Here is a 144,179-nt window from a genome sequence, read left to right on the forward strand (position 1 = left end):
TTGTTTTTAGCTTTAGAAAGTTCTAGTGATAGTGATAGTGAAGATGATTCGACATATTTGACAGAAAATCATGGTGTAGATGATAACATTGTGAAGAAGAAAAGTGCTAGATATGATGATACTGTGGTTGACTCAGATTCTGACAATGACAGTGGTACTAACAATGATGGGACTGGTATTATTGTTACAATTACAGAACGAGATGATTTTAGACCTAGAACTAGTGGTAATAATGATAGGTTGCAATGGGAGAGGGTTGCTGACAATTGTCCTGTCAGTACTGCCAATACATTTAGAATGTCCCAGCCTTCTAAAAGTGGAGTCAATTCTGAGTTAGATTTGACAACAGATTCTACACCATTTGATGTTTTTACCAGGCTAGTAGATGGTTGTATCATGACCTTTTTAGTTGATAGCATAAATGATTATGCTAAAATTGTGATTCAAAAACACAATCCTCCTACTGTCAGGTCCACTTTTAATAATTGGACAGACACAAATGTTGCAGAAATGTACAAGTTTCTCGCAGTTTTTATTTCGATAGGTCTACAAAACAAAATCTTTTAGAGATGCAAAGGATATGGTTGACCAGCTTTAAAAAGAGCTGTCCATGAGGCAAAATCAGCCAACAAAAACCACTGTGTTCCACCTCTCACAGTTATTTGTTACTTCATTTTACCAGGGACTTTTTACTTCTAAATATTCCAACATCATATTGATAAAAGTAGAATTGTAAGATCAAATAGTGTTGTTACGAAAAATCATTATAGCTTATGTAAGCAAGATTTAGTATTGGAAGTAGAAAACATATGAGTGAGCTAATAAAATCTTCATTTAAGAGCTTGACAAAATGTTGGCCAAGCATGACTGAGTCAATCTCGCCAAAATGTAGTTTAGATTCAATAACACTAAAGTTCCGTGACTCGTCCCCCCCCCAAAACACTTACTTTATCACGTTTGTGATAGAGTCATGGACTACAGACGAGGACGCCAACACGTTCCATGCAAAACAAATCCTTGGGAATAACAAAAATAATTAAAAATATTGTTTTCTGCAGAAAACGTAGCAAAACAAACAAATACAAACACGTACAATCAAATTTGGGCTCATAGATGTATTTATATTAAATCTATGTATGACATTCATCTTGGCTACGTCACTAGGAACACTTCAGTGAATGTCGTCAATTTGTTTGCCCGAGCGGTTTCACAAAATGTCAAGAGTGCGCATCTAGGTAAAAACCAAATATCAGTGCAGCCGGAGGTGATCAATTGGTCAGACACAGCATCAATTTTTTAAGTGATGACATCTGCCATGATCATCATGCGGTAAAAACATTCACCATGAAGGTATTAGAGTTGGTTAAAGAAAAATTTGGGCTCCAGATGTATTTATATTAAATCTATGTATGGCATTCATCTTGGCTACATCGACTAGGAACACTTAAGTGAATGTCGCCAATTTGTTTGCTCGAGTGGTTTCACAAAATGTTTTAATAGTTTTTGTGTTCCAGATAAATATGTAAACGATGGGGCTGAGGACTGTCCTTATGGTGAGAACCGAAAAGCAGCCTATGCCTCTGAAATCATCGGTGCGCATTCAGGTAAAAACCAAATATCAGTGCAGCCGGAGGTGATCAATTGGTCAGACACAGCATCATTTTTTTAAGTGATGACATCTGCCATGATCATCATGCGGTAAAAACATTCACCATGAAGGCATTAGAGTTGGTTAACTCTTTCAGCCTGTTTTGCCAGTATACTTGCAACAGCTATACCTCATAGCCTGGTTTGCCAGTATACTGGCTTTTGGGGGGTGGCTTCTAAAATTAGTCCGCTTCTTGTAGTTAGAGTTTTTAAAATTATTTCTAAAAACAAAAATAGTAAAAAGAAACAAAACCTTCCTTTTTTAAGCGTCTTTATGCAATAACCTGGATTGTTTTTTTTGTTTTAATATTATTTTAATTAGTGTGTTGCTTAGCAAACATAAACAAACATGGATGCTATGCCTGGATGCAGTGGTGTTAGTGGTAGGCCTAAAAGATTGACGGTAGCACAAGCTACTCAATTGTTTTTAGCTTTAGAAAGTTCTAGTGATAGTGAAGATGATTCGACATATTTGACAGAAAATCATGGTGTAGATGATAACATTGTGAAGATGAAAAGTGCTAGATATGATGATACTGTGGTTGACTCAGATTCTGACAATGACAGTGGTACTAACAATGATGGGACTGGTATTATTGTTACAATTACAGAACCAGATGATTTTAGACCTAGAACTAGTGGTAATAATGATGGGTTGCAATGGGAGAGGGTTGCTGACAATTGTCCTGTCAGTACTGCCAATACATTTAGAATGTCCCAGCCTTCTAAAAGTGGAGTCAATTCTGAGTTAGATTTGACAAGAGATTCTACATCATTTGATGTTTTTACCATGCTAGTAGATGGTTGTATCATGACCTTTTAAGTTGATAGCATAAATGATTATGCTAAAATTGTGATTCAAAAACACAATCCTCCTACTGTCAGGTCCGCTTTTAATAATTGGACAGACACAAATGTTGCAGAAATGAACAAGTTTCTCGCAGTTTTTATTTCGATAGGTCTACAAAACAAAATCTTTTAGAGATGCAAAGGATATGGTTGACCAGCTTTAAAAAGAGCTTTCCATGAGGCAAAATCAGCCAACAAAAACCTCTCAGTTATTTGTTAATTCATTTTACCAGGGACTTTTACTTCTAAATATTCCAACATCATATTGATAAAAGTAGAATTGTAAGATCAAATAGTGTTGTTACGAAAAATCATTATAGCTTATGTAAGCAAGATTTAGTATTGGAAGTAAAAAACATATGAGTGAGCTAATAAAATCTTCATTTAAGAGCTTGACAAAATGTTGGCCAAGCATGACTGAGTCAATCTCGCCAAAATGTAGTTTAGATTCAATAACACTAAAGTTCCGTGGCTCGTCCCCCCCCCCCAAAACACTTACTTTATCACGTTTGTGATAGAGTCATGGACTACAGAGGTGACGAGGACGCCAACACTTCCATGCAAAACAAATCCTTGGGAATAACAAAAATAATTGAAAATATTGTTTTCTGCAGAAAACGTAGCAAAACAAACAAATACAAACACGTACAATCAAATTTGGGCTCATAGATGTATTTATATTAAATCTATGTATGACATTCATCTTGGCTACGTCGACTAGGAACACTTAAGTGAATGTCGCCAATTTGTTTGCCCGAGCGGTTTCACAAAATGTCAAGAGTGCGCATTTAGGTAAAAACCAAATATCAGTGCAGCCGGAGGTGATCAATTGGTCAGACACAGCATCATTTTTTTAAGTGATGACATCTGCCATGATCATCATGCGGTAAAAACATTCACCATGAAGGTATTAGAGTTGGTTAAAGAAAAATTTGGGCTCCAGATGTATTTATATTAAATCTATGTATGGCATTCATCTTGGCTACATCGACTAGGAACACTTAAGTGAATGTCGCCAATTTGTTTGCTCGAGTGGTTTCACAAAATGTTTTAATAGTTTTTGTGTTCCAGATAAATATGTAAACGATGGGGCTGAGGACTGTCCTTATGGTGAGAACCGAAAAGCAGCCTATGCCTCTGAAATCAAGAGTGCGCATTTAGGTAAAAAACAAATATCAGTGCAGCCGGAGGTGATCAATTGGTCAGACACAGCATCATTTTTTTAAGTGATGACATCTGCCATGATCATCATGCGGTAAAAACATTCAATATGAAGACATTAGAGTTGGTTAAAGAAAAAGCTCCTTCTCCAAAGTCATCATATGGAGTGATGGGTCAGCCAGTCAGTACAAGGTAAATTATAATAGCTTTCACTTTAGTCTTAAGCATTGTAAACTTTAAACTAGACCTTTAAAAACTAAAACTGAACAACAGCCATCATGAAATTGCTCTGGCTATTTATTCTGATAATTACTAAATACACACTAATTGAACACAGATCTAGATCAGTCAACACTAAACTTAAAAAGGAAACAGTCATTACCAATCATCACACTATAGATCAATGCAAGTTCAAAAATAATCTAACATACACATCCATAAAATTAAAGAAGATTACCCATCACAAATGGAAGCTCTCAATTAAAAACAGACAAAATATACCTATCACACTTAATATTAATAGCAGGAGATGTAGAATCAAACCCAGGATTTAGATCTAAAGATAGATGCTACATCTGTAAAAAAGTATGCACGAATAAACAGAAAGCCAATCATTGTGACACCTGTGATGAAATATACCACGCATTATAAATACACCTTTGTATTATGCATTTGGGAACAAAGACGCATCGTGGCAATGTGTACCTTGTGGTGATTTAAGAATATATCTTGACAATTCTTCTTTCCATCAGGGAAAAGGCACATCCTGTGACTTTAGCAATATGCTAGGGTGAGTCGGATGGCGAGACAGGGGTCTTATCAGGCTTTTAAAAGAGCTGAACATGAAGGAAAATCTTTTAGGGATGCAAATGATATGGTTGACCAGCTTTAAAAAGAGCTGTCTGTGAGGGAAAATCAGCCAACAAAAACCACTGTGTTCCACCTCTCACAGTTATTTGTTAATTCATTTTACCAGGGACTTTTACTTCAAAATATTCCAACATCATATTGATAAAAGTAAAATTGTAAGATCAAATAGTGTTGTTACGAAAAATCATTATAGCTTATGTAAGCAAGATTTAGTATTGGAAGTAGCAAACATATGAGTGAGCTAATAAAATCTTCATCTAAGAGCTTGACAAAATGTTGACCAAGCATAACTGAGTCAATCTCGCCAAAATGTAGTTTAGATTCAAAAACATTAAAGTTACATTGCTCCCCCCTCACAAAAAAAGTTATTTTATCACGTTTGTGATAGAATCATGGACTACAGCAGTGACAAGTACGAGTACGCCAGCACATTTGATGCAAAAAATACATTCAAGACAAACAGTTTGTCTGCTCAAGTCCACAACTTACGGACTCCAAATGTCTGAGCCATACAGGAGTTTATAACAATATTCAAGACTGCTCGGACAACAGGGATGAGGCCCACTGCAATCCATGCACCAAGCACAGCTGTTCACCCAATGTTTGCATACCACGTCATTGGGTGTTCAGCTTTGACTTGGTGAAATCTAAGGATTTTTTGTCTTATAGAAAACATTCACCATGAAGGCATTAGAGTTGGTCAAAGAAAAACTGGGGCTACTAGATGTATTTATATTAAATCTATGTATGGCATTCATCTTGGCTACGTCGACTAGGAACACTTAAGTCAATGTCGCCAATTTGTTTGCCTGAGTGGTTTCACAAAATGTTTTAATAGTTTTTGTGTTCCAGATAAATATGTAAACGATGGGGCTGAGGACTGTCCTTATGGTGAGAACCGAAAAGCAGCCTATGCCTCTAGAATCAAGAGTGCGCATTTAGGTAAAAAACAAATATCAGTGCACCCGGAGGTGATCATTTGGTCAGACACAGCATCATTTTTTTAAGTGATGACATCTGCCATGATCATCATGCAGTAAAAACATTCACCATGAAGGCATTAGAGTTGGTCAAAGAAAAATTGGGGCTACTAGATGTATTTATATTAAATCTATGTATGGCATTCATCTTGGCTACGTCGACTAAGAACACTTAAGTGAATGTCGCCAATTTGTTTGCCCGAATGGTTTTTACAAAATGTTTTAATAGTTTTTGTGTTCCAGATAATTTTATGTTAACGATGGGGTTGAGGACTACCTTATGGTGAGAACCGAAAAGCAGCCTATGCCCGAGTGGTTTCACAAAATGTTTTAAGGTGGGAACGGTACTCAAAATGTAAAAAATATTTTTTTTTAAATCGATTTTTAAAACAATGCACTTTTGACTAGAACAACCTCTTATAAACATTCTATTATATAAATTTTAGATTATTACAATCTTCTTATTGCATAAAATGGACTTTAGCAACATGTCAAATAAAAATATTAAAAAATTTTCTATGTGCTTCCAAAAACGACTATTTCTAGCCCTTAACAACTCCCATTCATAAGGCATCTATGACGCCATCTTTGATCAATTTTTTTTACAGTATCCAAATGGCTTTCTCGTTGACCTATTTTCCTATTTATTTTTGTACTTCACTAAACTAGAAAATAAATTTGAAACACGTCACTGTTGAGTAAAATCTGTAATTTCATTGGTCACAATGAAATAAGTTAGCTATATTTAGAACATGACAACAAGGTCCTCTGGACCAAAATGCACCACTTCATGTTTACTTTTATCCGCCATCTTGAGTCTTCTCATGCTTTGGGGATAACACACATTTCAAGCTTTTCAACTATTTTTTAAATCTTGCTTATTTTCTAGTGCAGCATTTTTATTCAGCAATCAGAAAAAGAATTTTAATGTAAATATAATTTATACTTTTATGGTTTTTGTTGATAAAATATTAGATCTAGATCTATTATCTATACATAGACTATTGACTTGTATCATAAATCAAATAAATGATTGATAATAAAAAAAGAGTAGATTGATACTATTGATAGATCCAACTTAGATGATTTCTAGTTGATTAGTAGTAGTAGATCTACTTACTAAACTTTTATTCTAAGTCTACTTACTATATCTAGATTCTGATTAGACTTGATCTAGGTCTAGACTAGCTAGAGTTAGAGTCAACTTCTCTAGTCTCTAGCTCAGTAGCTGCTAATTTAATTAATAGATCTAGATCACATCTATATTTTTTTTTAAACACTAGAGCTAGTCTTTAATATAGATAATATTGTTTTTTTACAGAAAATGGGACCCACAAAACAAGCAACACTAAAAGAAATGTTCGCTCCAAGAAAGCTTCTAACAGAGAAGTAATGGCTAAAGCAAGAGCTGCCAAACTAGCTAAGAGAGATACACCACAACAATTTGCTACACCAGAAGCTGAATTTAGTGGCAGTACAGAAACTGAAATCCCATTAAAAGAGTCTGCATCTCAAAGAAAATTAGACTTTTTTTGGGCTGACACACAAGGGCAAGCAAAGCCAAATGGTCAAACATTACTAGCATTTGCATTTATAGACACTGACACTTTGCATACCTTTATTGGCCAAATAGGTTGTGAATTTTGTTCAAACAAACTGCCACTCAGAATGGAAAAGAGAACTGGATCAGTTTTTATGTTGAAAGCTAAATGTTTGCACTGTGAAACCCTTCATGCCACAGCTGCAACTTCTGAATCTATATTCAATTCCAAACATTATGAAATTAACAGACATCTTGTAGTGTCATTTCTAAACATTGGCTTGGGCTATGCTGGCATGGAATCATTTTGTGAGGCACTAGGCATTGACTCGATGACCAGCAAGACGTATGGTGCCCATTTAAAATTTATTGAAAATAAAAATAAAACTTTTATTGAGGACATAAGAGCAAAGGATGTTGAAAAAGTTAAGATACTATACTATACTATACTGTTAGTTTCGATGGTTCTTGGCAGAAAAGGGGCCACACATCAAAGCATAGCCTTGGAGTTGTTATAGAAACTACCACTGGATTGGCTGTTGATTTTCATTTTATGTCAACATACTGTCAGGTGAGAATTATTGTTCAGACCACTGGCTGTCATGTGACAAATCAGTCTGGTCAGACTGGACATCAAAAACGTTAGAAAAAAGGTTTGATATATATATTAGAACTGTTACAGCGTTGAAAGAATGCGGCAAACATTTGGTAAACATTTTTTTCGATTTCCTAAGGAAGACAATTCACGAAAAAAATGGATTGTTAAGACAAAAAGAGAAAATTTCACACCAAGTAGTTCAGCCATGCTTTGTAGCAAACATTTTGAGGAAAATGACTTTGAAAAATGTACTCTACCTTCTTTCCTCAAATCACTTGCTCTGCCAGAAGAAGCAATAAAGTTTGTGAAACTTAGATTACTTCCAGATGCTGTGCCTAGCAAATTTAATTTTAATTCATACACTGGCTCTGGTTCTAGTTTAAAAAAAGTCGTCTAAAAAAAATAGCTCTTGATATAGGTTTAGTTTAATCGGGAATTTGACGAGACTATAAATAGACAATTTTAGGGAATTATGGGATATTAACCAGATAAGGAATAATGGGATAATTTGACAGTAAATAACGACTCACTCTTTAATGGAGCAAGCAAGACATCAATTTAGTAGTCCTGTTGACTTATGGACTGTGCCCCTTCATTTTATGTATTAAATACTATTTATCAAGTTACTCATACAATTGTCTGGTTTAAATCGAACTCCATGAGTTAGTAAGAAAGACTTCATTATAGACCTAGATCTACCTTATTACTAAAACAACCACAACACTCTAGACCTAGAGGAGCAATTGAAAAAAGAGAACGCCTAAAGGTAAGTTTTTTGTTTTCTTTTGTATTTTTTTAAATTAAAGTAAAATATTAATAAGGGCTTAATTTTAATGTATCCTACTGTACTGTTAATAGAACTGATAGGCTACTAATTATTAGATTAAATCAATACAGTCTATAGTCTACTTATAGAGTAGACTTGAGTAGACTATATATAAAATAAAAAGTGAGAAGTTATTTTTAATTAGATTATTAAATGTTTACTTGCTTAATTGAACATATGGATTTTACATATTTAATTTATATAATTTAATCATTGGTTTTAGCAGATGTTGACTTAGCATCAACTGCAAGTAATTCTAAGCCTAGACATAATCTCAGACAAAAAAATCTTGCTGAAAAAAAAGAAAAGGTAAAAACAAAAAGGTTTTCTACCGTCTCTTTTACATTCATAATATCAACTTTCCAACTATATAATTACAATATATTCAGCCAATTAAAATTGTTTCTTTCTTCACTCATTTAAAGGTTGATCAAACACAATCGAGCGATGACAAAAGCATAAAAGGTAAGAAGTTAGTACTTATTAAATTCAATATAATTTTTTTTTCCAAAGGAAGCAGCTTTAGAGCTTGTAGCATAAGCCAAACTATGAATGTAGACATTGAGCCTCAAAAAGTGGTAATGAACTCTGTTGAAATACAAACTGACAGCTTCTCTCCACACCTAAAAAGCGTAAGCTTGAAGATAGTTATGACCATAGTGACTCTAGTTTGATTATTTTTAGCTCATTAAATAAGCTTTACTATCTATAAAACACTTAAAAACATAAAATAGCTAAGTTAAAAAAAAATGCATTTTGACTACCATTCCCCCCTTAATAGTTTTTGTGTTCCAAATAAATATATAAATGATGGGGCTGAGGACTGTCCTTATGGTCACATGGTGAGAACCGAAAAGCAGCCTATGCCTCTGAAATCAAGAGTGCGCATTTAGGTAAAAACCAAAAAATCAGTGCACCCGGTGGTGATCAAGTGGTCAGACACAGCATCATTTTTTTAAAGTGATAACATCTGCCATGATCATCATGCGGTAAAAACATTCACCATGAAGTTATTAGAGTTGGTTAAAGAAAAATTTGGGCTACTAGATGTATTTATATTAAATCTATGTATGTCATTCATTTTGGCTACGTCGACTAGGAACACTTAAGTGAATGTCGCCAATTTGTATGCTCGAGTGGTTTCACAAAATGTTTTAATAGTTTTTGTGTTCCAGATAAATATGTAAACGATGGGGCTGAGGACTGTCCTTATAGTGAGAACCGAAAAGCAGCCTATGCCTCTGAAATCAAGAGTGCGCATTTAGGTAAAAAGCAAATATCAGTGCACCCGGTGGTGATCAAGTGGTCAGACACAGCATCATTTTTTTGAGTGATGACATCTGCCATGATCATCATGCGGTAAAAACATTCACCATGAAGGTATTAGAGTTGGTTAAAGAAAAATTTGGGCTACTAGATGTATTTATATTAAATCTATGTATGTCATTCATTTTGGCTACATAGACTAGGAACACTTAAGTGAATGTCGCCAATTTGTATGCTCGAGTGGTTTCACAAAATGTTTTAATAGTTTTTGTGTTCCAGATAAATATGTAAACGATGGGGCTGAGGACTGTCCTTATAGTGAGAACCGAAAAGCAGCCTATGCCTCTGAAATTAAGAGTGCGCATTTAGGTAAAAAGCAAATATCAGTGCACCCGGTGGTGATCAAGTGGTCAGACACAGCATCATTTTTTTGAGTGATGACATCTGCCATGATCATCATGCGGTAAAAACATTCACCATGAAGGTATTAGAGTTGGTTAAAGAAAAATTTGGGCTACTAGATGTATTTATATTAAATCTATGTATGTCATTCATTTTGGCTACATAGACTAGGAACACTTAAGTGAATGTCGCCAATTTGTATGCTCGAGTGGTTTCACAAAATGTTTTAATAGTTTTTGTGTTCCAGATAAATATGTAAACGATGGGGCTGAGGACTGTCCTTATAGTGAGAACCGAAAAGCAGCCTATGCCTCTGAAATTAAGAGTGCGCATTTAGGTAAAAAGCAAATATCAGTGCACCCGGTGGTGATCAAGTGGTCAGACACAGCATCATTTTTTTAAGTGATGACATCTGCCATGATAATCATGCGGTAAAAACATTCACCATGAAGGTATTAGAGTTGGTTAAAGAAAAATTTGGGCTACTAGATGTATTTATATTAAATCTATGTATGTAATTCATTTTGGCTACATCGACTAGGAACACTTAAGTGAATGTCGCCAATTTGTATGCTCGAGTGGTTTCACAAAATGTTTTAATAGTTTTTGTGTTCCAGATAAATATGTAAACGATGGGGCTGAGGACTGTCCTTATGGTGAGAACTGAAAAGCAGCCTATGCCTTTGAAATCAAGAGTGCGCATTTAGGTAAAAACCAAATATCAGTGCACCCGGTGGTATTTTCATTTCATCTAGTGAAATTTGTGTCTTTTTAATTTTTAAAGGAAACAATTATCCAGGTTATGCACCCTGGTGCAAAATACTTGTAACTAGTTAAAATTTCTCATGAATTGTGTTTCAACAATCCAATTTAATTAACCTCGGACATTTGTCTTTTATGACAAACAAAACCTTTGTCATATAAATTTTTTTTTAATCATGAAAAAGTGAAAAAAAAAAAAAGGGAAAAAGACAAAGATAGAATTAATATAGATAGAAAGTTTAGAGAAATAAACAAAGATAGAATTAATATAGATAGAAAGTTTAGAGAGAGATAATGTAGTGCACGAATACAAGCAACAGAGCCCAAATTTTGCCTGAAAAGGAAGGGAGTGGGTTGAAAAAACTATATATAAAAAAAAAGCCCTCACTCATGATGATAAAACATTTAACTCTATTAAACTTTTCATTTTCAAAATCTTTGAGCATTTAATAATTTTTTAAAGTTTCAAATTCAAATGAGATAATAATGGTTCAAGATATTGGGGAAGACCAAAAAGCAGCCTGTGCCCTCTGAAATCAAAGAGTGAGCATTTCGGTAAAAATCAAATATCAGTGCATCCGGTGGTAGGTCTTTACAGTTGTGATCAAGTGGTCAGACACAGCATCGTTTTTTTAAGTGATGACATCTGCCATGATCATCATGCGGTAAAAACATTCACTATGAAGGTATTAGAGTTGCTAAAAGAAAAAGCTTCTTCTGCAAAGTCACCATATGGAGTGATGGGGCAGCCAGCCTGTACAACGTAAATTATAATAGAAAGGAGTCTAAATCAAATAGTTCTTTTAGAAGTTATCATCACAACTACTATTTAAGAATATATCTTGACACTTTTTCTTTCCATCAGGGTAAAGGCACATTCTGTGACTTTGGCAATATGCTAGGTCTAGATCTGCAGAGGTGCTATTATGGCTCTGAGCATGGCTAGGGTGAGTCGGATGGCGAGACAGGGTCTTATCAGGCTTGAAGTCAGATGGCAAAGGATATGGTTGATCAGCTTTAAAAAGAGCTGTCCATGAGGGAAAATCTTTTCGGAATGCAAAGGACATGGTTGACCAGCTTTAAAAAGAGCTGTCCATAAGGGAAAATCTTTTAGAGATGCAAAGGACATGGTTGACCAGCTTTTAAAAGAGCTGTCCATGAGGGAAAATCAGCCAACAAAAACCACTGTGTTCCACCTCTCACAGTTATTTGTTAATTCATTTTACCAGGGACTTTTACTTCAAAATATTCCAACATCATATTGATAAAAGTAGAATTGTAAGATCAAATAGTGTTGTTACGAAAAGTCAATATAGCTTATGTAAGCAAGATTTAGTATTGGAAGTAGCAAACATATGAGTGAGCTAACAAAATCTTCATTTAAGAGCTTGAAAATGTTGGCCTTTTACATAAATATAGCTTATGTAAGCAAGATTTAGTATTGGAAGTAGCAAACATATGAGTGAGCTAATAAAATCTTCATTTAAGAGCTTGAAAATGTTGGCCAAGCATGACTGATTGTTAATTCATTTTACCAGGGACTTTTACTTCAAAATATTCCAACATCATATTGATAAAAGTAGAATTGTAAGATCAAATAGTGTGTTGTTACGAAAAGTCAATATAGCTTATGTAAGCAAGATTTAGTATTGGAAGTAGCAAACATATGAGTGAGCTAATAAAATCTTCATCTAAAAGTTTGACAAAGTGTTACCCAAACATGACTGAGTCCCTCTTGCCAAAATGTAGTTTAGATTCAAAAAGTTCTATTGCTCGCCCCCACCCCCAAAAACACTGTCATTTTATCACGTTTGTGATAGAATCATGGACTACAGCGGTGACAAGGACGAGTACGCCTGCACATTTGATGCAAACTCTTTGAAAAAATACATTCAAGACAAGCAGTTTGTCTGCTCAAGTCCACAAGCTAACGGACTCCCAATGTCTGGGCCATACCGGAGTTTATAACAATATTCAAGACTGCTCGGACAACAGGGATGAGGCCCAATGCAATCCATGCACCAAGCACAACTGTTCACCCAATGTTTGCATACCAAGTCATTGGGTGTACAGCTTTGATTTGGTGAAATCTAAGGATTTTTTGTCTTATAGAAAACAAATTACAATTTTAGAAGTTTACAAGTTTAGATATTAAAAACAAATCCTTAGAAATAAAAAAAATAATTGAGAACACTGTTTTCTGCAGAAAACGCAGCAAAACAAACAAATACATACAATCAAATTTGAGCTCCTAGATGTATTTATATTAAATCTTTGTATGGCATTCATCTTAGCTAAGTCGACTTGGAACACTAAAGTGAATGTCACCAATTTGTTTGCCCGAGTGGTTTCACAAAATGTTTTAATAGTTTAAATGATGGGGTTTAGGACTGTCCTCATGGTAAAGATGAGGGATACACATCTATGTTTTTGAAAAGAAATAATATTTTAAAATGCTTTAGTAGCCCCATACAACTGTACCCCATTTATATTTGGGGTGGGACAAAAGATTCTGATTATCAGCCTAAAACTGCTGTAGATTCAAGTATGGGAACTCATTGACTGTTCAAATGGTGAGAATATATCTCCAAATAGTACTTTGAATGCAACAAATGTATAAAAGGGTTCCTGTTATCCAGTTTGACCAGATTAGGACACGAGACTCTGCTAAACATTTTTTCAGAGCTACTGACTTTTTCAAACTTTATTTCACAATGGATATTGTTGTACAAATATGTCAAAATACCCACACTTATGCAAATGAGCATGGACTGCAGAAACCCAGTGTATTCCAGAGTTGGTATGACAAATGCTACAGATTCTGTGGACTTATAATGTATGCTGGAATTGTTTAGGTTTCCAAAATTGACCAATTCTGGTCAACCAAATCTCTGTAAAATGGACTTTGGGCAAGAGGCTTTATGTCACGTGACAGATTCAAGGCAATAATGTGTTTTATAAAAGTGTCAAATGCACTTAGAGAGGACCCCAATGATAAGCTCTGTAAAGTGAGCATGCCTAGGACATACATCAGAAAGAAATGTTTAAAGTTTTACATCACATTGTCAGGTTATCACCGACCACCATTGCCCCACCCCCTATCTGGCCAAACCTTTCAGTCCAAGATCATTCTTCCTTGAGACCTGTTGGGGGAGCGTATTGTTCTCTCATCTATGACATCTACATATAATTATTCCCTTTTATTTTACCTTGGATTGGTGCTTTTATCCATAGGTAGTCAGCACTTATCATCTCACTGAGGATACCTCAGCCCTGCTCATACATCACCAACGTCCAAACAACAATGCTCACCAAAGACCCGACACTGGCTTCGCTGACAGTAGCCGCAGCTGATCCATGCCCCTACAAACAGACTGCACACAGCATGGACCCACTCTAATCTAACGAAGATATATATACATATACACACATATATACTAGATCCCATTCCAGCCCACTGTAAAGCATTACACCTTCATCTTTTTCTTTGTATAATAAACCTGTATATAATTCTAAATATATATAATCTGTTGTCGGCATTTCTAACGTGGTGCCTGTATCTAATTTTGTGCAAGTGTTGGTTATCAAACTCTAAAACCCCCTAAAACGGACACCTTTTAAACCCTCATGTCACAATTTAGTATCTGGTACCACGGCCACGCTCAGGAATAAGGTAGGAGATAGGGATTCAAAAGCCTATGAACACATCAAAGGAGGTGTGTCTCAATCAAGTCTCCAAAGGCCTGGGTACTGCACTTCAAAATCTAATCCAGGATCTATATAAAAAAAGTGAGGGCATAAATATTCTATATTGATTTTTTTTCATGAAATTCTTATTCTTTTTAGAAGAAAAATAAATTTAATTAGTTTCTAATAAATTTTTCTTTTTTTTTTTTACAAATTATTTCTTTTTTAGGAATTACTATTTGGAGGCAGAATACCGGCCAGTCTCAAAGCATAAAAAATAAAAATATTAACGGTAGAACTGTACGCAGCTGAAGGCTATTCTTGTACCTCTGTTCAACTATTTCACAGACTGTTCTCAACATTAGTACTCTGCACCCAGCCCTGGTGCTTTTATAAAATGGATGTTTCTGATCATAAATATCCAGGTGTTCATGACAAAAGAGTTTTCATGTATCTTGACTTCAAAAGATTGCACAAACATATATTTCCTGTGTATGTCAACAGACTGACCTCAAACCCCTGAGGCTATGTGAACTAAATGCAACTCAGAATGCAAATGAAAATCACCATGTTACATGGGCTTGTTGCCGCAAGACTAGTTTTCATAGCAAATCTAATATGCAATATATGCTGATCTAACAACCATTGCGAAATACTATTTTGGACCATCCTATGCTAGAGCTTTTTACAGAACTGTCAGTGGACAGCATACAAACAGATTGTGCGTGCATAGCAAAAACAAATATTTTTAAACATGCAAAAAGCTATGAGAAAAAAGAGAATTACAAGAGACAAGGGAAAAAAAAGGAAGCCCAACAGGAATGCAAAAAATAGCACGGAACCCTCGGACACAGTGCTAGACAATTTTAAAGGACTTATTGTCCCACATAGCCTTAAGCTGAATGTCGATGGCAGACAAGGTTTAAAACATCATTTGAAATGCTTTGTAAAATTTACAAACAAGAATGCAGCTGCGACTGATCCAACTAAACCAAGCACAGGAATTGGAAGGACATAGATGGGACTTGTTCAGGTTCCTAGCTTTAAGGGTAAACAACAAATAACATTTTTTTTCCTCCTCAATAGAGAACCTAGGACTGACAAGTTAACTCAAGCCTATTTTGTGTTCATTGTTTGAACTTTTTGCTTGTTCTGTAGCTGGTACCAATTTTTTTTTCAATGGGCGTACATCAAGAAGGTATTTTAAAATTCCAGGACATCCTGGAATATCAGGAGGCTGCGGAAACCCTGACTGAGGGGCTAATGAAAGACTGTTCTAGAAGGAATTGCTAGAATCCTGCCCGACAGTGAAAGTGCTGATTGAGGAGGTGCTCTTAGACGTTGTACGTAAAAGAAAAAAAAACAGTCAAGTCATCTGAAAGTAGTTCCTGTGATTGTTTTTAAGTCAACGGACTGTGCAAAAATGCTATGCCTACAAACATCTTGATCAATATGTAGACGAAACAAATTCATTTACTTTTATGTAAATCCATTTACACCCACTATAACTTCTATTTTTCCTTATTTAAAGAAATGATATATTTATTTTCCAAAAAAAAAAATAATTATAGTCTGTTATTATTTTTAGCACAAAATTTCTTATGTGAGTGGGGGACAGCATAAAAAATATTACCCTATAGTTAAGCAAACTAAATTTAAAACCCCCTCATTACTTGCAAAATAAATGATTTGGCATAGCCATGAGATTAGATCCTAACATTATTGTTCTAATTGTGGTGGCCTGGACATAAGGTTGTAAAACAATATATATATATATTTTCAGAAAAATATTCACCAAAAGAATTATGGAAAACTGAGATAAAAAAAAGTAAGTACATGTATTAGGATTAAATGATCATCCACCTTAATTTGTTCCCTTTGATTGCAAACAAAAGGCAAAAACATGTTAGGTAATAAAAAGTAAAAATAAAAAGAATATAAAAAAAAAAAATGGTACAATATATTTTTGTTGTTGTTTATGTAATATTTGATGTAAAAATGTGGATATTAAAAAGAGAGAATGAGCCCTTAAGTGGCATTAAGATTGAAAATAGTATCATCTAAGAATACATCCTTAACTGTTGAAAGTGTGTATTCGGCTCTTGCAGTATCAGTGCAATGAAGCTATAATTATCTTGTAGCACGCGGGGAATGGCCAGCAATCCTGGTTGTCTAATGGAGCTGCGTGTCAGCAACAAAAATTGCTTTTTAAGATGTCCCTTTGGTAATTAACTTGAGGAGCCTAAATAACTGGCACCTGAAGAAGAAAGATCCGTAAAATTTTTGCAAATTAAATATAATTCATCTGCCTCTATTGCAAAAATTTCACTGAGTTAGGGAAGGCAGTGAGCACAGACAGTAAAGTTTACTTTGAGAAGAGATTATTTGTCAAATATGTGAGGTGAGCAACATCAGAGCCAAGAATGGACCTCATTCGCTAAAAAGTCATGTGATAATACTTGATAAACACAAAAATAAAAATACTGTCACATGATATCAATTGATTTGAATTAGGTCTATAGCTGTATAGAAGAGATTAGGAAGCTCCAGGCTAGTGTTTGTTTACGATTGGGGAATGAAATAAAAAAATTTTTATCAAAAGCCTCTAAAATCTGTAATCTGTACCTTTTTTTTTTCTTTCTGACACTTCTCTTGGTCACATGCACCAGATTTATTTGATGCTTGAAACCCAAAACAACAGCACATTCTTGAAAGTCTAGCCTCTAGTTAAGCCTGATATATAAAAAAAATTAAACATTCAAAATAAACAATCACACTTAAGTTATTTCAAAAATATCAGTCTTTATATAACAAAATATGTGACAATAGTTGAGAGCTAAGCCATAACATAATGCATTATTAAAATAGGAATAATAACTTAAAAAACATGGTCATCTTTGTCTTTTGTTTAATACATCAAATTAATATTGAAATGTAATATAGATCACCCCTTAACTGTACATTAAAAATAAGGTGTTTTTTTTTATAAATAATTTTTAGGGTTAGGGAATTGAACAAGAACTGGATCTATATAGATTTTTTACCTGGACCTCCAAATAAAATGTATAAAATCTCATCTAACGACCTTTCTGAATGGTCACCTCTCAGTGTGGTCCTGAATCTGCTGTGTTGTTACAGATTTTGTCTTGGATGTAATATTTTTTTCCAAAGAAATTTCTGAAATTTTTAAGAAAAAAAAAGGTTTATCAATTTATAGCACATGTGCAATACTAATAAAATATACAACAGCTATTCAAATTCTCTCACCACTCAAAGGATGAACAGGCAACATGCTATCAAATATTCTCGGTGCCATTTCCATATATATATATTTAGCGCTTAGAAGCTATGTGGCTTAGATGGCTATTCTGTTGCACTCTGAAACTTGTCACCTACTGATTGGTGTGATCTGAAAATAAAGAGTTCTCACTATTACATAAGTAATAAAAAGTTTTTTGTAGAATGTCATTTTTACAATTTCATGATCTTAAACAAGTGACACTATTGTACTATTTTAGGTATCTTTCTATGATTAGTAGTGACAGACATATCAAATGAAGCATTCTTTTATTTTAGTTGTGGATGGACATTCATTCAGAAATATGGAGGATGGCCTAACCCAAACCTCCTGTTAGTAATGCTGAAGTAATTATAATTAGAATCTAGAGTTTTGGATTTTCAAGTAAAAAAAAAAAGTTCCTCATAAAGCATCATAAAATAATTACATTTAATCTTAGCCATTGTTTGAAGTAGTTGATAACACTTTTAAAAAACTTCTTTTATTCATTCATAAAGTATAATAAAGTATATAATCTATTTCCAAGTAGATCTACAGCCCGTGTGAACAAGCACAAAAAAAAAATTGCGATCTCTGGACTCAAACACATAGTGACATAGTCTAGCAGCTAGGTGAAAAAATAAAGGGACGTGCAGAAGTTAATAACGGATGATAATTCATATAGAAAAGTTAAAAAAATACAGTTAGCATTGTTGGCTATGGGATTTACAGTGATAAAGAAATTTTTTAAAAGGCATAAAACCACTTCAGGCCATATATTTTTATATATTCAAATAGTTTTTGTGTACTAAACATATGCGCACGAATCTTAAAGCGCATTTGAAAAAAAAATTGTTTAAGACGATTTTGACCCCACTTTTTAAAATTAAATTTTGTGTTTTTTTTTCTGCCATCACAGCGCAAACATTTTGTCCACACCTCTCTGACATTTCTTGAAGCTCACGACCCTATAATTTGTTTATTTCCTTTAATATTTACATTCCAAACAAGTAAATAACTAAATTTTATAAAATAATATTTAGATCTAAAATCTAAATGAAATCAGCTTTGTAAGCTAGAAATTACTACTAACAGACCTGCCTACCAAAAAAAAAGTCCAAATGCGTAACGCTGATGGTCAAAATGCATATTTTGGCACATGCGTAACACTTATGTGATCCACTATTTTGTCATATATATATATAATATTAGATCTAGATGTCATGAATTAGATATTGTGACATAATGGGGAAATAACTATTTTTGATTACTTGTATAGTTAGGAGTGATTCCCCTTATGTAGTTTATAAAAGGCCTTGCAAACTGTGTTTATTTGCCACTTGCTCCTGAGTTACCAGCTTGACCACTTGACCTGTGTTGTGTATAGTATTTTTTCTGTTAGTGGTCGTGTGTCATGGGGTACTCGGAGAAGTGTGCCCTGCTCTGGAGATCTTTGGGCTAAGTATGTCTTTAGTATTATTGTATTTTATATAATGTATTTATTAATAGATATAGCCCCAAATGATTTCCAGGCAGTATATTTTTTTTTACCCTGATGTTCTGCATCCTGGGGTACTCCCAAACGTGACATATTTTTATAACCTTTTTCTGAGGGATTCAACCTGTATTGAATCATCAGATGGACTTTACATATTTTTTTAGCCTTGTCTCTGAGGGATTCAACCTGTATTGAATCATCCCAAACGGATGGCTATAGGTGGGATTCTATGAAGCTTGTAGGCTCATAGGTTTCCCTGAAGCCTATAGTTCATCATGACCATTTTGTGTTTTTTTTTTGGCTAAAAGTGGCTAGTGTAAGCCTGAAGCCTGTAACCATAGTGTAGCCAAAAGTGGTCGTGTTTCGACCTGAGGCCTGTGACCTTCAGTTGGCTGTGTAAGCCGGAAGTTTGTAACCCAGTGGTCAAAAGTGGTTATGTGTTGACCTGAGGCCTGTGACCTGTATTTTTGATAACCAGAATGTGACGATAATGTAACATATGACTAGGGCTGTGTGCCATATTATTTTTGAGTATCTTTTGTTTACTTTTTGTTGTGTCGGCCTGTGAGTTGATGGCCATTTATTTTTCTCATGTAAATAAACTTTGTAAATATGTTTACCTGCGACTTTGTAAAGTCTTTTGTTGCATACATTAGTTGAATTGTATACCTGGAGGTTATACCTAATAACCTAGGCAGTACAAGAAGGGACCAGCACACCTCTGGACGAACGTGCCAGCACACTTAACACTGACCTTTTGATCTAAATACCTAAATCTAGCTATAATTCTAATTGAATATTTTTAGCTATACCCGCTACTAGGTAATGTGAATTCATATTGGTTCATGAATCCTCTTTAGGTCACAGATATCTACAATCTAAATCAATACAACAATAGAGATTATATCTAGACTAGATCTGGATCTATGTCTAAATAATGAATATAATCTAGTAAATCTACTCTAGATCTGGGCTCAAGAGTGTTACCGATGCCGTGGATCCGCTACAAAAGTAAGTCTACTCCAAACTTTCGTAGGCCTACCTTCATCCTTGATCTATTCTATACTAAGACTAAGAATCTAGTCTAGATGGTAGTAGATGTTATCAATCTAGATCTAGTCAATCTAAATCATACTACAACTAAATTGGATCTAATCTAGATTGTAGAGATTACTAGAGAATGTAGAGAATCATGACATAACGTAATGTCTAGCTAGTTATCTAGATTCTAGATCTAGAATCCAGATCTAGACTAGATATCTACAATGTCACTCAATGTGTTTTGAGTTGATAATTAATTTCTACTAATGAACTTACAACAAAAAAAAGTCACGGTGTATCAGCTAACTGACGGTACCAACCCGCCACTCCCTCACTCTCGCGTTCTTCATTTCTAGACTAAATTAAATCTAATTGCTTTTAAGAACCAATCAACATATAAGACATATAGATCTGGACACAATGTCACAATGTGTTCCCCCACCCCCCAACAGGACGGCTTAGCGTTACCTCCGTGACCGCTTGTAAGCTAGTCAAGAGAGGGAAAAAAAAGGATACGAAATGTGTAACGTGACGGGTTAAATGCGTATTTGCGTACTGACTGTCATTTTTGGGAGATTTTGTGTAACGAATGCGCATTTTGCGTAACGGTAGGCAGGTCTGCTACTAATACTACCAGATCTAGATTTTAATAAGTTAAATAAGTAGATCTATCATCTACTCAATTCTAACTTTTTAACTTTTGTATTACTTTTGACCTGGAGCTGTGTCTCACCTGGCTGAGCCAGCAACAAGAGTCAAGAGTTAAAAGTTCTCTTTAAAATTAACTGACTTAAAGGGTAACTCCGATGGTTTTGACAATTTTTGATATAATATGTGTTTTGATTTATAGATAATGAATATATTATTCTTTTTTTTTTATTTGCAAAAATAACTTAGTAATTGATGTTTTTGTGACATAATTTTTCTGCGCATCCAAAACAGTCAGATTTTCACTGAATTTCTGTGTGACGTCACAAGTGTGCACTCAAATCCTATTGATAGGGAGGCGAAAAAGAAATTATCTTTGATAAAAAAAAATGTTCGTTAGTACATCATTAAAATACTTTAAAAGAAATTTCTAATGGTGTATAAATTATGACTGTATGACCGTAAGAAAATTGATTTTTTTTTGTGCTGTTTTGACCTAACATTGGTTGACATGGAAAAAGTGATGAGAGAGCTTGACGCTGGCTCAGCCGGCGAGACACACCCCCAAGGTCAAAAGTTAAAAAGTTGGAATTGAGTTTCGTAGACGATAGATCTACTTATTAAATAAGAAATTTAATAGTAGATCTAGTATTCATAGTAAATTTCTAGCTCACAAATCTGATTCATTTATATTTATGAACTTCAGTTGTTTAAAATGTCTTAGTAGTATCATTAATTGAATTCTTTGGCCTGGAAATCCAATGTATTGTTGGTACTGCACCTGGTATTAACTTCAATTTTTTTTTTAAATCCCATTTCCACAGCAATGAAGTTGCTGAAACAGCTTCTCTCAAAATGGTTTGAGCATAAACAGGAATTAGCTAATGCCTTTGTAAAATATTTGCTCTTCAGGCGAATAAATTTTTCCCATTTTCCCTTTAAAACTTCATTCAAGTTCATCTCTTGGAAACAAATGAAAAGAGACACTAATTTCTGTATCAGCATACTTGCTGATTTTATCTTTATGATTGGAACTACTGCAACAAGCTGAAAAACAATATTTAATTTTCTTCAAGTAGAAATAGAGGTTTAGATCTAGAATATTATTTATAAACAATGACCGATTATAAATCAACGTGGAGACTAGATCTAGCTGTGAAGCGTAACAATAAATGCGATCCGATAGGTCTAGATCTAGACTAGAGAGTTTATCGGTTATATAGGTCTAGATCTATATTTAGCCAGCACCCTTGTGACGTCACGTTTTTAAAAACTAAAAACATCTCGCAGAACCCCGTTTTTTGGGGGGCGTGGAGAATTTTCTGTCTAATTTATTAAATATAAAATTTTCCGAGCATTTAAATAAAAAATGATATAATGTTTACTATTACAACTTTTTAGGCAGAATTTAAATATGTCAATAACTAAAATTTGAAAAACTATCGCGCGACTATCGGAGTTTCCCTTTAGCCTTTAAAGTTAACACCTTCCATGTCAACAATGTTAGGTCAAAACGCCACAAAAAAATCATAACTTTAACTCAATACCTGTTTAACATACATTTGTGATACATCATACACTGATACTAGTCTACAGTACATCAGTAGTGATTATTATGATAATTTATATCACAACTCACAATAGACAATACTCAGTCACTGGCCTGTGACTCAGGGAGTCAGGCATTTAAATTTATTTCCAGGCTTTTCGCTAACGCTAAGCCGCTAAGGCTAAGCTTACTTAGAAAATAGATAGTTTCTATATACCAAATCTTCATCTCATCTATTCTTACCAGTTTCAGCTTGGCAGACTGCATTGTCAATAATCACTAGATCTCTCGATTCTAGAATCTAAATCACCACACACAGACGCTGAAAGAACAAAGCGCTAAAAGGAAGAGCTTTAAAAACGGAAGTGACATCAAAAGTATGCTGGGGCTGCTAACGCAAGGTCACAAACCTATATATCTAGGTCTGTGAGGTAATCTTGCTTGAGCTTATCTTTAAAAATACAACGATACTGAGCTGATCTACATCAGTGCTTCTGTGAATAAAGACCATTCTTATCTTATCTATTAAATGCGGACATTGCTTCATTAAAGAAGATGCTTACGTCCTACGCATGTTCTTAGGCATGGCCGGTCTTAAACCACTGCAACCTATGCGGCCGCAGTGGGCCCCGCGCTAAGTAGGCCCTATATCTGTAATTGCTTAATGATGCAAAATATACGAAAAAATCGTGGAAATTATTTTTAAAATCTCCTGAAAGTTAGACAAAATTGTTATATGGAAAACAATATTCTTACGTGAATAAAAAAAAAGCATTGTCAGCTTTCATATTAAATAAAAAATATAATAATAGTGCGAATTTTAACCGAAAACTAGAATACGTTTTTAAAACGATCAAATCCCGAAAATGAGAAATATAACCACTTCTAGTGAGACAGCTGAAAAAGATTATATGAAGAATGCAAAAACTGCAGTGGTGAATGTCGTAAGAGAAGAAGAAAATGATGTAACACTAACAACTGATCAACATGTCGTAAGAAATGAAGGCAATAATGTAATAACTGATCAACATGTAGTAATAGATAATGAGCTAAATGTGGTCGATTCATTGAGAAATATGGATGGAATGGAAAGATATTGTATTGACTATAAATTACAAAAAGGTCCATCTGAGATTACTTTGGAGAATTTTCCGAAAAATAAGGATGGTAGACATTTCTCTTAAGTGCATTGCAAACCAAACCTGAGTAATGGTGAAAGTGTTTTGTGTCCTTGGCTGATATAATCTGTGTCAGCAGTCAAGATCTATTGTTTCTACTGTCGTCTACTGGAAAAACAAAAAAGTTCCCTTTTATTGAAAGATTTGACGTGGCAAAGCTGTACCACAAGGCTAGCAGAGCATGAAAAATCGCAAAGGCATTTAGACGCTATGACCAGTTGTTGTGAAGCTGGAGCAAGACTAAGTAAAAAAAAAACATGCATTGACAAAGTTCACCAGGAGATGCTTTATTCTGAAACTAAACGTTGGACTAGTTGCAATAGTACGATTTTTAGCGAAGCGCAATTTAGCTTTCAGAGGGACCATTGAAAGACTTAAAGAGCCAAGTAATGGGAATTTCCTGGTCTAGTAGAATTACTCGCAAAGTTTGATCAGGTAATGGGGGAACATCTTCGACGTGTTACCAATGCAGAAATTCATGATCATTACCTGGAAAAGAAGATTCAAAACGAACTTATTACTGTAGTAGCTGATGCTGTTGTGAATTCTATCCTTCGAGACATCAAGAATGCAATGTTATTGGATTGTACTCCAGACTTAAGTCACAACTAGCAGATGTTATCGGTATCTCTCAGATAAGGGTTAATGTGAAAGAGCTTGTGGTTGTGTATACACCTTTTAAGTTTCTTCCTGTTGTTTCTTCTTGTGACAGCAAAAAGAAGTTGGCTGGAAATATGTATGTTGTTGCAATCTTTCCAGCCAAAAGTCAAAGGAAAAGGCAGTATGATAAATCGGTGGAAAACTTCACACATCGAAAAGCTGAAGATGGTTACAGGATAAAATGCTTCAACAGAATTGTGACCACTGCATTTTACTATTTGCAGCTGAGAATAGAACTGTAACTGTGGCATCTTGTGAAAGAAGTTTCTCGCGTCTTAAACTAATCAAGAATTACTTCAGGTCAACATTTCACGAAGAGAGATTGAACAATGTGGCAATTCTTGCTATTGAGCGTGATCTATGTAGGAAACAGAATTTTGATGATCTACTGTATGACTTCGCTACACACAAGCTCGTAAAGTAAAGTTAATTTGATCGTGATTTTGTACTTAGTTAAGAATGTATAAAATGCAAAGATGAATTTATTTTTTAATACAAAATCTTAATTTTCACTTATTATCCTTATCCCTACCCAGAATAGGCCCCGCGCAATCCGTTTCGCATAGGGCCCCGCAATTGCTAGGACCGGCCCTGTTTTTAGGTCAATCTAGTCATGAATGTTAATCATTGACAGAACAACTAAACGTAGATAGAGACGGCCACAAACTCTGGCGTATAGCCAAACGTCTCAACCAGGAAGAAAACAGAACAACTCCTAATAGAAAAGGACAACAAACCCCTGAAAGGCCAAGAAGCAGCAAATGAATTCATTAAGTATTTCCAAAGCGTAGGACAAATTCAAATCAATGAAAATAGAAATAAAGATGTAAACTCAGAAATCCAAGAAAAAAAAAGAAAGAAATCAATCCAGCTTACTCATTGGGAAGTACCACTAATCTTAAAATGAAGGAACTAGATGAAGCCCTAAAAGTCCTCAAACCAAAACAAGCCCCGGACCCAAACAAAATATATAATGACATGCTTCTTCACTTGGGTTTTCAAGCCAAGAGAAAACTGCTACAAATATTTAATGCTAGCTGGAATCAGGCAGAATTCCAAACATCTGGAGAAAAGGCAATATGATCCCTAAACTAAAGCACGGCAAACCAAGAAATAAACTGGATAGCTACCGTCCCATCAGCCTCACTAGCTGTACTTGCAAACTTATGGAAGGAGTGGTAAATAGCAGAATGGGTAAATTGTAAGGTCTGAATGGATAGATTGCAAGGTCTGAATGGGTAGATTGCAAGGTCTGAATGGGTAGATTGCAGGGTCTGAATGGGTAGATTGTAAGGTCTGAATGGGTAGATTGCAAGGTCTGAATGGGTAGATTGCAAGGTCTGAATGGGTAGATTGCAAGGTCTGAATGGGTAGATTGAAGGGTCTGAATGGGTAGATTGTAAGGTCTGAATGGGTAGATTGCAGGGTCTGAATGGGTAGATTGTAAGGTCTGAATGGGTAGATTGCAAGGTCTGAATAGGTAGATTGCAGGGTCTGAATGGGTAGATTGCAAGGTCTGAATGGGTAGATTACAAGGTCTGAATGGGTAGATTGCAAGGTCTGAATGGGTAGATTGCAAGGTCTGAATGGGTAGATTGCAGGGTCTGAATGGGTAGATTGTAAGGTCTGAATGGATAGATTGCAAGGTCTGAATGGGTAGATTGCAAGGTCTGAATGGGTAGATTGCAGGGTCTAAATGGGTAGATTGTAAGGTCTGAATGGATAGATTGCAAGGTCTGAATGGGTATATTGCAGGGTCTTAATGGATAGATTGCAGGGTCTAGCTGTTTGTCTAGCTGTACTTGCAAACTTATGGAAAGAGTGGTAAATAGCAGAATGGGTAAATTGTAAGGTCTGAATGGATAGATTGCAAGGTCTGAATGGGTAGATTGTAAGGTATGAATGGGTAGATTGCAAGGTCTGAGTGGGTAGATTACAAGGTCTGAATGGGTAGATTGCAAGGTCTGAATGGGTAGATTGTAAGGTCTGAATGGGTAGATTGTAAGGTCTGAATGGGTAGATTGAAGGGTCTGAATGGGTAGATTGTAAGGTCTGAATGGGTAGATTGCAGGGTCTGAATGGGTAGATTGTAAGGTCTGAATGGGTAGATTGCAAGGTCTGAATAGGTAGATTGCAGGGTCTTAATAGGTAGATTGCAAGGTCTGAATGGATAGATTGCAAGGTCTGAATGGGTAGATTGCAGGGTCTAAATGGGTAGATTGTAAGGTCTGAATGGATAGATTGCAAGGTCTGAATGGGTATATTGCAGGGTCTTAATGGATAGATTGCAGGGTCTAGCTGTTTGTCTAGCTGTACTTGCAAACTTATGGAAAGAGTGGTAAATAGCAGAATGGGTAAATTGTAAGGTCTGAATGGATAGATTGCAAGGTCTGAATGGGTAGATTGTAAGGTATGAATGGGTAGATTGCAAGGTCTGAATGGGTAGATTACAAGGTCTGAATGGGTAGATTGCAAGGTCTGAATGGGTAGATTGCAGGGTCTGAATGGGTAGATTGTAAGGTCTGAATGGGTAGATTGCAAGGTCTGAATGGGTAGGTTGCAAGGTCTGAATGGGTAGATTGCAAGGTCTGAATGGGTAGATTGAAGGGTCTGAATGGGTAGATTGTAAGGTCTGAATGGGTAGATTGCAAGGTCTGAATGGGTAGATTGCAGGGTCTGAATGGGTAGATTGTAAGGTCTGAATGGGTAGATTGCAAGGTCTAGGTAGATTGCAAGGTCTGGGTAAATTGCAAGGTCTGGGTAAATTGCAAGGTCTAGGTAAATTGCAAGGTCTGGGTAAATTGTAAGGTCTGAATGGGTAGATTGTAAGGTCTAAATGGGTAGATTGCAAGGTCTGGGTAGATTGCAAGGTCTGGGTAAATTGAAAGGTCTGAATGGGTAGATTGCAAGGTCTGGGTAAATTGTAAGGTTTAAATGGGTAGATTGCAAGGTCTGGGTAAATTGTAAGGTCTAAATGGGTAGATTGCAATGTCTGAATGGGTAGATTGCAAGGTCTGAATGTGTAGATTGCAAGGTCTGAATGGGTAGATTGCAAGGTCTGAATGGGTAGATTGCAAGGTCTGAATGTGTAGATTGCAAGGTCTGAATGGGTAGAGTGCAAGGTCTGAATGGGTAGATTGCAAGGTCTGAATGGGTAGATTGCAAGGTCTGAATGTGTAGATTGCAAGGTCTGAATGGGTAGATTGCAAGGTCTGAATGGGTAGATTGCACGGTCCGAATGTGTAGATTGCAAGGTCTGAATGGGTAGATTGCAAGGTATTAATGTGTAGATTGCAAGGTCTGAATGGGTAGATTGAAAGGTCTGAATGGGTAGATTGCAAGGTCTGAATGGGTAGATTGCAAGGTCTGAATGTGTAGATTGCAAGGTCTGAATGGGTAGATTGCAAGGTCTGAATGGGTAGATTGCAAGGTCTGAATGGATAGATTGCAAGGTCTGAATGGGTAGATTGCAAGGTCTGAATGGGTAGATTGCAAGGTCTGAATGTGTAGATTGCAAGGTCTGAATGTGTAGATTGCAAGGTCTGAATGGGTAGATTGCAAGGTCTGAATGGGTAGATTGCAAGGTCTGAATGTGTAGATTGCAAGGTCTGAATGGGTAGATTGCAAGTTCTGAATGTGTAGATTGCAAGGTCTGAATGGGTAGATTGCAAGGTCTGAATGGGTAGATTGCAAAGTCTGAATGTGTATATTGCAAGGTCTGAATGTGTAGATTGCAAGGTCTGAATGGGTAGATTGCAAGGTCTGAATGTGTAGATTGCAAGGTCTGAATGGGTAGATTGCAAGGTCTTGGTAAATTGTAAGGTCTGAATTTGTAGATTGCAAGGTCTTGGTAAATTGTAAGGTCTGAATGGGTAGATTGCAAGGTCTTGGTAAATTGTAAGGTCTGAATGGGTAGATTAATTTTATTCTTTATTAGTCTATGTGAAAGGTGAAGCGTGTTTGACTTATAAAACTGCTGGTGGATTAACATTTACAAGTTACATCTGCGAGTCTTGGGTGCAGGCTACGGAGTAGGATTCAACCTACACTGTATGTCACGGACGGCTCTGTACTAAAGTCAGAGATTATACAATGAATGTTCATCGAAAGGTTAACAAAGAGAAACGAATTAAAGGGATTCAAACAAATGTCACGAACAATGTTGCTGGTCTTAAGATGTGAGAATATAAAGTCGTGAGGAAGTCTAGTTCTTACTACCTATCTAAATCTGGTTATCAACTGCAAAGTTTAAATCATTTTGTTCCCACACTGTTCTTGTGCTTTAAAGCAAAAAAATAATTGGTAAGTTCTCTTTTATTTGTCTGTCTTTCTGGGAATTATTTTTGTGGACTTTTTGTGTCTTGTAGCCTTTGAGTTAAACTGTCCGAAATATCTTGATTGTGACTCGAACTCTTTTTAAAAACAAAAATACTTCTGATGATTTTTCCTTTGCAATTGTCTTTCTTAAGGTCTAAATTGATTATAAATCTCTCTCTCTCTCTCTCTCTCTCTCTCTCTCTCTCTCAATATATATATATTATATCTTAAGAGAAAATATTTCTAAATAAGTCTGCCTTGTGTATTGTCTCTCTTACGTATTGGCGTATGTTTATCTGTCTTTTTATTGTATGACTTATGTATTGTCTATCTTATGTATTGTCTGAATTATGTATTGTCTATCTTTTGTATTGACTGACTTATGTTTTGTTTTTGTGAGTGTGTGTGTCTTTTTAATGTACTCTTACAAAGAGTGATTCAATGTATGATCCAATTGGGGTTCTGCCACACTCAAATTACCAGGTGAGGCCGAGCGTCGTATTCCTCTATCCGGCCCAAGTGTAGGCCTACATTGCTACCGTCACTGGGTTGAACTCCGCAAGGGAGGTAAGAATTCAGTGATAGTCATGAGACTTGTCCTTAATTTGGAAGATTAAAGCTGACTGCAGTGTTTTACGTCACCACGTAATCTCAGTAGAGATCTGCATAATTTGACACATCACCGGAAGTCAACTTTTCGTCGTCTGCGATTGTCTTCGGCAATGGCTTTTTCTTTGGATATCAAATGTGTTTCCCGCAAAATAGTGTATGTTTAGTGTTTCTTTTAGGAGGCGATAACGATGCTATAATAATTGTATAATAATAAAATTATGTTTTTGTATTACAAATATTACTGTTTCAGTTATCAGCCATGAAATACTTGACTCTGATCCTCTGTGTCGCCGTGATTATATACAGCATCAATGCCACAGATGAACTTGCAGCCGAACCAGTTAGTGGGCCTAGTGATGTGCAATTAGAAGAATGGAATAAATTATCTTTTGAGGAAAAAGTGAGAGCATAACCAACTTGGCTTCTATACGTTTGTAGCATTATTTTATACATTTAGGGGTCCTTCATATAATGCTCTGGACATCTGATTAGTGCGGGGGTTTTTGACAGCCCTAGATTTAGTGAAAATGTACATATTGCACTTGCAACAATCGCACACAAAAAATATATATAAATTAAAGGTTTTTTTTTTTTGGTTATCAGTCGAGACTTTGAACGCAGAGAAAGCATCAGCAAACCATCGTGATAGTATATGCACTTGCACCTAACCTATATATAGCGAGAGTGAGAGAGAGAGTATATCTTCTTATCTTATATAATACAGACGTTACTTCAAAAAAGAAGATGATTACGTCCTACGCGTCATGCATTTAGTCATGCATATTAACCAATGACTTAAATTCTACCAAGTCACTGGTTTTCCTGGCTAGCTCAGACAACCCATTCCATGCTCTAATAGCACTAGGGAAGAACGAGTATTTGTACAAATTTGTCCTAGCATATGGGACGAGGAATGTGCCTTTATCTTTGTGTCTTTCAGAGTATTTTATTAAATTTTGTTTTTGTATTTGAAGATTATGGTTCAGTGTTTTATGTATTATTGCTACTTTACTTTTGAGCCTTCTGTCCTGAAGGCTTTCTAAATTTAGTGATTTTACTAAAGGTGTTACTCTAGTCAAATGTGAATATTCGTTTGTTATGAATCTCACTGCTCTATTTTGTGTCTGTTCTAGTTTCTTAATGTTTTCTTGAGTTGAGGGGTCCCAAACAGAGGATGCATATTCTATTATTGGCCTAACCAAGGTTAAATAACATTTTAGTTTTATGTTCTTATTTGATTTATAGAAATTTCTTTTAATAAATCCTAATGCTTTGTTTGATTTTTTTGTAGTTTCATCAATATGTGGATTCCATGACAGTTTTTCATTTATTATAACACCTAGGTATTTTGCGTTTTTAGTCTGTGTTACTGGTTTGCCATGAATAAGATAAGTGGAATTAATTTGTTTTAGTTTTTTTGTTACTCTTAACAACTGACATTTTTCTGGGTGGAAAGACATGCTCCAATTTGATTCCCATTTCTGTAATTCATCTAATTCTCTTTGTAAAATATCTGTGTCTTGTGTTGTGTTTATTGTTCTATATATTATGCAATCGTCTGCAAATAATCTGACTTTTGTTCCTGAAGTAATGCAATTTGGTAAATCATTTATGTAAATTAAAAATAGTAGTGGACCCAAGACTGTTCCTTGAGGTACACCTGAGTTTACTGTTATCGGTGTTGATTTAGAGCCATTTATTATTACAGTTTGTTCTCTCCCTATCAGAAAGTCTTTAATCCACTGATGCAGTGGACCATTAATGCCGAAACATTTTAATTTTTTAAGCAAACTATGGTGGTGAACTTTGTCAAAAGCCTTAGAAAAATCTAGTAAGATAGCATCTATTTGTTCACTATTATCTAAACCTTTTGAAAAATCATCAATTAGTCCTATTAGTTGTGTTTCACATGATCTATATTTCCTAAAGCCATGTTGGTATGGTGTGAGGACATTATGTTTGTCTAAGTGGTTTATGATGTTGCTACATATTATGTGTTCTAGGATTTTACATGTGATGCTGGTAAGGGATACTGGTCTGTAGTTTCCTGGGTCAGATTTTTCTCCTTTTTTAAATAGGGGGGTGACATTAGCTTCTTTCCAGTCCTTTGGTACTCTGCCCTGGTTAAGTGAAGCCTGAAAGAGTATTTTGAACACTGGGGCTAGCTCATTACTTAGTTCTTTGAGTAATCTAGCTGGAATACCATCAGGTCCAGAAGCTTTATTTGGTTTGGTGTTGGCTAATAGTTTTTGAATTCCATTTTCTTGTACTACTATATCTTCTATGTTGTCTACTTGGTTCAAATTCAGTAATATGTCTTTGTCTCCTGGGGCTGAGAATGCTGATGCAAAGTATTTGTTTAGAATGTTTGCTTTAGTTTCATTATCATTATGTATTATGTTATGTTCATCTTTTAATGGCGCTACGCCTGTTGTTTCCATTTTCTTAGACTTAATGTATGACCATAGGTTTTTGTTGTTGTCTTTAGATATTACATTGTTTATGTATTCACTCTGCAGCTGTCTGCTTACTTTTTGGGTTAAGTGTTTAATTTTCATATACTTTTTGTAAACTCTTTCTGCATTAGTTTCTTTAAATTTTCTATATAGGTTTTCCTTCTGTTTACAAAGCTTCTTTAGTCTATTATTAAACCAGCATTTATTTATTTTGTTTGATGTGTATTTAGTTGGTATTTGATTTTCTATAATGCTTTTAAGATGGTTTTTAATGAAATTCCAGAGGTCATCGACTGGTTGGTTAATGTCTTTTTCTAATAAGAATGTTTGTTGAAAGTTTAATGCAGCTTGGTGTAGTTGTGTTAGGTTACATTTATTCCAGAGTAAGATTTTTCTTTTGGGTTTTATATTGGCTACTGCTTTTATCTGACTGTGTATTTTTATGATCTCATGGTCTGATAGACCAGGGATAATATCATAATCAACTACTAATCCAGGTCTGTTGGTTAAGAAGAGATCTAATGTGTTGTTTAATCTAGTTGGCTTTTTAATGATTTGATCTAAACTTAGGTTGTGTAAAGTTTCTATGAAAAGCTCATTTATGTCCTTAAGGTTTTGGTGTTTATCTATGGTTAGTGTTTTCCAATTTATATCAGGTAGGTTGAAATCACCCATAATCCAAAAAACTGCATTTTTATTTGTCTCTTTAAGTGTCGTAATCTGATTACATAGTTCCTGCATGTATTCTAAACTAGAATTTGGTGGTCTGTAAATGCTGCCTATTATTAGGGATGTTGAGGTGGTATTAATTTTACAAAATGTTGATTCTATATTTTTTGAGTTAGGTAAGGTAATTTCTTCTGCTATAAGAGTGTTTTTTATTGCTAAAAGAACTCCTCCATGATTATCAGCCCTATCTTTTCTAAAAATTTCATAATTACTATTGAAAATTTCTGCATTATAAATTTCAGGATGTAGCCAAGTTTCTGTGCCTGCAATTATGTCTGGTTTCTCACATTCTAATAAAATTTCTAAGTCTGCTGTTTTGTTCCTAATGCTTTGAAAATTTATTACTATATATATATAAACAACGAAAGATAGATAGATAGATAGATAGATAGATAGATAGATAGATAGATATCGATAAATATAAATAAATGAGTAACACCTAGTAGCACAGAGTATAATATTCTTCTAATAGATAGTCTTTTTTCAAGATAATTCATCGTTTATATTTATTCATTGCTTAATGAAAGTTTGATCGGAAAGGATGGAAAATAATTAAAAATACAAAACCAATCCTAAAACTGACAGTTCGCGTAACCCTCCACTTGCCTCGGTTCCCGGCCTTCAGTCAGGGACCAGAATGTTTTCTCTGGAGGACCTTTTTCTTGTGCTTCCTCCACTGTACTGAAGAATGACTTTTGATAGAGAGTCATGTCTTACAATCTGTCCGAACCAGCTCAGCATTCGCCTCTAAACTAGCTATTGAAACAAAGAAAATAAGAAACTCCCCTGCTCTCTTTGAAGAGTTCCAATCCAAGAAGAAGATCAAAAGTGAACATTAAAGGACATGAAAAGTGCAATGTAATGGAAGGAGACTCTACTGAACAAAGGGACGATATACATTGATTCTTTCTAAGTAATAAACTGATTAATACTAATGTTTAAATAACAACTGTGGCTGGTTCAATAAACTAGTTAAATAAATCTTATTGTATTTACAGATGAAAGCAATTATTTTCCTCAAGCTTCTAGTAAGTAAACAACTTTGCATTTACTTTGTATCCTAATCATAGGCTTGCAGTACCTCGATATATCACTTCTGACTATTTCGATATAACAATGCAGTGCATCTTATTGGTTTGCAAGCGCTTTATAAGTGGGACGTGTCTAACACCTGCATGGGGGGGGGGGGTAGAAAACTCAAAACGGCTCTAATGATTTTCCAGTTTATGTAGGCTATATCTTTGGGGAAAAAAAAACTAGCTAATTAGTCAAACGGAGGCGCGGTGGTTAAGTGGTAAATCGCTTGGCTTCCCGGATTCGAATTCTAGTGTAGACTGGGGATTTTTAATTTCTGTATCTTTGGGCGCCTCTGAGTCTACCCAGCTCTAATGGGTACCTGACATTAGTTGGAGAAAAGTAAAGGCGGTTGGTCGTTGTGCTGGCCACATGACACCTTTTTCAACTTTGGGCCACGGAAACAAATCACCATTACATCATCTGTCCTATAGATCACTAGGTCTAAAAGGGGGCTTATTAGTCGCACAGAGAAAGATCTGGTTTGACCGTTACATTTTTTTCAAAATATAATCATCTTAAATTTTTATCTGATCTGCAGACCTAGATAGATCTTGAACACATGTCAGGCGAAATTCCCGCATTATATTCAGTAAAGAGTTCAAAATATATACAGACGTCCAGGAATATTTCGCGCATCGTGTTATGCAGACAGCTAGCCCAAGCTACAAATTTCTATACCAAATCACTTACTAGCTCAAGTATTCTAATGTAGGCTACTATCTTTTAATGTATAATAGTCTGGATGTATATCATCATTTAAGATTTTTGTTAGTCTTGAGTAGATTTATACGTGAAAGTAACAAAGATTTGTTTTTCGGGGGTGGGGGGGGGGGCATAGGGGCTAGGTAAATTTTTTTTCCATTAGTTATTAAGAGCAGGATAATCAGACTTACAAAAATTATCAGCCGCATAAAGGAGGAATAGTCTTTAAATATACTTTTTCAATGTTAATAGTTATTTTTTGAATAAGTATTATAATGTATCATTCTGTATATAGCTTTTGAATCTCATAATTTTATTTACAGTCAGATGCCTGTAACTTGGCTAAAGACAAGGTAAGTCGACTACAAGATCTAATAATCATATAACTTTATAAAACTAAAGAATTATTTTAATTGAAATTACAGTAATTTTTAAAATTCATTTTCGGTCATATGGGAATTCAGATCTTAATTGCAAATGTCAGCTCTTGACAGAACAAAATAATTAGTACCTAAATAATAATAACGATTTAAAAATATTCGGCTAAAGGTTCATAAATATTCTATTTTAATCTCAATGATATTTTTAAATGTGTAGCCCTAAGCACCCGCCACCAACCCATCAATTTACGGATACATGAAGTATATTTTACCTAACGTTTTGTGTTTAAATACATCAGTATAGGCTACCTTAAAAGTGCGCTCTGATGTATGCAAATGCGACATGAAGCTTTTCAAAATCAACACTAACAGTTGGGAAGAAGTTAAACTGGATAGATCCACTTGGAGAAGCGAGCATAAAAAAAATGGTCCTGGATTGCAGATGCTATACACAACAGAAGTAGAAAGAAGGGTGAAAGTGCAACAGCGCCTGTTTATTACAGATGTCCAACCTGTGACTGCAGCTGTGTATTAAAGATTGGCCTCTTTAGTCACACAAGAAGTTGCAAAGGGAAATGATTATCTCTAGAGACGTGAAATGCCACAGAAGTGTTTGAAATAGTTCAGCCCTTGGGGTAAAAGAAAATATTATAATATAATACATTTTGCAATGAATATTCTTTAATTACCTTTTACAGCTCAACGAAGCTGGTGCCAATTTGCCAACCAAATAAGTAAGTATTTTGATAAAAAACATATTCGTTTCTTACATGTAAACATTTACGATTCATTGCAATTCTTGGATGCTTAATTCCCTCTGTTGAAGGACATGTCCAGCAAACTTTATGCGACGCTCGGTCACAACCTCATTTAGTGGTCGAATCCCAGTTCAGCATAGAATTTATTTGTTTGAAACCCAATCTCTGTAACTGACTTCAAAAATCCGTCTTATCCATTTTTGCTGAGCCACAATTTCAATTTTGGCAGATGACTTCCATGTCTCGTTGCTGTTGAAAAGACGATTGTGTTAAGTAGGTGGATTTTGTCTAAGTCCAATAGGTTGGCTTATCCAAATAGGCAGCTTTCTGCCGGTGCTAAGCCCAGGTTTGAGCGAAAGAGGATTTGGCGTGGGACTAGCGACATCACTCTGTTAAACATCAATCGCTACAGAAACGGCAAACTAATGCTCAATTTGAATAAAAATGTATGGTTTTATGTATGTTTGTTTGTTCCGTGAACACCTCAAAAGCTTTCTTTTTCTACAGTAGGACCTAAAGAATAATTTCCTTCAATCGAGATTCAATCATTGAAGTGAACAAGCTCTAGATGTCAACAAGGATTCGTTTCAATGTATGATGTGATGTTTCCCTCATTTCTATTCATGAAATTAAAAAAAGATTGAAACGAGATTAATTACAGTTTGTGAAATTATTTTAATAGAAAACATTACAGATGTGCTATTTGTTTTACTTGTGCTTAATTATTGACTTTGTTCCTAGAAATTTATTTAAATCTTTTCCCCCATTTTTAGTGACTATATATCAAATTATAAAGGCGACTTTCCTTAGATCAGCGGTTCTCAACTTTTTTTTTGCTCGGCGACCCCTTATTATAATCCCCCACTCTGCCGCGACCCCCACCCACACTGCAATAAAAGAATAGACAATAACAATCCATATTTTCGATGGTCTTAGGCGACCCCTGGCAAATCGTCAATCGACCCCACAAAGGGGTCGCGAGCCACAGGTTGAGAACCCCTGGCTTAGATACTATCACATAGTTATTTGGTACAAAAAAACAAAAAAAAACAAAAAACTTTTGGCTGGACGTGTGTCAAAGTTTTGGAAATAGAATTTCTTTCAATCTTCAGAATGGCTAACATGAACGATTCTTAGAAACATTACGAAAAATTTAATACTGACAATAAAACGTGCAAGAAATAATATAGGCGTAGGAAATAATTACAATAAAATAATTAAATAATTTTTAAAAATGATTTCAACATTAAGACATTTAAAATCATGATGGAAAGCCAAAGTGTATCAAGCTAGTGACAGTTATTCTTAGTGCCTTTCTCTATCTCTCTCTCAAGTTCTCTCTAAGCCTCTCTCTCTCCCTCCTCTAACTTATTCTTTCTCTCACTCTTTCTTTTTTACTCTTTCTCTCCTCTCTTACTTTCTTTCTCTTTCTCTCTCTCTCTCTCTCTCTCTTTCTCTCTCTCTCACTCTTTCGTTAACATTCCCTTCCATTTTTTTAATGAACGTGGCAACGGACCTATTTACTATTTATAATACAGTGATTGAGATTAACAAAAATGTTAAGTAAAAAAAAACAAGAACAGAAAGTTTTTAAAAAAGAATGTAATAAAATGTTGATATGTACATATGTTATTAGTAATCATGAACTGCCATCAAAATGTCTATTGACGTCATAAGTGGCGATTCACGTAACAAGAAATAGCAGCGTTGAAAACAGAAGAATACTGAAGGGCGCTAATTGTGGAAAGTTTGCACTGTTGGGTCTACTTGGGTCCAAAGAATAACACAGCGGCCCTTGGCAATCCCACGTAGCTGAAACAATTAACATATTATTTCCACTATTGTAACATATTCTATAAAAGATGTAAATTTCAATACTAAAAGAGTACATACAATATAAACTCGATTAAATTTTAAGTCTCAACAGTATTGTTCAAAGATGTTACTTCAATGTTTTCTGTTTCTGAGAAGAAAATTTCATTCTAGATCTTAGGATGCAGGGTGCCTCCACTTTTCTGCGCGGTTCATTTTGCGTGAACTCGCTGTTTCTCGGGTTTGAAAAAAAAAAGTTAAATGTAAAGATATTTTTTTCTTGCTGTTTCGCTTTTAAGGGCGCGACTAGATCAACAGTTGCATGGCTGACTGGTCGGGCTGTATAAAGACAAATTGTTACAGATGTCCTGAGCCTGCAACGTTGCAACCTGTGGGCAATTTAGACCAATAGACTGTTGCCATGTCACATATCTGTACGACGTAACGACGAGCTATTGGTGAGAGCGAAATGGCGTAGGAGCTGATCTTTATAGCGCTTAGGGTTAGGCTCTATCTCTAACAGTGTCCTCCTTTAAAAGCACGCCACAATAGATCGCTTTTGGCGAGCTGTCGTCCCCCATGAGGGATAAGTGTTCGAACCAGTGCAGCTGTGGAAATGTAATTTATCCTTCTAGACCAGGGGTTCTCGACCTGTGGGTCGCAACCCCATGAGGAGTCGATGGACGATTTGTCATGGGTCGCCTAAGACCATTGAAAATATAGATTGTATTTAGTGTATTCTTCTATTGCTGTGTATGTTATGGGGGGGGGGGTCGCGGCAGAGTGGGGGATAATTAAAAGGGGTCGCCAAGCTTAAAAGGTTGAGAGCCGCTGTTCTAGACAGTCCTAACAGCCTCCAGCAGATCAAGGTTATTTGTAAGGCTGTAATATTTAAATAGTAAAAAATAGTAAAAAGCGTGCCAACTTCGCGGAAATGTAATTATCATTGGTGGAATCTAAATGAAACATTAGCGCTAAGTGAAGAACCACTGTATTTATCTAAAAGAAACTGTTACTTTCTTTTATTTGAATAAAAAAAATTAAATATATCTCAATTTTCTATAAATGAAAATATTAACAGCTAAGAATTATGTTGAATTGAATTAAATCATATATAGGTTAGGTTCTACAGACATTAAAAACATGTATGGTTGACAGACTGATTTACAGAATACATTGACAGTGACATGACTGACAGAATACATTGATAGTAACATGACAGACTTACAGAATAGATTGACAGTAACATGACAAACAGAATACCTTGACAGTCACATGACAGACTTACAGAATTCATTGACAGTGACATATCTGACAGAATACATTAACAGTGACATATCTGACAGAATACATTGACAGTGACATGACAGACTTACAAAATACATTGACAGTGACATGACAGACTCACAGAATACATTGACAGTGCTACGACAGACTTACAGAATGCATTGACAGTGATATGGCTGACTACATATATATTTACAGTGTCATGACTGACACAATACATTGACAGTGACATGACTGACAGAATACATTGACAGTGACAGAGATGACAGAATATATAGACAATGACATGACTGACAGAATACATTGACAGTGACATGACAGACTCACAGAATACATTGACAGTGCTACGACAGACTTACAGAATACATTGACAGTGATATGACAGACTCACAGAATACATTGACAGTGCTACGAAAGACTTACAGAATACATTGACAGTGCTATGACAGACTTAAAGAATACATTGACAGTGCTACGACAGACTTACAGAATACATTGACAGTGAAATGACAGACTCACAGAATGCATTGACAGTGATATGGCTGACTACATATATATTTACAGTGTCATGACTGACACAATACATTGACAGTGACATGACTGACAGAATACATTGACAGTGACAGAGATGACAGAATATATAGACAATGACAAGACAGACAGATTACATTGACAGTGACATGACAGACTCACAGAATACATTGACAGTGACATGACAGACTTACAGAATACATTGACAGTGACATGACAGACTTACAGAATGCATTGACAGTGACATGACAGACTTACAGAATACATTGACAGTGACATGACAGACTCACAGAATACATTGACAGTGCTACGAAAGACTTACAGAATACATTGACAGTGCTAAGACAGACTTACAGAATACATTGACAGTGCTACGACAGACTTACAGAATACATTGACAGTGATATGACAGACTCACAGAATGCATTGACAGTGATATGGCTGACTACATATATATTTACAGTGTCATGACTGACACAATACATTGACAGTGACATGACTGACAGAATACATTGACAGTGACAGAGATGACAGAATATATAGACAATGACATGACTGACAGAATACATTGACAGTGACATGACAGACTCACAGAATACATTGACAGTGACATGACAGACTTACAGAATACATTGACAGTGACATGACAGACTTACAGAATGCATTGACAGTGACATGACAGACTTACAGAATACATTGACAGTGACATGACAGACTCACAGAATACATTGACAGTGCTACGACAGACTTACAGAATACATTGACAATGGTATGACAGACTCATAGAATACATTGACAGTGCTACGAAAGACTTACAGAATACATTGACAGTGCTACGACAGACTTACATAATACATTGACAGTGATATGACAGACTCACAGAATGCATTGACAGTGATATGGCTGACAACATATATATTTACAGTGTCATGACTGACACAATACATTGACAGTTACATGACTGACACAATACATTGACAGTTACATGACTGACAGAATACATTGACAGTGACAGAGATGACATAATATATAGACAGTGACATTACTGACAGAATACATTGACAGTGACATGACAGACTCACAGAATACACTGACGGTGACTTGGCAGACTTACAGAATACATTGACAGTGGCATTTCCTTCACCTATGCTGTTGACACCCACACAGTAGTAATCCCTGTAGTCCAGAGCTTGGATGTAGCGAATTTTCAGAGTATACCACTGCTCACCGTTAAGCAAGTTTTGAGTATCTGTAGCCTGTTACAAGGTCGAATGTAAGAGTTAGTATATTTTAAGTATTCTGCACGCCTCTGACACAATCACATGTAAGTGTTAAAATAGTAAAGTAAATGGTAAAGTTTTCCTTTCAGACCTTGCGACTTATAGGGCAGATGATCTAAAGGTCACCTGTTTCTGTGGTCCACTGTTAGAGAGGGTGCCATGTGGACAACACAACGACCAACCGCCTTTACTTTTCCACTACTAATACCAGGTACATATTATAGCTGGGTGAAATCAGAGCGCCCTTGTCTTCAACAGGATTCGAATCATGGACCCCTTCGGTTCGGAAGTCAAGCGTTTTACCACTCAGCTACAGCGCATCCTATCGTTAAACGTTAAAATATGTGTATCTGTAGTCTATTATACGATTCCACCTTAAAGTTGGATTCAGTTTGGCTAGCCTAAGTTTTGATAATATTCAAATGGAAGAAAATAAAAAGAAGGGTGAGTTTTAATAGTTTCTGTCAGCTGTCTTCACCAAAAAAAGATATAATTATTATTGGATCGCAGCCTGGTCGATGGTATGCACTCTGGACTGTCGTTTGGTCGTGTCGATGGTCCCTCTGCAGCTTCGTTCTGTGGAAGATTTAGACTAGGATTTTATTTCTTTTAACTCTGAAGGAACATCCGAAACATGCGAAAATTCTCTTGGCAGGGACGGCCTTAGATAATTAGATGCCCTAAGTGAATTTGGAGGCCCCAAATGAAATAGAAAAATAAAACAAGGAAAATATTAAAAAATCTTACACAACAACATCAACAACCACCAACAACAACCAACAATAACAACAACAACCAACAATAACAACAACAACCAACAATAACAACAACAATAACAACAACAACAACAACAACCAACAACAGCAACAACAACAACAACAAAGCTTACCTAAAAGAGAAGAACTTGGCCCTTAAAACTATATCTACCAATAATGTACAAGTTATTCCACTTATTCTAGATTTAACAAAATAATTACCAATGACCGATTGAGTAATTTTGTTTACTTATTCATGTTTTGTTAAGTACAATAAATAAAGCACCAACTTGATCAGAGAATAGGTGAGGGAGAAATAGAGTTAACGCTTATTTAAAATGATATAGGTCTTGTAAAAATAAAAAGCGAAAAAAAAAAAAAATTATACAATTTATTTAAAACCTAGTCAGACTAGTGTAAACTGTACACCAGTTACATTGGGCACAAGTTTAGTTATTTATACATAAGGCTCTACTCTTCCATTGACATACAAAGCTCCACCATCCTAGACGGCTGCCTAGTTTGCCTATGCCTAAGGCCGGCCCTGATCTTGGTTTCGACATGTTTTTTTAGCGGTGATGTGGTTAGTCCTAAGTCTGAAATTAAAAACGGACTCACTTGTTTCGTTGTCTCGTACTTGTCACTGTCTGTGAGTATCACTTTTTGATCTCCATTCTTCACCATCCAGTACACTGTGGGCGTGGGATAACCTGGATTCATGAAGATTTGGATTAAACACGTTTCTTGTTTATACTATATATAGCAATGCATTCTTTAAAATAGGTTAATTAAAATAATTGATTGTTTGTAAGCAGATATCAGAGATTAATATAGATGCATAACGTCGGGACGAAAGAAGCCTGCCCTTGTAGAGCATCATCAGAGAAAGCTGACCATGGCCTTCAAAGCTGCATACTATAGAAAACATTAAGAAACTGGAACAGACACAAAATAGAGCAGTGAGATTCATAACAAACGAATATTCACATTTGACTAGAGTAACACCTTTAGTTAAATCACTAAATTTAGAAAGCCTTCAGGACAGAAGACACAAAAAGTAAAGTAGCAATTATACATTAAAACACTGAATCATAATCTTCAAATACAAAAACAAAATTTAAATAACATACTCTGAAAGACACAAAGATAAAGACACATTCCTCATCCCATATGCTAGGACAAATTTGTACAAATACTCCTTCTTCCCTATTGCTATTAGAGCATGGAATGGGTTGCCTGAGCTAGCCAGGAAAACAGAGACTTTGCAGAATTTAAGTCATTGGTTAATATGCATGACTGAATACATGACGCGTAGGACGTAATCATCTTCTTTTTTGAAGTAACGTCTGTATTACATAAGATAAGATAAGATAAGATATATATCAAGAGGACCGAACAAGACTCTGGCCCCAGAACTATAGTACAAAAACTATACGGAGAACTGCCTGATCTAAAAACCACTGCGCAGTTCATCTCAGGATATAAGATTACTGATCTGAACTGCCTGATCTGGAAACCACTGCGCAGTTCATCTCATGATATAAGATTACTGATCTGAACTGCCTGATCTGGAAACCACTGCGCAGTTCATCTCATGATATAAGATTACTGATCTGAACTGCCTGATCTGGAAACCACTGCGTAGTTCATCTCAGGATATAAGATTACTGATCTGAACTCTACGACATGTTAAATGAGAACGAGGAAGTAGAAGAAATATAAATGCCAATGTTAAGTAAAGAAACACTTGACATTAGTGCTAGAGATGTTCACGGTAGACTAGACAATATCAGAGACACGAAATTGAACTTTGAAATTGCCAACTAGATAAAGGTTTCAAACAAAAGAGCTACAAGAATTGATTCTGCAGAGCTAAAGTATTTGTACACGTCGTCACGTGACTTTTAAAAAAAAACTATGCTTATCAACATTTCCTTTACACCGAATACACCAAAAAACTTTCCGCCATGTTTTTTTTATGCCAATCTCTAATACATGAACAGTGGATAATAAGGCTTGTCTTAGAGTCCGAAGATTAGTGAGGAATACAGTATTTCCCGTGGCTGCGCAGCCCCAGCTGTGACCTGCATATTTTGCTACATCCAGGGTTATGTCTTAAAATTCCCCAACTAAGGCATAACATACAAAACACATATGAATTTTGTTTTGATTTACACTTTTCAGATGTTCCTTCATATTTGAAGATAATCACTTCCAAGCCCAAACCTCCAGCAGGACGTCGGAGGATAGCTCGGGAATGGTCACAACCAAGGACCATCATGATCCTCGAACGACAGTCCAGAGCGCATACCACACGACCAGGGAAACTAACTGAACGTCGTAAAAACAACAGATACTAGGAATCCAAATCTTTACTGGGATTCGAACTCGTAACAGTTGCTCTAACACTCGACCACAACCCCCCCCTTTACTGGGAAAGCTTATCATTAGTTAATTTATTTCCAATTAATGAATTATTCTTTTTCCAATGAAACGAACTCAAAAATAAAAAAGTAAAAAAGGCAAACACTGGTCATGTTTGAACGTATTGCATTGATAAATGACTAACTTACCCCTGACGATACAGTCCAGCTTAGCATCAAGTCGTCCATTGGCGTACTGACCAACAGAGTTTTGTAAGACTCGGACAGTGGGCTCTTGAAACACGTACACCTGGACATCGTATTTAATACTGACTTTGACAAATTGATCTATGTATGTATAACAAATACATATACAAGTACATCTGAGACAATATAAAGCAGGGGCAACGTATCCATGACTAAAACAGCAGCTAGTGTGTAGGATGAGTTTCAAATATGATACTAAGCGATTGAAATAAATTGTGTTACAGACATGAATAAACAAAGCACACATATACATTCACCCATAGCACATAACACACACAAACATACATACATAAATAGATAGATAGATAGATAGATAGATAGATAGATAGATTAGATAGATTATCTTAGATAGATAGATTATCTGAGATAGTAAGATAGAAAGAAAGAAAGAAAGATAGATAGATAGATAGATAGATAGACAGACAGACAGACAGACAGACAGACAGACAGATAGATAGATAGATAGATAGATAGATAGATAGATAGATAGACAGATAGATAGATAGATAGATAGATAGATAGATAGATAGGTAGATAGACAGACAGATAGATAGATTATCTTAGATAGATAGATAGATAGATAGATAGATAGATAGATAGATAGATAGATAGATAGATAGATAGATAGAGAGATAGATAGATAGATTTTTTTAGATAGACAGATAGAAAGATAGATATATAGATATAGATAGATAGATAGATAGAAAGATAGATAGATAGATAGATAGATAGATAGATAGATAGATAGATAGATAGATAGATAGATAGATAGATAGATAGATAGATAGATAGACAGATAGATAGATGATATAATAATATTAATAAGGCTTATCTTCGAGCCCGAAGATTAATGAGGAGTGCAGAATTTCATGTGACTACGCAGCCCTAGCTGCAACCTACATATTTTGTCACAAGATACGCAAACATAACCAATGTCCGCAGATGTTCGATTAGATAGATAGATAGATAGATAGATAGATAGATAGATAGATAGATAGATAGATAGATAGATAGATAGCAAAGTTCAAAGTAGCATTGATAACACTAATAAGACATGGTCAGGTCCGAATATTAAGAAGTAATGAAATATTTCACTTGACCACGCAAACCAAGTAGCGATTTGCATAACTTGCCTTGATAACAGATACACATTTACATAGATTTTTATCATAGCCATGTAAAATTATGCAATCTATTCTAGTTTTTGAAAAGTTGCTTATTAAAGTAGCCTAGTTTATGTTATTTATACAGAGACGGGAGTGTGAAGAGTATGGGGAAGAAATGTTGACATTGATTACATTATCCCTTTAATGACCCCATTGGGTTTGCCAACACAGTCTAATTTGAAATTTATTCTTTTTTTGATATTGACTAACAAGATTTACGTATTCGTAAAAAAAAAATTTCCATTCACCTGGGTTAGGGCTTCAGCTGGAGGTTTGATAAAGTTGTCAGCGACACACTTGTACACGCCCGAGTACTTCACGTCTGCCGATAGAATTGGAAGAGTTCTTCCCTGTTTACAGTAGACAATTTGAGATTTTCAAACATGGTCAAAAAAAAAACATATAAATAGCTAGCGTTATGGTGTATCCGGTCTAAAGAATTAAAAAAAATAGTGGATAAGCTATGCTTTTTTTTTAAAAGATATGTCATAATTTGTGTGCATGCACCAGGCCATATAAAGAATCTGATTGAATAAATGTTGCCTTCAGCTTTGAAGACTTAGAAAGAGTACGGTATTTTATTTAGTTATTAAGACCCAGCTGTGACCTACATATTTTGTCACATCCAACGCAGACTAAACTGTTGCCAGTGTTGAATTTAGGTTTTCCTTTCCCTGTCCTCTGTGGTAGCTTCTCAAGTGTGTTCCGCGTCTTTTGTAAAAATGTCCCGGCTGTCTATTTCGAAAGCCATTAGCAGCCAGACGTTCTCTTGGCCAAGCTGGCACCTGAGAAGTTCTTAAAAGAGTTTCTCAGGGCACCTCTGTTATGTGATAATACAACCATTTCAAGGGGAAATTAAAGGGGAAATTAATGCAGTTCTTTTGTGCATCTTGAATAGTAATTTAGAAAAAAAAAAAGCTTCCATTTTTAGTTGAAAAAGAATACAGAATTACGTTTTAAAAAAAGAAAGGGGTCACGCGACGTAGTAAATATATCCAAACATCAGCTGTAGGATTGGTACAGAGGCTTGATGTTTTTATTTTATTTTTACCTGGACTATACACTGACTATTATAGTAAAGTCAGCAGGATAACTGTGTTTTTATGGGGGTTTTTTGCCATAGTTTCTCAATTTGTGTGTTCCACATATGCTATATACTATATGTCAAGCACATTCACCTTCACCTACCCCTTTGTCTATTAAACCTTTGGGGCACCACACTCAATCGTCTTTCTCCATTCTTCTCTGTCTTTTGCATTGGATAGAATTTCATTTCATTCAATGGCAGGCCCGTCCATTCTTTGACGTTGTCTCCCAGTCGCTTTCACTGTCTGCCTCTTCTTCTTTTTCCTGGAATATTTCCCTGAAGGAAGGTCTTTGCTAGCCCAGAGGCCCTAGTAATTGGTGATATCGCCATAGAATATTAGTTTACGTTGACTTTTATAGTGGTTAGCAGGTCATCGTGGGGTCCAATCACTGGATTAATCCTGTTTCTAATTTCTTCATCTGTGATGCTGTCTTTGTCAAATTATAACTGTAAATAAGTAGCTCCATATACTAAAAAGACTTTTTTTTTCATCACACGTAAATTAAAAGTAAGAGGAGATAATGCTGATAAAACTCCAGTAGTAAATGTTTGAGTAAATAGAAGGTACTCTCCCTTTACTAAATAAACGTTTATGATGATGTTGTCTTATAAAAGCCATAGATTTCGTACCCTGAACATGGCCTTTCCATTAGGCAACAGCTTCCCATCTGATCGGACCCAGGTGATATTAGGGTACGGAACTCCGTAAGCGTCACAGGTGATGCTAGTGTTACCTCCCTTGTCGACCATCTTAACAGAGTCTGTGGAGCCTGGTCGTATCATTGGGGGTTCTGGGGAGAATATCAGGAACAATTAAAAAAAAAAAAAAACACTTTTAGAAAAATGTACACGTGCAAAGACAGACATAGAATCGCTGCCTGGCCTTGTAGGTGACGCTTTGAATTGACGTGAAAAAGTTTACAAGCTCAAAATCGATCCTATATTCCCGTGCCGTTTTGAAGATAGATGAACTATGATACATTGTCTGCTGACGTATAACTAATAGCTTCATTGTCTACTGACGTAAATCTGATATCTATATTTCCTACTTTCGTAAAACTGTTAGCTACATTGTCTACTCTCGTAAAATTGAAAACTATGTTGTCTACGGACGTAACTCTGATAGCTACATTGTCTACTGACGTAAAGATAATAGTCACATCAACTAATGACGCAGAACTACTAGCTAATTTGTCTACTTACGTAAGACAGTCAGGTAGCCAGTTTTGGTTGTCCAGTGATCCACCGCCTGGTTGTGGACCATCACTGAGCAGATGTACTTTCCTGAAAACTCCGGCCGGATTCGGCTGATCACAAGGACGAAGGTAACCCTGTCCCCTTGAGGCAGTCTGAGCACCCTGTAATTTGGAACCCCACCTTTCCATGGATTCATAACCATGATTTCTTCGTTGCTGCTGATGACTTGACGGATGTTTCCGTCGAAGACCCACCTCACCTGCAGACAACATATAAAGTACCAGTGACAGATTTTAAGAAAGCGGAGAATTTGAACAGGATTTTGTGGAACCCACTAACTATTAATAACTCTAAAAGCATGTCACATTTGTGGAGAAAAGAAAGTTCTTGAAAATTTTATCTCATTTCCATCTTTTCCTCTTATTTTATTAAAATAATTTTTTTCCATGAGGGAAGCCATTTGCTGTCTCTTTAAACTGCATTATAATATAAAAATATGCATCGCCATATTAAGTACACGTATTATATATCTGAAAAAGTAAAGTAAAGTTGCCCTTTCAGTCTATGCAGTCTATAGGGTAGATGATATAAAGGTTATCTTTTTCTGTGGCAATTGGTCAACGAGGGTGTCATGTGGCTAGGGATGGCACCATGCATTTCAGCTGTCCATTGAAGGTCACCACGCCAGTGTCTACATGTTAATCTCTCACTTCCTCAGAGAACAGGAGAACACTGAGAACAAGATCCTGAGGTGCAATGCTGGAGAACGAAGTAAAAGTGCAAGCAAGACAAAGTACTTCCAACTTAACAGACGTCTTGCAGCTCTATTGCCAAAGCACGAAAACAAGCCACTGATGAAGTTTCTATCTGACAATTCTTACACCTTAACTAAGTTGTGTGTAAGTGTGTAAATCTGACAAGTATGGAAGGATCTTTGTATGTTTTTGAAGTGCACTTTTGGAATATAAATAAATGCTATATTTCAAATTTATTTATTTTAGCCTATTATAAATTTTGCTTACTGTTTGGATATTTATGTTTTAAGATATCTAAAGTGTTTCCTGCAAAATGACTGAAAAATAATGATAACATTGAAATAAAACAAATATTGGCCCTATTCATATTTTACGATATCTAAATTAATTTTTGCAGAATGACTGAAAGATATTTTTCCGAGCTATTTTGTCGGCGCTATTTTGTTCGCGCTATTTTGTCGGCGCTATTTTGTCGGGGAACCGCTTAAGAGAGATCAGAATGGAAGGATGTGCTGAAGCAGGCCAGAGACCTACATGGACTGGAATGGATGGATGTCCTTGATAGCCTAGAATATTTGTGAATACAATTTTGAGTTCATTCAGTTCATTCTGCATTCGATTACATTATTTATATAAATAGCGAGAGAGAGAGAGAGAGAGAGAGAGAGAGCAAGGCAGACTTACAGAATTGTCACCCAATCTGGCAACTGTACAGTTCATCATCGCTGTCTGACCGACTCGTTTCACTTCCGGTAATATGTCATTGACGATTTCAGGGTCCTGGCATCTTACTGAAATAGGAATAACAATATTGTTACAATATTTTCGCTGTCAAAAGATAAAAAAGAAACCTTTGCATCTACATCAAGCAAAATAAGGGGAAGACCAAACGTGGTGAACTGACTATAATCACAAAATTACAAAAAATACAAAAAAAAAAAAAAACTAATCTTATATTAATTGCAATGGTATCAATTAGTTTGGATCAGTCATGTAATTACATTTGTAAAAGACCAAGACTAACTATAATAAATCTGTGCGATTAAAAATATTTTATCGGCCCCCAAAAGGGGAATAGACGCAATTATTTTTGTGTGGAATTTATGTCCGTCCGTCCGTCCCGTTTAGAGCTCGTAAACTAGAAAAGATAGTAAAAACCCGACATCACAATATTTTAGACCATTAAAAGTTCTGATGCAACGGCTACTTTTTTTTTCTCTGAAAGCGAAAAATCTAATTGTTAAAATCACTTATGCTAGCAGGTTTTTTTTTTCATAAAAATAAACTACTTTTTACAATTATTTACTATTAATAGTAACAAACACGGGAGGCTCTTTAGCTGGTGAGATGACTATTTACCATATTTCTAACACATTTATTCAAACGGTTTTAGATTTATGTAAAAAAAAATAATTTTACATTTGTTTTATTAAGTTAAATTAGTTCTGTCATACTAACTACTACAAATACACACATTTTTAAAATACTTTTTTTTTTAAAGAGAAAAATCTATTTTGTATGCATATAAGTTGGACATAATATAAAAGTGATGTATTTTTTTTTAAAAATCAGCTTGCAAAGATAATTTTAATTTGTGGTACTTTAGCTTTGGAAAAGAAAAAAAAGTAGCCGTTGCATCAGAGCTTCGATCTAAAATATCATGATGTTCGATTTTCATTTTTTCTTCTAGTTTCTGAGATCTAAACGGGACGAACGGACGGACAGATAGGTAAGACAAAACTAATAGCGTCTTTTTCCCTTTCGAGGGCCGCTAAAAAATCATTACTTGAATATTACTGGTTTATTGGTGAATTCGATTGGGGCCGCCTGTCTTTGTAATCTAGTTTTGTTATGAATTTGTACTCTTCGTGCCTACATTGAAAAGGACCGAATACCACTAAGTCGAGTCAAGATATTGCCCGCGTGCTGTAATTTGTAACTTTTTAAAGTAACGTATTTAGCTATAATAAAAGATTATGGAGGTGTCTTGGTTTCGCGTGAAATTATTGTACAGTTTTATTAATCTATCCCTAGCGTTTTGTTGTAAAAACTACCTTAAATATGAGTTTATTGGTGTCGCCTGGAAGTATTGTACAGTTTAAAGTGTCTAGCCCTAGTGTTTTGTTATGAAATAGTATCTTGAATATGAGTTTGTTGGTGTCTTGGGGTCGAGTGGAAGTTTCTGTACAGTTTAAAGTGTTAGCCCTAGTGTTTTGTTATGAAATATATATCTTGAATATGAGTTTGCTGGTGTCATGACTTCGCGTGAAAGAATTTTGAAGTTTATAGTCTTATTTATATTAAGTATTAAGTGAACTAATGCCTTGTGACTAATTGTCGGTGGATCCCTAGGGTCGTGGATGTGTTCTGATGCTCCGAATGTGGTTGCGTGAAACTGGTATTGAATTTTGTACTCAGTATGTGTCTGTAATGTAAGGTGGGGTTTATATGTAGGTGCGTGCTATATTGCCCTCCCTCCTGGTCTCTTTAACTTTTACGACACCTTAAATAGACAACAGAGAACATCCGAGAAAACATAACATCTATCTATATATATATATATATATATAGAGAGAGAGAGAGAGAGAGCGAGAGAGAGAGAGAGAGAGAGTCTATACAGCAACAGCAAGTACAAGACACATTGAATTTTCTAATATATTATTGGGGATTCCCTTTTAACTACGAGAGTATGACCATGACAAACTCGATTGTGATATATGTACAGTATTTAAAATAAAATGACATCTATATTATTATTATTATATTTTTAGGAAACCTTAGAAATTGGTCTATTCAATTTTAGCTTTATCATCATAGGAATCCTTTGGCCTTAGGCCTCTTTTCTTTGCCTTTTTTGGCTTGATATGCCTCTCATATGGGTCCTCTTTCCTCTTTTGTGGTATTCATAATTCACAAGTATTAAATCATAAACAATTGAAAAATGATTAACCTATACTTAATTACTTTACAAAAATATAACAAAAGTAATACAGATATTATTAAATAGCAAAGACATACTACCTAGCTCTTGAAACCACCAGAGACAGAAAAAATGATACAAGATCCTCTACCCCAGAACAATCAAGACAATATCAAATATCCCTGACCCCCAACACTTCATTTCAGGAATACTGCCTGAGTATTGTACAAGCATATGAAAAATTAAACTAGATAATTCTCTACCCTAAAATCAATAATGTTCCTAAATGTCAATTCTAAGTGATTAGGATCAAACACTTAATGATTATATAGAGCTTTCAGCCAGCTAGCGCAAACAAGATTCCTGTATTCGGAAACAATAATCAAGTTGAAGTCATGTTCCATTTTATTTTTTAGTTTTGGCAGCTTGTTTAAAACAATAGACAAGTTAACATTCACATAGTTGCCACAGCTTCTAGTAGGTCCCTTACAGTACTTATAACTTTAAGGAATAATGGACATTCCAAATACATATGTTTCTCGTTATCAGCATTTTCAAGATGACATCATTTACATTCACGGACATTTGCTGCTATAAAAGTAGTTCGTTATTTTTGAAACTAATAACTAAAAAGCAGTTCGTATCAAAATTCTTTTTTAAAAACAACATTTAAAACAGCATTCTATTCCATGAGTTAGTTAATAAATGGAAAATCTATTTTATAATGCGCAAATCTATGAATGTAGCTTCGTTTGTTTATGGAGAAGTCTGTGACATAAAAAAAAAATGACCTCCTCTGAAGTTTTTCATTGAAAAAGTGGTGTGTGTTTTTAACAAAATCAGCTTGCACAGATAATTTAAAAAATGAGATGTTTCATTTTCGGAAAAGAATAAAAAGTAGCCGTTGCATCAAAACTTTGATCTAAAATATCATGATGTTGGATTTTCTTTTTCTCTTCTAGTTTCTGAGATCTAAACGGGATGAACGCACGGACAGATAGGCCACACAAAACTAATAGCGTCTTTTCCCCTTTCGGGGGCCGCTAAAAAAACATTACTTGTATATTCCTGGTTTATTGGTGAATACGATTGGTGCCGCCTGTCTTTGTAATCTAGTTTTTTTTATGAATTTGTATTCTTCGTGCCGACATTAAAAAGGACCGAATACCACTAAGTCGCGACAAGATATTGCCCGCGTGCTGTAATTTGTAACTTTTTAAAGTAACGTATTTAGCTATAATAAAAGATTATGGAGGTGTCTTGGTTTCGCGTGAAATTATTGTACAGTTTTATTAATCTATCCCTAGCGTTTTGTTGTAAAAAGTACCTTAAATATGAGTTTATTGGTGTCGCCTGGAAGTATTGTACAGTGTAAAGTGTTAGCCCTAGTGTTTTGTTTTAAAATTGTATCTTGAATATGAGTTTGCTGGTGTCTTGGGGTCGAGTGGAAGTTTTGTACAGTTTAAAGTGTTAGCCCTAGTGTTTTGTTATGAAATAGTATCTTGAATATGAGTTTGCTGGTGTCTTGGGGTCGAGTGGAAGTATTGTACAGTTTAAAGTGTTAGCCCTAGTGTTTTGTTATGAAATAGTATCTTGAATATGAGTTTGCTGGTGTCTTGGGGTCGAGTGGAAGTATTGTACAGTTTAAAGTGTTAGCCCTAGTGTTTTGTTATGAAATAGTATCTTGAATATGAGTTTGCTGGTGTCTTGGGGTCGAGTGGAAGTATTGTACAGTTTAAAGTGTTAGCCCTAGTGTTTTGTTATGAAATAGTATCTTGAATATGAGTTTGTTGGTGTCTTGGGGTTGCGTTGAAGTATTGTACAGTTTAAAGTGTTAGCCCTAGTGTTTTGTTATGAAATAGTATCTTGAATATGAGTTTGCTGGTGTCTTGGGGTCGTGTGGAAGTATTGTACAGTTTAAAGTGTTAGCCCTAGTGTTTTGTTATGAAATAGTATCTTGAATATGAGTTTGCTGGTGTCTTGGGGTTGTGTGGAAGTATTGTACAGTGTAAAGTGTTAGCCCTAGTGTTTTGTTATGAAATAGTATCTTGAATATGAGTTTGCTGGTGTCTTGGGGTCGAGTGGAAGTTTCTGTACAGTTTAAAGTGTTAGCCCTAGTGTTTTGTTATGAAATATATATCTTGAATATGAGTTTGCTGGTGTCATGACTTCGCGTGAAAGAATTTTGAAGTTTATAGTCTTATTTATATTAAGTATTAAGTGAACTAATGCCTTGTGACTAATTGTCGGTGGATCCCTAGGGTCGTGGATGTGTTCTGATGCTCCGAATGTGGTTGCGTGAAACTGGTATTGAATTTTGTACTCAGTATGTGTCTGTAATGTAAGGTGGGGTTTATATGTAGGTGCGTGCTATATTGCCCTCCCCCCTGGTCTCTTTAACTTTTACGACACCTTAAATAGACAACAGAGAACCTCTGAGAAAACATAACATCTATCTATATATATATATAGAGAGAGAGAGAGGGAGGGAGAGAGAGAGAGCGAGAGAGAGAGAGAGAGAGAGTCTATACAGCAACAGCAAGTACAAGACACATTGAATTTTCTAATATATTATTGGGGATTCCCTTTTAACTACGAGAGTATGACCATGACAAAGTCGATTGTGATATTTGTACAGTATTTAAAATAAAATGACATCTTTATACCTGAATGTGTTTCGTAAGGGAAAGTTTCAAGTAATTAGTTAACGGTTGATTACTAAGGCACACCGTTTAGAGTGTCATTATGTTCTAAGTAAAGATCAGGTAAGAATTCGATTAATTAATCAAGAGATGAATTTTAGAATAATTTTATTCCTTGTCCTTAAAACTTTCAATTGTTCCGCTCTTTCTATGTCTTTTATTGTATCTGTGAAATTCTCTCTGTCTTTTTCTCTCTCCTGTCTCTCTCCCTCTCTCTTTCCCTTCCACTCTCCCTCATTCTCTATAGATCCTTCTCTCTTGTTCTTTCTCTTCCTCCCCCTGTCTCTCTTCCTCTATCTGTTCCGCTTTTCTCTCTTTTCCTTTTGACTATTTTTCTCTCCCCCCCTCCCCTTCACCCTCGGATTTACCTAATGGCAGCACAAGCTATAGCCCCCCCCCACACACACACACAAATATTTAACACTGACATATAATATCTGGACTAATAACTAATAAACTAATAAAGGTCATCCCTGAAAACCCTATATCACAAATAGCTAAGGGCCTTTTGAAGTCTGTATACGGATCTGCCTCCTTCTTTCTATCTCTTGCACTATCTCTTTTGTTTGTTTGTTTGTTTGTTTTTTTTTTTCTTCATCCCCAATCTTTCTTTTTTTCTGTCTCTTTCTCTCTCTCTCTTCTTCACTGCCCCACATCTCTTTCCCCCAAACTTTTTCTTTTCTTTTCCATTCCCTCCCTTTCTCCTCCTCCTCTTTCTCTATGCCTTCTCTCACCACTCTCTCCGTATCTCTTTCTGCTCCCTCTCTATGCCCTCTCTCACCACTCTCTCCGTATCTCTTTCTCCTCCCTCTCTATGCCTTCTCTTCCCACTTTCTCCGTATCTCTTTCTCCTCCCTCTCTATGCCTTCTCTTCCCACTTTATCTCTATCTCTTTCTCCTCCCTCTCTATGCTTTCTCTCCCCACTCTTTCCCTATCTCTTTCTCCTCCCTCTCTATGCCTTCTCTTCCCACTTTCTCCCTATCTCTTTCTCCTTCCTCTCTATGCCTTCTCTCCCCAGTTTCTCCCTATGTCTTTCTCCTGCCTCTCTATGCCTTCTCTCCCCACTTTCTCCCTATCTCTTTCTCCTCCCTCTCTATGCCTTCTCTCCCCACTCTTTCTCTATCTCTTTCTCCTCCTTCTCTATGCCTTCTTTTCCCACTTACTCCCTATCTCTTTCTCCTCCCTCTCTATGCATTCTCTCCCTACTCTCTCCCTATCTCTTTCTCCTCCCTCTCTATGCCTTCTCTCCCCACTTTCTCCCTATCTCTTTCTCCTCCCTCTCTATGCCATCTCTTCCCACTTTATCTCTATCTCTTTCTCCTCCCTCTCTATGCATTCTCTCCCCACTCTCTCCGTATCTCTTTCTCCTCCCTCTCTATGCTTTCTCTCACCACTTTCTCCCTATCTCTTTCTCCTGCCTCTCTATGCCTTCTCTCCCGACTCTCTCCGTATCTCTTTCTCCTGCCTCTCTATGCCTTTACTCCCCACTCTCTCCCTATCTCTTTCTCCTCTCTCTCTATGCCTTCTCTCCCACTCTCTCCCTATCTCTTTCTCCTCTCTCTCTATGCCTTCTCTCCCACTCTCTCCCTATCTCTTTCTCCTCCCTCTCTATGCCTTCTCTTCCCACTCTCTCCATATCTCTTTCTATTACCTCTCTATGCCTTCTCTTCCCACTTTCTCCCTATCTCTTTCTCCTCCCTCTCTATGCCTTCTCTTCCCACTTTCTCCCTATCTCTTTCTCCTCCCTCTCTATGCCTTCTCATCCCACTTTATCTCTATCTCTTTCTACTGCCTCTCTATGCCTTCTCTTCCCACTTTCTCCCTATCTCTTTCTCCTTCCTCTCTATGCCTTCTCTCCCCAGTTTCTCCCTATGTCTTTCTCCTGCCTCTCTATGCCTTCTCTCCCCACTTTCTCCCTATCTCTTTCTCCTCCCTCTCTATGCCTTCTCTCCCCACTCTCTCCCTATCTCTTTCTCCTCCCTCTCTATGCCTTCTCTCCCCACTCTCTCGCTCTCTCTTTCTCCTCCCTCTCTATGCCTTCTCTCCCCCCCCCTCTCACTGTTTCTTCAGAAAATATGTGTACCTACTGTTCAGGTAAACATAATATTTACAAGCCGTCAGCTTACCCGGAAGCTAAAAGTGTCTAGACTGAGGCGTGGCTTCTTCTTGAATTACACATTGATAAAAATACATTTACGAGAAATCGATAAACTTTAGAAGATTCATAACAGTTGGGGCACCAAAGATAGGTCTAATATTAAGATACGCTGAAATGTAAATTAACTACTAGAACAATGATTTTGTTGTTAGAGGAAGGATTGTGGGTGGGGAATGTGGAGTGGAAACTTATTCATGTACTCCTTGCTTTAAAAACAAAAGTAAAGTCTCCATTGCGGATAACGAGGCGGTCATGTGGCCAAGACAACGATCAACCGCTTGATTAAGTGCTGGTTTGATTCAGTGGCGCCGTAAAAATACCAAAATTAAAAATCTTTGTCCTCACCGAGATTCGAAACCTGAACTTCTCGTTTCGAATTCCATGCGCTTTACCATTCAGCCACCCCTTTCCATTACATACTTTTATAAAACTTATATCAACTCATTCTGTCTGTCTGTCTGTCAGTTCGTATGTCTGGTTATAAAAGTATGTACACGTTATGTCACCCAAACCCATTCTTGCATCAAGCTGAAACTTCGCACAATTATTCAATGACAAAGACAAGACATGAATCAATATAAAGTAAATGAAAGTAATAAAATTGTGAATTATTTACTCGTAATTCATTATTTTGTTTTATAGCAACAAGAGAAACTAATACTTCGGTATTCACAGATATGGCTAAATTTGTTTAGTCATCTTAAATAATCATTAACGCTATTTCTCTCTCACACATTCTCCGATCCGGTTGATACTTTAAACATATATATTTTTTTTTACCTAACAAACATGAATCAATTAAAAAATATGCTCAATTAGTCAATTAATTATTGGTATTTATAATTATTTGTTTGATATCGAATAAGGGAAATAACTTGTACATATCGGTAGATATAGTTTTAAGTACGGAGTTCTTTCCTTCTAGATAAGTTTTTTTTTTTTTAAAGATCTGAAAACAATCTGCAGAAAAAACAAAAATACAGCCTTTTTAAGGCCTGAATAAAAAATATCAAGTGGAACGACCGGTTCTTAGAATTCTCATCTTGCAGATACTTTCTTAAAGAATCACGAAACTGTCCCTTCTCGACCTGGTCAAGACTTTCTTTATTGCTAATTGAAGATGACCATAACCCTGGATCTCTCCAATCAATGTCGATATGCTGACTTTCGTCTACAGCGCTTGACCCTGCATCTTTCGTGACCATGCCCTGGACCTCATGTTGCGAATTAGCCTCTATTCGTTGACCATTTCTTGTAACTATTTGACCACGTGTTAGCGTTTACCTTCTTCGTTCAGAGTGTCCAAAGCTGATGCTGCCAAATGTGGAAACGGCTGACGAGAAACGAAACTTAATAAAGCGCATTCGGTATGTTTGTAAGGAACGCCACTTCTCCTCTTACGTTGCTATGTCCGAATATTGCCCATTCTCAACAAAACGAAGCTACAATTGTCTTCAAACATAAGTAGTATAAAAAGTAGGTGTAAACGTTTGTGAATAAAAGTAGAGGTGTAATAGAGACGAAGAGCTTGGCCAGCTTGGGTACTAGACAGAGCCATAGTGCTTTGCAATGTTTGGGACTGGATGTAAGTTTCTAAGTTGTTGTTTTTTTAGTCCAGTTCATGACCCCCCTCCCCACACGCCACCAATCAGAGGCCTAGGGGGCTGCCTGGATCGCCTAAGCTAAAAGTGAAGAACTCCTCATTTAGAACTATAGATGTTGATGATGTAGAAGTTATTTTCCTTCTTCGATCTCAAACAAAATAGTTAATTACTAACTTTATTCATTTTAAATTAATTTTTATCAATTTTATAACGGATTCAGGTTTTGTTAGGTACAATAAATAATCGTTTAAAGTTTGAACTTGATCAGAGAACGAGTGTGGGAGAACTACGGGAGAAGTACAATTCTCTAAGGGGACGAAACTCCAAATTTTAAGCCATATCTCTGATTACTGAAGAATTAATGCCCTTGTTATAAAAAAATCAATGATTAACATTAATTTATTGACTTCTTTGTTAATTCTTTTTATTGATTCATTTATTGTCTTTGTTAATGAATAATTTTGCAAAGTTACAACTTGATCCGAGAGTGGGTTTGGGAGAAATAACGTGTTCAATTTTTAGCCAGACAGACAGAGTGAGTTGCAAGTCCGGACCTAACAATTGCGGGGCCCTATGCAAAGCGGATGCGCGGGTCCCATTCTTGGTAGGGATAATAATAATGTCAAAATTAAGATTTTGTATTCGAAAAACACTCGTCTTTACAATAAATTGTTATTAAAAGAAAGCTGACTATTCCTTTTTTATCGCGTGTAGGATTGGCACCTCCGAAATGACAATTTTGTCATTTTTTCAGATTTGTATCAGTTTTCAGGAGATTTCAATAATTTTAGGAGATTTACAGGACTTTTTGTATACTTTGCAATTACAGGAGATTTTCACGACCCCCAGGAAAATCAGGAGGCAGCAGAAACCCTTTTATTATATAAAGTTATAATGGTTTAATTTAATAATTTACACCTAGAATTTTGGCGTGGGGCCCTATTCGACCGCATAGGTTGCAGTGGCCAAAGGCTGGCCCTGGTGAGTTGATATTAGCTTTGAAAAAAACTTGCATAGGACATCTCCATCAATCTGGATTAAAGTAATTTTCAAAAATGTTTGGAACAATATAAGATTTAAACTCATGAGTTAATAGCCCGTTATCAGAACAGACAGAGAAGTTACCAAAAGAGTAAAATAATGCAATGATATGTTGAAACGAAGAGTTTATGATTTGATAAAGTTATGAAAAAACTTTTTGTAATAGACTCTAAGTGTATAAAATCATAAGTATGTAATTTCTTTTTACAATTAATACCTAGACAAATGTACACAATTTTGATTAATTTTGTATTATAGAAGAACGATAGTAACATTTGTATAATAACTATCTAGTGATTTCTAGTCGAATCAATTTTTTTTTCTCAATAAATTATTCTCTCCCTTAAATCGGTCAATACACTTTAGTAGTTTAAAATGCATATTAGATTAAAGAAATTATTACTTTTCTATTGATTAAACAGAACTAGAAGAAAAGCTTAATTATTTTGTTAGATATCGAATTATGAAATTATTAGTGTCTTGACTTGAGGAAGATTAAACCCTTAAGTTCGAATTCACTTCATTTCACTTACTTAATCCTGTGTACTCCCAGGGGGATCATTGGGCCGAAACCACGCCTCTCCACAGAACTTGGTTCTGAGCAGCTTCTGAGTTCGAATTCAGGTCGTACAAATTGTTTTTTTATTAAAATACGTTTCAAAATGCTATCACGGAAGCCTTGACACAGACCCCCCCCCCCCTTCTTTCTCTCACCCTTCACTTCCCGTCTGCTCCTTGCAAAGGATCATCGCACATTGAGAACGCTAAACGCATGAAATTGTGCTAAACAAAAAGCAATTAGTGATCAAAATATTTGTAACCGCACAGATTTATTGTTGTTAGATTAGATCTATTACAAATTTCACTACATGAGTGATCCAAAGTAATGGATACAATTACACCTAATTTATGAATTCATAAAAAATAAAGGATTTAAAAAAATGTTTTATTCAGTTTAGGCGTCCGAAAAAAAGGGCGCATACTCTAATATTGGCGTAACCAAGGTTCAATGACATATTCCTTTTATGTTCGATTTATTTGTAAAAATTCTTTAAATAAACCCTTAAGCTTTGTTTGATCTTTTCATATTATGCATATCACTTGTAATTTGTACTGGATTCAACTCATTTTCAAAGATGTTCTATAACCGTGTTGGGCAAACCTTTTCAGGAGATGGCCAAACGTTAAAAATTATCACATTTGATCCGATTCTTGAAGTTATAGATTTTGGAGATAAACTTACAATTTCAAAATACTTTTTCTTCTCCGGAAATAAAACTTCTCATTTCTAAAATAAAAAAAAGGTAAGGTAACGACCTCAATTCGATCTCATGTTTCAAGTCTCCAGAAGATTGTATAGTTATCTAGATTTAGTTTTTGTTGTCAGGTAAAAGATATGATTGTGCGAAAATTTCAGATTGATCCGAGATTGGGTGTCGGAAAAATAACGTGTACAAACTTTTTACCAGACAGTGAGTGAGAGTGAGTAGTTATAACCTTAGTAAGTTAAGGTTTATGACCGGGGTCGGCAACCTGCGGCTCGCGAGCCACATGCGGCTCTTTGGATGTGAATTTGCGGCTCTTCAGTTCCATACGCAAATATTATTTATTTTATTGAAACATTTTTCAAAATAGTTCTGAATCGTTTAACGAAGAGTAGGCACCGATACTATCTCTCAGCCTTATACCACCCCCCCCCCAGTACACGCGTCGTAAGTGTCGTCAGTCGTCGGAAGCTCTCAAATGACGCCGTCGTCGGGTGTTTCTATGTAGGTTTTATTTCGCTTTCGACGCAAGACGAAACGGCATCTTCACTACGTGCATTGGATGTTACGTATAGTTTGTTGTTTCAAGTAAATGAGTTAGAAGCCAATGCTCTTCTCAAAGTTAGAAGCAATCTACAAGTAATGCTAATCTGGCAAGCTTTGAGGTACCAATAGAAATTGCACAAAAAGGCAAACCATTTTCAGATGGTGAGTATGTCAAAGACTGCTTCCTACGTGCGTCTGAGGAACTGTTTCGTGATTTAATAAAAAAAAAAAAACAGAAACCTTGAAAAAAAAAAGTCAAAGATATGTCACTTTCCGCTAAAACAGTACAAGATAGAATAGCTAAAATATCTTCAAATGTAACATATTTGCAAGGGAAAGATATTCAACTTTTTTCTGTCTTATCACTTGCTAGTCTTGCGACATAAAAGGCGCGGCATAAATTGCCCATTTTGCCAGGTATATGTCTTCCCAAGGTCCAAAAGAAGATCTTCTAGGATTTCTACTCTCATGACAAATTAGAGGGGAAGATAGAGCGAATGCGGTGCAAAAATGCCTTGAAGACAATAAGATCGAGTTAAATAAAATAGTTAAAACAGCAACTCTACCATCTTCAGTTTAAAGAACTCTTTAACGAGATGGAGACACAGTATTCCGACATCCTTATTTACAATAAAGTACGATGGCTTGAATCGTTTTGCTTTGTGCTTAAATGAAATAAATACATTCCTAAATGAAAAAATCACCCTGAATAAGAGAACGACAAATGGTAGCAAAATTTGTACTTTATGGTGGATATAACAGCGAAAGGAAACGAGCTGAATCTACAACTGCAAGGAAAATAAAACCCAGCCTATGTTTTGGTCGAAGAATTAGTTTATTTTGAAGAAAAATTAATTCTTTTGGCACTTACTTCATTTTAAATGTCTAAAGCAGTATCGCAATAAAAATCAGTGCAAATATTAACACAAATTACTTCAGCACAGTTATAAAAAAAATCAAAGATGAATTTCTTGACAGATTTGAGTAGTTCAACAAAACTATTCTAGCATTCCTAATAAATCCTCTCAACACAAATCGTAACGAAATCCACATTGAGCCATTTGAAATGGATACTGGATTTCTATAAAAATTCAATTGATCGATTTAAAAAGTAAAACTTTGTGAAGTGGAAAATGTACAGAGTCAAAAAGCAAGTTGGAAAGGTTGGAGGTCCAGAAATGTATGCACGTTACGCAACAAATGTGACAACTTTAAAAGAAATGATCTCGAGTTGAGGCACTTAGCCTTTATTCGACGCATGGAATAGTCTTCCAGAATGTTACAGTGAGGTGAAGTTGGCATTTGAAGTACTGACTATCTTCGAATCGACATATTCGTGCGAACAAGAGTTATATTCTTATATAAATAAAAAGTACAGTAAGAAGTCAACTAACAAATGAAAATTTAGAGTCGTGTTTGAAACTAAAAACAAGTTATGAGCCTAATGTATCCAAACTTTGTAAAACCATGCACAGCCAACCTCCCATTAAATTTTCTCCATTGTTTGTTATTGAAGTACAAGTTAGTGTTGTTAGTAAATGTTTAATTGCTTCTGTTGTTACCGAAATAACAATAAATTATCTAATAAAACCATATATATATTATCTAATTTGGTGTGGAAAAACACGTATATATGAATTAATACATTCGTTTTTTTTTAATTAAAAAAATAATTGTGTGGATACCATTTATTGTTGGCAAGAAAAAAAGTGTGGCTCTTTAAAAACTAAAAAATTTGGTAAATTGTAATTTTTGGCTCTTTCGACTCACAAGGTTGCCGACCCCTGGTTTATGAGCCCAGATGGGGGCAGACAAAAAGTTACTTCACTATAATTTTATGACCAACGGTATTAACAAGATTATGGTTATTGTTTGATTATCGAAAATATTTTGTAATAGAGTCATAGTGTACAAAATATTGGCGCTAATTTTAATGTAGTTTCTTTGTAAATGTAATAACTAAACCTATTATATTCTACTAATTTCTAATTATGTTTACATTTTAAATAGAATGATAACAACACAATTTCATACGTGCTTCATTCTCACATAAAGATGATTTTGTTTACAAGTCAGAACTTCATGAAACCTGGAACCAGAAACTAAAAACCTGGACGCGTTCGAGGATATCTAGAACGGTTCTCATGATTTTCCTATAAATTCAGCAGTTGAATTATATCGCAGAGAAAAGAATTACTAGCTCGTTAGCCGCATGGGGATAACTTGTAGGTTTGACGGTTTTCAGTTACAAATTACATATAATTCAGAGTGTGGTCAATCAACTTTACTTTAGTTTCATATTTCGGACATTTCAAACTTGTTTTGAGTTTATTGAACTTATTTAATACAGTTAATTTCAAAAACATTTTTATTTCAGGTGAAGTATTAGTTAATCTGATAGCTTTAATGATTTACCAAATTAAATCGAAAAAAAAATGAATTAAATAATTTAACCGCAAGTCTTATAAATAGTATACGCTATAATAAAAAAAAATTATACGAAGTTATTTCCCTTTATACAGGAACATAATTGAAAAATTCTTTGAACGTACAGTCACACCTTCAAATAAAAAGAGAAGATAACTACGCCAATATCCTTCTGTCAGTCTAGTCTTGTATGATAACTAGAGACATCAACTCGGTTAGGACAATGGTTTTTATGGCTGAATTTGAGCATCCCGTTCCATGCAGGTCAAATTAAAAAAAAAAAAAAAAAGGCAATTCATGGCTACTAACATTTCTAATTCCAAGACACGGCAATGAAGTTCTATTGATATTCCTACATATATATCATGTTATTGCTATAGTACTGCTAACAAGGGCTGGTCCTAGCTATTGCGGGGCCCTATGCGAAACGGATTGCATGGGGCCTAGTCAGGGTAGGGATAAGCATAATGTCAACATTAAGATTTTGTATTAAAAAATACATTCGTCTTTACAATAATTTTTTATTAAATGAAAGCTGACAATGCCGTTTTTTTTTATAGCTCGTAGGATTGTTACCCCAAAATGACAATTTTGTATATTTTTCAAGAGATTTTTGTGAGTTTTCAGGAGATTTTAAATTTCAGGAGATTTCCAGAACCTTTTATTATATTTTGCAATTGCAAGAGATTTCCACTAGCCTCTAGAAAATCAGGAAGCCACGCAAAACCTGTTATTATATATAAGTTATAATGTTTTAAATGTAATAATTTACACCCAGAATTAGCGCAGAGCCTATAAAATTGCGGGGCCCACTGCGACCGCATAGCTTGCAGTGGCCTAAGTCCGGCCCTGCTGCTAACTATTCTTATACTACTGTTATAATACTCCCAATATTGTTGTATTATATTCGTTTCTCCATTAGAATTTGTTTTATGATGTGAATTCTAAAACAACTTACCAAAACTAAAATACACGAAAGAGACGAGACAGAAGTATATCCACGCCATCTTGTCAAATGAATTTTTGATAATCTGAACATTCAAACTATTACAATGTTAGTTTTATTGTATTATATATTTTCACGTTTTCAACAAGGAATATAGCCACATACTCTAATGTTATCCAAACTTAAATTATATTTGTTTTATTTAGCTTTTAGAATATTAAAAACAATTTTTTTTCTCTAAAACTTTGATCTAATTAGGTCAAGTCAGCCATCTTGACCAGCGCACCCAATGTATTGTTTCAATTTAAAAGCTGAGGTGTGTTTGAAAGATAAAGATTATCTTTTATTAATAACTCGGTTTACTGAGAACGTAACGACACATCAGATCTGTGTCAAGATTTGTGTGTGTGTTTGTCTTGTTTAGCCCACAGAGTGGTTTCAGTTATTAGTGATGTGTATCATTGGCATTACTATTGGCTGTGGTATGTGTGGCTGTGGGATGTATGGCTGTGGGAAGTATGGCTGTGGGATGTATGGCTGTGGGATGTATGGTTGTGGGATATATGGCTGTGGGATGTATGGCTGTGGGATGTGAGGCTGTGGGATGTGTGACTGAGATGTAAGGCTGTGGGATGTGAGGCTGTGGGATGTATGGCTGTGGGATGTATGGCTGTGGGATGTATGGCTGTGGGATGTATGGCTGTGGGATGTATGGCTGTGGGATGTAAGGCTGTGGGATGTGAGGCTGTGGGATGTATGGCTGTGGGATGTATGGCTATGGGGTGTATTGCTGTGGGATGTGTGGCTGTGGGATGTATGGCTGTGGGATGTATGGCTGTGGGATGTGAGGCTGTGGGATGTGTGACTGAGATGTAAGGCTGTGGGATGTGAGGCTGTGGGATGTATGGCTGTGGGATGTATGGCTGTGGGATGTATGGCTGTGGGATGTATGGCTGTGGGATGTATGGCTGTGGGATGTAAGGCTGTGGGATGTGAGGCTGTGGGATGTATAGCTGTGGGATGTATGGCTATGGGGTGTATTGCTGTGGGATGTGTGGCTGTGGGATGTATGGCTGTGGGATGTGAGGCTGTGGGATGTATGGCTGTGGGATGTATGGCTGTGGGATGTATGGCTGTGGGATGTATGGCTGTGGGATGTGAGGCTGTGGGGTGTGTGGCTGTGGGGTGTATGGCTGTGGGATGTATGGCTGTGGGATATATGGCTGTGGGATGTATGGCTGTGGGATGTATGGCTGTGGGGTGTATGGCTGTGGGGTGTATGGCTGTGGGATGTATGGCTGTGGGATATATGGCTGTGGGATGTGAGGCTGTGGGATGTATGGCTGTGGGATGTGAGGCTGTGGGATGTATGGCTGTGGGATATATGGCTGTGGGATGTGAGGCTGTGGGATGTATGGCTGTGGGATGTGAGGCTGTGGGATGTGAGGCTGTGGGGTGTATTGCTGTGGGATGTATGGCTGTGGGATGTATGGCTGTGGGATATATGGCTGTGGGATGTGAGGCTGTGGGGTGTATTGCTGTGGGATGTGTGGCTGTGGGATGTATGGCTGTGGGATGTGAGGCTGTGGGGTGTATGGCTGTGGGATGTATGGCTGTGGGATGTCAAGGCTGTGGGATATATGGCTGTGGGATGTAAGGCTTTGGTATGTGTGGCTGTGTGTTGTCTGGTTGTGACATGTGTGGCTCTCTGGAATGAATCCTTTGACAACCTAAAAAGGGATAGAGTTCAAATCCTGATCAAGAGAATTTTTTTTTAAAATTGGGATTTGATTTGAGCTAAACACCAAAAGGATGCACAGGAGTATTCTCTTCAGATACCCTTTTCTCTCCTTCTCCCTTTCTCTCTTTCTTCCTTTCTCTCTTTCTCCCAACAGGTCTGTAGAATAGAATACGTTGTACTGAGCACTCTGTAATATAAACAATGCGCCATATCAGTGCAATTTAAAATACATTTTAAAAGTGCTATATATCGTAGTCATTTAACGGTTATTAAGTAAAGGAGTAACCTATTTGGGGCATTAAATGTAAGATATTTGATTGCAAACCTTAGACTATTTGTACATGTTAAATAAAATGCTAGAACAACTTGGTACTGCTCAAGAAAAGTAGCAAATGGCAATCAGCAAAATTTATAAGATCAAATTAGAAGGAGGACGGAGGCGGACAGGTTTCGAACCCGGGACCATCGAGACGACAGTCTAGACTAGTTCAGAGCGAGCATCATACTACCGGGTGGTAGTCAGTTAAAACTTATTAAGAAACGTTAACTCCAGAATAAATGTGCGTTGAAATTTAGAAAATGACAGAGTTACCTCCCTTCTTTGGACTTTTCTTCCATTATAGCTTTTAATGGACCTCATTCTAAATGTTGTTTGTTTACGATTGGTGAATGAGGTCCATTTTATCACTACAAAACAGCTGAGCTCTATTCTAAAAGCCAGTGGATGGTGTGTCCACTCGGAATGAAGCTTTCAATCAACCGTCTCGCCCCACATACCTGATAAAAACAACGGGGTGAGAATCTCAAAGTGTTTCCATTTATCCGGACTGAGCTCTAGAAGATTAGACTACCACTTAACGATAAGGGGCCTCAATCTGTAGCTGCAGTTACTGTCAATTCGTCAGCTATTCATGTCAAAGAGTAGAGGAAAAAAAACATACTTTGTTCCTCCCTTCTTCTTTTCCCTCCTCAGGCCGACCTGCCTCTTATAGTTTGTTTGAGGGATGACAATTTGGTAAGAAGATTCCTCTTCTTCTTCCATGTTCTAATTTTTATGTTGGAGCTTTCATATGACTAGACCAAGTTAAGAGATGAACTGTGCAGTGGTTTCCAATCAGGGAACTCTCCAAATAGTTTTCTTTCTGTAAGGGTGTTTTGGGGCCAGTTTCGTGTTCGGGTATTAAGATAAGCTTTATAACAATTCAAATAGACCATAGGCGGAAAATGGTTATGTCAGCTCTAGGTGACGCAAAATATATAGGTCACGGCTAGGGCTGCGTCGCCACGGGAAATACTGCACTCCTCATCAATTTAACTATAATAGGTACCTGACTTTAGTTGGGGAAACTAAACGTAGCTGGTCATTGTGCTGGCCACATGACATCCTGCTGTTGGCCAATGAAACCGAATATAATTCGGGGCGTATCTCTTTGTTTTTCTTTGTATATGTTGCGCCGACATTCATTTTTATCATGATTGGGAGTGCAATATGTGGTGCCACATTGTGCACTGTTAAGTTAGCAGTTTTGTTTAAAAATTAAAGGAACAAAGTAACTTTCACGTATTTAATTTATATGTTCTTTATTACAAAAATGTATAATGCTACTACATTGCAAGGGACGCTATTAATAAATGAAACTACCTTTGAAACCATATGAGATTTATTTCCCTTTAGCTGTAACTAATTTCTATTCTTATACCTGGAACAAACATGACATGTAACATCTAATAATAGCAGCATTAAGGTACCAAGGTTATTAAGAGAAGGTGAAGAAAATTTGGCGAAACACAGGTAGGTCCAGACGGGGATTCGAACCACTTACCCCGACCATCGCAATGACAAGGTACCAAACTAACATTCACTTTCTCCATCTCGTTCACCAAACAAGAGCGTTCAATCGAGTGTAAATATTTGGTCCATGCATCAACACCCAGGGTCATGCGATTATAAGCCCCCAACCTGAGCCCACCCACAATCCTATCAATTATAGTCCCCCACAAATAATTCTTTATTTAGGATCAAAATAAATTGGAGCCCTAGATTTCTCTGGGTTTTTTTTATTTCGGGATCTTGAGGGGGCATCTGAGTTCACACAGCCCTAATGGGTACCTGACGTTACGTGGAGAATATTATAGGCGATTAGTCGTTGTGCTGGCGAAATGACACCCTCGTTAACAGTGGGCCATAGAAACTGTTGACCTTTTCATCATCTGCCCTATAGATTGTAAGGTCTGAAAATGGAACTTTACTTCTTGCAAATCTTATCAACTCACTCTGTCGGTCTGGTAAAAGTTTGTACACGTTGTTTCTCCGACACCCAAACTCGGATCAAGCTGAAATTTCGCAGAACTATTTCTTCTTCCTGACAACACAAGAATCAATAAAAAAACAATTAGTTAATTTACTATTGGTAATTAATTATTGTGTTGAGTATCTCGAACTAGAGAAAGAAATTCTGCTTAACTGATATGGTTGTATAAGCCGAATTAGTCACCTTTATATATCGCCGCTTTAAAGTAAGTTTGAAACAAACAATACATAACTATACCTTTTTTTTAGTCATAAGCCCCTAACTAGCAGAGTGGTTAATATGTCGGCTTGAGGAGACGTGAGCCAGGGTTTCAAATTCTGGTCATTACCTTTTTTTTAGATTTTAAATGCCTTAAAAAAAACTATTATGGTAAAATCATTAACCCCTAACCCTAGCCTTAATTAACGCAAGAGTTATGAAGTCTTTTGTTATTATAAAAACTTACCTTCCATGAGGTATTTTATTAAAAAGTGGTGTTTTTTATGAAAAAAAAAAGTTTTCATTTTAAATTCAATATCAAAACATATTAAACGGTTAGCTTTTGGAAATGAAAAAAGTCATTGCCCCAAAACTGTTTGAGAACTAAAATATCATGATATTAGATTCTCATTATCTTTTCAGTGTTTGTGGTGTAAACTGGAAAGACGGACAGACAGACCACACAAAATTAATAGCGGCTTTTCCCATTTGAAAAGCCGTTAACAAATTACACGGTTTGAAAATGTATCAAAACTTCCGTATTCTGTTCACCGTAAGCTCCAGAAAAAGTTCGCTATTTATGGGTTTGTCTCTAGATCTAGATACAAATCTCTATTATTTCAAGAGAGATTACTCTTACTTTCTAGTGCTGCTTGAGTGCAAGATCTCGTATCATGACAATAAAACACCGTGACCTATTAAACTTGTACTTCTGCTAGTTGAAAGGTCAATGAAGTTGAATATCCAGCACACACACATACACACTCACAAAATCACACGCAAACACATGAAACAATCACACACATATACGCACAGACGTTATAGTTTTATCTCGGACACTAAGGGAATAATTTGAACATTTTTTAAAGAAACATTTTAAAAGCTGGTCGTTTGGTATGCACTTGTCACTGCAGTCTCGCTAGTCCCGGAGGGTTCGAACCTTTTCAGCCTCCATCCCGCTAGTGCTAGGACGTGAGATGCTTATCAAAGTCTTATCCCGATATCTGAAAACAAAACTATTGGCAGTTGTTTTAGCTTTGTACACACTTATGTAAGTCTTCTTTAGGGTTTAACAAATATTTATATTTAATATATGATATAAATGCATCTTACCTAAGCTAAAGCTGCTCCACGCGCAGATGATCAGAAATAATGTTTAAAACATTTATAAAGTTAAATATGTAGAAAAGATTGTTGATGCACGGGCGTCTGGTTGTTGCTAGAACAATTAAACCCTTTTAGGCTTGATTTAGTTTGAATGTAAGACTTAAATATAAGCTGCGCTTGTCTATTTCTTCTTCTACATTCCCTTCCCTATATATAACTTCAAGTGAGACAGACTTTAACACGGTTACACCATTTGTAAGCCTCCATGTACTAAGGCTCCGTGCTGAGATTAATCTCTACTAGTACGGTCCAGGTATCTGGCAGTGTTCTGTAGGGTCTGTCTGTCTCGGTACAGAGCGAGACCCCCGCAATACATCAAGACTAGTCGTATATTCGAATGTGTTTCTGAGTGACATGGAGACGTAGAGGATGTCTTCTACTGTCACGTCTTCTGTGTGACAGTGTCGACATCTGGGATCGTGATTCTCCTGGATCCTAACGAAGTAGGCCCCTATCGGACAGTCTCGACATTAGGGAACGTGATTCTCAGGGATCCTAACGAAGTAGGCTTCTATCGGACAGTCTCGACATCTGGGATCGTGATTCTCCAGGATCCTAACGAAGTAGGCTTCTATCGGACAGTGTCCCGTTCGAAAACTTGCCAAAATTGCCTGATCCTTTCTGTCAAGTTGCCACCTTTCACCCTTCCTGTCTATGCGTTTTAGAAACTATCAGACTTCCCGTCCCGTGCTACAATGGTCCTCTACTGAGATAATAGAAACAAATTCTCCGTATGGCACATCAGAAACACGCACGCACTTAACAGGGATGTGCTACATTTATAAGACAAGTACATTTGAGAAATCTTGATATGGATGTCCCAGAATCCAGCAAAGCTCAGAATACGACATGACGTTCTTTGTTTCAAGGGTTTATTCTTGATGAGAACATTCTGTTTTCTTGTAGATCTAGGTTCTTGATTGTTGTGGAAATTGAATTAATAATAATAATAATTTAATTTATAGAGCGCTGTAAACAAACAAAATGTAGGCTCAAGGCGATGTGAAAACATTACAAACATAAATACGACAGCTAAAATGATAAACTAAACTAAAAAAAAAGTTTTAAACAGATAGGTCTTAATGTTCTTTTTGAATGTAGTGTAGCATGTTGTCTGTCTGAGATCTATGGGGGGGGGGGGGGGTCCGTTCTAAACCTTTGGTCCGTGCACTGAAAAAGACCACAGACCGTAGCTTTTGGGGGAGAAACGTGGCACCACTAGAAGCGTTGCGTCCATTGAGCGCAGAGCTCTATAAGGGAGTGATCAGTTCACTAATGTACAAGGGCATTTCTTTTTCATAGATACACCGATGACAAAGTGTGGCCACCTCGTAGTCGATTCTCGCTTTCACATGAAGCCAGTGGGCGTGCGCAAAAGCGCAGTAGCAGAATCTCGTCTATTTGCAACGGACTATTCGTGCGACGTTGCTCTGAATTCGTTGCAGCTTGGCTATTTTAATTCGTTGCAGCTTGGCTATTTTGTCATCGGGTATATCTGCTAGCATGGCGTTACAGTAGTCAAGGCGGAAGAGTATGAATGCCACAGCTAGCTTTTTTGTGTTGACTCCGTTGTTAAATATGATTGGATCTGGCCGAATCACCTTGGTCTCATTCAACCTTAAGACGACTATGGCTTATCTTTTGGAGAAAGAGATGAGAGCCTTGGAAGAAACTAGGATCTGAAATGTATCGCTTGCACAGTGGTTTCCTTCTCTCCACGCAGTTGTTGGGTCGAAGGAACAGCGGTGTCCGTCACAGTTTGGGGTCAGAGGTGTAGGAGGGTCTGTCTAACTGTAAACAATGTGCTACATGGTGACTGACTATGTGTCAAGCTTGACTCGAGATATGGTAATCATGTAAACAAATAAAAATATTTTGGAATGACAAAAGCATAGTACTCGACACTAAAAAATCAGACTGATTTGGTCATGGACACATTCTAGAATGGATGCGAATCTTGGACGTTAACTGCAGACCTTGAGAAGAGGATCCTAGAAATGGAATTGAGATATTACAGAAAGATCTTAGGTATCACATACAAAGACTGCATCACAAACCAAGAGATTAGAGACAGGATTAGTTTAGAAATCGGACCCCACGTTTATCTGTTAACTTGTGTCAAAAACGCAAGCTAAACCTTTATTGCCATATTACAAAGTCCTCAGGACTTGCAAAGACTTTCCTTTAGGGAACAGTACCAGGAAAAAAAAGAAGAGGCAGACAAGGACTACGACTCAGAAAGAGAGAGAGAGAGAGATAGCGACTCTCAGAGAAGAATTTAGCCACACTTAACAAAAGAGACAAAACTGCACTTTGATCGTGAGAGTCTAAGGTGTCAACTAATGGATCCTCGTAAAGGAAGACCGTGACACGCAGCGGTTCTCAGCTTTTTTACTCGGTGAACTCTTCGTACAATTCCTCACTATGTCGCGACCGCCCCGCCACCCCAACAGTAAATTATTTTCGTTCATAAGTATAAGCAACTGTGCTTTCGCAAAAGTTACAAAATTATAATGTAATTATCTTATTTGCATTGCCAAAGCTTTTCGCTTAATCATGAAACAATACGTTAAAACATGTTACAATATACTTAAGTCTTGCAATATCTACTTCTCCGTATCATCCAATGATATATATGAATGAAATAAATAAATGAAATAATATCTTTATGAAATGTATTTATCTTTCTATTTCTTATTCACATTAGCCACATTCCACAGTGATGATTTTCTGTATTTAGACTTGATAATGAACAGGCTGTTATACAAATAATGTATCATTGCTAATTGAAGAAGAAGGTGCAACACAGACAAAATGGGACATGACTGCAAACACTTGATTCAGATTTGTGTAGTCTTTATGAATTTTTGCGATGCATCTCTATCAATAAGGTCAATAGACTATTTCTGTTTCCTAAACATCTTTAACTTTGACTTTCACTGGGCTTTTAAGGGAAAATGGAATGTTAAGTAGATTTGGAAAGTTTGAGGAAATTTTGTCCGCTAAGCATTAGCAAATGTTCTATCACAACATTATCATTGTATTTGTTTGTCTGTTTAAATTCCATTTTCCTCATATTGAGCTGATAAGATTGGCAACATGTAAATATAATTTTCCTCCAATTTTGTTTGCCAATTTGAAGTTTTATATGGAATGATTGGATGTTTTTCAGACGCGAGGTAAATTGCAATTGACCCTTGCAGTGACTTTTTTCATTGCTTTTTTTGTAATTTTAGTAGCATTGTCTTCGATATTAATATTCAAGGATGAATCACAAACTGAATTCCGATGAGTTTTGATGACTGTACCAAATGTTGCAATCCAGACCAACATACTAACATACTTAAAACACCACCCGCGCGGATACCACTAATATTTTTCAAAGATATTTTATGCTTTTCCAAAAATGAACCAATATTCTTCTGTATATTCACACATTGTCGTATTTTTTAAAGTGGATTGCTAAAGGAAAACTCATCTTTAAATCGCCAACATTTATATATATTATAGCTTTTATAAGCGCTACTTTCATGCTTATAGCATGCTCAGAGCGCCTTGGTCCAATCTCATTTGTGGACCAGTGGGGGAGAGGGGGTATCTATGAATTGGTTTTCCGTGCTGCCTTTAGGCGCTCAGTAAACGCAACTCTGCCCAGTCGGGTGTCGAACCTCGAGCCCCCTTCTAGGTAGCCAAGACAAGCCAAGTTCAAGCGCACTTAGCCCATATATCCCTAACCATCTCTCTAAAATACTGGGTATCCATGAAGACAAAGTTCGGATGCTAGCTATCAAGCAGGGGAAACAGTGGCGCATGTCTTACAAGAGTGTCCAAAAGCTGAAGTGACAGTTGAACTGCAAGGGAGCTTTGAGACTCTACGTTCAACAACAGAGTTTCTTCTTTATCTTCTTATCTTATGTAATACAGACGTTACTTCAAAACAGAAGATGATTACGTCCTACGCGTCATGCATTCAGTCATGCATATTAACCAATGACTTTAATTCTGCCAAGTCACTGGTTTTCCTGGCTAGCTCAGGTAACCCATTTTATGCTCTAATAGCACTAGGGAAGAAGGAGTATTTGTACAAATTTGTCCTAGCATATGGGACGAGAAAAGTGCATTTATCTTTGTGTCTTTCAGAGTATTTTATTAAATTAAATCCCATATCATTACGGGAGGCCCATGTTTTCCTGTCCTGCTAGCATTAGGAGTTCATCCAATCTTCATCTTGTCCAAATACATTATGCAATTCTATACAGATTTTACGTATTCAAATTCAAAATTCATGGATGCGTTGCTCAACCTTTTTCAAAACGTACTTATTTTGTTTATATACTACAGATTTTCACAGTTTTCATATGCAACAAACGAGCTTTTTCATGAAATAAAGACAGATTCTTCCGAAAGAATTCTAGAATATCCCAATATCCTCGTTCGTCTACAACAGAGGACAACGTACAACCCAGTGATTGTTAACGTAAATTGTTGTGTAAATCGTGAACTTGTTATAGTGACTTATGTGTTGTTGGCAATGTATTCTCTTCAGTACTGAATTAAAAAAAAAATTAAAATGTATTCTCATTCTGACACATCTATCCTCGAATAACAGTAAAAGTAGTAAATTCCAAGGAAAAGAAAAATATGTATGTGTGAGGTTTTACATGTTAGAATTGACCGAAAAAAATCCATATTTTTTTATACTCTTAAGCGATCCCTGACATATTGTCAATTGCACCCAGGGGTTTTGCAACCTACATGTTGAGAACCCCTGGTGTAACAAGGATGCCTTTTGGATACGCAAGGTGCCACCTTGCACATAGAAAAAAGGCCTGGGAGCAATGGACCTCATTCACCAATCGAAAACAAACAACATTTAGCCACGTGATAATATTGATAAAACAATGAAAAAAAAAACGTATCACGTGACATCCTTTATGGATTGCCTAATTTGTATAGAAGAGATAGAGAATCACGTGGCTATATGTTTGTTTACGATTGGTGAATGGGGTCCATTAGCTTTCGAAATAGACAACAGTGGATCTCTTACAAAGGCCGCGGGACATTCATTTAACCAGCTTGTTACTAAAAGAGAACATATATATATATATATATATATATATATACCTTGCTTGAGTCAAAATATGTAGGTCACTGATAGGACTGGGTAGCCACTTAAATACTGCACTAAATCTCAAGAAAACGTATGCAACCAGCACTGTGTGAGATGAAATCCTATTTCGAATATTCCACATATGGACTTTCTATTCAAAGTACAATTGAGATTTACGATTTATGATAGTTATACCCTACCAGTAACGTAAAACTAGAGCATGTTTCAACACTGCATTCAATTTTTTATTCTGTTCGCTGTGGAAGTTAGAAGCAGGCCTATTGAAATATATTAAAAAATAAATGCCGGCTATAACAGAGAAGAAAGAATGACATTTCATAAAATGCATGGTATTAAAAAAAAAAACAAATAAAAGCTTTTCAAGAAGAAAAAGTATTTCCCTTTATTTCCAAAAATGTAGCTATTTATATACATTAACCAATTAATACATATTGAGTTTGTTACTAGTCATACTAAAGCCCACAAAGCAATTTGTCAATCAATCACAACACTGTCCTCTACCCACTTAGTTTATCATTGTCTAGTTAAACCTGTTAAACTAATCATTAGTCTTGTGTAAAGTTTGCAGACCAAATATCTTGGACACTGTCAAGAACTAGACGTCTAGTCAGCTCAAGAACACGTGATCTGTCATTGACTGGCTGGTTCAATAGCTGCAGACATTTCTAGACCCGAGTTTTATGGTGATAGATGATTACACGCATTGACTTGCCAGCGCATCATATCGTAGCGTACCTCTGTGAAACTTTATATAGATGTGCTACGTACTACACAGATACATGTACCATTTATAAGTAGCTTTTCTCAGACTGTGGGGCGAACCCTTTTAGGGGGAGCGACGTGCTTAAAATGGGATGGGGAATAGAAGACAAAACGATCTCTTTCGATTTTTTTTTCGAGGCGCGGTGGCTGAGCGTTAAAGCGGTTGGCTTCCAAACCGGGGGTTTCGGGTTCAAATCCTGGTGAAGACTGGGATTTTAAAATTTGGCATCCTTGGGCGCCTCTGAGTCCACCTAGCTCTAATGGGTACCAGACATTAGTTGGGGAAAAGTAAAGGCGATTGGTCGTTGTGCTGGCATCATGACACACTCGTGAACCGTAGGCCACAGAAACAGATGACCTTTACAGAATCTGCTCTATAGACCACAAGGTCTAAAAGGGAACTTTACTTTTTTTTACTCCACATAATAGTCATTTGAGTGGATATAATCCCAAAAATTCTCATTTAGAGCCTCGAGCCTTTAATGGAGTTAACAGCTCACGAAAAAAAAAATCATTATGTCGTTCGTCCGACCGAATAATGGTAAAAAGAAATTCAGAACAAAAGAAACATTTTGTACTTATGCTTTTTGCCCTTCAAAATCCGCAGCAGTTTGTCGGGGATAATGACACATATTTGGGAGCCACTATCCTCACTACTGCCCGTGGAGTCTGGGAGCGCATGAGGCGCCCCGACCGTACTTCCCCGTGGTGGAGGCTGTCCAGGCCTAAGCAAGCTATTATAGCACAGTGCAGGACAGGCCACTGTCCTGTTGGCTCATATTTCTCACGGCTATGGCCAAATTTTGATTCACGGTACCCCCGCTGTGGGGAAGAAGAGGAAACCGTGCCTCATATTTTGTTTGATTGCCCCAGACTTGCTGATCTCCGTCTCGACAGGCCTGGGAAACCAAAAATTCTAGACCTGTATGGTGACATGTATGCACTACGCAAGACAGCAGGGTTTCTGTCCAGGGCTTTTGCAAGAGAGGATTTGAGCCTCTCAAGCTCTCACTCAAATGGAGTTTGATGATGATGATGATGATGAATGTTGCATTCTCTTTTCTGTAGGCTTGCTTTGTAAAAATGCCCACTTGCCTCTTACAAGGTGACAAGACAAAGAATTAATAATATTTCTTGCCTGCATTAAACCTTTCGTAGGAAAAGCTGCATGCGGATCGAGAGCTTCAGTTTGCGACCACCACCTTCAGCGGTATGAGAAGTGACAACGGTTATAAAGCTTAATTTAGCAATTACAATATTTATAGATTTTGATTCACATATTTTTTGTTTCAGTAAAGATTACATTGCCAAAAACACTTAAGATAAAACTGTCAGTTCCTTGTTTTCACAACAATTAAGGTTAACATTATTCACAGATAGAGATAGAGCTGTAAAATGGATGAGTGACAGTACTAAAATAATGAGGAGTTTCATTGTGTATTGGAAGAAGACTACTTAATCTTAAACCATAATAGTAAATTGTCAAGGGAAAGTTTGTTGGGTTTCTAACTACTTGACCTACAAATTTTAGCCTTAGGGAATGTATTCTTGTTTTAACATCTTGTAAGTTTATTCCTCCATCCTCTTTGTTTTGAATGAGTGTAGTGTGTCTAATGCTCCTATTAGTGTTTTTAAATATAAAGCCTCTAATTAATTTGTTCAGCTTGTCTATGAATTTAGGAGGGGGCTCTGTAATGTTAGCGATATATAAAAACTTTGGAATGACCAAACTATTTATCAATACAGCTCTACCAAATATTGTAGAACCTGTGTGCTGATAAAGTTTAATCAAGTTTGAGGCTTTGACAAAAATAATCTCCCAGTGTTCTTTACAATAGAACATAGGGTTACCGGTATAGACAATACCACAAATCTTGATGTTTTCTATAATTTTTTTTGATAGCGCAATTCTCTTTGAATTTCCATTTTCTTAATCCCATTACTGAGGATTTATTTTTATTTATTTTTTAATTACTAGCATCCACGAAAAGTGTAAATTTCTTTAGTATATTTCCAATATCTTTCTCTGAAGAAGGAAAAAAAGGTTGTATCGTCCGCGTAGGGTTTAACTTTCACAGTTGAGAAAGGGCTACCCTGTATATTTATCCCAATAATAGAGGGGTCAGATCTTATAGATTCCAAAAAGGGTTCCAAGCAAAGGATATACAAGAAGGGGGATAAGGGACAGCCCTGTCTGACAGACCTTTGTATGGGGATACTTTTACTGAGAGAATGATTAATATCAATCTACTTGTTGCATTTGTATAGACAAGCTTTATACAAGCTTTATATATCTGATTAACAGGGAACTTATTTTACATTTCTCAAGTACATTGAACAAGAAGCTATGGCTTACTCAGTCAAAGGCTTTTTCTTGATCTACAGATAAAAGAGACACATTGAGGTTTTTATCCTTACTGTACATGATAAAATCCCGTAAAAATGCGTCATGCCGTCTATGTTTCGGTCAGAGTTACAACAGTACTGGTCCTGTCCTATGAGTTAGTTAGTAACTGATTTAATTCTTAGGAAAATCCTTTTTGTGAGAAGTCTTGTGTTGAGAAGTGAAATGGGCCTATAGTCGCTAGGTGAAGTGTTATTTTTTTTTTATTTTTTAGGTAAAAGTGTGATGTATGCTTTGTTAAAATTTGCCGAAAAATGCCCCATTTTAATGGCGTCGCTATATAGTCGCAGTAAGAGAGGACCTAGCTGGGGGGAAAAGGTGGAGGGTCGGGGTTTATGCACGAACTGTCACAAATCGTTTATTTCTTTCAATGGAATGTTTTTTTATTATTATTAATACTGAGTTGATTTCAATAAAAATCAATAGACCTACACCAACCAGATTAAACACTACTATAATGTGCTATTTCATATTGTTACGTATTTCTGAAATTTCTGGCTAAATGTATTAGTAGGTATACAAATAAAAACACTGTAAAGAACTTGACGACTAAATTTTCAGCTTCATATAACTTTATTGACTATTAACTCTAACAATTCATCACTGTAACATGTAGCGTAGAAGACTGTACAATATCTGTCAGTTTACAGTTAGCTATACTTCGTTGCAATTCATCTCTTCACTTCGTTGCAATTCATCTCTTCTCAACTTGCATCGAGCCGTATTCCACAGAACAGACCAACGACACACTTCCCAGTGTCGCTCCAGGTCTCCCAAAGCTGAACCAAGTCGTACTCAAGTCTACCGAATCAGAGCCGCACACGTCTTACAACGACTGTATCGACTATAGCGGCTCAAGTCCACTGTAGTTCGCTGTATAGACTTTAACGACAGTAGTCCACTCCAGTTAACTCTACCCTAGTTAACTTGCATCGAGTCGTACACATTTCTCTTCCACTGTCTCGCACAGTAGACAACAGTAACGAAGACTACCGACGATTCTACCTACGACTCCATACGACTCACTCACGACTGACTTTCACATTAACTCTCTGGATTATATAGAGTCCCTAATCCCTCCTCCAAAGTTGCACAAACACTGCTAGTATCTTCTGGAACAACACGTGAGGAAACGTCACATCCTGTCTTTGTTTATGCATGTAGATTCCAGAGAACACCCGCTGCAGTGTCATCTTGCCAGGGTCACAAGTTGTGACCTCTATCTGTCACTGGACATTGATAGTACCTTCTGGAACAAAACGTAAGGACACGTCACATCCTGTCTTTGTTTATACATGTAGATTCCAGAAAACACCCGCTGCTGTGTTATCTCGTCAGGGTCAGACGTTAACCTCTTCCTGTTGTTTTCATACATAGTCAAGCATATGCAAAGTATACTTAGAACTTTTTTTTTTGGTATCAACTTTTTATTTGCCTTGAGTGCTGCCCCTAATGAAGGAGACAAATAGTACAGAATGGATGTCCTAAAGTACCAGTATTTTAGCAAGTTATGATAGAATCACCATAGACTGAAAAGATGTCTGTCTTAGTTTTTTTTTATGATCTGCTGATTTTTATTTATTTAGCACTTAGAACAGGATAACTAAAAGAAATCAACACTTTAAAATAAATGGTTTCACTTTAATTTACACTTGTTGAAAATATTGTTGTTAAGAAGTAAGTTTATAAATACCTGCATATTTTAATACATTTGCAAGTGCTATTTGACAAGCAACATAGCACATTGTCTAAAAATCGTTATATTTCGAAGTGTCTCGTCTCGTGCACGCGCCCTGTCTATCACAAGCTTCACTCTATCCTTTTTTTCTTTTTAAACGCAAAAATAAAGATAATACTTGAATCTCTTTAACCCGTTTCTCCGAATATTATTGTCTCCCTCTTAATCTCTGGTCTGCACAAATATTGATTTTACTTCAAGACTATTGAGCTGTTTGTGACCCAGTAAAGGTGATTGCTCCTTGCTAGGCTTCGGATTCTCCGATGGCTGCTAAGAATAAAATAAGTTTGTAGGCTTAGAACAGTGATGCCAATACTACGACCCGTGGGACATATCGGGCCCATAGCTTGTCACTGTCTGGGCCTTCGATGCATCATTAGGCTGCAAAGAATCGGTTCCATTGTAGGCTACTCTACGAATTATGTATTTATTTGTACAAAGCTTAAATCAACTCTGTCTGTCTGTCTGGTACACATTTTGAACGCGTTGTTTGCTCCACTTCCGATTCTTGGAACAAGTACAAACTTTTGCACAATTATTCATTTAAAACATGAATCAATCAAAACATTAACCAAATATTGGTTTAATAATTAACAAGTAATAAATATGGTTGAATATCGAAAAGAGAAATACATGTTAAAATATTTAGAGTATACGAATGTCATTGTGGAGTTCTTCCCCCTTCCTAGATATTTATTTCTTGGATCAAATTGAAACTTTTGCACAATTATTCATTTAAAACATGAATCAATCAAAAAATTAACCAAATATTGGTTTAATAATTAACAAGTAATAAATATGGTTGAATATCGCAAAAGGGAAATAAATGTTAAAATATTGAGAGTGTACGACTGTCATTGTGGAGTTCTTCTTACCCCCTTCCTAGATATTTAAAAAAAAATAATTTTGTGTTGATGTGGCCCATGACTCGTTTGATGAAAATATGTACGGTCACAAATGCTGAAAGTTTTTGGGCACCGCTGTCATAGAACTACGGTCTGGTTTAGCTTTGAAAAGAGAAGAACTTTCAGTGTCATTTTCAAGAGGGAACGCGGATTGAATTTAATCGTTTTCCACAGACATTTATAGGTTGGAACATTATTTTAATTTATCCGTATTAGACTACGATTTAGACTACGTTAGACATGACAAAACATGTGGGCCACAGCTGTGTCAGCGTTGTCTTGTAAACTACTTTTCTTATGAATGTGTGATTTGGCATTGTGGGACATTGCATAGTAACGTCATAGTTTCAACTAGACAAGTAATAATAGAAGAAAAAACTCAAGACAACTTTACCACATTGATCACATACAGATCACTATACGCGGACATGAGGCTCAAGAAAAATCATGCCTATAACCTGTGAAAAGTTGTAGATAACTGCTAGGACTGCTCATTCACGTGAAATTACTGCATTCTTAATTTTTGGGTCTTGGGACTCGATCCCAAGCATTATATGAATGAATGCTGAGCTCGGCCAATAATAAGTTGTTCTTTTTTTATCTTTTGTGATGACTAGTGATAGTAGATAACTGGATGTGACGTAACTGACCTGGACCCTGGATATCTTTACATTCAGTGCGTCGGTCCGTTACACGGATAACTTTCCTGTTTGAAATCTGCATCTGTTTTGTGGAACTTCTACTCTGTTTGATATTTGTTAAGGTAGGCATTGATTAAGTGATTGAAATGTGTAGTGGTTGACAGATTTCTAGTCCATTGTGACGACAAATATCTTCTTTTGATTATATTTTAGTATGCCTAATGCAAGTAAATATTAACTTTATAATGAAAAATTATGCTTGTAATTTTAAAAGTGGTAAAGTGTAAGAGATGAAATAATTTCATTCAGTATATAAAATAAATTATGGCTTTTTTTTTTTATAGCGCTACTTTCATGCTTATAGCATGCTCAGAGTGCTTTGGTCCTATCTTATATGTGGACCAGTGGGGGGAAGGGGTATCTAGGGTGTCTGCTGCCTTTAGGCGCTCAATAAACACAACTCTGCCCGAGTCGGGTGTCGAACCTCGAGCCCCCTTCATATGTAGCCGAGCCAAACTTCAAGCGCACTTAGCCTCTAAACCTCCCACTATATCTTATTTTAATATTCCTTTATTTATTACTTGCGAATTCAAGACACTACATATTTTAGTTGTTCTTCATTTCTTAAAGTCTTTATAAAACTTCACGACAATCCTATAGATAATCCATTCTAATAAATACTTTGATATAGATAGAGTTTTAGAGATAACCCATTCTAATAAATACTTTGATATAGATAGAGTTTTAGAGATAACTCATTCTAATAAATACTTTGATATAGATAGAGTTTTAAAGATAACTCATTCTTATATATACTTTGATATAGATAGAGTTTTAGAGATAACTCATTCTAATAAATACTTTGGTATAGATAGAGTTTTAGAGATAACTCATTCTAATAAATACTTTGATATAGATAGAGTTTTAGAGATAACTCATTCTTATAAATACTTTGATATAGATAGAGTTTTAGAGATAGCTCATTCTAATAAATACTTTGATATAGATAGAGTTTTAGAGATAGCTCATTCTAATAAATACTTTGATATAGATAGAGTTTTAGAAATAACTCATTCTAATAAATACTTTGATATAGATAGAGTTTTAAAGATAACTCATTCTTATATATACTTTGATATAGATAGAGTTTTAGAGATAGCTCATTGTAATAAATACTTTGATATAGATAGAGTTTTAGAGATAACCCATTCTAAAAAATACTTTGATATAGATAGAGTTTTAGAGATAACTCATTATAATAAATACTTTGATATAGATAGAGTTTTAAAGATAACTCATTCTTATATATACTTTGATATAGATAGAGTTTTAGAGATAACTCATTCTAATAAATACTTTGATATAGATAGAGTTTTAGAGATAACTCATTCTAATAAATACTTTGATATAGATAGAGTTTTAAAGATAACTCATTCTTATATATACTTTGATATAGATAGAGTTTTAGAGATAGCTCATTGTAATAAATACTTTGATATAGATAGAGTTTTAGAGATAACTCATTCTAATAAATACTTTGATATAGTTTTTTAGATAATCCATTTTAATAAATACTTTGATATAGATTCTATGATATAAAGTAAATCTGGCTATGAAAAAGTTATTACTAGCTCCCACGTCCGCTCTATGTCACTGGAAAATTACTTTGACATCCGTAAAATATTGATAAGTCATGACCGTGAGATTAGTCTCCAGTGTCTCCCAGCCATGTGTACATTGTTCTCAGGACTGACGTAGACCTAACTATGTATATTTAAGTCATGGTTTCTTTGTCCGACGCTTAACAGAATTGCCGTATACCAATCTTGTGTAGCAACTAACCGTAGCACTAGTACCTTGGATCAATGAGACCCAACCGATACCCAAATCTGTGTCCACGGGCCATATCTGTAGCCTCTCCAAGCCTCTACCCACAACCCATAATGAAATTTCAACTCTATGGGCCTCAATTTTTATTTTTTTTTATACAAAGTCTATATTAACTCTGTCTGTCAGGGTGGATTCTTTTACACGCTTTTTTTTTTTAACCACAACCTATTTTCGGATAAAATTGAAATTTTGCACAATTATTTAACATTTATCCATTGCTAATTAATTAGTGGTAACAAATTAATATTCTTTTTATATAGAAAAAAGGAGATACATCTACATCTTGCAGTATTTAGAGGTTTTGCAGCAGCTATGCTGAGGTGGACATCTTAGTCAAACTGAATTATATTTCTTTTAACAAATAAAATTTCTTATCTTATTAGGATGGTCCTTTCCTTTAAATCAATATAAGATTTTTAAAAATAATATTTTTATATTTTGCTTTTTTTTTAATTTGATGCTGCCCGTGACTGGCATGTCGAAAATGTATGTTACCTCCAGACCGAGAAAGGTCAAGCGTCGCCGCTTTAGATTAGACAAATCAGACGTATACACTTATGTAGGGTAAGTGGCAGCGAGGGGTCTCGGGTTTGAATCTTGGTGAGGGCAGGGATTTTTTAATGTCGGGATTTTTAGGACACCCCTGAGTCCACCTAGCTCTAATGGGTATCTGACACTTTACACCCATGTTAACTGTCGGACATAGAAACCGATGACCTTTACTGTTTACATTATCTGCCTAATAGATCTCAAGGTTTAAAAGAGGTATCTTACTTTTTATATACACTAATGTTAGATGTAAAAATAAAAAAAATACACTTAATTTGAGTGCCACTGAGGATCCACCGATCAAGGATGAAATCTCTTTCGTCTAGTTTAACATTAGAGTTTGGTTCGAAATAAAAAACAACAACTTTGCTATAGAAATAGACATTCATTATTTTAAAAAAAACATCTTCTAAAAAAAAAAGTCAGTCTTTATCAAATCATTTTATTTTTTCTACTCATTCTATTGCCTTTGCACTTTCTTTATGGGTGGGGGTCAAAACAAAACTTCCAAGGAAAATAAGAAAACTTTCTAGCATTTCTAAAATAGCTCTAACGATTTCCCTAGAAATTAAAAGTGTCTACATTTTTCTTGTTAACAGCGATTTATAAATTAACGCGTTATCCTTATTATTTGGAGCTTGCCTCTCAAAAATAAACCTTTACAGAGTCTGAGCTCTTAGAAGTTCACATATAGATCTTTTGTCCATTGCAACTTCTCAGACTATGATCTCTGTATAGAGATTTTCATACATGGTGAACAATTTATAAATAGCTAGCTGTTTGGTGTATCTGGTGTTCAAAGTAAAGGTAGTGTTGATAAGCTAGGTTATCTTATAAGATAAGATAATTAAAATAGTTTTTTTTTATAGGCATATGATATTTTTTTAGTACATTTTAGCATTGCGGAATCAGATATCCTAAGGTCCTTCCGTTTGTAGCACACACACACACACAAATCAGCAATGAGGAAGTACCAGACTTTACCTCAATGACTTAAAACTTATTTAAACACAAATGTGAAACTATCTTGCAGTTATAAAGGAGATTGGATCAACTAACATGTATCGAGATATTGCTAACACTAGAGATCAGTTCTCTTTTATTTACTTGGCAAAAAAAAAAAAGGAAATTTATTTCAGCGTTCTTGGACCATTGGGGAACCACACAAGATCCGTTAATCGTCCTTGTCCTTTCTTCTCTGTACTTTGTCTTGGATAGAATTTGATTCACTAACAGGCCTGTCCATTCTTTGATGTTGTCTTTCCATCGCTTTCTGTCTTCCTCCTCTTCTTTTTCCTGGTACTGTTCCCTAATACCTCCCTAATACCTCAAGGGTGGTATCTGTAATTACAGTCTTCAGCTTATTGACCTGTGTGTCGATATCCTGGGCAGTGGAGTCCAAGTTATTGAGGGCTGCAAAGTATCCTCCTATTTGTGCCTCGAATACGGCGACGACATGGGGGTCTAGTCCAGGTCAAATTTTATCCTGATAGATCCTTGTTTAGTTACCTTTGTAAGTGTGATTTGACGGTCAACATAACAAGATCATGGTAACTGCCAGTGTCAGCTTCAGGGAAACTTCTTATTTTGGCTGTACAGATGCTTGATATTGTCTGGTGTATGGTGAAAGTCTATTTCTTTAATTTGCCTTGTTTGTTTAGGCAACGTTCAAGCAGTGCATACTTCGTCGTGTTATATATTTGACATCCCTACTGAGACGTGTAACGTGATAAGAAAGAATTCCCAGCAACAAACACCCTGTGTGAACGTACCATTAAAGTGTTATTGATAGCAGATACTGACCTGTGTGTAACAAATCAGTTCATGTCTAAGTACAACCACTTGACTGGAGGAGATATACTGTCACTAATAAAACCTGTCCTCCTATCTTTATCAGTTACATAATGTGATAGACAAATGCGTAGTCAAATATTTTATGCAATTAGTTCTTATTAAAATACTTTCAGTTATTTACTGATAGATAAATAATAATTTGAGATATTGATTTTAACATTGATAGCAATTTAGAAAGTGTAAACATTCAATGAAATTCATTTACATATCACTAATGAGGCAAATTATATTATTATTATTCCTATTTTGTTAGGTACAATCAATAATCTTGTAAAGTTTCAACATGATCTGACAATGGGTTTGGGTGAAATCACCTTCACCTATCCTTTTGGGGCACCACACAGGATCTGACAACCGTCTTTCTCCATTTTTCTCTGTCCTTTGCCTTGGATAGAATTTCATTCAATGACAGGCCTGTCCATTCTTCGATGTTTTCTTCCCATTGCTTCCTCTGTCTTTCTCTTTTTCCTGGTACTGTTCCCTGCAGGAAGGTGTTTGCGAGTCCTGAGGATCTTGTGATATTGCCATAGAGTTTGAGTTTACGTTTTTTTGACAGTGGTTAGCAGGTCATCAAGGGTCCAATTGCTGTATTAATCCTGTTTCTAATCTCTTCATTCGTTCTACGGTCTACGTTACTCCTAGGATCTTTCTGTAGCATCTTAGTTCCGTTGCTAGGATCTTCTTCTCGAGATAAGCGTCCAACATTCGCATGCATAGAAGAATGTGGCCATGATCAGGGCGCGAATCAGTCTTATTTTAGTGTCGAGTGCTATGCCTTTTCCTGGCCAGATTGAGTTTTGCGAACGCTGCTGTAGACTGTGCAATTCTGGCCAGTAGTTCAGGTATGGTTCCTTCATTTGAAACAATAGACAATATCACCGAGGTATGCTTTTTTAGTTGCAATAAATAACTGTGTACATTTTTAAACTTGATCCGAGTATGAGTGTGGGAGAAATAACGTGTAACCAAACCATTCAAAAAAACTTTCCTGTAAAATCTATCTTGCTCCTTCTCTTAATTGCACCAGATGGTGTAATTAGGAACATTGTTGTTGTTTTTTTAGCGGCCCCCGAAAGGGGAAAAGACGCTATTAGTTTTGTGCAAAATGTCTGTCCGTCTGTCCGTCCGTCCCGTTTAGATCTCGTAAACTAGAAAAGATATTGAAAATCCGACATCACAATATTTTAGACCATTCAAAGTTCTGATGCAACGGCTACTTTTTTTTTTCTGAAAGCGAAAAAATCTCATTTTTAAAATCAGTTATGCAAGCATTTTTTTAAAGAGAAAATGCTAATTAGTATGCATTAAAAGTTAGACCTACATTAAGACGAATAGTAATCTTGTAAACGTCATTTTCGTGAAAAAAAATTTCCAAAAGAGAAGTCATTATTTTTTTTTTTTTTTTTGTTGAGCATTCGAAAAAGAGATTGATCCTTTTCAAAACAATTACATCTATTATAAGACTTCAGTTAGGCCAGTAGAGGAGCGGTAGCTGATCGGTAAAGCGCTTGGCTTCCGAACCGGGGGCCCCGGGTTCGAATCATGGTGAAGACTGGGATTTTCAACTTCGGAATCCTTAGGCGCCTCTGAGTCCACCCAGCTCCAATGGGTACCTGATGTTAGTTGGGGAAAAGTAAAGGCGGTTGGTCGTTGTGCTGGCTACATGACACCCTCGTTAACCGTAGGCCACAAAAACAGATGAACTTTACATCATCTGCCCTATAGACCACAAGGTCTGAAAGGGGAACTAGTTAGGCCAAGGTTCACATCTAACTTTGCATTCACTTGCACCTGTCCTTTGATCTGCTGTACCGTTGGGGCACTACACAAGATCTGTCAACCTTCTTTCTCCATTCTTATCTCTCATTTGTCTTTGATATAATTTCATTTGGATGTTCTTTCTGAAAATATTGAAGCCTGCCTGGGTGGATCACTTCGGGGGGCCGATTTTGAGTTTGTGTTTCCACACAAACTGTCTTTGTAATCTTGTTTTTTTTTTTGCATTTAAATGTTATGGATATTCCTTGACCAATCTTGATGGAACTTGTCATAAATGTTCCTTAGATAATGGCAGAGACTGTAGAGTATATTTAATGCCCTTCCCACCACCGAAGAGCGCTAAAAATAAGCAAAAAGTACCCAATTGTATCTCTAGTAAAGAAAGAAACTTTTTAACAAATCGGGTGAACCTTATTTCACAGTATTTTATATTTGATATAAATATGTCGGCTGATCGGATAAACCCATATTCACACTCTACTTTTAGTTTTTCGTGGAAAAACAAAAACCTTGAAGAGAACATTCTCCAAGTTGGACATAGATCTAAAAGCAATCCAGTAGATCAGTAATACCCAAACTAAGGCCCGCAAGCTGCAGGTCATATCCGGTTAGTTTTAAAATATAATTTTAGAATATTTTACATATTAAAGCACACATCATTATAGATAGACATTACTAAATTATTCTCCCCTGCTTTGCATTATAATGACAATGTGTGTGTGGAGTGATTAATGTTGACCCAACATCTTTAGTATAATAGGTTTGGTTTTGCTTTTGGTAGATGTGTGTGACTTTGACAGTTACTCAGAAAATGTTTGAGTGTTTTGTACGGGCGTATTATGTGAGCTCGTTGCAAAGACAAACTATAACATGAGCAAAAGAAGAACTAAGTCCTGACGGTTCAATAACTTGAACAATATTTAATCCGTGAGGGCCCACAGCGAGTCTCTGTCGGTAATCGATGTTATCACCTTGAGGTCCTAATACCAACGGAATAAAATCAACATAGACAAATTAAACACCACTATCCGTGACAATGACTTCCCTTCCCTTTGACACTAAATGTCGTCTCTTTAATTCCGGTAGTGGACGTATCTGTCCTCAACAAGGGTTTAACTTTAATAAAATAATGTTCTTGATTATATTTAGGTATCCATAATATACATATAATAACGGATATTAGTCTGTTTTAATTTCTTTAAAATCACTGTTAAATGAAATTTCAATATTTTCTTTAGATGACAAAGAAAGCAAAGCTCATCACGCAGAAGGAGTGGGGTTCTGGAGAACCGCAGACGGATTCTAATGGAACCGAAAGCAATGGAGTGAAAGCTGCAAAGCAATCCCCCGGAGTAGCTGCCCCTCCAGATGGAGGCTGGGGATGGATTGTGGTACTATCATCCTTCTCTATAAGTCTACTTGTTGACGGGACTTGTTTTTCTTTCGGCATTTTCTTTGACGAGTTCAGAACTCAGTTTAACACTAATAAAAGTGAGACTTCGTGGATTGGCTCTGTGTTGAATGGATCCTATTTAATATTCGGTAAAGTACAAAAAAATCCTTGCTGCAATAATGACTGTTAATTTTTTAATAATATATTAACAATAGAGCTGTATAAGAATAGGTATAAATAAAAATGAATATATTCAGCAATCAGCATAGTTATTATACCAATATTTTGTATATTTCGCCATGGGATGTTATCTTGTGTTGTATGCGTATCTTGTCCACAGGTCCAATTATCAGTGCTTTGGTTAATATGTATGGCTGTAGGTCAGTGGCCATTGCTGGGGCTATAGTGTCGTTTGTTGCCTTCTTTGCTAGTACTTTCTCTCAAGAAATTAGTGTTTTTATATTTTCGTATGGCTTTATTGGAGGTAAGTAATAGACTGTCTTCTCTCTATCCTCTTTTTGTCTTGTCTCAATTTTTAAAATATTTTTTATTTATTTTTATCTTTTTTTTTTAAATTCTCTCTCCATCTCTCTCTCTCTCTCACACACACACTCTGTCTCTTTCTCTCACACCTCTCTTTTTTTTCCTCACAAATCTTTCTTTCTCTCTCTTCCTCCTACACACCTATATTTTTTGTCTCATCCCTCTTTTTGTCTCACACTTGTCTCTGTTTTGTCTCATTATCCCTTAAACACAAGTCTCTCTTTTTCTTTCACACATCTCTGTCACATACATTTGTGTATATATTTGATTACATTCGCCATGAACCACATCTCATTTTCAGCGAGTTATGTTCATATTATTTCTTTTATGCTTAGTAACGGAAACCAAAATAAAAACAAATATAATTCAACCAATCATACACACATTTAAACATATTGGGTTTTCATCATATTGATGGAAATAATTGCACGGGAAGACCTAAAGTCACATTTCTTATTTCTTATTATATGACAAAATCGTAGAAGCGCTCCTTCTTCCTTAGTACCAATAGAGCATAAAATGGGTCGTCTGAATCAGCCAGGAAAACCAATCACCAAAGTCTCTAATTAAAATGCATGACTAGATTATCACACGAGTAGGAAGTAACTATCTTCTCTTTTGAAATAACGTCTGAGATTTATATAACAATGGTCTAAAAACTTGATAGTTCGTTTTCAAAACTATTACCACAATCTTATTTCCCATTGACTTGAAGATTGCCACAATCTTATTTTGCAAGAATACAAATATGATTTTCTCAAAAGTTCGTTTCAAAAAGCCTATAACAAGCTGCTCATGGACGGGCTGGAGCTAGTGCTGAGCAAAGAGCTTCAGCTCTGATAACACGTTTGTTTATTATTACAGTCACGTGTTGTTGTTTTTTTTTTAATTTACTGTAAATCATCTAAAATATTTTCAGAATTAAGAAAGTGACTTCATTCTCCTCTATATGAGAAAACAAAAAAGTAGACCTACATATTCTTAAATTTATTTTATACGCCTTTCTTTGGGCTTAGGTTTTAAATTACGTTATTTAAACCCGACTTTAACTAAGATAATACTATTTAAACAACAGTAAGTTAAATAGTGATATTTGAACAAATGTATTTTAAATAATGCGATTTCAATACATTTATTTTCACAAACACGCGTTAGACATTATTTTGTTAAATAATGGTACTTAAACCCTTATATTTTAAATATTGAAACGAGTGTGCGTTAAATGATTATATTTAAACAAATTTATTTTAAATAATTCTATACAAACACAAGTATATTGTAATTTGTATATTATATATTGTTGGGTGTGTTTTCTATTTGTAATTTTTTTCTATTTTGGGTCTTTTCCAGGCATTGGTTTTGGGCTCATGTACCTTCCGGCCATTGTTATGGTCGGTTACTACTTTGAAAGGCGGAGGGCCCTGGCCACTGGTATTGCTTGTTGTGGCTCTGGAATCGGCGCATTTCTCTTTGCACCATTCACCGAGTACTTGTTACATGAATATGGCTGGAGGGGAGGTAATATGTTAGGGGAGTACGTTATGCTCATTGCATGATGGTTGCAGTAAATTACTTTTTGAAATATAATTTCTGATAACTTTACTTATTTATATAAATATATATTTGTTTAAAATTAAGCACTATTAATAGAGTAGTCAGTGTGGCAGTTGCCTAGATTTGGCCTTTCAAGCCAAAGGTAGAGAGTTCAAATCCCTGACGATAAGGTTACTTATTGATTTGGAAAAGTAATGACACGCAATCCCACTCCGAAATCTTTGAGAGTGTAAGATTTACATAGATTTTTGTAATTTTTTATTTTTTTTTGTATATATCCTTGGCTGCATAAAATGTCGAGGCAAGTGGTACAAATCTATATTGTGTTTACGATCAAATGAAATTGAAGGTACAAAAGAAAAAAAAATGAATTTAACAAATAAACATTCTACTAGGTTAGTATTTAAGATCACGAGCTAATAGAGGAAAAAGAAAGTAAAAAGGGAAAATAATTACCAATAAAAACATTACCAAAGGGACAGCACCAAATAATCAGTGCTATACCATGTTCCCAATCACGGTTACGGCCCCCATTTCTATATAAATTAAATAAATTGAAATTAACTAATGGGTTAATCTCTTTTGATTGATTGATCCGTTGTCTTTCGCGATGAGTAATTGTGCTGAATTTCAACTTCTTACTGGAATGGAACGTTCGGATATTACGTAACGATTAAAAGGAGGTAGGGGGTATAAAAATGTGTTATGATTTGTTGCAAGGGGGATGGGAGTTAAAATTTTATTTTAGCGTTAGGTAACAAAACTTGAGACACCTCATCCCGCCGAATGGGAGGTGGGGGGAAACGTGTAAAAGAATCCACCCAGACAGACACACGGACTGCGTTAATATAAACTTTGTCAATAAAAGTTAATCTTACCAATCTCATACCAATTTGATAGCTCATTTTGTATACTGTCCTGTGGAGTACGCTACTAACGCTAAACTAACTGATATATTTTATAGAAATTGATTTGAATTTATTTAAGGTAAATAAAGTTAAGAATATCTTTTTTTAAATCCAATAATTAATCTACCTTCTTGTGATTTCTAATTTTAGCTACATGGATTATTTCTGCTTTGATCTTTAACGGAGCATTTTTCGCCATTTTCTATCGACCCTTACCAAAGCCAACAACCAAAGAGCCAGCTGAGGTCACCAAGAACAATCCAATCTATAGAGATCCATCACTCAAAGCCAAAGGATCTACAGTAACAGTAAGCCAAAGAAAATCTATCAACTAAAATGGTCTTTAACTGTTTTACAAGATCAAATTTAAATGTATATTTCTATTAAGATCGGTGGTGAAATGCACCGGTCCGGACATACTTTTTTATACCAAAGATTTATTCACAGAATTTTTCTCTTTGCCTTAGTCTGTTAGACCGGTGGGGCACCATATAAGATCTGCTGACCGTCTTTCTCCATTCCTTTTTGTCTTTTGCCTTTGATAGAATATATCTCAATCACAAGCCCGTCCATTCATTTAGGTTGTCTTCCCATCGATTTCTCTGTCTTCCTCTTCTTATTCTTGGTACTGTTCCTTGTAGAAAGGTCATTGCAAGCCCTGAGGACCATGTGAATGGCCATACAATTTATAGTTTGCGTTTATTGGCTGTAATTAGGAGGTCATCGTAGGGTCCAATCGCTAAAACCATTCTGTTTCTGATCTCTTCGTTCGTAATGTGGTCTTCATAAGCGTTCTGCTGGTAGCCGGTTTAGGTTCCATATATATACTTATTGAGACGCATTGTCTATAAATGATGTCCTAGTTAATTTTAAACCTATAACAGTGAGAAATCCTTTTAAAGTTTTAGACTCGAGCCTGCTGACATTCTCCCTTCAATATTCACAAACCATTTATTAAAATTAACTAAATGAAAAATAATCCTTATGAATAAAGAAGTTCCCTTTAATGATTTAAGTTATTGTTACGTCTTATTATATAATGAGACAGTTTAGCGATTCACTTACACCAAAACGACAAAATCATAGTTTATAAATACTTTAATCTTAATTAACACTGTAAACACTATATTGCTTTTATTCCTCCATTTTTTGGTTCCCTCCTCCTTTCAACACGCATTCGCACCATTCCACATTTACACTACGATGCGCACGTAATAGTTATTATTTTTAGATAAATAGACTAATCAATAGACAAACTTAGATAAACTTATCTTTGTATCCATTGGGTTGGCTATTTATTCTTTAATCAACAAAATATTTTTAAATATTTTCAGCCAGTTCTCTTGCAAAATGGAGATAACGATACTAAAGACATTCGTCAGATGACTAAAGGAGAAATTTTTCATTCATTAACTTGTGCACCAGCTTTAAAACCTGAACAAAAAACAATGTAAGTATTATTACCAGGATACAATGATTAAGGGCAAATGGCAAGCCTATTTTGTACTATTGAGCAAGTGTTTCGTTAGTAAAAAAAAAAAGATACTTTGTATGGAAAAATTAACACCAAATCGATCCCAAAAAGATACTGTACACGTTGCATCAAAACTTTGTACATCAAAAATATCATAATGTTATAACTCTGCCATGCGAACAGCCATCCAGGCTAGTGCTAGAAGGTGCGCACTGTGATAGACTAGACCTAAACAGATGTCAACATTAGCAAGAGAACGATTTCCGCCCAAGTAGAGAGCCAATATGGAGAGATTGTGATTAAGATAGATGTTGTTTTGTGTACCTGTGATGTCGTGTAAATAAATGTCTATGTCTCGTTGAGTTAACTCACTTAAGTTAATACAATAATATCAGATTCTTGATATCTTTTCCAGTTTATGCGATCTATACGGGACAGACAGCGTGATGGACGGACCACACAAAATCATTAACAGATTTTCCATTACTGGGGCCGCTAAAAAGAAAGGCTGCCCTTACATTACTTGTTGTCCATTTAGGAGCTTAAGCTAAGCTCAATTTTTGTTTATGGCTGACGATCAACGAGGGCCTCATGTGGCCAGCGCAACAACTAACCTTTTTTTCATCCAAAATTAGGCATTCATTAAAGACCAGGTGGTTAATTAATCTCCTTCTAATGATTCCGAAGGTAAAATCCCTCAGCTACCACTGGAATGGGAACTTAAATTTTCACATGACACCCTCCTTTAATAGGTACCTGGCATTAGATGAGGGAAGTAAAGGTCATTGTTCATTGTGATGACAACATGACACCCTCTTTAATCACAACAAATTTCCGTAAGGATCAATAAAGCAGTCTTAGTCTCTTTAACCTAGAAATTACAATTTTCAAAGTATTAGTTGCTTAAAAGTGATGCGACATTGACATTCATGTGAGGACAGAGCTGGCCTACATTTGTATTAGTTCAGATGGAGAGGGCTTTTATAATACTGCCTTGTGCATTACTTTACATTGATAAAAATTATATGATGGTATCTTAAGAGACTATTTTGAAACCACCTGACTAATTCGACATTTAAAATGTGTCCCATATGTGTTTTGTTGTTGTTTTTTTACTAATCAAAACACTTTTGTTTTTTTATTTCTCAGGTCAATGACATTGTTCCCGCCACCAGCAAACTACGATCTCAATGTGAAGGGCCAGTTCAAAACCCCAGTTGCTCGGCTGGCTTACAGCCAGGATCTCACCTCTTTTCGCAGACACAAGGGGATGGCTCAACGAAGTGAACTCCAGCAGCCAATGTCAAGGAAGGACATCTTCTATAGCGGCAGTTTGTGGCATCTCAAGGAGTTCCGGTAGGTTAGGAATGCACTTCATATTGAGCAAAGTACTACCAAAACCTTTAGTCCAAAGACTAGTCAGTTAAAAAATAATAAAGTTCCCCTTTCAGACAATCTAAGGCGCAGATGATGTTAAGGGCATCTGTTTCTATGGCCAGGGGTTAATGAGCAGTGTGCCATGTTGCCAGCACAACTACCAACCACCTCTACTTTCCACAGCTAAAGTCAGGTACCCATTAGAGTTGGGTAGACTCAGGGGCGCCCTAAAAATCCCGAAATTAAAAATCCAAGTCTTGGATTTGAACCCAGGATCCTAGGTTTGAAAGCACTTAAACACTCATTTTTTTCACTCTGTCTCTGATATGAAGTATTATTTCTTTACATTTTTAACCGTGACAAAAAGACGTTTTAAATTAATAAAATGAGTTATTAAAATAAAGGTACACCGTCATGATTCATGCGCAGATGATAGAAGTGTAATATTTTTGCATTTAGTCTTTTAAACAATAAAGTTATTTTTTTTCTATAATATAATAGAAGTGTAGAATTTTGCTTATAATGTCTTTTAAAAAATTCATAGTTATTAATTTATATCAAACTTAGCTACAAGTTCTAGAATGTTTGCTTGCCGATACATTCATAAAAAATGTTGATTTCATCAGTTGTTTCTTTTCCTTCTAACTTTATTGTTATATTTACGAGTTTAAAAAAACTCGCTTCAAATAAATCTAAATAATTGTGCAAAGTTTCACTTGATCCAAAAAAAGAATTAAAGATGAAAATTATTTATATAACATTTATATTTTAATATATGACTTTACAAATTTTGCATAAAAAAGAAATAAATATTCTTTAAAATTTAATTTATAATGTTTCAGAGCAATCAAATAATCTATTGTAAAATAAAATTAAATTAAAAATAAAAAAAAATATTTGTAATAACAATAAAGTAGGATATCTTTAATAAAGTGTTTTAAAGTGACAATCAACAGCTTGAATTATTTGCTCTTAGAAAGATGTAGATGTAATTTCTTTCTTACCTCCCCTTTATCAGCTTCGTAGGCAATGCTGCCTTCCTCAGTACATGTGTGTGTGTGGTAAATCACAGGACAATATGTTAATGTCAATGAGAAAAATCAAACTAGCATGTACAAAGAGGGAAAACAAACTAAAATTGCAAATATAAAGAAATTATTTATCTTATTTTCCTATGCTATTAGTACTTATATTACCAAAATGTTTTATTTGTATTTTCCAATCATTTATAAAACAAGCAATATGATTAAAATAAGGCAATAATATAATATTAATTAACATTTATATTAGTGGAACTACTAAAATCAAAATAGAACTTATCAGGGCCGGATTTAAATATGTGGAGGCAGATTTTTTGTGGAGGCCCCCTACACTTTTCATAAGATTTTTTTTTTAATTCGCTTAATTAATAAGAATGCTTATTTCTAAAAGCATGCCCTATCATAAAAGAAAGAGAGTACTTGTAAATTAAATTTGATTTTCCTTCGTTTAAAATGAGCTTTATTATTTAATATAGATAATTTGATAGCAAAAAAGTGTAAATCTGTAGGGTTTACGAAATGTTAAGTATATTCGGAGTGCATTACAACAATACGAGCAGACACTACATACACAGTGTTGCCAACTGTTAGTTTTAAAGTATTAAATTGTTGGTAAAAATGCAATTAAAATATTTAAAAAAAAAAACACGTAAAGTTGGTGACCCTTGAAAATATCGATTTTTTTTCCTCTGTTGGGGGGGGGGGGGCTTTTTGTGAAGGCCCTGGGCTGTAGCCCCGCCTTCCCTCCATTAAATCCGGCCCTGGGTTTTAATAAACTTGATAGAATGAGGTCATTGAATGATCAATCTCAACAGAGAGGCAGGCTCTTTGGAAGAGTTTCGTCAAGAGATGAAGTCAGGGACAAGTGAGGCGTCAAAGACAGCTTCAACGTTCCAGAAGTTTCTACAGGCCGTGGCGAATGTCTTCGACATGTCAGTCCTACAGAGTCCAACATTTTTAATCTACGGCGTCTCGTGTTTTCTCTGTATGGCAGGTAGATTTATAGTTTAAATGTTGGGCAGGTAGATTTATAGTTTAAATGTATGGCAGGTAGATTTATAGTTTAAATGTTGGGCAGGTAGATTTATAGTTTAAATGTATGGCAGGTAGATTTATAGTTTAAATGTATGGCAGGTAGATTTATACTCTAAATGTATGACAGGTATATTTATAATGAAAGTGTATGACAAGTAGAATTATAATAAAAGTGTATGACAGGTAGATGTATAGTTCTGATGTATGAAAGGTGGATTTATATTTTTAGAGTGTATGGCAGGTTAATTTTTTGTTTATTGTATGGTCTTTAGATTTACAATGAAAGTGTATGAGAGATTGATTTTTAGTAGAAGTGTATTGTAGAAAGATCAATTCTTAGAATGTATAACACGTAGATAAATACTTCAAATGAATGGAAAATAGATCGATATGGATGGTAGAATAGAAAATAAATCGATATGGATGGTAGAATAGAAAATAGATCGATATGGATGGTAGAATAGAAAATAGATCGATATGGATGGTAGAATAGAAAATAGATCGATATGGATGGTAGAATAGAAAATAGATCGATATGGATGGTAGATTGATACTTTAAGCGCAAGGGAAGTAAATGCATACTTTAACTGGGGTCGAGGTTCGACATCCAACTCGAGCAGTTTTGTTTATTTACTAAGCGCCTAGGCCTAAGGGCAGGACGGAAACCCCTCACTGGTCGACAGATGAGATTGGACCATAACGCTCAGAGCATGGAAGGTAGATTTATACATTAGCTGGCATAAAAGAGAGCACCTGGTTGCATGCGGCTTCAGAACGAAACTGCTGGAGGTCACTCACAAAGGCCGCGGGATACACATTTGAGACCTAAAGAAAATCCGTTGCCGAGGACAAACGCAGACGGCGAAAAGAAAATCTTAATCGACCACCGGCGGACAATGGTTATGCTTGCCTTGGCAAAATATGTAGGGCACAGCTGGGGCTACGTAGCCACGGGAAATACTGCGCTCCTCATTAATCTTCGGACACGAAGACAAACCTCATTATGGAAGGTAGATTTACATATAGAGTGTTTGGAAGGTAGATTTACATATAGAGTGTTTGGAAGGTAGATTTACATATAGTGTTTGGAAGGTAGATTTACATATAGAGTGTTTGGAAGGTAGATTTACATATAGAGTGTTTGGAAGGTAGATTTATGGAAGTAAATGGAATGGTAGATTTTTAATTCATATATATGTATATTATTAGGCATATATGCTTTACAGTGGGGTTCTTATAAACTTTAACTCTTTCTCTCCGTATTTATTTTCCGATAGAATTATTCATTTTGCTAATTTGTATTTCACTACCCTGTTATGCTTAAACTTCAATAACTTTTTTATTTGTTATCAGAAAATGTTATATTTGGTATCGAATTATAGGGAAATGCATGCTCTTTTTACATAACACAAATTAAAACTTACAAATCCAAAAATCAATTTAGTTTAAAGGGATCAATAAACGTTGGCATCGTCAATCAGGAGTGAAAGAGTTAATGTCTAATTTCTAGTGATCCAAGTCTAGACCAAACTCTTGACTCGAATATCCATTTGCACTTTTCCATTAGGTTTCTTTGTTCCGTTCATCTATCTTCCAACTCACGCTACAGATCTAGGACTGGACTCTACACAAGGGGCGTTTCTCATCTCTATCATCGGCATCACCAACACTGTTGGTAGGGTGGCAGTTGGATTTATATCCGACCAGGTATGTGACGTTACACAAGAGAGTACAGCTCCAGTGCCTAACACCAATTAAAAAGATCCTCCGCCAGTTTTAATTGTGTTCGATGCCACTGGATATGACAGTTTCTACAAAATGTTACTTTGTATGTCATTTATTCACTTGTCAGCAGTTATTGTTAATAATAAAATTAATAATCTTTATTATCCATAAGGAAATTTGTCTTACAATTTGTGCATTACAGAAAACAAAACATAACTACAGAAAACCAAAATATACATTCACACCAGATTCACTCATGCGAAAAGTTTATAACAGTTACATCTTCATTTCTTGTAATTGATTATTCAATTTCCCATTAAGAGTTCACATACATTCCTAGAACATATAAAACTTTATCAATTTATTGATTTCTTCCTTAGGTCTATTAAACAAAGACAAATAAAACTATTTTAATAAAATAGTTCAATTTAAGTCTTATATATCATGTACATTTTTAAACACAGTAACAGCATTCGAGTACAGGATGGAAAGATTTAGTAGAAACATGAAGTCATCTATTAAACACTACCTCTCCACCCTGTTGAGGAAAAATGAATTGTCTATTTCATTTATTATTGAACAAAATGCATGACAGAAGCTTGATCAAAGACTAGCTGTGTAATGCATTATTCACTATACATGGCTTGTAGAAACACAAGAGATATACAGATACTCTATAGCTCCTTTAAGTTACGTAGAATCGATACGAATGGAAAAATGGGACATGCGCAGTAGCACTCTTGATTGTTTCTGGTGATGTGGAGTCGTGAATGGCGCTGTTTCAGACTAGGAAGCAAGAGGACCCTCAACATAGAGCTAAGACCATTAAAAACAAACTAAGAACAAAAGAAGCAACACTGCAACAGGCCCAATCTACTCGTGCCTTCTGCGTGGCCGGCTTTTCAAAGCGAGGATCGGACTCCATAGCCATCTTAGAGTTCATAGTAAATAAGAGTATAAGCTTTTACCCGCATGGAGAAACGTATATGTCCATACAATACAAATCACATGCTTCTATCATTAGCCCTATGTCCTTTTTTTATAACACTAGTCTCTTTATGCCGCCCACTGCGCCGAATGGAGGAGAGGATATATATACATAGTTCGTCCATCGTGGTTCGATGATGACCGCTTTGTCATCCAGGGGGCTGAGGGCTTTGCACTGGGGTTCTATGCCTCCTCATGTGGCTGGTGAGACCTATGTGTGCCCTGAATGTTCAGCTGCACACAGGGCAGGATATTCCAGCTGGAGCTAGTGTAATGAACTACTTCCACATGACATGTTTGAGAAAAAATACTGAATGTCAAATGGCGGGACAGAATACCAGATACTGAAGTCCTTCGAAGAGCGGGTCTGGAAGACCACCGCATCCCTAAACGACTCTTGTATGGCCAACTAAGCGAAGGAAAGCGCTCGCAAGGTGGTCAAAGAAAGCGCTTCAGGGACACCCTCAAAGCTTCTCTGAAGGCGTTCAGCGTAGACCCAAGCACCTGGGAGACAGGCACATGACAGAGCATCATGGCGTCGCGCTGTGAAAACTGGCGCACAGGTTGCTGAGGAAAAGAGAACAACGCTGGCAGAAGAAAATCGCCAGAGAAGAAAGGAGAGGATATAAGCCTAAGTAAATGTTATCTAAGCCTATAATGTTATTGAGCCGGGCCGGCCTTACAAATTGCGGGGCCCAATTTAATGGATGCTTGTGAGGCCCCTCTTGTATTTTTTTTTACAATAGCAGCTATTACTATTACATTATCAGTATATCAACACTTATTATACAGCGTGCATAGGAAGAAACTCAATGGGGCCAGAGGCTTAATTAAATTTAAGCCAGACGTACGATACGCTAAATATGTTAACCCTTTAAGTCCTGCATCTTTAAAAGCTTGTAACAAGCGCCATAACTGATATTGACATGATAACTGTAAATTGCGTGGCCACTTCCAGGCGCGGGGCCCAAATATGAAGCAATCAGTCAAATCGGCCTAAGGCCGGCTCTGTAAAAGTATCGAAATATCAGAAGCTATGTTTTCATAAATAATCAGTTTGATAACATATCATTACTTCATCTATATTTACAACTCTTGTTTAAATAGTGTTGTTATTTCCATTTCAGTCTTGGGCCGACTGTCTGCTCATCAATAATGTAGCGTTGATATTAGGCGGTGTTGCCACAATTTTTGTCCCATATTATCCAGAATACTACTTACTAGCCATTTACTCTTGCATTTTTGGAGCAGCTATTGGTAAGTCTAGGTCTCATTCATTCTGTTGTTTTGTTTAGGCTAAAAACTTTTTTCTTCCCTCTGACATAGATGCAAGTAGCGCGCAGAAGTTTTATTATACTAAAGTCATTACCATTAAAGACAAATTTTGGAAAATTAGAGATCTTTAAAAGATAAACAATGTAAAGGACGCTAAACTAATTTTCACCGTAGTCAACTAAATAAAATTGAGCTATGCATTATACCGACAAGATTTACCCTGACAAAATAAATAATGTGCTAAGATAATTATATCATGTAAAACCACAAGTTCTTTAGCTTTTCAATAAATCACTAATATATTATGTCTGTCTCTTGTAGCTGTGTTTGTGTCTTTAAGATCAATTATCATGGTCGAATTAATGGGCATAGAGAAACTGACCACTGCATTTGGCTTTGTCATTATGTGCCAGGGAATGTCTTCATTTGTTGGAGCCCCGATAGCAGGTAAGTGTAGACATAATAGAACAAAAATATACATAACATCTATAAATGATTGGAGGATACACTCCAAGCCTCACGTGGAAACGTTTATTTAGAAAGACAGGCTAACTGGGAGAAATAATTTCCTCCAATGGTCTACCACACCACTTTCTAGCGAACAAGCATGGCAGGTGGAGATTATGAAAGAACTGTTCCATCCACCATTCCGATACTCTACGATGTGGTGATTGCTTTACCATGGTTAGTGGCGGTACATTAAAACTCCTGTGCCCTCGGACTCCGGCCTTGCTTATTACTTTCTATTTCGTACCTCCTGTTGGGATGCAGGGGATGTTAGCTGGTAGCTTTTAAACTCGGGGAGGCGCGGTGGCTGAGCGGAAAAGCGCATGGCTTCGTACCGGGGTCCGGGGTTCGAATCCTGGTGAAGACTGGTATTTTTTAACTCGGGATCTTTGGGCGCCTCTGAGTCCACCCAGCTCTAATGGGTACCTGACGTTAGTTGGGGAAAAGCAAAGGCGGTTGGTCGTTGTGCTGGCCACATGACACCTTCGTTAACAGTAGACCACAAGGTCTGAAAGGCAAACTTTTTTAAACTCGAGATCTTAGTGCCCACAGTCCGAAGTGCTTAACACGCAGCATTTGCATATTGACCTAATGCACCAAGTGACTCTCTTAGGGTTGTTATTTTGTGCTCTCTTGTACCAAAAAAAAAACACCACTGTAAGATATTAAAATGACGTCATTCTCATCCAGGTGCTATATCAGACGCCACAGGTAACTACAACGCTTCCTTCTATCTCGCGGGTATCACTTTGACTCTCAGCGGACTGATCTGCCTTCCTTTGAGGAGAGTGGCCAACTGGGAGAAGAACAGAAGAGAGTCGAGCAGCAAGAGTTACAGCAAGGGCAAGATTCCGTGGGATCAAGAGATGGAAGTTACAGCAGGGGCATTGCCTGAAGAGAAACAGCCAATGGTGTGATGTTGTTATAAGCTGAAATTGTGATTAGAAATATAGCCTATATACAAATACATATGTGATAACTCAACATTTCTCCCATAATTGTGTACATTTATATGAATTATATTTACAATGAATGTAAATGCTAAAACTGTTCATTGCATTGTAAACCTGTTTTACTTTTTTATGCAACACTTACATAAAGTATATTTTTTTTAACAATTTTTTTTTTCTTTGCAGCAGATTAACCAATTTAATTCATTGAATAGTGAATAAATCAATGTAGAAATGTTTACGGAGTATATTTCTAAAGCACCGCTTCTCAAAAGTGAATACACTATAAATGCGGCTATATGAATATATTTTCGCCAATCGTTCTGTTAGCGTCCTTTTCCCGAACCAATACCTGCCAGCTACTAGATGTCTTGCTGAACAAAAAGATGAGTCCATTACAAACGATTGTTCTCTGCTGCCTAGAATGCCTCATCACACTTCAATATCCCCCCTTTCCAACCTTTCCTACGTAAGATACAATTGACCTGGAGAGAAAGTACGCTGTAGACGCCAGGGGATTGAATCGCCGAAGCTCAGAATGCAGGACAAAGCTTCTGGAAAAGCTTCAGCTTTCTCCACTAAGGTAGCCTTAGCAGTACGCGGATCCCCGGGCGACTGCCGAACGTGAGCCCATGAGCCGTAAGCGTAGATTATGTATACTGTAAAACATCAAACTAACGGTCTAGTCCACCCCTGTTATTGTAAGCCTGGTGTGGCTAATCAAGCCAATTCTAGAGCGGCAGACTTTGCCACAATTCATGCATGTGTATGCATCTGATTCAGGGCTAGCATACATGGCCGCTCTCTTTTTTTCCCTCGTAATTTAGGCCACTTCGTTTCTTTTGCTCTCAGCGAGGATCGTCCCAGCACGCAACTGTGTGTCTCCATGCACTCCCACATACTTTTGTTGATGTCTGTGGCTCTCATGTATCGCTTGCAGACATATCTATATGTTAGTCTTGGGAGGGCATTGGGTCTTCCTCCCTCCACAAGCTCAGAATATAAGATATCCTTCGGGATTCTACCATCTGGCATGCGGGTGACATGTCCGAGCCAGCGTAGTCTTCTTTGTGTCAGGAGAGCATACATGATGTTCATATAGGTCAATCTCAAAACTTCCTGATTGGAGACATGGTCCCTCCAAGAGATGCGCATTATGCGTCTCAGGCAGAGCAAGTGGAAACTATTCAATCTGTGCTCTTGGTACATGTATGTTGACCAGCTTTCACTGCCATAAAGAAGAGTGCTCACAACACAGGCATTGTAGGCCTTATTATTAATACAAATCATAGTACCTGTAGAATGTACTGTATTATTATCCTTTTGATTACATGAAGTACTGTATTGCAATTGTTCTGCTTATGAGATTTTGCTTACAAGATTTAGTGATAAATAACTAAGATCCAGAAACATTTAGCAATAAAAATAATAAATTCTGCTATCGTGAGAGGTGGGGCGGTTTCCCCAATCACCACCCTCGAAATCCACCTCTGCTCTACGAAAAACCCTTATTTGACTAAAGTGGTTGCAATTGTATTTATTTCTTAGATGGGAGCATCACAAATAAAATTTGGAGCAACTGGTTAATGTGATGTTTTTCTATTATATGTGGCAAAATCATATGGAAGAGATGTGTTCATAAAATTAAACAGTTCTTTACACAAGTAGCTAGTTTTAGCTACTTTTAGCTAAACATCTAGAACATTATTGTCATTTAGCAAATCAAAACTTAGTTAAAGAATAGAAAAAGACAACAAAAAGAATAAAATAGTGGCAAGAAACAAATCAGGAAATAGCAATAAAATAACTACATTTACTATAGACATCTCTGACATTTTGTCTTAATTGTTGCCATTCAACAGACTAATATACTGCCTTAACTCTTTCTCTCCGTAATTATTTTTCCACGTTTTGAAGTTCTTCATTTTTCTCATTACTATTTCACTACCCTGTTATGATTGGGCTTCATTATTGTTTGGTATCAGAAAATGTTTTATTTGGTATAGAATTAAAGGGGAATGCATGCTCTTTTTATATAATTCAAAGTCAAGTTAAAAAAATTAAACATTAGTTTAATTTAATGAGGTCAAAATCAACGATGGTATCGTCGATTAGGAGAGAAAGAGTTAATTTAGCCGGGAATTATTTTTTGTTATGGTTTTCTACACCTTTGTATTTGTTTCGTTGTAACTATCCCTGCTTTTTGCATTCTTGTTAAAACATACACGTAAGCTACTCTGGGTAGCGCTCTAGTAGTGTTTGTGCTCAGTGCCGGAGTTACGATAGAGTAAGTCCCTGCTGCCAGCAGGTGCTCCTAATGAAACGTTTTACATGATAATCATATTAATTATAAAATATAATAAAGTAACAAAAATATTTTTAAAAATTCCAGGATTTCTTTCTTCATAAATACAACATGATTTTAGACTTATTTGGATTCAGAGTTTTCTTTCTCCTAGATGGGTAGCCAACCAAGGTTAACGAGCCCCTTTTGCCCGAAGCTTACTAGTTTAGGCGTCAGTTGTTCGCCTCTGTCTCCTGTTAGTGATAACAGTTCCGCCGGGCTCAGTATATGAATCATACGTGAAAGCCAGGAATTTGACTGATTGTCAAAGGCTATTTGAGACGCGTGTCATTGGAAGCATTTTATAGGTAATGATGGGCTTAGAACCATTACCACATCCGGCGTTAACAATCTTGCGGAACTGTTCATAGTATTAAATGCATTTGTATTGAAGCTTGGAGACGATAGAATCCTCTGAAGACGTTTTTGCGCGATGGCTTACAATTTGGCGTAATGTGTAAGCCGCATCATGTATGATTATTGTATTAAGTCCTTAAAAGAATGATACATATTTATGTTTTTGTGTTGTTGGTGTTTGTTGTTGAGTCAATGAGTGTAAATCTGTTGTAGATGATGTGGATTATTTGGAATGTTATTAATTACAGCTGCGAGTTTCTTAAGTACAGCTCACCACAGAAAAAAAGATAACTAAATAAGATAACGCTGCCTGTTCGACATAAAACTTTACTACAGAAATAAGGGCACAGCCGACGTCGTCAAGATTCATCAACAAGCCGCCTCTTCGTCTCTCGTCCGTTATTCGTCTCTAACCTATTTCCGTTATAATTTTTTTAAATGTAATGTCGCGTCACTAAGGAAAAACCCAATTAAACCCAACTTCTACGCGTCTTACTATTGAGTCATTACTATGTTCATACTTATTTGTTTAAATAAAGAACAATTAATATTTTAGTCCATTGAATTTGGAAGTTAAGTTTGTTGAGTATCTATTGTTATGTCACTAGCATTATAATGTATGTGTGTGTGTTTTAATTTTGTCCCCAAAAAACAAACAAACAATGTAATAAAGAAAGTTTGTGTACAAACACAAACTCACAGTCGGCCCCCCGAATCGGTCCACTCGGGCAGGTAAAAAGCAATTTTCAATATTTTTAGAAAGAATATCGGACATGATTGTTGTTGACAACGGTCGTTGACTTGTAACACCAAACTGCTGGTATTATATCTTAACTTATAAAACTTGAAATAATTCGAATGGCCTCTGTTTGAACACTACTAAACATATCTTTTATTACAATATAGACAAAATTTAACTTGAGATGACATTAAAAAAATGAAGTAAACTTGAGTAAAGATATAAAATGGTAATTTGAACAAAGACTTGCTCACTAACAAAAGCACTTCTCTTTTAACTCTGGCTTTTTCGAGTCTGGCCTCCCCAAGACAGCCTACGACAATGCCAATGGCTTATCATGTGTGGATTCGCTACTTCATGGCTTATCATGCGTGGATTCGCTAATTTATGGTTTATCGGGAGTGGATTCGCTACTTCATGGCTTATCATGCGTGGATTCGCTAATTTATGGTTTATCGGGAGTGGATTCGCTACTTCATGGCTTATCATGCGTGGATTCGCTACTTTGTGGTTCATCGGGCGTGGATTCGCTACATTGCGGGATTTTTCAAGTAGGCTTATGACCCTTTATCGCCGATATTTAGGGACAATCTGAAGTAGCCAAGAAAAAAACAACCAATCTTTATAATTTCGTTTTCAAATCCCTTCCTGTTCTTTTTAGTTTATGCTTTTATTCTCTTCTGTTATTAATTAGAATAGTGTAGTGGACACTGCGCATCCGCTTAGTATATGAAAACAGTGTTGTTGTTTTTTTTTAAATTAGTGTACTGTAAAAGTACTTATTAGACTAGGTGCCTAAAGTTGTCATTTTCTTATTGTGTGTAAATTAAAAGTATTTTTGTTTATTACATCCGCGTGATATATTTGGCTCGTAGTTGACAACGGAACTCTGTTTTAAATATTTCTTACGTACAGTACATGTACTGTACAGGTCACTACAGGTCCACGTCCGAGTGAAATTTACTTACGCTTCTTGTAAGAGGACCAGAGCAATGGACTAGGTGCTCAACCTAACTAGCAGGCTACCAGGTGAATTAGTCTTAAGTGTTCCGCTAAATACTCAGAATGTGCGAAGTGTTCCGTTAAGGAAAAAAGTTTAATGAAACAATGGACTAAAGGTGAAGGTGAGGTCTGACTTGTTAAATAGAATCGTGAGAAGTATACTTTCTAAAGCAGGGGTTCTCAACCTGTGGGTCGCGACCCCCTTGGGGGTCAATTGACGATTTGCCGAAGGTGGCCTAAGACCATCGAAAATTGTCTACTCTTCTATTGCTGTATGTGTGTGTGTGGAGGGGGGGGGTCGCGGCAGAGTGGGGGATTGTAAAAAGGGGTCGCCGAGCATAAAAGGTTGAGAACCGCTGTTAAATCTAAAGCTACAAAACAATAGAGAGAGAATTATTTGATTTGATGACGGAACACAGAACATAGTGACTGCTATTCGCTAATCATGATACATACATATTAAACATAAAATAATAGCAGCACCAGGGACCAAGTTTTTAAATGAAATTAGTGAATTAAATGCGACGAAAATAAGGGACTGCGCCTAACAAATCTCGAACCAGTGACCCTGGAAACGACAACAATGCAAATTACCACCCCAGCGGTCAATGGTCACATGCCCTAGCTAGCCCCTCCCACACCCCCGCCACATCCGTTCACCAACAACTTCAATAGAGCCGACACAGACAGCCGTTAGGCATGTATCAGACAAACAATGGCTCTATTTAATTGTGTATCTCTCATAGTGACAAGTGGACAACATAAACACATTACATATAGAAGCATCATTGGTTAGGAGCAATGAATCTGTGTACGTAAACATAGAGTTGAAGCTAGGTGCTGAAAAAAATGTGATACATACATATTAAACATAAATGGATAGCAGCACCAGGGACCAACATTTGTTTCAGCACCTAGCTTCTCTTCTATATTTATATTCGCTAATCAACCTCAAATTCTTGGATAATTCACGAGAAATAGCGTTCTATAACTCCATCTCTTTATGAGCTACCCCTGAGTTGCTTCCCTTTAAAAATTGCCGTTTCACTTTTACACAACAAAAACACTTGAACCTTGACCTCTTCTCTCAACAAATTGTAGAAACAATAGTTGTTAATCTAAGTCTTTTTTTTTAAAAAAAAGCTGTATGAAATCATTATCGGAAGCATCCAATTAGCTCATGTGTGTGTGTGTGTGTATGTGTTCGAATGAATGTGTAATTACATTTTCTCAAATTTAAAATGAGGATTAGGGAACAAGACATTGCTGCGGTGATCGCCAGTCGTATCCTGGTAAAACGTGCCTTTTATTTAGGACTTTGGACCTTTTCTCTCTGTATCACTACCAAGCTCTCTTATAACTCTCTCTACGTGGTCGAAGATGTTCACATTTCTCATGAACTCGGAGAGGGTTAGAGAGTCCGATTTTCACTTTAAAAAGTGCAAGCCACATACTCATCTTACAAGCTCTTTTCTCTATCTCTCTGTCTCTGTCTCTCTCTGTCTCTCTCTCTGTCTCTCTCTGTCTCTCTCTGTCTATCTCTCTGTCTCTCTCTCTATCTCCCTCTCTCTGTCTGTGTCGCTCTCTCTCTCTCTCTGTCTCTCTCTCTCTGTCTCACTCTCTATTTCTGTCTCTCTCTCTGTGTCTCTGTCTCTCTCTCTGTCTGTCTCTCTCTCTGACTCTCTCTGTCTCTCTCTCTCTCTCTCTGTGTCGCTGTCTCTCTCTCTCTGTCTCTGTCTCTCTCTCTCTGTCGCTATCTCTCTCTGTCTCTCTCTATCTGTCTCTTTCTCTTTGTGTCTCTGTCTCTCTCTATCTGTCTCTTTCTCTTTGTGTCTCTGTCTCTCTCTATCTCTCTGTGTCTCTGTCTCTCTCTATCTGTTTCTTTCTCTTTGTGTCTCTGTCTCTCTCTATCTGTCTCTTTCTCTTTGTGTCTGTCTCTCTCTGTCTCTCTCTCTCTGTCTCTCTCTATCTGTCTCTTTCTCTTTGTGTCTCTGTCTCTCTCTATCTCTCTGTGTCTCTGTCTCTCTCTCTCTGTCTCTCTGTCTCTCTCTCTCTGTCTCTCTGTCTCTCTCTCTGTGACGCTGTCTCTCTGTATCTCTCTCTCTCTCTTCCTTATTTATAATAGATATGAGTTACCACACGTGTTAAGAAATCTTCGAAACTTCTAGTCAATAACCTAATATGTAGACATGTAATACCATTTTTAAAGTTACGCACACACAAATATACATATATACATATTCACGAGAAGCTGAGATCTCATGGAATTTAATTCTAGCATTCTTCTGTATCCTACTTCTCTGCACCACAATTTTAGAACCACTGCTCTTAATGAGGACCGAAAGTGGGACATTCCAATACTCTTATGACTTAACCTATTTCTTTTAATCGGCGCCATTTGATTATTTTGGCATCGATAAAAAATCAATTTTACAAAATAATACAAATACAAAAAAAAAAAGGCTGATAATAATTGTTTATGTTGTTCTAGAATGGTTGTAATTTTTTTTTTCGGTTGGAATAATGTGAATCGTTGCTATGGTGACTAAACAATGGGACTACTTCTATACAAGTTTATGGCACTGGTGGTGTTTGTTATGCTAGAAGATTGTAGCAGTTATAAAGGTAAGCCTCCAGTCCAGGGTATCTTCTGACATTGAATGTCACAGTGACCCTTTGTGGAATTTTTTTTAAAACTTTGCATAACTGTTGTTCCCTAATTGAGTTAATTAGACCACACAGACACTGCGAATCCAAAGACACACATTCTTAGATGAATTTGTTTTTATTTTCTCTTACTCTCACTCTTGATCAATAGCATTTTTCACGTTTATTTGGTTCATTTTTTTTCTTTGTTCTTTAGGTTTATTTTTTTTTTGGTCTGTCTGTCTGTTTGTTTGTCTGTCTCTCTTTTGTTTTTTCATTGCCGTCTCTCTCATTTATCTTTTTCTGGTTCTTTTTATTTTTTCTCTCAGTTTTCTTATTCTTTCTCCTCCTCCCCACTTCTCTCTCTCTCTTTCATTGCTGCCTCTCTTATTCTTTTCTTTCTTTCGCTTAATCTTTCTCTCTATCTCTCTCTTTCTTTCAATTACTCTTAATCCCCCTCTATCTCCACCAATCTTACTTTTTTTCTCTCTCTCTCTCTCTCTATGTATCTTTCTTTGGTGTCTGTAACATAGTCGTTTATGTGCGCATTTTTTTCAATGTAACCATTTTGTCTCAAGTTACTGAAACTCATTAACATTTGCATAGTAGCTGTTAATAGTATTCAAATATTGTTCAATTAAAAAAATAACTATTACCTTTTTTTAAAAAAAAAAGTTGAAATAGTTACATTTGGGGGGAATCAAAGGGAAACAATCATTTCTGCGGTTTATGCTACGCGATCGACTGAAAAAGTATTTCTAAAGAAAACATTCTAAAACGTCTCTAGCCGAGACCATCCGTCATAGAAGACCTCAACACTGACATACGACGTCGTAACCTGTGGGCAGTGGAGACCAATTGCTCGTTGCCACGTTGTAAAAACTTGTGACATGGCAACGAGCCATTGGTTTAAACTGCCCACAGGTTGTGACGTTGCAAGTCAGTGTTTTCGCCCTCCAAGACGCTTGGCTTCGCTCTAGCATAGCGATTCTACCCATCTTATAACGTCAGAACTGTCCACTAAAAGAACTGTTCCTACGTTAATCAGTCTTCGTTCCCTTTATGCCCCCTTAAATTTTACGTATGAACATCGGTCCATGCCGCTCACTATTTTTGAGTTAATTAGACCTCCCTTGTTTTAAAAAAACTTTGATGAATATTGATTTGTAGACGCCAAAAGAAGAAATTTCTGAAACTAACATGGAAGGAATAAGCACGGTGGTGATGTTAACAGCTTATTGATTTCTCTATACACCCTCAACTCCAAACACGCTTTATAAGGGACACGATTTGAACTGCGAACGTAATTTTATTTTTCTGGAATAGCGAGTGGAGGGTAAAACGTAAAAGGTTGAGAAGCACTGCGCTACAGACATAATGCATTAAAGTCCAAGTATGTCTTCTGTTGAACAAAAAATGTTTAAGTTTAAAAATAACATTATGGTGATTATAGATTCAGAGTCTTCCTTTTCTTCTCCTAGCCAGCTTTATTGCTGCTGAGCTGTCAGCTCTGTTTGCAAACTGCGCCAAGGAAAAATAGTGTGCTGTTCTCTTCAGTTGTTCAGCACTGCCGTACAGGGTGTTGGTTATGTTGGGATAAAATGATAGTAGGGTCTAGCTAAGGTGGATTAGGAAGGGGCATTCAAAAAGGAAGATTCAGAGCACTAGCGGATCCAGAACTTTGGAGTGGGGGGGGGGGCGATATATATATATAAGAATAAATAAGCAGTATTTCTCAGTATTTTCTTGCATTCTTCACTGCAGAAACGCATTTTCCTGACATCTACAGCTCTTTATCCATCAGTGAGATTCGGGGCGAAGCCCCGACGCGAAAAGCGTTTTCATGCATTCTTCACTGCAGAAACGCATTCTCCTAACATCTACAGCTCTTTATCCATCAGTGGATTTCGGGGCGTAGCCCCGACGCCAAAAGCGTTTTCTTGCATTCTTCACTGCAGAAACGCCTGCTCCTGACATCTACAGCTCTTCATCCATCAGTGGAGTTCGGGGCGAAGCCCCTACGCCAAAAGCGTTTTCTTGCATTTTTCACTGCAGAAACGCCTGCTCCTGACAACTACAGCTCACTATTCATCAGTGAGTTTCGGGGCCAAGCCCCGACGCTAAAAGCGTTTTCTTGCATTCTTCACTGAAGAAACGCATTCTCCTTACCTAAAGCTCATTATTCACCCTATTAAAAAAGGACTTTTTGAATAATATTGTACTTGAAAAATATTCTAATTTGAATTTATACGCCCTTAATACATTGCAAATAAAACCGATTTGTTTCTTGAAAAGATCAGATACCCCACATATTTAGATTAAGGCTTTGAGGATCGCCTCCGAAAAAAAAAATCGATAAATAATATTCAATAAAATTCAAGCATAAATTGTGAGTTATAGTCCCAAATTTAACTAGAAAAATATTAGATTGAGTAAAGGTTGGAAAAAAGGGTACTCATCTCAATCGTGGCTCATACTGAAAATTTTTGTTTGAATTCTAACTTTTCCAAAGCAAAGTCTTTCTTAAAATAATTATGATAAATTCATGTGAAATTACATAAACTCTGTCTGGAAATGGGAGGGGCGGTAGAATGAAAACTATTTATCCTCGCTCCTTTTTATAATTTCTGCTAATGAATGCATTTGGCATTAAAGAATAAGGGTGGGGCGACTCGATATAATAATTTAATTTATAGCATATATAAATTATATTAGTGGCTGATTTTTTTTACATTTTGTAATTTCTTAACTATAATACAAAAAGAAAAATTATTGCTTTGTCCGATGAGGGAAAGGAGATGACATGTATCGCCCCTCCCACCTTTTTCCTTTTTCATTTTATGTTTCCTAATCATAAAATTTGAGATTAGAGTGTGGTGCGACATAATATACAAATGGTTTCACATATCAATTATATAGATATTCAACTATTTTTGTTCACAAACTATGATTCCTCCATACAAATAGGACCACTCCCCACTCAGAGGGCTAGAGGGCAGTACATGCAATCGCCCCCCCCCCCCCCTTACCCCACCGAATCGGCCATGATACCAGAAGGGGAGCGACATAATATCAAATTTATATATCAATTCAACTAATCTTGTTCATAAACTATGATTTCTCCATAAAAGTAGGATCGCCCCCCCCCCCACTCAAAGGGTTTAGGTGGGAAGGGCAGTAGAGGTTTCGCCCCCCACACCAATCGGACAACAGGGGAACGACATAATACAAAGATCGGTTAAAATATCAATAACAAGTTTTAATCATATAGATATTTAACTGATTCTTTTATCAAGCTGTGATTTCTACAAATAAATTGGACCGCCCCCCTAACTCAAAAGTTTATGGTTGGGGGGGGGGGCGGATTGATGCTATCGCCCCCTCCCGACCCCACCAAATCGGCCAACATACTAGAGGGGGGGGGCGAAATAATCTAAAAATAGTTTGAAATATAAATAATTAGTATATATTATTAACATAAGTAATAAATTCGTATACAAATTGTGTGACTTCTATACTAAAATTCGTCCGCCCCCCCCCCTGGGGGGGGGGCGGACGAGTGGGGGGGGGCGATCGCCCCTACCGCCCCCCCCCCTGGATCCGCCAGTGATTCAGAGTCATACAGGCTGATCCTTTTTATCTAAAGTAATGAAAGCATTCTTAAACTTAAAAATTTTACATTTTGTTGTAATCTCTCTAAAATTTACTAATTATCGGAGACTTCCATGCATTGAGGTAAATAGCAAGCATCATTTTGTAATTAAAACATGTAAGTTTAAACAAAGTGATTTCTGTGATGTAAGCTACACTCTCTCTGTTATTTACATTATATATTCATATACATGTTGCATTCATTTTATATAGACTAATTTGTTGACCTCTTTTTTGTACATGCAGACTCCAACCCTCCAATCGAATTATATGTTGCCGGAGCAAAGAAAGATGGCAATCATACAGTGCGGATTGAAAACGGAAGTGACGTCATGCTCGTTTGCCAGACTTCTTTAGAAAGGTCCAAGATGATCAGAAATGAACAGAACCAGACATTAAACAAGACAGCCGACCCTGGACTTACATACGTCTTCAAGACGTTTCGCTGCTCTGACTCTGGGAAATACACCTGCCTTGTTAAACAATCTAGTTCTATGTTTGCACAGAGAGAGGAGGAGTCTATTTATTTGACCACACAATCGAACTGTGAGTTCAAGTAATGAATTACCAATAGTATGTGTTGACCTAGAGCCTTTACTCGAGAGGTTCCAATGGGAGATATCTCAGACTGTCTAGTGTATGGTGTAAGGCTTTGTGAATAAAAAGCTTTTTTTTCCCTGGAGAAATGGTCACTTTTTCTTGTCACGTTCAAAGAAAAAAAAGATATTAAAAAAATGTTTAAAAAAAAACACGAAAGCGGAAACTTGGTTTTACACGTAGTCTTACAACACACTCACATTATCAACTAAATTACAATATCGAGACCAAGGGGGGAGCGGTGGCTGAATGGTTACGCGCTTGGCTTCCAAACTTGAGGTTCTGGGTTCGAATCTCGGTGAAGACTGGTATTTTGAATTTCGGGATTTTTTCTCTCCTGAGTCCACCCAACTCTAATGGGTTCATGACTTTATTTGGGGAAAATAACGGCAGTTGGTCGTTGTGCTGGCCACATGACACCCTGCTCGTTAACCGTTGGCCAAAGAAACAAGATGATCTTAACATCATCTTCCCTATGGACAGCATCGTCTAGAAGTTATCTACCATATCGAAAACACCCCTGAAAACACCCCTATAGTAGAACAAGTGTATAAAAAAAGTTTATATATAAAAAGAACTGCAAAACTACTGCAATACTGTTCAATAATGCAAGATGTATCTCCCTTTTCTATGTAAACATTAATTTATTAACATTAATAAATGTATTAATTGGTAATATTTTTTTATTGATTTATATATATATAATGTTTTTATCAAAATTATCAATTATCGATCGTCTTATCAAAAGGTCCTCCCAGACTGTGTCACGGGGTAATCCAGCATCTAAACATTAAGGCCACCCTTGGCTCGGACTTGACCATTTCCGCCTGCATCATCTTCGACCGGCAACACGAGAGCAAGTACAACCTGTACGTGAATGACCAGCACATTGACCACGCCCAGGACCTAAAGTACCACGCTGAGCTCATCAACACGTCACCCCTGCATGTGATGGTCACCCTGACGGTCAGGGATGTAACGCCTGCTGACTTGACCTTGAACACCATCAAGGTCAAGGACAGCGCTACAGAAGAGACAGTCCTCAGCTATAACTTTACCATCACGTCGGAAGGTGAACACATGCAAACACGCAGACACAGTGCATTAGCACGTACACACACACACACCACTAATACTACTACTATTACTACTTCTCCTCTTCCTCCTCCTCCTGCTACTATCATCCCCTACTACTACCACTACTATTACTGCTAATAATAATAATAATAATAATGATAAGACTAAGAATAAGACTGCTTTATTGATCCTTACGGAAATTTGTTGTGATTACAAGGACTCGTTTCTCATATAAAGACAACACAACAGAAAAATACACATAAATACAACAGTAATACAACAATAATAACAAAACTCTACGAGATCTACATTTGGACCGTTTTCTTGGTACGGAATGTTAGAAAATAAATTATAAATCTCATTTTTTGGTATCTATGAAGATTATCGAGTTCAAAGCTCATTTCCTTCCAAGAAAAAGTCCACGCCTATTTAAATATAGACTTAGTACGTAACACTCTGTTTTAATTTGCTATTTCTTCTTCCTTGTATTTTACAGAAAGTGTGTCCGGAGGTCCTGACCTGAAGCTTATTATACCAGTTACAATTGGAGCTGTCTTTGTTATTGTAGTGGTTATAATTGTCTACCGATATATGAAAGGTAAACTTCACCAACAGTATGATTTTTGGGACTAAGATTGGAAGCTGTAGTTCTGTCAAAGTGGAAGTTGATTTTTCGTAATACCAAACTTAATGTATCCCTTTCCATATATACAATGTTAAAGATAGGACTGCAGAATAACTGATCTAAATGTACGGAACTTGTATTTAATAACAATAGCAATAATACGAAGACCTTGCAGTGTCAACACATCAAGCTGTATATTAGAAATCACTGTTATTGTTATAGATGTTATTGTAATTGTTGAATTAAATTAGGATTAAATAATTTATGAACGACATCTTTAGTTTTTCAGTAGCCTTTTTAAAGTCGATTTTAAGAATGAGAAGTTTATTAGCATGACTAAATCAAGGATCCTATAGTTAACATAACTTCATTCCTTCAAGGCAATTTAAGGTGTTCATCTCTCTATTTCAACAGTGGACTCTGGCAAATATCAAGTCAGACCAAGGCTCTCAACATCAGCTAGCTCCAATTCTGAAGACCACTACGACAGACTTGAAGAGTACCATCGCAACAAGAGAGGTCGCGCTGGCAACCAGTATCTGACCACCTCGGACGTACGGAGTGAGCGGCTCAAGTACCAGACCCTATCTAATAATATCGGTCAGGGTGCAACAGCCAGAGACCCTCAAGGCTGGGATGTTATTGAGTACATAACGCCTTCTGATGGCGGCACTCAAGAATTTCCTTTAAAACCACAGCCATGTGGAAACACGCCAAAGCATTCAAGACGTCAGCATTCTAGACAACGGGGAGATGCAGAAAGCGTTGATATGGGGGAAAGTTTACAAATTTGGTATGAAAATCAAATCTTTGAGTATGAACAACAAATTGGAAGTCGTTGCCGGAATTTCGGAAGTCAGACAAGTATAGATAGTTATAACCCGGATGTCATTGACAGCTTCATCAACAATCCCCTCTACGACGATGGCATACGCATAGAGCACATGAAATACTCAGCAGATCCGAAACAAGACTTTACGGACCATCCAAAGCTGAATGTCGCCGACGAACTGGCTGACATTGAACGAAGTATCGTTCTAAGTGTGAAAGAACTTGACAGCTTCGAGAGAACTTTGACTCGACCTCAAAAGAAGCATCAGACAGAAACCAACTCCGGGAATATCATCGCCGAAACAGATGAAATCATGGCATCATGTAAACAGTCTGTTGATGTCCTCAGTAGGATAGCTGAAGACGACATTTGCAATAGCACTCATACTATCGTCGAAAAACGGTCTATGGACGACGAATTTGGACAAATACAATTTTTCCATCTTTTTGGGGACAATGGCAATCTTCAAAGAAGCTGTGATGCCATTGAGCTATCCCATCAAGATGCTCAAACCATGGACGGTGAATCGTCGTCCCCGACACAAAATATTAGGCAATATTTTCAAAAGCGTATCGACGATGATGAATTTATGGCTCTGATTGAACTTATGGACTACGTGAAACGTCCGGATACCACGTGATGTTTAAAATGTTTCACTTCCACTTTCTCTTTAAAATGAAACTAATTTTGTAGAGAGTCTTCAATCTTATCTTATAAACTTAAGACGTTCCTTCAAATGAAAAGATAATTACGCACTACGCCTGTCCTTGTGCTAATCTCGTCATGCATTTTAATCAGAAACTTGAGCTTTACTATATTATTTGTTTTTCCCTTGATTATGGCATCCGCTCCGTACTCTGATGCCGCTTACATATGCGTGTGGTGGCATGTGGAATAAAGAGCAATGTTCCTTGATCATAATGTTTGCTGAGCATTTAATTAGGTTTTGGTTTCAAAACATAATATAAGAATTCTAAAGAGGATCGTTAAAGCCTTATATAGTATATATATGGTGGCAGATGTCTAATGAACTAGCTTTAAACAATGGTCTATACTACACAACAAGAGTGGCCGTAAAGCAAATGTCCAAAACAAGGGAGATTAATAATAATAATAATAATAATCTTTATTATCTATAAGGAAATGTGTCTTACAATTTGTGCATTACACCAAACACAACAACAAAGCTTATCTTACTGCCATATATCTCAAGATGATAGCGTTTAACTCCTTTTCTGTTGTAAAATAAAGAAATTAATTACTAACTAATTGGTTATTTTTTAATTGATTCATAACTGTGAATAATTATTATACAATATGACAACTTCATCAGAGAATGGAAAGGAAAGAAAACACGAGTACAAGGTGAAATAAGGGGAAAAACTCCAAGCTTATAGGTATATATACTGAATATAGCACCAAGAAGCATTTCTTTCCCTTATTCAATACCAAGCAAAATAATTAATTACCAATAATAAGTTAACAAATTGGTTAATTTTTTGATTGATTCGTGTAACAAAGTAAATAAAGTTACAGAGTGCAAGATTTGTATTTTTACAAAGCTTATATCAACTCACACTGTCTGTCTGGTAAAAAAAGTTTGTACAGATTATTTCTCCGACACCCATTCCCAGATCAAGCTAAAAGTTTGCACAATCATTTCTTTTACCTGATAATACAAGAATCAATTTAAAAAAAAGAGTTTGCCAATTAGTTAATTAGTTATTGATAAAAAATTATTCTGTTTGGTATCTCGAACATGGGAAAGAAATTGTACTTGACTGAAGTGGTGGTATAAGCTGAATTAGTCCCCTTTATATGTCGTCGTCTTAGTCTCAGTGAGCACTAACCTGATAAAATAGGACGAGACTATAGAAACAATACACAACTTTGGTACCTTCCATGGCCTGAGAAGGCTTGAGCCATAAGTTCGAATTCAGGTCGTTCCACCTTTTTTTTTTTATTTTTTTTTTATTAATTCCTTTATTGTTAGTCTAGATCTATTACAAATTTAATTACATGGCTGATCCAAACTAACTGATACAAATAGGCGTAATATAAGCTTTGTTTTATAAAAAAAAAAAAGAATTTTTAAAAATATGTTCTTGTTTAAGAGTGACTTTGATATTTATCAAAAGTTGTTCAAGTTTATCATTATTTTATTTGTGTATCTGGTAAGTTCTACATACATCTCCATTGTAGTTGAAAGTTGTGTATATTTGCAAATAAAAGTTTTATTGAGCTTTTTATCTTTTAAAAAAGAAACTTCTTCAAATTTTATCTTAAGCTCTACATTGCAAACACTATTCAACAACATCGATTTGTGTATCACCGCATTACGGTGGCAGAGTGGTAAAGGGCTTGGCTTCTGAACCAGGGGTCCCGAGTCGAATCCTGATGAAGACTGGGATTTTTCATTTCGTGGTCATTATGGTGCCTCTGAGTCCACCCAGCTCTAATGGGTCCATGATATTAATTTGGGGTAAAGTAAAAGTTGCTGGTCGCTGTGATGGCCGTCACCCTCGTTCACCGTGTGCCACAGAAACATTATCTTTACATCATCTGCAATATAGATTGCATCGTCGAAAAGGGAAACTTTTACTCCAACGACCAAGAAACAATGCGTTAACCTTAGACAAAAGAACTTCATTCAACCGGATGTTCTACAAACAGCTTCGTTTTGTTAACTAAAAGTTTGTATCGAACATATGAAATATATTTGTTTGTAAAATGTTTTAAATGTTTCGGATGTTCCTTCAGAGTTGAAGATAATTTACTTTCTAGTCCAAACCTCCCGCAGGACGACGGGTAATAGCAGCGGACAAGGTATGAACCCGGGACAACCGACATGTCATGACGACAGTCCAGCGCGTATATCACACGACCAGCAGCCAAGCATTTGTATAGATTGCATTTCAAGCTACTATCTATATAAACAACTTAAAAACATTGCTCCGTCTAATAATGTACAGTAAATCATGTTGTTGTTGTTTTTAAGTAATGAAGCAAAGAAAACGTCACATCTTTAAACCATTAGCATAGCATTTTTTTTGGCCTCTAACATTGTGAAACATGAGCCTTTAAAAAATTACTAGTGAAGATTTAGCAACAGCTAAATAAATTAATCAATCTCGTGGACATTAACTGCAGACCGATGTAAGCTCTTACAATTGTAACTGGACCTATTAAACCGTAATCTTCACTCTTTATAGTTGGGGAACAATTTTCACTAATAGGTGAAGGGGGTAAAGGCTATTAACAGGCGCCTTAACCAGCCAGCTTCGCGCAGGAAGGGCTCATTAGCCCTGGGTGGCACCCACCAAAGAGAAGTACAAATCTGAATTTAAACTTCTGCAGCTTTAATTCTTGCAAGAGACAAAGAGGAATGAAGAAAGACGGTAAAGATCCATGTGTGGTGCCTTAAAAAATGATCGGGAAACATATTGAAAATTATTTTTTCAGTGATACTGCATGAAAACAAAATGAACTTTATGGTATCCTATAGCCCAGTGTTTCCCAAATTGTGTGTGGAGGAACTCAGTGTTTCGCAAGGCCTGAATAGGTGTTCCAGGAACTACTGAAATAATTAACAAGTAGGTTACCACGTGAATTAAGTGCATTAATCTCTTTAGAAATGAGCCACTTGTTCTGTTAAATACTCAGAATGAGCGAAGTGTTCCGTTAAGGAAAAAGTTTGCAATAACCCATTGGTAGGCCGTTGGAGGAACCTGTAAGGATGTGCATTAATGTGGTTTCAGATGAAAAATACTAGTCGACGTTAAGACACTCTCTGCATTCACGATGATTTGATAGTAAAAATGAAAGGTTTTAACTCTTTCTCTCCGTAATTATTTACCACATTCTGGTGGAATCCACGTTGGTATCGTCAGTTAGGAGAGAAAGAGTTTAAAAAAGGGGGGGGGTTCTTCTTGACATTGTTGGAAGTAGGAATGAAGCTACACGTGAATGCACGTTGAAAATGGGGGTGGCTAAATGCATGGACGTCACATGTGTATTTTAAGCTACGTGACTGTGGGTTATTATATACGTGAATTTAATTACTTGCTTGCCTGCGTTACTACTCCACATGTGTAGAGCTGTGCTTGGTCTGTGAGTCAACTCTTCGACTACTCTCCACTAGGACTTCTGGTGACTGACTCCAAAGTCTTCCCATCAGGCCAGAATATTGTCATCGTGAATTCTCGTGACTTAAACCGAGACCAGTCGCTATACAAGGCCTGAACACTGACCTGCAACGTCACAACCTGTGGGCAGTTTAGACCAATAGCTCGTTGCTATTGGTCTGTGCATGTGTTATTATTGTGTGTGGTGCGGGTAAGATATAATGTGGACCCCCCTACTGGAGGATTTACTTTTAGGCAACATAAGCCACAGCTTAGACAAAATAATCTGAGAGAGTTTATTATGAAAAATAATGATTGTAGTTTATCTATTGATTTAATACCTTCATGATCTGCTTCATTAAATATCCGTTGGAACTTCCAGGTATAAAAAGTAGTCAAATGCATTGTACAAAATACTTAATAGAAAAAAAGAAGGTTATCCAAGAGACAGAACTCCACATTTACAATTAAATCTCAATAATGTTGAAGTTATATCCCCTTTTCGATATAAAAACAAATAAATTATTTACCAATAATTAATTACTATAAATTAATTAACCAATTTGTTGTTTTTATTCAATTAATTTATATCTCTCTAGATACAGTAAATAATGTTTAAAAGTTTTAACTTGAACAGAGAATGGATGTGGGAGAAGTAACGTGTATCTAAGGGGACAAAACCTCACATATTTAGCCATATCTATATTACTGAAAATAAAATGTTGAAATACAATAAATATCTTTTGTACAGTCTTTTGTTCCGGATCAAACAATCACTGCATGTGATTTTTAACATCTCCGGAAACGTCTGATGAGATCTTAAATTTAATCTTTGAGACGGAAGAGTTCTTTCCATGCGTACAAAGTGTAACTAGGACAATTATCAAAAACACCTTATGACTGGCAACATATCAATAAATGGAAAGTTATATAACCACACATAACACTGTCACGTGTTGTTAGATGTATTGTATATATAAAACCGGCATTGCTAAGTGCTCACGTGAAATAGAAACCAAACTCATTTGGACCAATCAAAAAATTACATTTTGAGTAGTGCTGCAGTCGCTAATCAAAACGGAAAGGGCAGTTGCTCTTAATAAAAATAAAATACATTCATTATGGTTACTATAAATGAACAAAAAAAAAGGATAACAATTGAAACAAGTAAAAAAAAACCTACTATTAATATTGTAGGAACCTAAGAGAGATGACTGAACGATATTCACAAGAGAACATCACAAACACATAATAACAATGTCTGCCTTAAGGACAGCCTCATAGACTTATATATATTATATCTAGACTGGAAATCGGAAACAAATTCTTATTCGCCATTGATCTATATATATAGATTTTTATGTACGTAACTCTTTTTCAAGCTGTAAGGGAAGTCGCCCGAATCAATTTCTTAGAAAGTAATGATCTTTAGTTTTCAAAGTTTAGAAATAATGCAAAATCATTTCTCGGATTTTCTTTAGAATGAGCTATTAATCACAGAACTATATATTCATGCAAATATATGAAACAAAGCCATTTCCTGTTAGTTTCCATTGAGATAATGTTTCAAAAATCATAGATCGAAATAATACATGTCTGTTGATTTTAATCATTGTATGTACATTTAAATAGATTGATTACCTAGATCTTTCTAGATTATGTATCTAACAATTTCAAAATAATAATTATGAGACGAGAGTAGGCTACTCTTATTTTTGATGTTCAATTGCTAGATCTAGATCTAACAATTAAATTATATGTTACATACTTTACTTCTTATAATTACATTACAAAACAACGCCTTGTTTCAACTTTAAAAAAAAAAATCACAACATTTTTTGTAGTATTAAAAGATCTCCATGTCCACTCTAGATATAATATATATATATAAGTCTATGGACAGACTCTTCATCAGTTTTAGACTTGGTCGGAAGTCCGTTGCTTCTTTAATGTCAACATTCCTCTCTAGTCTAGTTCTCAGCAGTGCACCTTTCGCAGAACAAGATGTCGGTGCGCATCACAGAGATGCAAATCAGAGTTATAGTCAATATAGTCAATAAAACTTTCATATTTTATTTGTCATTTAGAAAATAACAGAGACGAGGCGTGGGGTGGGGGGGTGGGGGAATGTTCCCTTTTTTTAAAATCTAACATTCATTTGTTATTAAGATCAATATAATCTCTCTATAAGGTGTATAAAGGACGCATTGTCTTTTATAAACATGATTTTATATGTTTTTTTATGTTTGACCGTGAAGAGTAAGCTAATAGTATTTATTGAAAGAAAGTATTGAATTAAAATTTTGGTCATGAGTTTTCGTGTTTGTCTGGCTGGTAAAATACTTTATACACGTTATTTTCCCCACATGCAATCTCGGATAAAGCTGAAATTTTGATTTCTTTTATCTGACAAAAAAAAAAAAAAAAAAAAAAAAAAAAATCAATGAAGTATGAATAATACGTCAGTTTATTAAGTATTGGTAATTGATTATTTTGTTTGGTATCTAGAACGAGGGAAAAAAATTGTACTTGATTGGTGGTATGAGATGAATTAGTTCCCTTTATATGTCGCTGCTTTAAAGCAAGTATGAAACAAACAATAGATAACTATGGATTCTTCTATTTTCATAACCAATTTACTAACGATGTGGTTAGTATGTGGGCTTGACGAGGCTTGAGTCATGAGTTCAAATTCAGGTCGCCTCCCCCTTTTATTTTAATGAATGGATTAGAAAAGAAATGACGGTAAAATTCATCCAGGTAACCCTTTTTTTTTTCTCTCCCCATCCCTCCCATTCTCCCAACTGGTCCCAGATAAGTGATATACTCTGAAAGACACAAAGATAAAGGCACATTCCTCGTCCCATATGATAGGACAAACTTGTACAAATACTCCTTCTTCCCTAGTGCTATTAGAGCATGGAATGGGTTGCCTGAGCTAGCCAGGAAGACCAGTGACTTGGCAGAATTTAAGTCATTGGTTAATATGCATGACTAAATGCATGACGTGTAGGACGTAATCATTTATCTTCTTATCTTATATAATACAGACGTTACTTCAAAAAGAAGATGATTACGTCCTACACGTCCTGCACTATCTTTTTACTACAAACAACAGAGCACAAATTTTTTTTACTACAAACAACAGAGCACAAGCTTTTTACTACAAACAACAGAGCACAAATTTTTTTTACTACAAACAACAGAGCACAAGCTTTTTACTACAAACAACAGAGCACTATCTTTTTACTACAAACAACAGAGCACTATCTTTTTACTACAAACAACAGAGCACTATCTTTTTACTACAAACAACAGAGCACAATCTTTTTACTACAAACAACAGAGCACTATCTTTTTACTACAAACAACAGAGCACTATCTTTTTACTACAAACAACAGAGCACAAGCTTTTTACTACAAACAACAGAGCACAAGCTTTTTACTACAAACAACAGAGCACAATCTTTTTACTACAAACAACAGAGCACTATCTTTTTACTACAAACAACAGAGCACTATCTTTTTACTATAAACAACAGAGCACTATCTTTTTACTACAAACAACAGAGCACAATCTTTTTACTACAAACAAACAGAGCACTATCTTTTTACTACAAACAACAGAGCACAAGCTTTTTACTACAAACAACAGAGCACAAGCTTTTTACTTGATATCAAAGCTGTAACGAGAGTGTTTAACAAGAGGAAGGGGATCACTCTGGTAGGAAATGAGTATATCCTACATCCCCACCTTTGCCCCCCCCCCCTATCCCCAACATTGAGCGTGTGTAAGAACCTCATTTCACTTTTTTTTTTTCTCTTTTCTTGAACAGTTCGCATGGACTAAGCGAAGCCCTCACAAGTCAAGTCAAGTCAATGACAGTATGTAGGATCTCATTTTCCTGGAAAGAAAAATCTTTGGGAATCCCCAAATTGCCAATGTTACCATATAATACTACATTACTACGTTTTAAGGTACTTGGCTAAAAAAATGTATAATCCTGTTTATGATGACTTTACCACAAATGGTAGCAAAGGACTTGAAAGGTGGAGCATAAGGAGATCTATTAAGTTAAAATAAAATAGTAGACTGAAGTCACATTTGGTCATGTGATTTGATGTGATACTATTGTGTTTAGTGGTAAAAGCTAGGGATCTATCAAGCTGTCATCCTCTATACATACTCTATGCCTTAACGTGGACCCTATATAGAAAACATGTAAAAACAAAAACAAAAAAAAACACTAAGCTACTTCTACATGACCTGTCTCAGAAAAATACTGAATATTAATTAGCAAGAAAGTATAATAGATCCTGAAGTCATTCAATGAGCGGGTCTGCAAAGCATCCACACAATCCTGATGCAGTCCCAGCTATGATAGCCAGGCCACATCTGCAGATTGGAAGAGCTCCGCATCCTAAACGACTCCTGTGTGGCCAATTAAGGAAAGGGAAGCACTCACAAGTAAAAGCTTCAGGGTCACCATCAAAGCTTCTCTGAAAGCCTTCAGCATTGACCCTGTCACCTGGGAGCCAGAAGCACATGAGACAGCATCATGGCGTCGCGCTGTAAAAACTGGTGCACTAATTGCAGAAGTAGAAGAACAGCGCTGACAGAAGAAAAGCGCCAGAGAAAAAAAGTAGGGCCACTGACACTAGCTTCAGCTGCTATAATTTTCCCAGTCTGCAACCAAACATTCCGGACTCACATAGGTCTCACCAGCCACACGAGGAGGCACAGAACCCCAAATGTAAAGCTCTAGCCCCCCTGAATGACAAAAGTAGTTATCATCAAACCACGATGGACGAACTATATATAAATATAGTATAGATTGAAAACATATCATATAGATCTAGATCTTATTCACTCTTGCTTATTCTGTCTTGGAGAACCAGTTTGTCCGAATCCATATCACTTTTAAGCATTTAATAGTCATTGATGACTAAGACCTACTTCCTCAGTCACAAATCACTCAACTCTGCTCCCACACAGAAAACCCATTTAGTGTCGAGGTAGAAGTTGTGTTCGTTTTTTGTTCAAATCAGACACTAGGTCTAGAGCTGTAACAACGAAAACACTTACATGAAGTGTAGCAGTCTAAGCCCGACACATGATAATTATTTATTGTCGATAAATTTGATCATACACGGGTTCACAGACTTAACTAGAATCCAAATACAGGCTAAAGTAGGTAATGGCTACTCGTGATTTTGGGTATCAAAATGTACATAAAACTCGCTGTCATTGACCACTGGATCCAATGAGCGACAGAAAAACACCTCGATAAAAAGATGTTCACCACACCTAGAATTGTATCAACCATCGAGGAACTTTCAGACAGAACCTGGAGAAATCCCCATCTTTTCACCTGGTATTAGTCCTAATTGCGGAGATTAATGTAAGACGGTGTGAGTGGTGAATGGTGACAGTATTTGTTGGGAACCTTTCCGTTGTGTCCTGTGTAGAGTGGTGACTAGGCAGATGTAACAATTAAGTCCAAATAACAAGTAGAAGAGGTTCAAAAATTTCACGTGCGTTTCCAAGAGGTTATGGAGTTAATGCCCCCCCCCCCCCAAACCGCCAGTAAAAAAAAAATCTATTCAAATCTTCGATCACCGAATTACATGAGGGTTTTGAGGTAAAAACATGCACCAATAAAAAGTTATGTTTTGCAAAGGTTCATTCATCGAATTAAAAAAGCGTCGCCAAAAGGGGTTTTAATGTTAAAACCCCCTCCAGTAAAAAGTAAAGCAAAATTACGTTAAAAAATTCCATGAGCGTGGCGTAGGTGGGTTTTTGAGATAAAAAATATCTTTCCAACTAAAGCAGTTTAAAGCCAACAGATTCCAATTTTAAAAAAGCAAAACTAGAGTCACCAAATTACATAAGGTTTGTAAGTTACCCTCCACTCACCAAATCCAATAGAGAGTTTGGGGTTTAAATCTCTCCAATGAAAATAAAATACTATAGAAAAATACAGTCATTTAAATTTTGAGAGTAGCCAAAGAAGTTACTACCCCCCCCCCCCCCTTTTTTTTTTCTTCTGCAAAACTAAATATTAAAAAATTCTCTAAATACAAAGTAAAACTACAACTTGAAGTTCAGCCCTACCCAAAATTAAACGCTTTACACATTGACCTATTTTTCTACCGGTCTCTGGGCACCATTAATAAAGTGCTGTGAATAGCAGAGCTCATATCTGAATAGTAGAAGTTTCGTAAGAAGATATTGCGCTGTCTACTCCTCAGAAGTGCTTTTAAGAAGTAGCTAAACTTGACATGTAACCGATATACATTAATGCCTCTTTAGATTCTCAAGGTTCTGCAGAGTTAATGCGTGGGCAAATGTTTACAATTACACATCTTGGAATTTGGAATGATATAATAAGTAATGAGTGACTTTAATGTTATTAGTCTCAGGTCGCTGGGAGGCTTCCGTTAAAATAGGATGACGCCATACAGGAAGTTAAATCTTCTTGTCGCCCAGCGCTTATAGAAAACATCAACTTAGATCACACGCCAAATAGAGGAGACATCATGACACTTCTCTAGATGATTGTTTCTATATTCTCATAATGCATAACAATGTTATCTTGGAATGTAAGATCGCAGGGGACTACCCAAAACTACACATTCTGGATGAGAACTAGACTTAAAAAATGTAGATTAACTTTCTGAAAACTTGACCAAAAAACAAAATGTGTTTCTTCGTGATGTGCCAGTTTGTCTTTTTGATTACAATGTCCAGTTTCTATCTGTCTACTGCTAGCAATCCAAACAAGTTTGACGATGATCTGTCTACTGAGCCAGGTAAACCACAAGTTTTTTTGGCTTTTAGAAATTTTGACGCAAATTTAGTCAATTTCATCCCAATTACGAAGCAGGACGTTTTGGCGCCGCCGTTTTGGCGCCGCCGTTTTGGCTTGTGTATGTGTGTTTATTAAGAGGCACACTTTTATTTTCAAAAAAGTTTTTTAAGATATTACTTTAAAATTAAAAACAAAATGAAACGATGATAGACTAAAAATTGATGCAATTATTTGTTCACATTAACGTTGGTTTGTTTAATGACTGTATGGTATCTCCATCTATACATACCAAACACTTGCTAATAATAAGTAAAAATATAATACATGTGCCATGTTTCTCAAAAGACTTCAAGTTAAGTATACATAGACACCAGGGTTATTTGCCTAAGTCGCTGGAATTCAAGAGTTCATTAAAAAAAACAACTACGTGCTTATTAAATTATCGTCAAATGATATCTCGCGCCAAAACGTCCCGTCGCAAAAACGACTCGCGCCAAAACGTCCCATTGCCAAAACGGCGGGGCCAATACGGCGGCGCCAAAACGTCACGTACCGCCCAATTATTATGTTGTTTAAAGCATGCTGAGATAGGCCAACATTAGGGCCGATTTAAATGTAGGCGACACAAGTTATAGCATAGAACCCCAAAGAAATATTTAGAATTGACATATAATATCTGGACTTATAAAGGGCCCTAAATGGGCCCCATAGTCCAAATATTTTTAGGGCCTTTTTAATGTATAAATACATTCTGTCAGATCCTGCCACTCTGCTAATTGTAAGCATTATCAGTCTCAGCAGTTCATTTTGACCATAAGTTACGTGTGAATTCACTAGGAGGATGGGAAAACTGGCTATTTTTGACAACCTAACGAGTTTTTACGACCATATTAAACGAGTCGAGGCCGAAACACCTGTCTCAACCGAAACCTCAACTTTCTGGGCTCCATAATAGGCCTGCTAATAGTCACTAGATAAACCAGGTCCGTTTTATGTCTGAAAGAGGCCAGCGGATTTACAAATGTGAACATTAAAGTTCTTTATAAATACTTTTTATAACAACTTGATCCGAGAATGAGTGTCGGGAGAATAGCGTGTTGAAACCTTTTTATTCAGAGGTGCCACTTTTCTCCTTCAAAAGTGACGGCATGCGGGCTTTTTTCAGTGCATGAGCCAAAGGTTTGAAACTCACTCCCCATTGATCTCATATAGCATTTTACAGTACATACAAGAAGAACATTAAGACGTATCAGTTCAATTTTTTTTTTAGATTAGTTTGTCATTTTAGCTCTCGTGTTTGTGTTTGTAAAGTTTGTAAAGATCGTAAGTTATAAAACTAAAATGTCACATATAATAACAGTAATAATAACACGCTAGAACAATTACATGTTGTATGTTTGGATTCTAGAATCAGATATCTACTTATGTGTAACATTACTAACACCATTGTTATTCTTATGGGTACAAGAAGACTTATGGGTCTAGGTAAGGAGAAAATTACGGGTAACAGCAGACTTATTGTTAAGAGAAGACGGCGTGTGAGTAAAAGAATTATGGTTACCATCAGACTTACGGGTAACAGCAGGCTAGAACATGACCTTATAGATAATAGAATTGTGGGTACCAAAATACTTACGGGTAACAGCAGGCTAGAACATGACCTTATAGATAATAGAATTGTGTGTACCAAAATACTTACGGGTAACAGCAGGCTAGAACATGACCTTATGGTTAATAGAATTGTGGGTACCAAAATACTTACGGGTAACAGCAGGCTAGAACATGACCTTATGGATAATAGAATTGTGGGTACCATAATACTTACGGGTAATAGCAGGCTAGAACATGACTTTATGGATAATAGACTATTATATTTTTACAAAGCTTATAGCAACCCATTCTGTTTAGTAAAACATTTGAATACGTTATTTTTCCCACACACATTTTCGGATGAAGTTTAAATTCTGCACAAGTATTTCTAGTACCTGATAAAACAAGAATCAATTTTAACAAAATAACCTATGAGTTAATTAATTATTGGTAATTAAATATTTTGGTATTGAACAAGGGAAAGAAATTATACTTGACTGATGTGGCGGTATAAGTTGTACTAGTCCCTTTTATACGTTGTCTCTTAAAATTTTGAAACTAACAATAGATAGCTATGAAACCTTCGCTTGCACAGTGGTTAGCACATTGCCTTGAGCGCTTGAGCCCTCGAATTCAAATTCTAATTGAAGTCGTAATACTTTTTAAAAAATATAAAATACATTTAAAAAGATATCACGGTAACATTCACCCAGATACCCCTTTCTTTCTCCAAACTAATTGAAACAATTACAATTAATATTAGCTTTGTTTAAAAAATTATTTTTTTTTATCTTTCTTTTCTAGCCTGTGTTTTAGGTACTGAAGACCACCCACGCCTCTGTGAGGCTTCATCTCAAAACCAAATGGTCGAAGCCTCAGAGGGCGCAAGTGTGACGTTTTCAGCCTGTGTTAATGTCACCGTAATCAGCAACAAACTCCACTTGTGCGACTGTTACGACCTCCGGCACAACATCAGCGACGTCATCGTGATGTACGGCAAGCTCTCAGACTGGAAGTACCGGGTTGAGTTGACCGTCCAGCGAGTGACCCGAAATCACTTTGGCACTCACGTTGTCAATGTGACTTTTAAAACAACTAACGAGGAAATCATGAAAGTTTATCTAACAATATCAGAGAAAGGTAAAAGCTTAATCAGATTATAAGGAAACAAAACTTTTTTTGTGTGTGGAAAATTAAGAAAGTAAAGTTCCCATTTCAGACCTTGCGATCTACAGGCAGATGATGTTAAGGTCATCTGTTTCTTTGTCCAACGGTTAACGAGCAGGGTCTCATGTGGCCAGCACAGCGACCAGCCTCATTTACGTTCCACAAACAAAAGTCACGAACCCATCGTAGTTCTAACTGAAAAATAATAGTAATGTGACAATTGTTGGTAACGATGTGTTTTGTATTCCAGAGTCATCAAGACCCAATGTGGTTGTAGCTGCCAGTGTGTCCACTGCTCTGATAGTTGTTATTGGCATCATTTGTTTCTTGGTCAGAACCATAGGTAAGACATTGATCTATTTGTTGGAAACCTTATAATGAACTCTGCCAGGCTGGCTGGAGTCTTTTACAAGTGTTTTCTCCCACTGCCCATTCTCGGACCTAGTTGACCAGAAGTATTCATTTAGTCTTAATAATTGTACAGGTATCAATAAATACAAGATTAAAATAACTTAACCAATTAAATAACCAATTAACCAATTAAATAAGTTATCCAAATAGTGGTAGTTAAGGATTTTTTTTACATAGAGAAAAGGGTAGATAAACAAAAATAATTATAAATATAACAAGTATTTGACAGTCGTCTCCCTTTACTCTATTGTGTTGGCTAGGATTTTGTGTGCTGTACAAATTGTCATTAGCAACACATATATTTATCTATTGATGGGAAATGTATTTGTTGTTAGACATTAATGACATCATTGTTAGTTAAGTTTGCAGACTTGAGTGAGAGACTTGTATGCAGTTGTAAAATAATTTGTTGATTTGTTATTTATTCTAAATGGACATTAAATACCTGGTTTAAATAAATTAAAAAAAGTGCTGTACAAATCCAATAATATTTCATCAACCAGTCTAAACAAGCAAAGGGACATTGCAATTAACAAGATAGATGTAGTCAAGACTTTTTAACACTTCAACTGATGTCTTGATTTAATCCTGTGTACTCCCCAGGGGAGCATAGGGCTGCAACCACACATTTCCCCCGAACTCGGTTCTGAGCAGCTTTCTTCATTTGCTCCCATGTCATTCCAGTACCCTCAGATTCAATGATGACTGACCTCTTCCAGGTTTGTTTGGGTCTGCCCACTTTCCTCTTTCCTTGTGGGTTCCAGTCAAGTGCCTGCCTTGCAACATTGGTAGCTGGTTTTCGCAGGGTGTGTCCTATCCAGCTCCATTTTCATTTTGTGATGTCTTGGGCTATGGGCTTTTGTCTAGTTCTCTCCAACAAATCGACAGTAATTATCTTTTCTGGCCACCTAATTCCTAAAATTCGGCGTAGGTATCTATTATAACAAAGGTCTGGAGCTTTTCCATATTTGTTTTAGTGACTCTCCAAGTTTCTGAACCGTATAGAAGGACAGACTTAACGGATGCATTTCTTCACAAATGGGCGGCTTTGTCTAGTCTCACGATCCGTTGTTTCTTTATCCGCCTCTCTCACTATTCAACTTTCTCTAAGCCCCAGCCATCTTATTCTTCATCTACGCCTTTTCTGCTACATCATTCATCTGTCTGACAACGCCGCTACTTCTACCGTCGCTAAAAACAATGCACACAATATATTCATCTACAAAACTAACATACTCTCTAACTAAACTAGGCCACTAGACTCACTACACTATATAACCATATGCTAGGACAAATTTGTACAAATACTCCTTCTTCCCTAGTGCTATTAGAGCATGGAATGGATTGCCTGAGCTAACCAGGAAAACTAGTGAATTGGCAGAATTTAAGTCATTGGTTAATATGCATGACTAAATGCATGACGCGTAGGATGTAATCATCTTCTTTTTTGAAGTAACGTTTGTATTATATAAGATAAGACGAAGATAAGATAAGCTTTATTTTTAAAGTATTTTTTTATGTATATTTTGCTTGTTAATGTTGCAGCCATGCAATGACGATGTAGACAGTAAATGAGCAGTTATTCCTTACGTTTAAAAGAAGACTCTTTTCTCATACCTTCCGCTCCAACTGTAATTGTGATCAAAGCAGAAACAATTTCAGCTGTATTCTTCACTTTTCCCCCCATCACTGCAAACAGCCAATTTTTTACGCATTCGCCTTTGGAAATGGCAATTTTTTTTTAAGGTGAGCGATTCGGTAATTTGCCATTTGCCGCCCGGTGGCATTGCTACCCTGAGACGAAAGGAGCTTAATGACCAAAATGAACCCATAAGAGCCATTTAAAAAAAACACAAATGTTTGATATTTTAAAAGCTTAAATGTAAAGACGTCTTAGATAATTGTATTGAACATTCAAAGTGCATTTATCGTTATTAACTCATGAGAACAAAGAAAAAAAAAAACGAAAGTAATAATTCACGAGAACACAGAAGAAATGAAAGAAGTTATTAATTCAACGAAGAAGAAAAAGAAAGTAGTTATTAATTCATATGTTTAAAATGTAGTGACCTATAAATGCACTGATAAAGAGGCCTACTGAATAACTCGTTTTGGTTTATGCCACGCTTTACCTCGCGAAGGGCGCCTAAAGTAGGATTCTTGATCTCCACCCCATGTGCACCTTACTACGCTACTGTTACAGCCGACTTCTATTCTATTTTCGGTAAATACTTTCCTTTTAAAGGAAACCTCAGAATTTGCGCTATTCAAATTTAGCTTTATCATTATAGGAATCCTTGGGCCTTAGGCCTCTTTTCTTTGCCTCTTTTTTGGTCTTTATATGCCTCTTTTATGGGCCCTCTTGCCTCTTTTGTGGGCTTTTTTTAAAATAGGTTTTTTATTTGTAAGTTCTCATAATTCACAAGTATTAAATCATAAACAATTGAAAAGTGATTAACCTAAAAATATAATAATAGTAATAGAAATATTATTTAATATCATAGACATACTACCTAACCATTGAAACCACTAGAGACAGAAAATTATACAAGGATCCTCTACCCCAGAACAATCAACACAATATCAAATATCCCTGACCCCCAACACCCCAGTTCTGGAATACTGCCTCAGTATTGTATAAGCGTATGAAAATCAAACTAGATAATTCTCTACCCTAAAATCAATAATTTTCCTAAATGTCAATTCTAAGTGATTAGGATCAAACACTTTATTATTATGTAGAGCTTTGAGCCAGCTAGCCCAAACAAGATTCCTGTATTTGGAAACAATAATCAAGCTGAAATAATGTGCTATTTAATTTTTTAGTTTTGGCAGCTTGTTTAAAACAATAGACAAGTTAACATTCACATAGTTGCCACAGTTAGCTTCTAATAAGTCCCTTACAATACTTTAACTTTAAGGAATAATGGACATTCCCAATACATATGTTTCTCATTATCAGCATTTACATTTGCATAATTTACATTCACGGTCATTTGCCTATTTTCTAACCATAGGGGTCATCCCAAAGATAAGTTTATAACTTATCTCTCTAGCTTTAGGTGGGATATGTTTGCTGTGTAGGTTTATAAATGTGTCCTTGAATTCTGTCACCCCAAGAACTCTCCCCCACTTAATCCTATTTACTAGGCTTTCGTGTAACAGCTTTTTAAGTGTTGTGTATGATTCTTTGGTTTTGTTGTGTATTAAATGTTCATTACCAGGTAAAATTCCTGAGATAGATCTGTAAAATGGATGAGTGACTGTACCAAAACAATGAGGAGTGTCATTGTGTATTGGAAGAAGACTACTTAATCTTAAACCATAATAGTAAATTGTCAAGGGAAAGTTTGTTGGGTTTCTAACTACTTGACCTACAAATTTTAGCCTTAGCGAATGTATTTTTGTTTTAACATCTTGCAAGTTTATCCCCCCATCCTCTTTGTTTTGAATGAGTGTAGTGTGCATAATGCTCCTAATAGTGTTTTTAAGTATAAAGCTTCTAATTAACTTGTTCAGCTTGTTTATGAATTTAGGAGGTGGCTCTGTAATGTTAGCCAAATAGACAATCTTTGGAATGACCAAACTATTTATTAATACAGCTATACCAAATATTGTAGAACCTGTGTGCTGATAAAGTTTAATAAAGTTTGAGGCTTTGACAAAAATATTCTCCAACTGTTCTTTACAATAGATGTATAGACAAGGGATTACAGGTATAGACAATACCACAAATCTTGATTTTATCTACAATTTTGAAAGCGCAAATGTCAGAAATCGAAATACATTCGTAATTTGCTAGTTGCTCGAGAATATTAGATTAATTTTTTTTTGTTTCCTATAGCAATAAAAATTGTATTATTAAGTGGTCTATGGTAATTTGAATTAAAAAAAGATTTCGAAATTTCAATTGAGAGATTACGACGTTTTGGAGGGCCGTATAGCATCGCGTCGTACTTTTGAAGGATGTAGCTCGCGGGGCTGTATTTTAGGAATTAAAGCTATAGAAAGATTCGAGATATTACACACTAAGACGGCATCACAAATGAGGAAATCCCAAAATGGATCACAATATTATATCGGGTCCTACAATGACCTGCCTTCTTACCAATGTCGAAAACGCAAGGAAAGACTGTGCGGCCGCATTACAAGATCGACAGGGCCTGCAAAGATCTTTCTTTAGGGGAAATTTTAAATAAAAGAAAAAAAAGGAACAGTAGAGAAAAGAAGCAACGGGCAGAGACCATCTAGGAATGGACAGGCCTGCGGATGAACTAGATTGAGCCTGGTAAAAGACAGAGGAATGGAGAAGATAGTGAGTGGATGATTTACTCTGCCCCAACGGCCCATAACACTAAGTAACAGAAGTATGTTTAGTTGAAAGAAGTCATTTGTTGTCCTGGCTGATTCAGGCAACCTGTCCCATGCCCTTGCAGCGTCACGGAAGAAAGAGCACTTCTAGGAATGCACAGCAGCATATGGAATATGAAATGGTCCTTTTCTTGGTGACTTTTTAAAAATTATTTTATTAGGTTGTGTATTTGAGAATGAATGCCAGCAAGATTGAAATGTGAAAATGTATCCATAGATCTACCACAAAGACAATTCAACATTGTATATAATTTAGCATCACTTTTGTTAAGCTAACCCCTTTTGTAAGGCATTTTAATATCTCTAATTCTTTAAGCAATAGTTAAAGGTCGTATGCAATACCATTTTCCCTGTTGTGTCCCTCTGGGTCTATAGAACGTGCCTAAATATTAGTCAACATTTCTTGAAATCAAATTAGGCGTAGCATTTTATAATGAAATTCGAATATATTTTGTGCTATTGAGTATACATTGAAAACGTTTTATTTATTTATTTTTTTACTTTCGTCTTCAAGGTAAAAGAAACCAAACCTACACGTGAGTAAAACGTTAGATAACTATATTGAATGAAGAAAAAAAAATACTGACATGACATTCTTGGGTTATTTAAATATGACTGTGCCAAGCAGGATATATATATGTTGTGGTTTATAAACATTATTGCAATAAACTAATAAAGTTTAACCAGCCGGAAAAAAATATCAAGAGCTGTAGACTTTATTAGTTATGACTTAAATTTGAAATCAACATTGTATGACATAACAAACATTAATATTAAAGGTGAGAGCTTTGCTTTCGAAACGAGTTCCCGGGTTCGAATACTGGTTAATACTTGGATTTTTAATTTTGGGATCTTTGGACGCCACTGAGTCCACCCAGCTCTAAATGACATTAGTTGGGGAAAAGTAAAGGGGGTTTGTCGTTGTGCTGTGGCCACACGACACTCTCGTTAACCGTAGGACACAGAAACAGATGACCTTAACATCATCTGCCCTATAGATCATAAAGGTCTGAAAAGGGAACTTCACTTATTTTTACTTTACTTACAAGTAAATCGGACAGTGACTTCAACTTTGACTTTATAAAGTACTTTCTAAATTGACTAATCGTTGTCAATCAAAACTTGATGCTAAAAGCATGTTTATTAAAATATTTCAAAGACTAAGTATTAAAATAAATAGATTAAAAGCTCATTTAATTTATTCCCACGGATATGTATTTACAAAATTAAATTATTTTGATATGAAATGTCAATCAATAGCAAACCGAATCTTACAATTTACAATAAAAAATATAATTCCTCTTACGATAGTGTATCTGTTGCTTATATTTGTTATTTCTTTCATAAAAGATGTTCAGCCGTTCTCTTTATGTGTTTCAGAATCAATAAGAAAATATACACTCTGACAAAACGTAAGTAAAACAATTTGATTAATGTACAAACCTTTTATAGTCCTAAAATATGCATTTATGTCAAACTAAATTCTAGAAACAAAAACAAAAAAACAGTTGAATTTATTTTTACAATCATATTGTGTATATTTTCAAAAGTGGTCTATATAGACCCCCCAGGGGTCCACGAAGACTTCCAAGGGGTCTACGGAAGATAAAAATAAATTGGGGGTCTATGAGATGTCCACGGGGGTCTACGATAATACATTTCATTTATTCAGGTTGCGACTTTAATTTTCACATCCCATTAATGTAATTATTTCCTAAAGTAATCCATGATTTGTACCTTAGTTAATCCTTTAAATATGTATCATGCTATTCAAACGAAAAATTGTTGCATTTAATTTCAATACTTATTTCAATAGCTTCATTTTGTCTTTATGTAACTAATGTTTAACAAAACAGAAACACTGTACAGCGTTGATTATTTCAAATTGGGATTTATTCTTTCCTTGTCAAATAAGCGGTTTTATGACGATATGAAACCAATTACGCTGGAGGGTCATTTGAGACAATGCCACCCTGACAAAATAGATAAAGGTTTGAAATACTTTCGAACACTCAAAGATAAAGTTCAGAATAGACCCACGAAATCCCTGTTCGACATCATGAAGAGAAGATGATGGTTTGTGGGTTTGTGTATCTCTTAACTTATAGCGGAAAACGGAAAACACTATTGGTAACATTTTATCATTTTTACACAAACCTACATCAGATATTATTAAAACAATTTCTTTAAGCAACAGTACAGTTCAATTACACATTATTATTATAGCTTTTAAATAGCGCTACTTTCATGCTTATAGCATGCTCAGAGCGCTTTTGGTCCAATCTAGGGTATCTAAGAGTTGGTTTTCCGTGCTGCCTTAAGGCGCTCAGTAAACACAACTCTGCCCGAGTCGGGTGTCGAACCCCTTCTCGGTAGCCAAGCCAAGTTCAAGCGCACTTGGCCCCTCGACCACGCTTCCCACATTGGCGCATGAGTTATAAAATTAAAAGCTACTTATGTAATTCTGGTGTAAAGGGTACTCTATAGGGAGGCAGAGGCTCCTTTGAATAATCCATTGAATCACGTTCCAGCCTAAACCTACCGTAGAACTATAGTGGATAGTGGAGGGAAATATTCGATACCAGACACCATCGCGACTATAGTTCTGAGCGCATACTACACGAAAAGGCGTATCCAGTGGACGAAGGTAGCGGAAGCGGACACAGACTAAAAACGCAAAATATCTAGGTGTTATAATAAATGAAAAACTGTTATGGAATCCACATATGAATGAACCTATCAAAAAATCAAACAAAGCATTAGGGTTTATTAAAAGAAATTTCTATAAATCAAATAAGAACATAAAACTAAAATGTTATTTAACCTTCGTTAGGCCAATAATAGAATATGCATCCTCTGTTTGGGGCGCCTAAACTCAAGAAAACATTAAGAAACTAGAACAGCACACAAAATAGAGCAGTGAGATTCATAACAAACGAATATTCACATTTGACTAGAGTAACACCTTTAGTAAAATCACTAAATTTAGAAAGCCTTCAGGATAGAAGACTTAAAAGTAAAGTAGCAATTATACATAAAACACTGAACCATAATCTTCAAATAAAAAAAAAATAATAAAATACTCAGAAAGACACAGAGATATAAGTAGATTCCCCGTCCCATATGCTAGGACAAATTTATACAAATACTCCTTCTTCTCTAGTGCTATTAGAGCATGGAATGGGTTGCCTGAGCCAGCCAGGAAAACCAGTGACTTGGTAGTTTTTAAGTCATTGGTTAACATGCATGACTAGATGCATGACGCGTGGGATTTAATCATCTTTTTTGAAGTAACGTCTGTATTTTATAATATGAAATAAGGACACAAGTGTGTAGAAAGGTAGCCCTGGGAAAGAAGGCATAACAGTGGATGAAGGCAGCACTTTGGAAGAGGGCAAAAACGGTGTAGGAAAGTTGCACTGGAAGAAGGTACAACAATGGAGTAAGGTGGAAGAGGACACAATAGTGGAGAATGGTAGCTCTGTGGAAGAGTAAACAACAGTATAGGAAACAAGCTTATGAAAAGAGAGTAGACCAGTGGAGGAAGGGAGCTCATGGAAAGAGAGAGGATGAACCAGTAGAGGAAGGTAGCTCTGTGGAATAGAAAACAACAGAGTAGAGGATGTAGGAAATTATCCTCTTTGGAGAAATGCAAATAAGTTGAGGAAGGGTAGGTCAGAGGAAGAATTTACCCCAGCGGTAGCAAGTACGTCATTGGAAGCGGGTACGTCAGTGGAAGAGATTTACCTCATCGAGGTAAGGTACATCGGTGGAAATGGATATCATGGCTGATGTGGACACCCAAATAGAATAGGGAAGTATCACTGAGGCCATTTAAATCTTGAGACAAACGTGTTTTTAATTTTGAGAAATATTTATTTATTCATTTTGTTTTTATAAACTACCTTAACAGCAAAATGACTTTCTACAGTGGCAATGATTAGTATTTTAACATTTATATGTCATTACAAATTCACATACGTTCATTGTTTTGTACACGCATATTTTCTTTATTATTGCAGTTTTCCAGTGTTTCCGGAAAACTTCCCAGCACGCATCGTTCTCCATGAATGATTTTAACCACTACGACACAGTCGACGACGTTGTTGTGAACGCCAACGCAGAGGACGCTGGCGCCTCGACGATCAACGAAGTCCCCGAGGTCAAGGACAATCTCGTTTTGCAGTCTCCACAAACTCCAAACGAGTCTGGAAAACTCAAAGAAACAAGCAATGGCATGTATATCACAGTCCTTGACGACAACTCAGGGTACATAACTCCCAAAGATGTCAAAAGGTCGTCCAAACTTAAGAAAAAATCGTTGTCTTTACAAAGAGATCGAGATCTTCAGAAGACTCGCTATCGCCGCGAACGCTCCAGATCCCTAGAGTCTTTGGATAACGAACTCCGAGATGACCACCATTACTGCAACTGCGAACCGTTTCAAAAGAAGGCGGAGCCTAGGCTTATTTCAGTAAAGCATAGAGGCGAATATAAAAAAAGCGCCACGCTTGATCCTAACTCTTCCCCGGATTGCAAACCAAACAGTGGACACAACTCAAAACTGGAATATACTTACAGCGATACTAAATATGCTGGAAAGTGTCAGAAATATGTCAATATCAGAGAAGATTTGGAAAAGTATTGGGAAAATTTTAAGAATGTGAATAAAAATATGGACAGGAAAAAGTCTCTCCGAAAAGAAGTTAACGGTAAGACTGAGTAATGGAATCTGTGTTATTGTATAGCAAAGGAATACTTCACAGTTACACTCTTAATAATGTAACTTTGAATGACTGATTTCGGCGATTACTTTGCTGAAAAATACGAAAATGGGTTCCGTAATTTGTGTGTGTGTACACTTTAACTAAAGGAAATTAATTTTTTTAATTATTTTTTTTACGAAAATGTTTTTTTTTAATCTTTTTTTTTAGGATTTGAATAAGAGATTGACCCTTTACAAAACAATTAGATTAATTAGATATTCATTATAGACATTAGCTAGGCCAGGCTCACATTGAACTACACATTCACTTTCACCTATCCTTTGGTTTGCTGGACCGCTGGGGCAGCACACATGATCTGTCAACCTTCTTTCTTCATTCTTCTCTGTCATTTATCTTTGATAGAATCTAATTCTGATGTTATTTCTGAAAATAATGATACCTGCCTTTTTGTCTGCCTGGGTGGACCACTTCGGGAGCCGATTTTGAGTTTGTGTTTCCATACAAACTGTCCTTGTAACCTTGTGTTTTTTTTTTCAGTTTTGTTTATTTTAACGATATATATTCATTTGAATCACTGCACGCATCCTTAATCATAGGAATCGAAGACGTTGCCATTATTTAATTAATTCCATTGTGAACTGATTTCCAACTCTTCTTACTTTTACCATATAATTAAAATCATACATTATGTTTAATAATTGCAGGGCCTGTTCAAATAAAGTTATGACTTTCCGTTGTAAAAGGAATCTATTGTATTTAATGTTTTGGGCATTTAAGGTTTATATTAATTGTAGGAGTTATATGAAGCTTTGCGTCAACTCGTGCAAGGTAGATAACTGTTATTAATTATCATTCTTAGGCGTAGAGAAGGCTCTTTTGTTTTCTCATTGATCTACGAAAAGCAACAAAAATGTAAATTATGAAAAGCTGTCAAGTGCTAAGCATGGCATAATACTGATAAAGATAATTGTATACTTAAAGAAATGATAAGATAGCAAACAGAATAATGTAACAATTAAGTCAGTCTCGGCTTTTTACGCCAGTTACTCCCCTTAGACCTGGTGCTATTAGAGCATGGAATGGGTTGCCTGAGCCAGCCAGGAAAACCAACGACTTGGCAGAATTTAAGTCATTGGTTAACATGCATGACTAGTTGCATGGTGCGTAGGGCGTAAACATATCCTTTTTTGAAGTAATGTCTGTATTTTATAAGATAAGATAAGCCCATTCTCCTATCGGTGAAAACAGTCCCGCCAAATGCTGCGCTCCCTGGTCACAGAACATTCTTATATTCTTGCAAATCTTGGACATTGCAGAGTTAGAGAGGAGGATCCTAGCAATACAATTAAGATGCTACAGAAAGATTCTAGGTATCACAGACAAAGACCGCATCACAAACGAAGAGATTAGAGACAGGAGTAATGTATCTTGTAAGTGACAGAAAGTGGCCTCAAAATAATATTTATTTTTTATTTAACTATCAGCATATGTAAAGTTCTGGTGAAGACTGGGATTTTTAATTTCGGAATCTTTAGAGGCCTCTGAGTTCACCCAGCTCTAATGGGTACCTGAATTTAGTCGGGAAAAGTGGGCCACAGAAACAGATAACTTATAAATCATCTGCCCTATAGTCCTCATTGTCTGAAAGGGGAACTTTATGTAATGTTCAAATATTAACCTAGGCCCTAACTTGTTATTAATAAATTTCATCAGAGAATGGGGTAAACAATCAGGTCTTAGCGTGTGACTTACGCAATGTTTGCCATCAGGCTCTATCGTATAGCTCAGTGGTCTTCATCCTTTTTTTGCCTACCGCTCCATTTTCATATTTTACCCCATTACATAATCCGCCTGAGTCCCATTCTCTTTTAAAGAAAAATACTTACAAAGAAGCGTGAAAAGGCTATTTTGAATAAAATGTCATTTATTTTATTTATTTAATTATTTTATTTATTTAATAATTTTCATGTTGTTAATAACAGATCGTTAATTTTATTACTATTATACAAAAATTATATCTAATAAACTACAGAGATTACAAAAAAAATATTCATCTCATTGTCATGGCTTTCTTTCTTCCTTTGAATAATCCCATTTTAAGTTTAAGTTATTCAATATTAGGCGCTACTATTTTAAGGCTTAATTGTAAATTTGGTTATATTATATATATAACTATTACTATTGCTGAATTCACTAAAAATGAAATGAAGTTAATAGGAACCGTGTGCCTACTGCAATTTAACAATATTAGAAATGTCAAGCTTTAGATTATCCAAAGAAAGGCGAAGGTCTTTTCTAGTCGCTACATCCAGTCTAATTATTATTCTTACTTATGAAGTCTTTCTAGGGTCCAACCACTGATGGTACTATGGTACCCATAAGTCGCAATAAGCTACATAGCTACACAATTTTGAAATTATACTCCATCAGTAACCAAATAAAAAAATGGTTACAAAGAAAGTTTGTGTGGAAACACAAACTCAAAATCGGCTCCCGAAGTGGTCCACCCAGGCAGGTAAAAAGGCAGGTTTCAAATATTATCAAAATGGAATTCTATCAAAGGCAAATGACGGAGAAGAATGGAGAAAGAAAGTTGACCGATCTTCTGTGGTGCCCCAATGATCCAGCAGACCAAGAGATATGTGAAAGTGTAGTTGAAGTTAGATGTGAACCTGGCCAAACTGATGTCTTATAATGATTCTCTAATTTATCTAATTGTTAAGTAAACGGTCAATCTCTTATTCAAAGCCTCGAGAAAAAAAAATTCCGTTAAAAAATCATTTAGTTAAGTGTACTACGTGTTTAGCCTCTTGCTGTGCCCTAAGCGATAATATGAAATACTACTTATTAATTATTGTTTTACATGGTGTTCCACATAAAAGCCTATTAAATATATTTTTGTTCTCTTTTAAATAAGTAAATATATTTCTGTCAATGTGTTAGTAGTTAGTATGACAGAGCCAACTTAACTTACCAATACATTTAGCAATCTAAAACCGTTTGCATAAATGTTTTAAAAATGTGGTAAATAACAATCTCCTTTACTAAATAGTCTCCCGTGTTTGTTACTGTTAATAGTGAATAGTTGTAAAAAATGGTGTATTTTTATGATATATATTTTATCTAGATTACGAGATCTAAATGGGACGCACGGACGTACAGACCACACAAAACTCATAGCGCCTATAGATTCCCCTTTCGGGGATCGCTATAAATGCATTTTGTACCACAGCAAAGTTAACAATTTTAATTTTAGTATTAATCAATTTTATAGTAACTTCCTAAGACTAAAGTTTATATTTTTATTTTTTTTTTTGTCTTTTTTGGAGAGAAAAAAAGGTATGAAATTTTCTAAGAGGCCACAAAACCTTTTTCTGCTTGCCTTTAAAATAAATATTGTTGGAATAGTAGAAATTATTTTAATTTTTCATGAATATTCCTAAATTACTTTTTGGATAACGTTAGCCTACAATGTTCGTGAAGCCGACTTGGTTTGATTACCTCAAATGAAAATGTTGTCATTCAAAATAGCACATTAGAATACTTTTTTAAAGGAACTCGATCATACTAATTAGCTTCCTGGAATTGAAACAATTGTAGATTCCGCCATAAACTGTTTCATAATGTGCTTTCTTTAAACCCTATTCAATATGCTGGTAACGGAGAAGAGTTGAAATAATATCCTCTTGAAGACACGATATCAAAAATTACAATCTTCACCACATGGACGTTTTTATGGCTGTAATAGCTACCATTGTAAGCTTTATTGATTGAAAGACATAGGCCGTAAAATCAATTTTTATTATCTAATTTCATTAAATAACATTTAGTGAACCCATAGTCTTTTAAAAGCGTATAGAGCAAGAGAGCTAGAAAGAAATAAGCTTATGATTAACGCTAAACATGGGCAAGATAACGGGACTTCTGTTTTTCTTGTTCACGTCTGTACGGGTCACTCCTAGTATGAAGAATACAGTGAATGATATCTACAGAGTAAGAAAAGACGTCTTGACAAAGTATCGCAACACGGAAGAGTATGATTTAGGTCAGAGAAAAGGTTAGTCTCAATTTTACTTTTATGCTACGGTCTCTGTAAGATACAATGATAAATCACATACCAAGTGAGTGGATCGTATGGTCTTTCTAAGGATACGTCAGGTATTTTCTGTTTTAATACATTATAAGAAATAGTACTGTAATCATCCATAACTGACTCAGGTATTTAGCGATCCCTTGGACACTCTCGCTTCATAGGTAGGGAGGAGGCCTAATGTAGGGGCCACAAAGTTCCACCTTCACTTTGACCTATCCCGGGCCACATAGTTCCACTTTCACCTTGACCTATCCCTGAGTGTGTTGAACCACTGATCTGTCTGCCGTCTTTCTCCATTCCTGTCAGTCTTTAGGCCTTAATGTCTTTCAATGATTGGCCCGTCCATTCTTTGATAGTGTCTGCCCTTCACTTTCTCTGCCTGCCTCGTCTTCTTTTTTCTGGTACTGTTCCCTGAAGGAGAGTCTTTGCTAGACCTGAGGACCTTATGAAATTATAGTTAATTTGTATTTTGCGTTTTGTGACAGCGATCAGTAGGTCATAGTGATGCCCAATTGTCGCTGTGATCCTATTTCTAATATTCTTGTTCGTAATGCGGTATTTATAGGTGATACCTAGGAAGCCTCAATAACATCTCAATTCCATTGCTAGAATCCTCCTCTCTAGTTCTGCAGTCAAGAGTCCAAGCTTTGCAAGCATACAAGAATGTGGCTATGACCAGATAGCGTATCAGTATTTAATCAGTGTCGAGGGGTATGCCTTTGTCTTTCTTTGTTTAGAGCTATGCAAGTGTTGCTGTGGACTGTACAATTCTGGCCAGTAATTCAGCTTTAGTTCCTTCATTTGAAACGATAGCTCCGAGGTATTAAAAACTTTGGAAACCTGCCAACTGTTCGCCTCCAATACTGATTTCATTTTAAAGCCATGCTATTTTTTTTTTTTGGTCACCTTTTTCTTTTGGCGTTGATCTCATAAGATATGCTACACGGAAATCTGGTCTCTGCGCATCTTCAAGTCAGCTAGCTCTTCTTCTGTTCCCTGCCAGACCATCTATGTCATCCACAAAACGGAAGTTAATTATTCTTCTTCCTCAAAAGTTTACAGTATTCTCGTAGCATTCCAGACATAGACATAAATAAATATAGACTGGTCGATAAAAGAGTTTTATGAAACGAAAATTTGTGACTTGCAATTTTGTGTACTTTAGCATACAGCTTTTATGAGCAGTATAAAAGTTATGTATTCATATCTATTTCAGCCGTAACCTATATAAGTATTACAATATTTTCACTTGTGTTTTTTTTTAAATCTCTCAGCGTGAAGATCATGCAATTTTTCATAATTCGGAAATCCGAATACAATAGATATACATGTTTTCAAGTTACATGAAGTTACTTCCTTTTTCCAGTCTATATTTTTTATGTCTATGATTCCAGAGCATCCTCCATTATCCTTTTCAAGCTAATGTCCAGGCTTTCATCTTGTTACTTTCTGCGAGATGAACTAAAGACTTTCTACGACAGAAGGAAGCCTATCCTAGAACTGCCATCATTAAGGAAATGTATGGCATGTATGTGGCGTATGTCTTTAGTAGTGTCCCACAAAGGTCCCAGGTCCTGCAGGAGGTTAAAGCTGGG

At 36.2% G+C, this 144,179-nt stretch overlaps 5 protein-coding genes and 1 long non-coding RNA gene across 9 annotated transcripts in view; 4 read left to right on the top strand and 2 right to left on the bottom strand.

The window, feature by feature from the left end:
* Positions 1–16,851: 16,851 nt before the first annotated feature.
* On the bottom strand, positions 16,852–22,943 carry LOC106076289 (uncharacterized). The gene is made up of 4 exons (XR_008774602.1): positions 22,845–22,943; positions 17,856–17,997; positions 17,633–17,765; positions 16,852–17,321 (listed from the first exon to the last, which is right to left on the bottom strand). It is a non-coding gene; the product is annotated as an uncharacterized LOC106076289 (long non-coding RNA).
* Positions 22,944–36,125: 13,182 nt separating this feature from the next.
* LOC106055271 (protein amalgam-like) lies at positions 36,126–63,886 on the bottom strand. The gene is made up of 9 exons (XM_013211460.2): positions 63,593–63,886; positions 48,655–48,761; positions 47,222–47,474; positions 46,649–46,809; positions 45,180–45,281; positions 43,709–43,808; positions 41,754–41,845; positions 40,215–40,356; positions 36,126–37,282 (listed from the first exon to the last, which is right to left on the bottom strand). Exons 1-9 carry the CDS (start codon positions 63,639–63,641, stop codon positions 37,155–37,157), a joined length of 1,134 nt encoding a protein of 377 aa, XP_013066914.1. The 5' UTR covers positions 63,642–63,886; the 3' UTR covers positions 36,126–37,154.
* LOC106055273 (monocarboxylate transporter 13-like) lies at positions 53,447–104,675 on the top strand. Of its 3 annotated transcripts, XM_056009484.1 has the most exons (13): positions 53,447–53,655; positions 80,556–80,701; positions 87,890–88,193; positions 88,385–88,528; positions 89,938–90,105; positions 91,200–91,357; positions 92,384–92,499; positions 93,673–93,879; positions 95,756–95,934; positions 97,543–97,682; positions 99,815–99,944; positions 100,284–100,409; positions 101,160–104,675. In XM_056009484.1, the coding sequence occupies exons 3-13, from the start codon at positions 87,890–87,892 to the stop codon at positions 101,384–101,386; spliced, it is 1,899 nt and encodes a 632-aa protein (XP_055865459.1). In that variant the 5' UTR covers positions 53,447–53,655; positions 80,556–80,701; the 3' UTR covers positions 101,387–104,675. The 3 variants fall into 3 exon arrangements, with proteins under 3 accessions (XP_055865459.1, XP_055865460.1, XP_013066916.1); XM_056009485.1 differs by lacking the exon at positions 80,556–80,701; XM_013211462.2 differs by lacking the exon at positions 53,447–53,655 and having other exon boundaries at positions 80,400–80,701.
* Positions 104,676–108,237: 3,562 nt separating this feature from the next.
* Positions 108,238–116,642, top strand: LOC129922689 (uncharacterized). The gene is made up of 5 exons (XM_056009486.1): positions 108,238–108,486; positions 112,405–112,704; positions 113,504–113,827; positions 114,329–114,430; positions 114,872–116,642. Exons 1-5 carry the CDS (start codon positions 108,414–108,416, stop codon positions 115,927–115,929), a joined length of 1,857 nt encoding a protein of 618 aa, XP_055865461.1. The 5' UTR covers positions 108,238–108,413; the 3' UTR covers positions 115,930–116,642.
* Positions 116,643–125,873: 9,231 nt separating this feature from the next.
* LOC106055277 (uncharacterized) lies at positions 125,874–140,549 on the top strand. Its single transcript, XM_013211466.2, has 6 exons — positions 125,874–126,226; positions 128,620–128,955; positions 129,233–129,325; positions 134,279–134,300; positions 135,145–135,176; positions 137,787–140,549. Exons 1-6 carry the CDS (start codon positions 126,115–126,117, stop codon positions 138,488–138,490), a joined length of 1,299 nt encoding a protein of 432 aa, XP_013066920.2. The 5' UTR covers positions 125,874–126,114; the 3' UTR covers positions 138,491–140,549.
* Positions 140,550–142,231: 1,682 nt separating this feature from the next.
* Positions 142,232–144,179, top strand: part of LOC106055272 (toll-like receptor 4) — a 5,146-nt gene continuing 3,198 nt past the window's right edge. Inside the window, exon 1 of one of the 2 annotated variants that reach the window (XM_013211461.2) lies at positions 142,232–142,548. In XM_013211461.2, coding sequence (XP_013066915.1) covers positions 142,395–142,548 — 154 coding nt within the window. In that variant the 5' untranslated portion in view covers positions 142,232–142,394. The other variant, XM_056009474.1, reaches the window with a different exon arrangement.

The sequence above is a fragment of the Biomphalaria glabrata genome, chromosome 14, assembly GCF_947242115.1.
Source record: "Biomphalaria glabrata chromosome 14, xgBioGlab47.1, whole genome shotgun sequence".
NCBI lineage: Eukaryota > Metazoa > Mollusca > Gastropoda > Planorbidae > Biomphalaria > Biomphalaria glabrata.

What these genes read in the sequence shown, in the direction of transcription:
- LOC106055277 (XM_013211466.2), top strand. Translation starts at nt 126,115, where the DNA reads ATGTGTTTCTTCGTGATGTGCCAGTTTGTCTTTTTGATTACAATGTCC. An exon ending in TCTAACAATATCAGAGAAAG is followed by an intron (nt 128,956 to 129,232) that starts GTAAAAGCTTAA and finishes TTTGTATTCCAG; the next exon opens with AGTCATCAAGACCCAATGTG. An exon ending in AAAAGAAACCAAACCTACAC is followed by an intron (nt 134,301 to 135,144) that starts GTGAGTAAAACG and finishes TATGTGTTTCAG; the next exon opens with AATCAATAAGAAAATATACA.
- LOC106055273 (XM_056009484.1), top strand. Translation starts at nt 87,890, where the DNA reads ATGACAAAGAAAGCAAAGCTCATCACGCAGAAGGAGTGGGGTTCTGGA. An exon ending in GTGTTTTCTCTGTATGGCAG is followed by an intron (nt 95,935 to 97,542) that starts GTAGATTTATAG and finishes CTTTTCCATTAG; the next exon opens with GTTTCTTTGTTCCGTTCATC. An exon ending in TTGGATTTATATCCGACCAG is followed by an intron (nt 97,683 to 99,814) that starts GTATGTGACGTT and finishes TTTCCATTTCAG; the next exon opens with TCTTGGGCCGACTGTCTGCT.
- LOC106055271 (XM_013211460.2), bottom strand. Translation starts at nt 63,641, where the DNA reads ATGGCGTGGATATACTTCTGTCTCGTCTCTTTCGTGTATTTTAGTTTT. An exon ending in TGGCTACCTGACTGTCTTAC is followed by an intron (nt 46,810 to 47,221) that starts GTAAGTAGACAA and finishes TATTCTCCCCAG; the next exon opens with AACCCCCAATGATACGACCA. An exon ending in GCTGGACTGTATCGTCAGGG is followed by an intron (nt 41,846 to 43,708) that starts GTAAGTTAGTCA and finishes TCATGAATCCAG; the next exon opens with GTTATCCCACGCCCACAGTG.
- LOC129922689 (XM_056009486.1), top strand. Translation starts at nt 108,414, where the DNA reads ATGGGACTACTTCTATACAAGTTTATGGCACTGGTGGTGTTTGTTATG. An exon ending in AGATTGTAGCAGTTATAAAG is followed by an intron (nt 108,487 to 112,404) that starts GTAAGCCTCCAG and finishes TTGTACATGCAG; the next exon opens with ACTCCAACCCTCCAATCGAA. An exon ending in CTTTACCATCACGTCGGAAG is followed by an intron (nt 113,828 to 114,328) that starts GTGAACACATGC and finishes TGTATTTTACAG; the next exon opens with AAAGTGTGTCCGGAGGTCCT.